Genomic DNA, 144179 nt, shown 5'->3' with positions numbered 1-144179 from the left:
ATATACTCCATCAACACTCATGAGACGGGGGGGGAGAGAGGGCATTGGGGACTTCTGCGCCCCCGTTTCCGGATTCCTTCTGGTGGAGGGCGGGGGATGGGGGCTGTTGTTTCCCCACAGGCCTGGGGTTTGGACCGGCTGTGGTTTGGGGGACTGCTGGCTCTGGGGGGTGCATACCTGTCTGCAGCGGTGGGGTTTGGGGGGTGGGGGCGGCGGTTGAGGGTGGCGGGGGGTCCTGGATGTGGGGTCCGGTGTTCCCTCGCCTTCCGGGGGGTCTGCCACAGGACATGACGGTTGGATGACGTGGGAATGTGAGTGTGTTTGGGGTAGGGTTGACTTTGTGTGTGTGTGTGTGTGTGTGTGTGCGTGTGTGTGCGTTCTCGTATTTCTATCCTTGTTGGGGCCAAATGTCCCCACAAGGATAGCAAAACGTGGAACGACGTGCCTTGTGGGGACCTTTTTCTGGTCATAAGTAGGAGAAACAGTGTTTTCTTGACCATGTTCTTGTTGCTGAAAAAAGTAAAAGTGCAAAAACATTTCTTTTGGGTTAGGCTTTGTTGTGGTGTGGGTTAGGGTTAGGGTAAGGGTCAGGGTTAGGGGCTAGACATGAATGGGAGTCAATGGAAGGTCCCCACAAGGATAGAAATACGAGACTGTGCGTGTGTGTGTGTGTGTGTGTGTGTGTGTGTGTGTGTGTGTGTGTGCGCATGCATGTGTGTGTGTCAGTGTGAGTGAGTGGGTGTGAGGGTTGGGTTGGGGTGGGGGGGAGTGAGGTGGGAGAGGACAGGGTGGGAGGGGTGGGTCGGGGGGTGGACACGAGGGGGGGGGGGGGGGGGGGGGGGGTGATGCCCTGGATCTCGGGGTGCATGGCCGGAGTGCTGGTGGGGGGGTACTGGCCTGGGGTGGGTAGCCGCCCGTGTGGGCTGGTTCTCCCGGGTGGGTGATGGCCCTCCGCCTATGTGGGGGGTCGGTTCTTGGGCCTTGGGCTCTCGGCTCTGGCGCACGGGGTGGACCGGCTCCTGCCAGTTGTGGCTCCGCGGGGCCCGGGCCCCGGGACCACCGGGGTCCCCGGCCGGGGCTTTCCTCTGCCCCATTTCTGAACCGGAGCAGGGGCGTCTGCCTGGGGGGGCGGCTTGGATCCAGGCTCTGGGATGACCGCCGGCTGTCTGGGCTCTGAGGGCCTCTCTGGCCTGCTTCTGGCCTTCTCAGAGGTCAGAGGTCATATATGCATGATCACTATCACCATCACTGTCACCATCATATTTGCACGATCACGCTGATCTTTAATCACTCTTCACATACTCGGTTACCTTGTCTTCTTGTGGTGGTTAGACTAATGGTGATCTGTATCAGACCTCTCTTGATGCACGCCCCGAGTTTACTACTAGTTACTAGTCTGTTCACTACTATGGTTCATCAGGGGGAAAAAAAAAAAAAAAATTATATAAATGTATGGTTCTGTCAGTTTTTGTGTTGGTTGTCGGCTCTGTTTTGGTGTTGTCTTGATTGGGGTTTGGGATTGTTGCGTGTGGTGCGTTGACAACACTGTTTTGCATTTGTTGTGAATTTGTACATAGGTTGTGCCCCCCCCCCCCCCCCCCGTTCTCCCTCTCTTTATCTTTCTCTCTTTCTGTCTCTCGCTCTCTGAGCGTTTCCGTCCCGGTCCTGTCCTCAGCCATGCCGGACGCCAGCTTTAAATAAAGGCAGCAGCAGGAGGAGATTCAGTCTCGTCCTGCTGCTGACGTTAAAATCTGTTCAGATAGTAAAAGGCTACAATCACACAATATTGCACGCCCCAGCTGCCGAACAGGACAAGGGAGAAAAAAAAAAAAAAGCTAGGTCCGGGCCGACAGCAGCAGCAGCAAAAAAGTCCAGGACGTCCTGCTAAACAGGAAGGTCTTAAGCAGAGACGGTGTCGGCCTCCCTAACTGAAGCTGGGATCTGGTTCCACATGACAGGAGCTGATAGCTGAAAGCTCTGCTCCTGTCCTGCTGTTAGAGAACCCAGGAACCTCCAGCACTCTGAGAACCAAGCGTTCTCCTGGGACAGTATGGGACAAACAGCTCTTAAGATATGATGGAGCCGGGTCGTTCACTCATAGATATGAAATTTGATTCAAGAATTAGTAATCTATGATGAATAATCTGTTCTAATCGGACGAGTCTGAGAGGAGAGAATAGTTTCTTACCTGCTGAGTACGAAGCTGCTTCAGGTCGAAGGTCTCTGGATAATCTACAAGAAGCTGAACTTTGTTCCAGAAGCTGAACTTTGTTCGGCTTCTCGAGGAGGATGAATGGGCGTTCAGTCTGTCAAATTGAAAGGAGATATGTTCCACTAGATATTTCTTTTGTTTCTTTTTTTCTATCTGTGTTGTTGTCATCTCCAAATGGTGGTTCTCTGACTTTGTATTAAGTAAATTAATTGAAAAGAAAGAAAGAAATGTTCTATTTTTACCCTTCAAGGACCTTTACGCTCTGAAGAGGTCAAGTTTAACCCTTTCAGGACCTTTATCCTCTGAAACTGTGGCTGTTTGACCCTTTCAGGACCTTTATCCTCTGAAACTGTGGCTGTTTGACCCTTTTTCTTGACATCAGTTTTCAGTCTGATCGCGTTCTGCGGTTGAACCGCCTCTCTAGTGAATAAACAGTCAACCCCCATCGTCCCCCCAGAACCATCAGGAGGACGGACCCATGGACCAGGAGAGGCAATGGAGCAGGATGCGAGGTGAGACGCTCCCATGGACTTCTCTTAAAACACCTGTTTGCGCCTTTTCTTCTGAACTTTTTGGAGCCACAGTGAGTTTTGAAACTGACTTTTTCATGTCACCATTTTGATCGAGTCATTTTGCAGAAAGTTTCAATAGAACCTCGGAAAGTCACCCGTCAGCCACAGCCTGCAGCGCTCAGTGAGACCTCGGGCTCGAGGATCTCGGCTCCACCTGATCAGTCCGCCTCCCCCGCCGGTACCTGCAACATGGAGGCACTGAAATTGGAGGGACTTGCTTCCCTGAGGCAAGACATTGCAACCTTTTTCCAAAGTGAACTACGAGCAGCTTTAGGTGATGATCTGGCCACGATTCGAGCTGAACTGCAATCAGTGAAACTGCAACTGGAGAATGACAGAGCGGCTACGAACGCCGGGCTAGCCGTGCCCAGAGGCGCCGTGGGGAGCCTGGAGGTCTCGCTCTCTGGCTGCACGGAGGAGATCGTCCAGATGAACGCCAGACTCCGGTTTAACAGCCCAGGGTTCCAGGCTGGAAAGTAAATGCGAGAACCTGGAATCCAGATCACGGCGGAAAAACATCAGGCTCGTGCCGATACCGTCACGGCCGTCCTCAAGGAGGCTTTCAAACTGGATGAGGAGCCACTTCTGCACCGCGCACAGAACCTCTCAGCCGGAGCCGAGCCCGGTGAGAGACCACGTCCCACCATCACCAGGTTCCACCACTACGAATAGAGACCACGTCCCATCATCACCAGGTTCCACCACCAGGCGCCAGAGAGGCTCGGCGGATTCCTGTTGGCAGAACGAGGATCTCCGTCTTCCCCCACCATGCTGCTGAGGCGGCCCGGGGACAGACAGCCTTTAACGAGGTTGGAAGACAGCTACGTGGAATGGACGGGGTCCGACATGGCCTGTTCTTCCCTGCCGCCTTCGGATTGGTCATAACGGGGGAAGGGTGGAAGGGTGGGGTGGAAGGGTGCACATGGGTTTTTTTTTTTTCCTCAAATATCACGTTTCAAACAGGATCTTGTTCTGTAGCTGTTAGTGAATTGGGACATATTGAGCAATAATGTTCTGCACGTTCTTGCATTGTTTATTTCGTAGTCACTACTCGGACTCATACTTTAGTCTATATGGTACGTTAGTACTTTTAGGTATTGGCTAAAGTTTTGGCTATTGATGTTTGTTTTGGTGTCAGTATAAGTCCGAGTCTGATCAGGTTTCAGGGTTCTCCGAGTTGTTGTCACAGTTGGATGGCAGCCATGCTTTTCCTACTCAGTCTGTATTCTGTGTTCTCCCTTTTGGAGGCGCTGTTTTCATTCTTCTTTTAGTTGTTTGAGGTAGATGTGTTCTGTGTTTGGGGTGGGGTGGGAAAGGGAGGCTGGTCAGCCCTCGCTCCTTCAAGTGATTTTTTGGAGATTTTTTTTTTCTCTCTTTCTTACTTGGCCTTTAAACCCCTAGAGGGGCATAGGCCATCCACATTTTCTCTCTTTCACTCTCTCATAAATGTGTTCTGATCATTTAAACCCCAGCACTTCTGGCCTGGGCAAGCCGATTGGTTTTCTTCCTTGGAATGTACGTGGTTTGGGCAGTCCTAAAAAGAAGGGCCATGGTCTTTAATCATCTATAAAAGCTTAATCCTGACGTACTTTTTCTACAGGAGACTCACCTCAGACCTAAAGACCACCACAGAGTCCGGTCTCCCTGCTAGGACAGGTCTACCACTCTAACTTTAATTCTGGAGCAGAGGCGTCGCTGTTATGTTCAACAGGATTCAGTTTCAGTCTCTGAGATCCCTGCTGATCAGGAAGGCACGTCTGTGATAGTCGCTGGTACTGATTCAAACAGAACTGGCATTAGTGAAAGTTTATGCACCAAATTTTGATGATGTCAACTTTTCCAATCGTTTACCTGGTAATATTCCACGTTTAAATACCCGTCTGCTGATTTCTGGAGGTGATCTGAATCGTGTGTTTGACCCTGGACTGGACGGTCCAGCTCCAGCTCTTCCTCCGTCAGCTTTGGCTAAATCGTTTTCTGACTTCATGACTCTAAATGGTTTGGTAGAGCCAGGAGATCCGCAATCCCTCAATGAAAAAGTTTCCTTTCTTTTCTCCAGTGCATCAGTCATATTCAGTAATAGATTGTTTTTTTTGTGGACCATAGAATTGATTTGGTGTTGTCTCATCTGATCATGCACCTGTTCACCGAGACACTGAGCTCGATGCAGAAGTCCTCGCCCCCTCTTTGGCAGATGAGGCGTTTAGTGAATTCATTCAGCATCTATTGATGACTTTTTGTTTTTCAACCGAAATGTTTCCACCTCTCACTCACAGCTTTTCAGAGAGGGCAGATCATTCTTCTTCCTCGCTCTCTAACAGAACACAGAACGCCGGACTCAGAATCATCATCTGCTATTAGTGACCTCGATCGTGAAGCCGCCTCTAATCCTTCTCCAGAATTATTCTTCTCCAGAATTACTTAAGAAGCACTAAACCTTAAAACAGAGTTTGGTTTCATTTCTACTGGAAGTGCTGAGTGTGTGTTATTATGAACCCGGGGTGATTATTATGAACGTGGTGATAAAGCCGGCCGCTTGTCGGCTCACCAGTCAGAACGTCAGTCCACCTCACGACTTACCCGCCAAATTAAAAATTACTCCAATGTTATAATTACTGATCCTGTAGAAATGAATAAAACACTTCAATCTTTTTATTCATCCTCATCCAGCTCAAAGTTTCTCTGATGATACTGAAATGAAGGAGTTTCTGGGCGATCTTCAGTTCTCGCCTATTAAACCGGACCAAACAGGAGAGCTGGACGCTCCTCTCTCCCTGCAGTCAGAGCGATGCAGGCTGATGAGGCTCCGGGTCCCGACGGGTTTCCAGTTCAGTTCATTAAGAAATTTATCGACAATGATCACCTTTAGTTCTGTCACGCTGAGCGAGTCTTTGGAGAATGGCTTGTTTCCACCCACCCAGTCCCAAGCCTCAAGTTGTTCACTGAAAAAGTGAAAGGACTCTACGCTGTGCCGCTACAGGCCTTTCTTTACTCGATGCTGACATGAAGATTCTGACATGGCTGAAACTACTGCCGCTCGTTTAGAGACGTCCTGCCCGGGATTATTCCTGAGGAGCAAACAGGATTAATTAAAGGACGTCATATATTCTCTAATGCTCGTTTGCTCACGGATATCATTTATTCCAACCACTCAGATACTTCCTGAGACTGGAGTGTCACTGGACGTGGAAAGGCGTTGGATAGGGGTTGAGTGGGCATACTGAAAAAATTTGGCTTTGGTCTGAAATGTCTTAGTTGGGTGAAATTACTACACACTTCACCGAAGCTGGTGTTCACCCAAACGATGACCGCTCAGAGTATTTTTCTTTGGAACGCGCTTCACGCCGGGCTGCCCTCTGTCTCAGCTCTGTTTGCTTTAGGAATTGAACCATTAGCCATCTCTATAAGGTCCTCCAGTTTACTGACTGATGTAATCCGTGATGGTGGTGAGTACCGTTTACCTCTATACGCCGATGATTTATTGTTATATGTAACAGATCCGGTGTCTTCTCTCCAGGTGTCAGCTCATTCTCAGGATAAAAGCTAAATCTCAATAAAAGTGAATGTTTCCCTTTTAATGCAGCTGCTTCACGACTCAACAGGCTGACCTGCCCTGTAAAGTCACTCCTTCTGGATTTGAATATCTTGGAATCCATGTGACTCGTCCCTTTTCTGGTCTCTTCTCTGCCAACTTCGCTCGACTGCCCTCATTTAATATGGTGCAAACCAGAAAATCAGTCTTGCTGTCACTCTTCTGTTCCTGCTCTCCTATACTCTTCTCAGCGTACGTTAAAAAACCCTGCTGTGGTCAGAACTCTAAAGATCTGACTTCAGTTCAGGAAACATTTTGTTTCCTTGTGGCGTCTCCTCCGGGCCCTCTGTGTGATAATCGCCTGTTTCCCTCTGACATGGACTCTGCTTTCTCCGTATGGTGTAAAAAGGGGATTCGTTGTTTTCTTGACTTATTTTCAATAGTTTTGCCAGTTTATCAGCAGGATATATGATCTGTCTTCAAACCGTCTGTTTCGGTGCTTCCAGGTCAGATGTTTTGTTTCTGAGTCTCTTTCAGCCTTTCCTGCCCCGCCCCCTCATCAGGTGTGGTGAAGGAGGAGTCTCTGTGTTGCAGGACCGGATTCTGGACCTGGGCGATCACTCCAGCTCAAAAACCAGGCTGCATGGGAGGAGACCGGTCTTCCAACTGATGAAAAATGGTGAGGAGCAAAGGTCAGAAAGTCGAGCATGGTTTTTTTTTTTGTAGACGTTTGCTTTTTTATTTTTTTTTTTTTGGGGCTTTTTTTTTCCTTTTTTTTCCCCTTTGAAACATAAAAATCTGGGGAATCAGGAAGTTGTTTTACACAACCACAACTTGTCATTTGATATATTTTCCAATAAACACACTACGAAAAAAACAAACAAACAAAAGACCCACGGACCAGAGCCGTCAGGAGGACAGGATGTCTCCAGCCTGCTGAGTCATCAGAACTCTTTTGTCCTTTAATGTCCAGCAGCTCCTCCAGCCTGTCGGTCCAGCGTCCGTCCACTAGAGGGAGACAAACGCTGGAAAGTCCACAAATCAGCTGTTTGCTGTGGAGTGAAGACGACAGAGACAGTCTTCAGAGGACAGCAGGTCGAAGCTGGAGTCCACGGAGCGTTAGTGTGTGTGTGTGTGTGTGTGTGTGTGTGTGTGTGTGTGTGTGTGTGTGTGTGTGTGTGTGTGTGTGTGTGTGTGTTTCTACCAGCAGTCTGAGGGACGCTGGACAGAAAGCAGTGACCTACTGTGTCTGCAGATCGTAGGACAGACGATCAGAACCAGACAAGGAAAGAAAAATGCAGAATAGGAGCACATTAAAAAAAAATATTTCGTCTTCGCGAGCCTGTGCGTGTGGTTACTATGGTACCGGCCGAGGGTCACGTGATCAGCGCTGAGGGAAAAAGTAGGGAGCTGAGTGTCCGAATCACCAACCGATTCAGGGCACTATGTAGTCCACTACATACTATTCCCTGTGTAGTGAGTAGGGAATAGGGAGTGATTTCGGACACAGCGTTTGAAATAAGGCCAGTATCGGCCCGATACCGATACCTGGTATCGGTACTTGCACATCCCTAATTATTTCCATCGATCCGTCCCCAACATGGTCATGAAACAGCGGTAACGGAAACACCTGCGTTTTGGAAAAACCTCCCAAACGTCACTGAAAAGTTTTCTCTGCTCTCATGAGGTTTTTCAGACTCGTCGTTAAGGTCGAGTCTCACCAAAGTGTAACGGAAACTCTCTCCTTATTTGCCAGTCAGTGAACGCGACATGTGAGTTTAGGTCTCCAGGGTTGCCAGGTTGAGAGGGTTTCTGCCCAGTCGGGCTTCTTTTGGACATGCTAGGCTAAAAAAAACCAAAAAAAAAACATTTAGTTTCAATAAGCTGAATTCTGGTATTTGGTTTGTCATATTTTGTGTTATCATAGGAGATTTTCACCGTTTGCCTCACGGAACGAAATCAGAAACTGTTTTTAGTCGTTTGTCATTTTCATCTTTATTAATGACGTTTCTTTTACATAATGAGGCAAGTTTCACTCATTTCTGTCCAAAACTCGTTCAATTTAAAATCATTAGTTTTCCAGAAATTAGCCTAGACATTATTTTAACAAAGAGAAAGATTTGCCATAAAAGTGGTTTTAAAGATGAAACGTTGATATAAACTTTATATGTAAATTAAACATGTACGTGTACATAAATCAGAATCCATCAGTGCTCTTTAATCATTCTGATCTGGTTATTACTTTAATTCACTGTTTGGAATTTTAAAAACGTTGCAGAAGACGACACAGTGTAAATTCAACTTTTACAGGGGCAACATTAGGTTTCTGAAAAGAGAACAGAGCAGTTCCAGTGATCTCAGTCTTCATGCTCCGTTACTTCCTCTTTCTGTGATTAGGAGAGTCTTACAGTGAATAATGTAAATTTTACTAAAGTATGAATAAAATCACACAAATGTCTCATTAGAGCTGAAGTGGAGAACGGGGTCGGCTGTCACTGTTGCTGTGAATGGCTCGGCATGAAAACATGAACAGTCACTCAGAGTTCAGACTGAAGCGTCAGGTGTTGGACTGAAATGTTTCCGTCTTATTTTATAAGTCATTGTAATAAAGTAACTTTCACAGAAATCACAAACACCACACTGTCATTTCAATAGGATTTTTTTAAGGCAAGAAGGCAGAACTACATTTGATAGTGAAACATAACTAATGCACGTTAACAGGAAATGAGCGAGGAACATACAGATCTAGAGTCGAGCCCAGACACCATCATATAGAACTAAAAACAGATTCCAAAAAATACAAGTCTATTCATGTAGCGTAAACACAATCACTGAGACAAACTGACGGAGGATGGAGCGTCTGTCCCCCAGAGACTGACCACCAACCCCCAGAGACTGACCTAATACCCCAAAGAGGCTAATTTCTGGAAATTACCACTCTACAATTTGAAAGACTGCCTTCTGGTGGTGAGATATGATGTCTGTACCAACCGACCCTTCCTCCTCCACTTCATGAAAATACTCCTGGATTACAATAATCTGAGTGATGTGGATCAATGTAGTCCAGTTCATAGGGATTTTTTAATTTCCTGCATCATTTCTTCCCACTTGTGTTCTTGGACTGCGGCTTTGCCTTGAATGTGATGTATTGATGTGAGTCGGCGTTGACGGACAGATCAGAGATTTCTATGTTCCTGCTGAAGACCGGGTCCTCTTCATGCTGGACCAGTCCGTTGGTCTGCAGCAGGTCTTCAAACTGATCTGAGGGTCCCTCCGGCTGCTGGAAGTCGCCACTCAGCATCACACTGTCGTAGCATCCGTCCACCTGGTCCAGCACCTCCTGCAGCTCCACCAGGAACAAGATCCAGCTGCCGCCCGCCACCCGCTGCACCGTGATGAGCAGGACCGGCTGCCTGCACCCGGGACACCTCAGCTCCAACACCACATACCGGAAGGTCGTCAGCTGGTCAAACATGAAGAAGTCTTCCAGCAGCTCTTCAGAAAAGTGAGCAGTGACCCCGTCCGTCCCACTTTTCCCTAAATCGAAGTAGAAACTGAAGTTTCCTGGAGATGATTCCTGAAGGACCTGGTAGGCGCTGTCCTGCTGGATCCTGGTCCCTGTGCTGAGGAAGACATCCAGGCTGTGCTTGGAGACCAGCTCTGGGATTCTGGACATCTGGAAGTCGTCTGATTGGACCTTGAGGAGTCCGATACTCAGCTCTCTTTCTCTAACCACAGATCTCTGTTCCGGGTCACGTGTTCTCCAGCCTGAACTCAGATACGCAATTAAAGCAACGACCAAAACGCAGGTGCTCATCAGCTTGGGAAAGCCATGCCTCCTCCTCTCTTCTCTCCTCTTCCTCTCTTCTTCCCTCTTCCTCTCTTCTTGCCTCCTCCTCTCTTCTTGCTGACGTCTGGCCATCTCTTCTAACATTTTCCTGTCAATGAAAGCAGAGGTTAGTTCAGTAGGAAGTCGGCTGCCTGGAATCCAGCAGACCTCTGTCCCTCTGTTTATTCCTCCACTGTGACGTTCGTCCTCCTCCACACCAGGGGGGAGGACCGTCACCTGGAGCCCCGGCGGTCGGTTTCTGGGTCTCTGTTGCAGTCTGCAGTGAACCTTTCTGGAATATAAACCTCTGCTCCCCGTCACCACCCCATGGCTGTCCCCCGTTCCACTGCTCATTGCAGCGTTGGAGACAGGTTATCACGGACGGGGACTCGTCTCTGTCTTCTGTGAATGAAGACCGGCGGTGTTTTGGTGTCAGGTGGTTTCCCGTCTGCTCAGCGTTTGGAGTTCTGTTTGATTCTGGTTGTTTGGAGACGTGGGGTGCAGGGTTTCCGCTATAAAAAAAATGGCACCGGACAACGTGACCGGCAGGTTTTCAATTTACCGGACAAGCGTTTGATTTCCTGGTCAAATATTATCTGGGGGGAGGTATACTTTTCAAAGGGCCCCGCCCTCACCTGTCAAATTTCGTGAGGACTTAATTAGGGGAATATATTCAAAAATATGCCCAAACGTCTACTCACCTGCAAAGTAAGCCGGTAAAAAAAAATCTATTCCTCTCATTAAGTGGGGGTGTAGTTTCAATCCATGTAATCTTTCTTGCTCTACGTGACAAAGGGATTTAAAAACATAAATAATTGGGTCCTAGAAACATTTTTTTCTATCTTCAAAGTAAAGTTGTGTAACAACCTGAGTGGACTGTTTACAAAAATTGATCATAAAACCCTGCACTGTGGTCACTGAGTAATGAGGAGTCAAACAGCGGCGTCCCGGACAGCTCCCTAATAATGACAGTTAGGATCAGCACTTTGACAGCGACTATGACATTTGGGCTTGACAGGACTTTGATCCTTTCTCCTCTGAACTATTTTGTTTAGTAAAAATGTTTTTAAGTTTCGCCTGTTTCGACATGTCTCCTGCTGTATTGTTGTGCTGCGCGCTTTGTCGGCAGAATGAAACACTGCTACAAGTTTAGTTCCGCCTTGAAAAAAAAAAGGTTTTTCCACATAAACCAGGCTTATTAATAAAAGATAACACTTGGGGTTTTATTGTTGTTTTTTTAATAAAATGAGGTGGAAATTGCCCTTTTTAATTCAAATTTTGCTTGGATGCAATATTCAAATAAAAATTGAGCTTGGAGGGATGATTTTTCACCGAACATTTTGACCGGTGGTGTAAAATATGTCGGACTTCGGCAGATTTTACCGGTCAAAGTCCGGTAATCACCGGATCATGGAAACCCAGGTGGGGTGAGAGTGGCTGGATTGTCTCGGGGAACGTTCCACGCTGCAGGAGGAGTCGCGCCTTGTTTGGCTGCTTTGCTGAGCCTGCATGTTCTAGAATCTAGAGCATAAATACAAACCACAAGAAACACCTGAAGACCCAGGAGGAGAGTGAGGGACGGGGGCAGATAGAGGGACGGAGCAGTGAGAGGGACGTGGGGCAATGGGAGGGACAGGGCAGATGTTTCAGTTACAGGAAACAAGGCTGTCATCAGTGTGTTCGGTCGACTGCTGAGTCGTGACTTCTGTAGACTTGTTAAGAACTTGATCGGAGGAGCGACTGGAGCAGTCAGTGAAACAGAGCTGGATATTTCAAGATGGATGTTGGAGAAAAAAGTTTAAAGGAAAACATAAAACATAGTCCATAACAAAGTCCATTTCCTCCTTTCTCTGGCACTCAGTCAAGCTACTGTCCACTCGCCCCGCTGCTGTCCCCTCTCCCTGCTGTCCCCTATCCTGCTGTCCCCTCTCCTGCTGTCCCCTCTCCCTGCTGTCCCCTCCCCCTGCTGTCCACTCTCCCTGCTGTCCCCTCTCCCTGCTGTCCCCTCTCCCTGCTGTCCCCTCTCCTGCTGTCCCCTCTCCTGCTGTCCCCTCTCCCTGCTGTCCCCTCCCCCTGCTGTCCACTCTCCCTGCTGTCCCCTCTCCTGCTGTCCCCTCTCCCCGCTGTCCCCTCCCCCTGCTGTCCACTCTCCCTGCTGTCCCCTCTCCTGCTGTCCCCTCCCCCTGCTGTCCACTCTCCCTACTGTCCCCTCTCCTGCTGTCCCCTCTCCCTGCTGTCCCCTCTCCCTGCTGTCCCCTCTCCCTGCTGTCCCCTCTCCTGCTGTCCCCTCTCCTGCTGTCCCCTCCCCCTGCTGTCCACTCTCCCTGCTGTCCCCTCTCCTGCTGTCCCCTCTCCCTGCTGTCCCCTCTCCTGCTGTCCCCTCTCCCTGCTGTCCCCTCTCCCTGCTGTCCCCTCTCCTGCTGTCCACTCTCCCTGCTGTCCCCTCTCCTGCTGTCCCCTCTCCCTGCTGTCCCCTCTCACCATTGAGTACCGATCGACTGATTTGAGGTCAGTTGATGGTTTCAACAGAATCCTGAGGACGGGGATCGAACATGGTGTCTCGCTTTATGCTGATGATCTTCTCTTTCTGCCTGACCTTCTGGCCTGCCTGCCGTCTGTCCTTTTGCTCCTGAACACTTCTGATGTTACCTCTGGATATAAATTAAGTAAACATGGACATGCCGTCCCGTTGGACTCAAACAGATGAAGGAGTGAAGGAGGTGGATGAGTGGTGTGATGCTGAAGGGGAACTGTTTGCTCCTGCCTGGAGAACCTAGAACACTGAAGGGAACTGCAGCTGCTCGGATGACGTGTTAAATGTCTACATTTTAACAAACATCAGAGGAGCTGCTGACGTCTCACATTTTAACACATTTCATGGAAAACAAACCTGATTGTGTCCAGCTGTTCCCTCAGAGTCCTCGTCATCTTTCGGATGTCTCCAGCTGTGTCTCTCAGTGATTGGCTGGCCTCAGTCACATGATTTTTCTTGATCAGTTCCTTCCAGCTGTCGATTGCTTCAGGAAGTGCAAAAGCCATTCCTACGGCTCCGCCCACAACCTGAGGACCAATGAGAACTCATCAAAATGAAATGGACAAACAGGACATGGAGAGAGACACAGTTTGATAAATGAGGCCTCAGAATGCTGCAGAGCTGGACTGAGTCTCACCATGGCGCCTCCTTTCAGGACGGTTTTGGCTCCAGGTGAGGACAGTGTCTTGATGAGTTGTTTTGCTCCTTCAGCAAACAGGATCCTGGATTTCTTCCCACTGAGTTTAACAGCAAAAACTGCTAAAATCCCAGCAACTGCCACGGTGAGCAAAGTGTCCGTTCGCATGAGGACGTTCTGTCTGGGATTCCATGCATCTCCCGGGTAGCTATGCTGATTGAAGTCATTGCAGTGGAAATCAACTTGTATTCTGTTCCTCCTGGCCATGGCCTTCACCATGTGGGTCATGAAGACCTGGTCCTGCTGGTCCAGGTTGAAGGAGGGATTCTCCCTCCTGATCTGGTCTTTCAGTCTCTCACTGAGTCGCTGGATTTCTCTTTCTATTTCATCGCTCTTCTTCTCAATCTCCTTCGCCTGTTCCATCGGGCCGCTGGACACAAAGTGCTCGGTGATTTTAGTTCCCACGGTGACGGCCACGCCCACTCCGGTGTACGCCGCTCCCAACAGCCCTAAAAAAGGAGCAGCTGCTCCGCCGGTAAACAAGGTGGCGACTCCGGCTCCCAGCAGGCAGGCGGCCCCCCCCACCGACACCGAGTTCCCCACACACTCCGAGGCGTTACAGTTCTCTCTGATGGACTCCAGTTTTCTGGCCAGCTCCTCCAGCTGATCGGCACACCTCTCCCTCTGACTGATCCAGGAGAACATCTTCTCCAGGAGGTCGTCCTCGACGCCCATGATGGAGGTCAGGGTGTGGCTCTGATCTGAAAGTCAGAGAAAACCTTCAGTTGATCAATCAGCGGCGTTCTGACCTTAACTGGAGAACGGCAGGCACGGTGGAGGAATCATAAGGGGTTTCATTAGATCGCATCAGGGGGTTGGCACGAAACGCTCCGCTTATCGCTCAGTCCTCCAGATCACAGTAATCTGGATCTCTCCTGGTGATCTGTATTTCCAGTAGCAATCTAGATCCCTTCCACTAATCTCACTCGGTATGCTTGATCCATTACAGTAATCTGGATCCTTCACTGTAATCTGTCTGTGAAGATCTTGTGATGATCAATGTTTATCCACTGGATCAGAGTCATTTCTTTTTTTTTTTTTTTTTTTCCCCCTTGTCCTGTTCGGCAGCTGGGGCGTGCAATATTGTATGATTGTAGCCTTTTACTATCCAAACAGATTTTAATATTAGCAGCAGGACGAGACTGAGTCTCTTCCTGCTGCTGCCTTTATTTAAAGCTGGCATCCGGCATGGCTGAGGACAGGACCGGGACGGAAATGCTCAGAGAGCAGGGACAGAAAGAGAGAAAGATAAAGACAGGGAGAACGGGGTGGGGGGGGTTGGGGGGGCACAACCTATGTACAAAGTCACAATACAAAACAGTGTTGTCGACGCACCACACGCAACCTAGAACAATCCCAAACCCCCAATCTAGACAACACCAAAACAGAGCCGACAACCAACACAGAAAATTACAGAACCATACATACTTTTTTTTTTCGAACCATATTAGTGAACAGACCAGGCCACAAAAATAAAAGGAGGTGTAGGGGAGGAAGGAAATGCAAGGACACCACAAACCCTTTTTTTTTTTTTTTTTTTGAATATAGCTAGTCGTAACTAGTAGTAACTAGTAGTAACTAGTAGTAACTAGTAGTAAACTCGGGGCGTGCATCAAGAGAGGTCTGCTACAGATCACCATTAGTCTAACCACCACAAGAAGACAAGGTAACCCAGTATGTGAAGAGTGATTAAAGATCAACGTGATCATGTGAATATGATGGTGACAGTGATGGTGATAGTGATCATGCATATATGACCTCTGACCTCGGAGAAGGCCAGAAGCAGGCCAGAGAGGCCCTCAGAGCCCAGACAGCCGGCGGACATCACAGAGCCCGGACCCAAGCCGCCCCCCCAGGCAGACGCCCCCGCTCCGGTCCAGAAACGGGGCAGAGGAAAGCCCCGGCCGGGGACCGCGGCAGCCACGACCGGCAGGAGCCGGTCCACCCCGGGCGCCGGACGCCCGGGGCGGGCAGGGCCGAGAGCCCAAGGCCCAAGAGCCCAGGAGCCAACCCCCCACCCCAGGCGGAGGGCCATGACCCCCCCCGGGGAGAACCGGCCCACACGGGCGGCTACCCACCCCAGGCCAGCACCCCCCCCCAGCGCTCCGGCCACGCACCCCGAGATCCAGGGCATCACCCCCCCCCCCCCCCCCCCCCCCCCCCCCCCCCCCCCCACCCCACGACCCCCACCCGGAACCCACCCCCCCGTCCACCGCCCGGCCCACCCCTCCCACCCCCTGTCCTCTCCCGCCTCACTCCCCCCCGCCCCAACCCAACACTCACACCCACTCACTCATACTGACACACACACATGCACACACGCACACACACAACCACTCATCCCTAAACCAAATGCACACACACACACTCACATTCAAACACACTCACACACTCTCACGCACACACTAACAAGCACGCTCACACACACACACACACACACACACACACACACACACACGCACACACACACACACACACACACAGTCCATCCTACCCCAAACACACTCACATTCCCGCGTCATCCAACTGTCACATCCTGTGGGAGACACCCCCGGAAGGCAAGGGAACACCAAACCCCACATCCAGGACCCCCCGCCACCCACAACTGCCGCCCCCACCCCCCCACCCCACCGCCGCAGACAGGTATGCACCCCCCAGAGCCAGCAGCCCCCCAAACCACAGCTGCTCCAAACCCCCGGCCTGTGGGGAAAACAACAGCCCCCCCCGCCCCACCCCCCACCAGAAGGAATCCGGAAACGGGGGCGCAGAAGACCCCAATGCCCTCCCTCCCCCCCCCCCTCCGTCTCGTGAGTGTTGATGGAGTATATGTTGTTTGCGATTAAAATTTGAGGGGCAGTAACCACACCGTGCCGCGAGTGAGGCCAAACGAGCAGTCTCATCCACCTGAACAGCCCCACCCCCGACACAGCGCGCCAAGACCCCCCGACGTGTGTGTTTGTATGTATTTGGTCGTGTTAGATGACTAAGTGCAATTAAGACTGAGAGGCGAGCCACTGAAGGGTGCAGTGATTGGGGCCACTTAGATGGCCCCCTCCACCACACCCAACTTGATAAGCCCGCCTCCCGCAGCACCCCCGTCACCCAGGAGCCCCCCGATGAAGGACAGGGCCATACATAAATACCCACACATACAAAAACATATATACATACTCACACATACACACCCACACACATATACACATACACGTACACGCACCTTCCCCAACCCCCTAACCCCCACAGCCCACCACCCCCCTATCTACCCCCCCATCCACCCCGCCCCGTCCCCCACCACCCACCCACCTCCCCCGCCACCCCCCACCCATCCACCCCACCCCCCTGTCCCCCACCACCACAACCACCCACCCCGATGCCCTGGATTCCGGGGCAGCAACCAGACACCAGGGCATGCAGCGACCCAGGCCGCGGCAGCACGCCCGAGCCGACCGGCCCCCCCAGCCAGGTCGACCCCTTCACCCTCACGGAAGGAGAGAGCCCCCAGGCACCAGGGCCCAGGGCCCCCAGCCACACCCGCCCCAGGACACCCCGGACATGAACCGGCACCCGCCGACCCCGGCCCCCCGGGGCCCCCGCCCCACCGCCGCCAGACAGCCCCAACAACCGGCGGCCCCCCCCACCCCCAATCCAAACCAAACACGAAGACAGCCCCCAGCGAAGCAGCCCAGATCCCAACCCCAAGACAGTGCCAACCACCTGCAGCCATCAGGCCCCCCCCACCAACCACCGACCCTCAAAGTGGAGAGGCCCTCATCTTCCCCTTACATGAAGTGATGGAGCTGATCACAGGGGACCAGAGGGAACCAGATTCAGCTGATTGATCCTCTGAACAGACAGACATCGTCTCCAAGCTGATATGATCTAACAGAAGATTCTTAAACTGCCTGTTACTCAGATTATTTCTGGATTTCCAATTTACAAGGATAGTTTTCTTTGCGATGCACAAGATGGTGAGAACCATGTAGACAGAGTTTATCGACATGTTAATTTCACCCAGATCACCTAAAAGGCACAGTGTGGGAGTTGCAGGGATATTGCATGTGGACCATGTTGACAGGTCTTCACACACCTGAAGCCAGAACCTCTGCACTGGTGAGCAGGACCACAAGGCATGGAGGGAGCTGTCAGTCATGTTATCATTGCAATGTGAACAGATATCAGATTGTGATAGACCCATCTGGAACATCCTTCGTCCTGTGTAATGAATTCTATGCAGAATTTTGAATTGTATTAGTTGTATATTTGAATTCTTTGTCATTTTGAAAGTATTTAAACATATTTGTGACCACGCATTTTGGTCAAAGTTGTTAGATAAGTCAGCCTCCCATTTTAAGGTCGGAAGGAAGATTTCATCTTCTGCCTTTGATAATATTTTATATATCTTTGATAGCAACTTTGGGGAACTGAGGTTTAAGAATTCTTCGACCCCCGAGAGGTAGCTGTCCCTGAGTCATTTCTTGTGTAATCTGACATTTCGGACATTTTACTTCAGATTAAAATTCAGAGTAATCCTGAGGAATCCTTTCTCTCACAGTTAGAGCCTGGAGATTACTTGGTGTAACTTCTATGTAAAGATGCATACTTCAACAAATCAATTCAATTCAGCTTTATTTGTATAACACCAAAATACAACATGGTCATTTCTACTTTTACAGAGAAACTGACTGACTGACTGACCGACCAACCTAGCTAGCTAGCTCCGGGCCGACAGCAGCAGCAACAAGAAAGTCCAGGACGTCCTGCTAAACAGGAAGGTCTGAAGCAGAGACGGTGTCGGCCTCCCTAACTGAAGCTGGGATCTGGTTCCACATGACAGGAGCTGATAGCTGAAAGCTCTGCTCCTGTCCTGCTGTTAGAGAACCCAGGAACCTCCAGCACTCTGAGAACCAAGCGTTCTCCTGGGACAGTATGGGACAAACAGCTCTTAAGATATGATGGAGCCGGGTCGTTCACTCATAGATATGAAATTTGATTCCAGAATTAGTAATCCATGAAGAATAATCTGTTCTAATCGGACGAGTCTGAGAGGAGAGAACAGTTTCTTACCTGCTGAGTTCGAAGCTGCTTCAGGTCGAAGGTCTCTGGATAATCTACAAGAAGCTGAACTTTGTTCCAGAAGCTGAACTTTGTTCGGCTTCACGAGGAGGATGAATGGGCGTTCAGTCTGTCAAAGTGAAAGGAGATATGTTCCACTAGATATTTCTTTTGTTTCTTTTTTTCTCTGTGTTGTTGTCATCTCCACATGGTGGTTCTCTGACTTTGTATTAAGTAAATTAATTGAAAAGAAAGAAAGAAATGTTCTATTTTTACCCTTCAAGGACCTTTACGCTCTGAAGAGGTCAAGTTGAACCCTTTATCCTCTGAAACTGTCGCTGTTTAACCCTTTCAGGACCTTTATCCAATAAAACTGTTTCTGTTTAACCCTTTCAGGACCTTTATCCTCTGAAACTGTGGCTGTTTGACCCTTTTTCTTGACATCAGTTTTCAGTCTGATCGCATTCTGCGGTGGAACCGCCTCTCTAGTGAATAAACAGTCAACAGTCGAGTCATTTTGCAGAAAGTTTCAATAGAACCTCGGAAAGTCACCGGTCAGTCGCAGCCTGCAGCGCTCAGTGAGACCTCGGGCTCGAGGACCTCGGCTCCACCTGATCAGTCCGCCTCCCCCGCCGGTACCTGCAACATGGAGGCACTGAAATTGGAGGGACTTGCTTCCCTGAGGCAAGACATTGCAACTTTTTTCCAAAGTGAACTACGAGCGGCTTTAGGTGACGATCTGGCCACGATTCGAGCTAAACTGCAATCAGTGAAACTGCAACTGGAGAATGACAGAGCGGCTACGAACGCCGGGCTAGCTGCGCCCAGAGGCGCCGTGGGGAGCCTGGAGGTCTCGCTCTCTGGCTGCACGGAGGAGATCGTCCAGATGAACGCCAGACTCCGGTTTAACAGCCCAGGGTTCCAGGCTGGAAAGTAAATGCGAGGACCTCGAATCCAGATCACGGCGGAAAAACATCAGGCTCGTGCCGATACCGTCACGGCCGTCCTCAAGGAGGCTTTCAAACTGGATGAGGAGCCACTTCTGCACCGCGCACAGAACCTCTCAGCTGGAGCCGAGCCCGGTGAGAGACCACGTCCCACCATCACCAGGTTCCACCACTACGAATAGAGACCACGTCCCATCATCACCAGGTTCCACCACCAGGCGCCAGAGAGGCTCGGCGGATTCCTGTTGGCAGAACGAGGATCTCCGTCTTCCCCCACCATGCTGCTGAGGCGGCCCGGGGACAGACAGCCTTTAACGAGGTTGGAAGACAGCTACGTGGAATGGACGGGGTCCGACATGGCCTGTTCTTCCCTGCCGCCTTCGGATTGGTCATAACGGGGGAAGGGTGGAAGGGTGGGGTGGAAGGGTGCACATGGGTTTTTTTTTTCCTCAAATATCACGTTTCAAACAGGATCTTGTTCTGGTCATAGTTTGCCCCTGTAGCTGTTAGTGAATTGGGACATATTGAGCAATAATGTTCTGCACATTCTTGCATTGTTTATTTCATTACTCGGACTCATACTTTAGTCTATATGGTACGTTAGTACTTTTAGGTATTGGCTAAAGTTTTGGCTATTGATGTTTGTTTTGGTGTCAGTATAAGTCCGAGTCTGATCAGGTTTCAGGGTTCTCCGAGTTGTTGTCACAGTTGGATGGCAGCCATGCTTTTCCTACTCAGTCTGTATTCTGTGTTCTCCCTTTTGGAGGCGCTGTTTTCATTCTTCTTTTAGTTGTTTGAGGTAGATTTGTTCTGTGTTTGGGGTGGGGTGGGAAAGGGAGGCTGGTCAGCCCTCGCTCCTTCAAGTGATTTTTTGGAGATTTTTTTTTTCTCTCTTTCTTACTTGGCCTTTAAACCCCTAGAGGGGCATAGGCCATCCACATTTTCTCTCTTTCACTCTCTCATAAATGTGTTCTGATCATTTAAACCCCAGCACTTCTGGCCTGGGCAAGCCGATTGGTTTTCTTCCTTGGAATGTACGTGGTTTGGGCAGTCCTAAAAAGAAGGGCCATGGTCTTTAATCATCTATAAAAGCTTAATCCTGACGTACTACAGGAGACTCACCTCAGACCTAAAGACCACCACAGAGTCCGGTCTCCCTGCTAGGACAGGTCTACCACTCTAACTTTAATTCTGGAGCAGAGGCGTCGCTGTTATGTTCAACAGGATTCAGTTTCAGTCTCTGAGATCCCTGCTGATCAGGTAGGCACGTCTGTTATAGTCGCTGGTACTGATTCAAACAGAACTGGCATTAGTGAAAGTTTATGCACCAAATTTTGATGATGTCAACTTTTCCAATCGTTTACCTGGTAATATTCCACGTTTAAATACCCGTCTGCTGATTTCTGGAGGTGATCTGAATCGTGTGTTTGACCCTGGACTGGACGGTCCAGCTCCAGCTCTTCCTCCGTCAGCTTTGGCTAAATCGTTTTCTGACTTCATGACTCTAAATGGTTTGGTAGAGCCCTGGAGATCCGCAATCCCTCCATGAAAAAGTTTCCTTTCTTTTCTCCAGTGCATCAGTCATATTCAGTAATAGATTGCTTTTTTGTGGACCATAGAATTGATTTGGTGTTGTCTCATCTGATCATGCACCTGTTCACCGAGACACTGAGCTCGATGCAGAAGTCCTCGCCCCCTCTTTGGCAGATGAGGCGTTTTGTGAATTCATTCAGCATCTATTGATGACTTTTTGTTTTTCAACCGAAATGTTTCCACCTCTCACTCACAGCTTTTCAGAGAGGGAAGATCATTTCTTCTTCCTCGCTCTCTAACAGAACACAAAACGCCAGACTCAGAATCATCATCTGCTATTAGTGACCTCAATCGTGAAGCCGCCTCTAATCCTTCTCCAGAATTATTTAAGAAGCGCTAAAGCTTAAAACAGAGTTTGATTTCATTTCTACTGGAAGTGCTGAGTGTGTGTTATTATGAACCCGGGGTGATTATTATGAACGTGGTGATAAAGCCGGCCGGTTGTCGGCTCACCAGTCAGAACGTCAGTCCACCTCACGACTTACCCGCCAAATTAAAAATTACTCCAATGTTATAATTACTGATCCTGTAGAAATGAATAAAACATTCCAATCTTTTTATTCATCCTCATCCAGCTCAAAGTTTCTCTGATGATACTGAAATGAAGGAGTTTCTGGGCGATCTTCAGTTCTCGCCTATTAAACCGGACCAAACAGGAGAGGTGGACGCTCCTCTCTCCCTGCAGTCAGAGCGATGCAGGCTGATGAGGCTCCGGGTCCCGACGGGTTTCCAGTTCAGTTCATTAAGAAATTTATCGACAATGATCACCTTTAGTTCTGTCACGCTGAGCGAGTCTTTGGAGAATGGCTTGTTTCCACCCACCCAGTCCCAAGCCTCAAGTTGTTCACTGAAAAAGTGAAAGGACTCTACGCTGTGCCGCTACAGGCCTTTCTTTACTCGATGCTGACATGAAGATTCTGACATGGCTGAAGCTACTGCCGCTCGTTTAGAGACGTCCTGCCCGGGATTATTCCTGAGGAGCAAACAGGATTAATTAAAGGACGTCATATATTCTCTAATGCTCGTTTGCTCACGGATATCATTTATTCCAACCACTCAGATACTTCCTGAGACTGGAGTGTCACTGGACGTGGAAAGGCGTTGGATAGGGGTTGAGTGGGCATACTGAAAAAATTTGGCTTTGGTCTTAAATGTATTAGTTGGGTGAAATTACTACACACTTCACCGAAGCTGGTGTTCACCCAAACGATGACCGCTCAGAGTATTTTTCTTTGGAACGCGCTTCACGCCGGGCTGCCCTCTGTCTCAGCTCTGTTTGCTTTAGGAATTGAACCATTAGCCATCTCTATAAGGTCCTCCAGTTTACTGATTGGTGTAATCCGTGATGGCGGTGAGTACCGTTTACCTCTATACGCCGATGATTTATTGTTATATTTAACAGATCCGGTGTCTTCTCTCCAGGTGTCAGCTCATTCTCAGGATAAAAGCTAAATCTCAATAAAAGTGAATGTTTCCCTTTTAATGCAGCTGCTTCACGACTCAACAGGCTGACCTGCCCTTTAAAGTCACTCCTTCTGGCTTTGAATATCTTGGAATCCATGTGACCTTTTCTGGTCTCTTCTCTGCCAACTTCGCTCGACTGCCCTCATTTAATATGGTGCAAACCAGAAAATCAGTCTTGGGGCCAATCCCAATTCTACCCCTTACCCCTACCCCTATGATATGCGCGTTCACGAGGCTTCAGGGCTATCCCAATTCTCCTTTTTGAATAGGGGTAGAGGTAAGGGGAAGGGCTATTTCACCCCTTTCAGCGAAGTCTGCATCGATGCTCCCTATTCTCTATAGGGGTAGGCGGAGTTTCACATTGGCCAGAAAAAAACAACATGGCGCCCACCACGGAGTCGCACAAATGTAAGATTGCTTTCTGTATACTATTTAAAAAGCTATAAAAAGTGCATTTGCTTTACTGAAATGTGTAGATATACTAGCATGACAGTGTCCCAGTCATAGATTAACGTTTTAGCGCTGCGTAGCTCCGTTTCCGCTCGTAAATTTGTAACTTATGAAGAGCACTAATTACTGTATTAACATCATCTTTTATCATGTTTTTAACGTAATATGTTTGACACAGGGACGCCCGATGAAACCCGACTGCTGATTCAGTTTAGAGCCGGGTTCCTCAATTAGCGGACCGCGGTCCGCGGCACACCTCGCTGCGGCCCCAGGGCAAATGTATGGAAAAAAAAGAAGAAAAAAAATCTTTCTTTAAATGCTCCATGTTCCGTGTGAGCACCGTTCTGCACCGCGCCGCTCTGTGCCTGAAGTAATCGCCGCTCTGCAGCGTGCTCCGTAGCACCGCACTGCCCCGGTATCGCTGCCCCCCCCCCCCCCCCCCCCCCTTCAACATTTGTATTTGAGGACCCCTGGTTTAGAGGTTAAAAAGGAAGAAAAGTTTTTGTAATCAAAATACAGCGCCAAAACACATTGGGAGTAAATTATATTATTCGTCTAAGCTATAATATGTTAGTAATAAAACGTGTTTATATAAATATATCTGTATTACTTTAGGAAATTCATAAAAGAAAATGGCTTGGAAGGGGAAGTTACAGCCCAGCAAGCTTCAAAAAAGTGGGAGAACCTCAAAAAGAAATATAAGGTAAATAATAATACCATTATTAAAAAATAAAAGTAATTTCTAATGTAATTTCTATCATTTCGAATATCCATAATTTTTTGTTGTTATAGGAGCGCAGCGGGGCTTAAGGCCGAGGGGGATCCCAATTCATAGTGCTGCAAAGAGCCCCAGCCCTCAGCCCTGTTCTAAAAGGGGTAGGAGAGTGATAGGGGGAGGGCCAAGGGCTGAGGGGGAGGGGAAAGGGGTAGAATTGGGATTGGCCCTTAATGTCCAGCAGCTCCTCCAGCCTGTTGGTCCAGCGTCCGTCCACTAGAGGGAGACAAACGCTGGAAAGTCCACAAATCAGCTGTTTGCTGTGGAGTGAAGACGACAGAGACAGTCTTCAGAGGACAGCAGGTCGAAGCTGGAGTCCACGGAGCGTTAGTGTGTGTGTGTGTGTGTGTGTGTGTGTGTGTGTGTGTGTGTGTGTTTCTACCAGCGGTCTGAGGGACGCTGGACAGAACGATCAGAACCAGACTGACTGGACCTCAGCCTCCACCTGCCTCCGCCTGTGGACTTTTTTCTTTCTCGCAGTGTTTCCTTTGATCCCAGCTCCACTTTCTTCGTCTTCGTAGTCTTATTCTCATTCTTCTTATTCTTATTATTTCTTATTAATCTTCTTCTGTGGTGTCTGTGGAGCCGTTTCATAAAGATAAAGTTCATACTTCATGCTCCAGCTTCTTTTATTTTGGAGGTAAAGCTATAGTAAGACCATCGATGATGGAAAAAAAAGTTTTTAAAAATTTTCACTTTCTTTTAGAGGAAAGGCTGTAGTACAACCAATAACTACAAAATGAAAAGAAAAAAAAGGTTTTGAAATTTTTGCTTTATTTTGGAGGTAAGGCTATAGTAAGACCATCGATGACTAAAACATGAAAAAAACAAAATTTTTTTAAGGTTTTCACTTTATTTTGGAGGTAAGGCTGTAGTAAGACCATCGATGAGGAAAAATTAAAAAAAAAATTTTTTCGAAATTTTCGGTTTGTTTTGGTGGTAAGACCATCAATGAGTGGAACTTTAAAAAGAAGTTTTTCAAAATGTTCTCTTTATTTTGGCGGTGAGGCTATAGGAAGAAAATCGATGAGTGAAAAATGAACAAAAGTATTTTTTCAAAATTTTCACTTTATTTTGGAGGTAAGGCCAGAGGCGCAGTTTTCTACAGGGGAGCGATAACTCCAAAACAGGCATATGCCAAAAACAGGGTTTCTGTCGATTTTAATGAATTTAAAGGGGCTGTATCCTGCTTTTTTAGCTAGTCCAAACCCTAGAAATGGCATTAACATGGTAATTGTTTATTTTTGGCGCTAAGGAAAAGTCATTTTGTGTTAAATAAAGGATTTTTGGAGGTTAATTCTGAAACCCGGAAGAGAAAACGCTCCGTTTCACTGAAATCCAGCCTCTCCCCCTGTGGACTTTGACTGACAGCGAACTTCAACCAATCAGCGCTTCAAAACAAATACGCTAGCTAGCATTAGCTCTTTAGCTCTGGCTTCTCTACACGCAAAAACGTCTTTTCCTGTGAGAAACTCACCAAGCGCAGACCCTCCAGACCCTTCAGACCCTCCAGACCCTTCAGACCCTTCAGACCCTTCAGACTCTTGCTCTTGCTTGACTGTTGCTTTCAGACGATGGTCAAAGTGTATCCTCGAAATCGGAGTTACAAAAAGCAGCAACGCTGATTGCCGAGGGCCTGCGGGAGGGGGGCTCAGGGGAGCAGCTTCACAGTGTGACATGAACGTGGGAAAACAGAGCGTTTTCACGGTGTGGGAGGGGCTGCCTCTCTGAGCAGCACAAATACTAGGAAAGCTTAAACACGCAGGCACAATGGAAAAAAACGCTTTGGGGTGTTTTAGGTGAGTACATAACTATATAACAAGGTTAAAACAAACAAAAAGTGAATTTTGCATGATACAGCCCCTTTAAGAGTTTTTAAAACATTTTTAATTAAATTTAACATAGATGCAAAGTAAGAAGGAAAATTGTAGTCACAGAATTTTTTTTCAAACAAACCTAATTTATGGCCACAAAACAACCCTGAACAACCAAGATAAAAAAGCAAACAAACATGTACTTAAGAATTAAACCATTGTGATAGTGGTACCACTATCACTATTAGGCAGAATAGCAACAATAAAGATGACAATACTCCCCAAAATTAACTATCTCCTTTCAATGATTCCCACTCACCCACCTCTCATCTGGTTTAACTCTGTTGATTCATCCATCAATAAATTCTATTGGAAAAATAAACCCCCAAGAATAAAACTGACCACACTTCAGAAAACAAAAACATTAGGCGGACTCAATGCTCCAAATTTTCACCACTATTCACGAGCAAATCAGCTTCAGTATATCTACAAATGGACCCACCCCACTCAGTCAGACAACACTTGGTTAGACATAGAACAGACAGTTAGTAATGAAATACATTTAGCAGATTTACCATTTCTCACTCAGTCTATCAAAAAACACCCCTGTTTCAAAAACCCCACAATATCATCGGCTCCGACAGCCTGGTGGAAATTTCACAGCATCACTGACTCCACTCTGGCACCGTCACTCTTCACCCCCATCTGGCACAACCCGGACTTCACCAGCAATAAACAACCATTACACTTAAGCTCCTGGGCAGATAAAGGGATCACTCACCTCAAACACATCTTCAACAATAACACCCTGGTCCCATTCCCGCTCCTGGTCCAGAAGTTCAGCATCAGGAGCCAACAGTTTTTACAATACCGACAGGTTTCATCATCCATCCAATCAGCAATGAAAAACAGAAACATAAACCTCGACCTCCCCCCTTCAGCTTCTACCCTCATTAATATCTCCTCTTCATAAAAACTCTTATCTAAAATATCCAAGTTAATTTCACAGACCGATACAGTATCATCTATACCTTCAGAAAAATGGCAAACAGATCTCACAATTGCTCCTGATGCTGACTTCTGGCCCCAGATCTGCAAGAATATTTTCTTCATGACAAAAAAACGCTAACCTACAACTCATCCAATACAAAATCATTCATAGAACACATCTGACTGGACAAAAAATGCAAAAAATGGGCTCATCATCCAATAACTGTTCACACTGCACAGAAAACTGCACAGATACCTACATACATGCAACCTGGCACTGCACACCTGTCCACCACTTCTGGAGAAACATCACAGACATCCTGTCACAGATCCTGGGCTGCCACATCCCGCTTCCCCCCACCCTCTGTTTATCAGGAGACCTGTCTACATCAAAACCTGATCATACACAAAACCGTTTACTTCTCGTGGCGCTAGCTGTTGCCAAGAAAACTCTCCTCATGAACTGGAAATCACAGAACTCCATACATATTACAGACTGGAAAAACCTCCTCATCGACCACATCTCTCTAGAAAATACAAACTCCTCTGATACCCCCCACAACCCCATCTGGCAAACATTCATTAACTCTCTGTAATCATGACCCACAGCAAACCACTCTCACATAGCACACGTATTGTTGTTATTGTTATTGTTGTTCTTATTGTTGTTATCATTGTTGTTGTTGTTGTTGTTGTGATTGTTGTTGTTATATAGTGGTTGTTCTTGGTGGCAGAGCTCTATTGCTGTTATTATTGATGTTTTGATCATTTGGGTGTTGTTTTCTTTACAATTGTTTGTATATGTATGTATTGTGCACAAGTGTGAATGTATGTATGTATGCGGGTATGAATGTGTGTGTATATCTATATGTGGAAAAAAGGGGTGGACCGTATATGTTTTTCTGTTATGCACACACACACACACACACACACACACACACACACACATATCATACACACCAAATAGCTTACTCATTAGTTGTTTAGTTTTTTTGTTGTTGTTGTTGTTTTGTCTTGGGTTTTTTTTTTGTTTTTTTTTTGTTTTTGTTTTTGTTGTTGTTGTTTTGTCTTGGGTTTTTTTTGTTTTTTTTTTGTTTTTGTTGTTGTTTTGTTTTGTTTTGCTTCCTCTCTGTTTTCTGTTGTGGCTTGTCGTCTTGCATGTCTCTGTCTATCTGTATTGTTCATGTTTGCAATTAAAAAAAAAAAAAGAATTAAGCCATTGTATTTACATACATTACAAGTGCAAAAAGCAACAACACTTTTGTATTACTACTTTTTTACATAAATTTTGTCCTTCTGTCCTTGAGAGAAGCAAATTTCTCAATGATGATGAACTATTTATTTTATGATTTAAACGTGCTAATTTTATGTCAACAATGCAAATGAACATAGAACCTCTATAAAAGTAGACTATTACTTTCTGGAGGGCCAATATTAAGATGTGTGTCTCACAATATATTAAAAACATTGTGTGTTTTTACCATCTACACACTATTTATCTGACCTCTGTAGCTCCTCTGAGGATCACCTGGACCCAGTGAGCGGCGTTTCTCTGCCAGCTGAGATACACTGCCTCTGTGGGCGGATCGATCCAAATATCGATAGTATCGATACCAAAGTTAGTATTGGTATCGATCGATACCAGCACGTTGAGATCGATATGTTTTTTTCTGCTCTGGCAGGGCGCCGCTCTGCGCCGCTCCCTCCTCCCTCTGCTCTTCACTGTGTCAGAGCAGCTAGAGAGAGAGAGAGAGAGTGAGTGAGAGAGAGAGAAAGAGCGAGAGAGAGCGAGTGAGTGAGGAAAAGCGATGGTGGAGGATAAAGAAGCGCTGTGTGGACTTATTTCACAGCTTCAGACAAAGACACTGCATCCTGTGTGCAGGAAGGTGATTGGCTTCTGCGGTAACTCCACCAATCTGCACAAACTTTTAAAAGCAGCGTAAACGGAGCAGAGCCGACACAGACAGAGGTCTCTGCCTGAGGTTTCCAACAGAAGCCTCCAGAACATCCAGGGAGTGTTTTAGAGAAGCCAAGTTAAGATTTTGGTATTTCCAGCATAATTTGACGTTGCTTTTCAGTTGGTGGTCAACGATGTCATTTTAGCAGTGATTAAACTATTTTCATATATTTAGTCAATTGAAATAAATCCTGATTGTGTTAATGGAACTAAAAAAATATAATTTATATCAAAGGTGGTGGAGAATGACGGCCAGCTGTTTACAGTATATTTACACTGATGACTGGAGCTGTTTCATGTGGTTCAGCATGTGACTCTGAAGATGCTGTGTCTTGACACAGCTTGTGTGTTTTTAAAGTTTTGTTTATTGTGTTGTTGCTGTGCATTTTCAGGTATTTTTCTTAAATGTATTTATGTACTGTAGTATAACTGCTCACGATATCCAGGGGCAAAAAGCGACCTCAGGGTATAACTCAGTGACAAAAGAGCAAAGAGCCAAGAGTATTTTGCACCTTATTTGCACTAATGACTTTTTTTCATAAATACCTGTGGGTAATGGGACTTTTTGTTGTACTGCTGATACTGTTACATTTTTTTAAATTATATTTTCAGTATTGACATTTTCTGTGTGTGAAAAAGGCAAAAGGAATAATTTGTATTGACATGTTGACATTGTTGTAGTAATCTTGTGTTTTTTGATACAAACTGTTCTTTTCTTTGGTTAAAATCTTGGTCCCGTGTTTTATTTTCCAGGTGAGGTGATTACAGATCGCTCCTCTCTCAGGCTCACTGTGCAGCTCTCCTCCTCCTGCTGCTGATCAGACACACTGACTGGTTCATTAGTGGCAAATTTAAGATGAGGAACAGGAGCAGGACTGTAAGGAGCTACTTCAGAGCGTCAGACAGCGAAACTGCTACCTGTGATGGATGTAAAATAAAAATAAAAACTTAAATAAAATTTTTTAAAAACCTAGTAAAAAAGTGTCGGTATCGGTATTGGTATCGGCGATACTGGCCCAGTATTTACTTTGTATCGGATCGATACCAAAACTCAGAGAACCTCTACTTCACAGAGAGTAATCAGAGAATCTGGTCTCCAATTTATCGTCTCCAACTTCCTGCCGTGATCTGTCTGTCTGCTACAGGTCAGCGCCTCCCATGGCGGGAGGGTGCAGCCACGAAAATAATCCCTTTGTATTCAGCTGTGAGCCGTGAAACGTGGCCCCAAACCGCCCTGTCTCTTGTATTGAAGAGGAGCTACTGCACATGTCCAGCTTTCAACCAGAGTCCACGGCCAAAGATTTCTGCGCCCCAGAGCGGAAACCGGATATACATCACTAATCAGACAACACGGATGAATGAAACAGCCTAATTCATCATCATTCCCTGTATAGTTTTTATTATGCTCATAGAAAAATAGATAAACATTCACTCCATAATAATTGTAATTTATTATTTAATTTTATATATATACACATATATATATATGTATGTATGTATATATATATATATATATATATATATATATATATATATATATATATATATATATATATATATATATATATATTAGTATGAGTGATAATGAGGTGGTGAGTGGTGGGGCTCTGGCGCCCTCTAGTGGCGAGCCGCCCCTGGGTAAGGCTATAGTAAAACCATCGCTGAGGAAAAAATTTTAAAAAAAAAGTTTTTCAAATTTTTGCTTTATTTTTGAGATTAGGTTAAAGTAAGACCATCTATGAGGAAAAAATGGAAAAAAAAAAAACAAGTTTTTCAAAATTTTCACTTTATTTTGGTGGCAAGGCTGTAGTAAGGCGATCAATGAGTGCAACTTGAAAAAACTTCTTTTTCAAAGTTGTCACTTTATTTTGCAGGTAAGGCTATAGTAAGACCATCCATGAGAAAAAAAGTTTTTCAAAATGTTCACTTTAATTTGGAGGAACGGCTATAGTAAGACCATCAATGAGTGGAACATAAAAAAAAAGTTTCTAAATGTTTGCGTTATTTTTAAGGTAAGGCTAAAGTAAGACCATCGATGACTAAAAACTGAAAAACAAAAGTTTTTCAAAATTTTCACTATTTTGGAGGAAGAAGACCATTCATGAGGAAAAAAAGGAAAAAGAAAAGTTTTTCATAATTTTCACTCTGTTTTCGAGGTAAGGCTATAGTGAGACCATGAATGAGTGAAACTTTAAAAAAAAATATTTTTCAAAATTTTTCTTTTACTTTGGAGGTAAGGGTACAGTAAGACCATTGATGACTAAAAAATGATTCATTGTGGAGGTAAGACCATCCATGAGGAAAACAATGAAAAAAAAAGTGTTTCAAAATTTTCACTCTATTTTCGAGGTAAAGCTATAGTAAGACCATCAATGATTAAAAAATGAAAAAAAAAAGTTTTTCAAAGTTTTCACTTTATTTTGGAGGTAAGTCTATGGTAAGAACATCAATGAAGAAAAAAATGAAAAAAAAGTTTTTCAAAATGTTCACTTTATTTTGGCGGTAAGGCTGTAGTAAGGCCATCAATGAGTGCAATTTGAAAAACATTTTTTCTTAAAGTTGTCACTTCATTTTCAAGGTAAGGCTGTAGTAAGATCATGAATTATTGAAACTTAAAAAAAAAAAATTCAAAATTTGTCAATGGTCTTACTATCGCCCTACCTCCAAAATAAAGTGAAAATTTTGAAAAACTTTTTTACCCCCATGTTTCACTAATTGAAGGTCTTACTATCGATGAGTGAAAACTGAAAAAGTAGAATTCATCATTTCTACTTCAATAACAGTAACGGTTCAGTAAAACCATCACTGAAATTAAAAAAAAAAAAAAACAGAAGGTTTTAAAACAGATTTCCTGCTGTGAGCATCGATGACTGAAAATTGAAAAAAAAAGATGAAAGAAACAAGACAGTTTCAGAATGAAAATAAAAGTCATATCATGTCACAACAAAAGCTGCAAGATAAAAAAAAACAGTTACAGCATGAAAATTCACAATGTAAGAACAACAGTCACAACAGGAAACAGCAGGAGTTGCAAAAGAAATGACAACAATGCAACCTGAAAACAACATGGAGTATCCAGCTGCTCTGTGCCCGGGCAGATCCGGGCCCGGGTACCAGTCAGACCCGGGGCTGACTGGTGCTGGGTTTGGTGGGTCAGTCTGCCAGGTGCTTCAGGATGGAGGACCAGATCCTGCTTCAGGCTGGAGGACCAGATCCTGCTTCAGGCTGGAGGACCAGATCCTGCTTCAGGCTGGAGGACCAGATCCTGCTTCAGGCTGGAGGACCAGATCCTGCTTCAGACTGGGATCCGGTCGCTCCGGCTCTGGAAGTCTCGGAGAACAGTTGGTGAGTCGAGCCGGCTCCTCTTCCTGTTCTGGAGGTCCTTGGTGGGGTCTGGATCCTTGATTCCGGGGTCCGCTCTGGTTCGGCCCTGGTTGCAGGCTCTTCCTTTGTTAGCCGTTATAGGCAAACGCTCAGGGCGCCGCCCAGCAGGGGGCGCCAGTGCGGCACGTCAGCAGCATCAATGGGAAACAACAGGAGTTAAACTTTCACTGTTTTTATAAGTCGCTTTATTTAACACTCCCCCTGCTGCCTCCACCTCAGAACCAAGAAACATGGTTTCCAGGGGTCCACACACACACACACACACACACACACACACACACACACACACACACACACACACACAGACACACACACACACACACACACACACACACACACACACACACACACATTAAACAAACCAGACGATGGGAGTGTTTTGGACCAGATATCTGAAGCAGCCCGTCAGCAGAGCAGAACCTGGAGCCGGCAGTGACGACATGATCTGGACGAATGATCCACAATGAAGAGATGCACTCCATCAGGACATCCGAGGACGTCTCCATCATTTCAGATCGCACCGCTGATCTACGTCAGAAGGAAGAGCTCTGTCGGAGTGAGGACAGCGTCCTGACGAGACGGCCCACCGGCTGAGGAGCGCTTCCTGGAGTCAACAGGAGATCGTTCGCCAACTGTCGTCCTGAAAAGGCGAGCGGAGCTTAACATTGTCTTTGGAGACTGCAGCGGGACGTCCTCCTGAAACACGCTAAAACCAGTCTGGAATCCCGGGCTGGAACCGGATGGAAGCAGGATAAGCAGCGTTGAGGCCTCCGGCGTCCGGCCAGGACTCGGAGGACTGGTTGAGTCTCCAGACGAGTCCAAGCAAGACTCACTTCAAACGACGGGAACCACAGTCTTTACTGCGGTGATGGACACAGCGTCTCGTCCCTGGAGCGTCGGGGAGCGAATGGCCAGTCTGGAGTTCGCCTCAGTTTCCACGGTTTACAGGAAGCAGAGCTGCTGCAGCAGCGTCGAACCCGGAGTACGACTCCGACCCCGGGCTTTCAGCCGGACACCACCGGCACAGGAAACGCAGAACGTTCCACCGCAGGAGAACCGTCGAACTGGTGACCTTCCTTCTTCCTCCTCTCCATCAGAGGAATCAACGTCTCAGATCAGAGTCAGAGAGAGGGGTGCAGTACTGAGAGTCACCAGCAGAGGTCTCTGTAGGACCCTCTTTTGTTATGTTGCTGCTGGTTCATGTCCTATTTTGTGCAGTGCCTCATTTACATTTTATTTATAACTTCTTTAATGCCACATGCTTGATTTTGTGTCTCAGACATATTTACAGTGTATACAGTATACGGGTTTAACATCTGTTCTTTTTCTGTAGGGAAACATCAGAAAGGAAGTTCTGCATAAGAGAAGGTTTCATTTAAATTTCCGGGTTCACAAAGTGCTACTACTTTAAAAACCTTCTGCAGGACAGTCTGAGAGACTCGTCTCGAAAAGCCTGCATGAGGAGAAAGAACAAAGATCAAAAGTGTCCAACAGTTCACTGGAGGTCAGTGGTTCATCCGGCCTCTGCGACGTCTGGACTCCTGTTAAAGCTGAAACTTCACTCGTTCAATTCTTTCCTCATACAGCAGGAGATGTTTTGCCCTGACGTTGTTCCGGAGGATTCTGTCACTCTGATTAGTTGAAGGGATTCAGACGACATGAAGGTGTTTGGAACCTCAGACAGCTTCACTGGTTCAGTGTGAGGGAAAGCAGCGTCTTGGCTGCTTCTGCTCTCTACTGCCAGGCAAAGTGCAGATTCTCCTGTTTATACAAGAGAAATCTGAAAAATACTCTCTGAAAAGTTTGGATTCCACTCAAGCGTCTTCACTCTGCCGCCCACAGACCATCATGCATCTGTGATCCAGCTGAATGTGGAGAACAGATTTTTTTTGATAGCAGTGGGAGTCGATTACATTTCTTAAACAAGGCAAATCGTCATATATATATATAGTGTGTGTGTGTGTGTGTGTGTGTGTGTGTGTGTGTGTGTGTGTGTGTGTGTGTGTGTGTGTGTGTGTGTGTGTGTGTGTGTGTTTTACACAGTTACCTTTTTTTCGACTGTATAGATAAACTTTTACATGCATAACAGAAACATAACTGCAACCCCTGCCTGGAATCAAACCGAGGTCCTCTCACTGTGAGGCAGCCAACAACACAGCAACACATTTATAAAAAAAAAAGTCACAAACAGGTGATTTAGAACTTAGTTTCTGTATCTTTATTATAATTCTAACAATTTATTATCTCTTAAAACATTTGAAATTCATATATATCCATATGAATGTGTGTATATGCGCGTCACATATACATATATATTCTGTAAGTAGCGTTCGTCAGTTCTTATTCTCGTGTTTCTTCTTTTCTTTTTAAAAGATCTCTTAAAGGAAAAAAAATGCTTTCTATAGAGTCCGACCGATTCCCTCGGAGCAGAGCTGAACGTCGGGAGGCGTGTGAAGAAGGGTTTCTTATCCAAGCTGCAGGATGTGGCTCGAAACGCGCGCACACACACACACACACACACACACACACACCAAAAAATAAACACTCCGAACGGTTGGTAATAAAGGCTGAGCGCTGTGCCAGCAGGGGGAGCTCTGTACAGAGGAGAGGAGAACAGATCAAGCTGTATAGAAAGCAGATAAATCAACACATCCAACCTTCTCATGTTCAGCTGTTTGGAAGACAGAGATTCTTTAGAACTTTTGAGACTTTTTTGTAATTTTTACATCTTAAACCATAGATGAGCATTACTGTCATCGTCCTTATTGCTATTTTTCCCATCTCGCCTCTCTTCCACCACGAATACAAAAAAAAAAACGAATGGCCCTCCGTCGACCGTCGCGTCTCCGAGCTCCTCCACCCATAATGCAACGGGAAACTAAAGGAAACGCAGGCTGGATGTGTGTTGTGGGAAGCGGCGGGAGAGGTTGAAGGTAGAGAGGTCATGAGAGAGCCCTTATGTTCCATCTCAGCGGGACGGGGAGAAGCGGACAGGAAGTGGAAGTCGGTTCGAGCGATCAGATCCGGAATCGAAATCGGAGATGTTGGAAATATAGTCACAGTTGCTACATTTCTTTTCTTTTCATTTTTTTTTACAGCATCTGCATAATATTAAGTGGGGAAAATGAATCAAGTAATGTCGATTAAAGCTTCACAGTCTGACAGCAGGAGGAAGAACGGAAGAAACGTTTTAATATGTGCTTCACATTTCGCCTCAAAGCTTCACTCGGGGTACAACACGCACCAATTCAAAAAATACCTACTGTACATATACGGATGTATCTGTGTTCTGCAGCAGCCCGCCGGGCGTCCTCGCCGCTGAACACCGCCTCAGCAATAACAGTAAGGACGATGACCGCAATGAGAAGTAGGAACAATAAATCTCTTCATATCAATATTCCAGTATTCCCAGTTAAAGTTTAAAAACTGTAAGAAGAATCAGAGTATTAAAACGGGAGAGAAGCGTTTCCTCCAGTCCAGAGAGACGGAGCGAGGCGGCTCCGGGGGGTCGGCTGGGAAAGAAGAAGAAAATGGCAGTTTCTTTGCTTCCCCCGCCCCCCGAGGAGAAGGTCTGGTGAGCGCATGGCGTCCGCCTCGGGAGGTGAAGTCCTCGCCTGGAAGATCTCTCACGGCACGGTCCCAAACCAAAGCAGTCCGTCTCCTCCTGGCAGACGAGACGTCCACACGTAGCGTTTGTCCATATAGAAGGTGTCCCATAGATTTTCTCTCACACACACACACACACCTACACACCTACACACACACCTTTCAGTGCTTGTGTGTGTTTACATGCAGGCATGTATAGTACTAACTCAGGTGCCTGTATGTGCATATCCATGTGTTTCTGTTGATATATATATATTTCTATATATAGATAGAGATCATTTTTTATGTTGTCGGTCTGGGCACTTATTATTTTTGCTACAAATCGGTGATACAGTGACCAGTCTGTATATACGTCGTTATAAGACTGAAGCTGATAAAGAGCTAGAGAGAAACACGTGAGACGGAGCCCTACCAGCGGTGAGGTAAAAACAAGACGTAACCACACGCGCACACACGCACACACACACACACACGCACGCACGCACGCACACGCACACGCACACGCGCACACACACACACACACACACACACACACACACACACACACACACACACACACACACACACACACACACACACTCACAGCCTCCTCGGCACGAGTTCCCCGTCTGCACGGACAGACGTGGAAGCTGTCTCGACTTCCTGCACGCGCTCAGTGATTGCACTCGAACTATTCGGGCGTTCCGCTCTGAGACCTGAAGGGATCCGTCCAGCCGCCTGAGGGGGACGAGGACCAGAAGACCAAACCCTTTTTAAAACCGCTAAAACTCTCACCAGCTGCTGATTGTTCCTTTCAAGTATTTGGTTTCAAACAACCGCCTTGTCTGCTTTTTTTAAAAAAATATCTGCTGCTCTGGTGCATGCAAGTGAGTGAGGGAGGAGAGTACTTGTGTAAATCGCAGAGCGCCAGACGGCGTCTCTCCGGATCGTCGGAGCTTCCTCCATCGCTGTTTTCCCGTCTCCCTGTCGGGACCCCGCTCTGTGTGAAATCTCTTCCCTCCTCATTTGTCGTGTGAATCCACCGTGGACGGCAGCAGCGGCGGCGTCTTCCTCCCTCGTCGACTCCGACCCCTCCGTTCTGCCGCCTCAGCTTCGGCTCCCGTCGTCCCTCCTCCTCTCGCTCTGTCCGTCCCGGGGAGACAGGACCGAGATGGGGAAGGGGCTGCTGGACAGCCTGGAGACAAAAACAAACAAACATGCTGCAGGATGATGTGAACGATCCATCGATCCAATCTCTGTAGCCGACATGTGAAGGTCCTGGAGACGGAAAGTTACATTTTAAACAAGAGATTTTACAATTAAGATTTTAAAAATGTTAAATTTGCAGCGTTTCAGGGACTTAGTTTGGGAGACTGAGGTAAAAGTGTGGAGTTTGCATGTTCTTGGACAAATAAAAGGATTCGATCAGCATAAGTATGATGGCCTCTGCTCTGACGACGAGCATGTCCACAAGGGGGTGCCACAGGGGTCCATATCGGGACCGCTGTTCTTCATTATGGACATGAACGATCTGGGACAAAATGCGTCTGATGCCAACATTCACCTATACGCTGATGACACTGTTAGTTACTGTTGTGGTTCAGCAGCTGCCAAAGCTTTGATGTGGTTCAGCACACGTCTGTCACTAAAACTCATCTTAAATGCTGACAAGACCAAGTTAATGTTGTTCTCTAAAGCGAAAAAGATGGAGGCCTCTACTATCCCACCAGCGTCCACTCAGAAGGAAATGTTATAGAGCAGGTTCACATGTACAAATATACTCTCTCACCTTTAAACCCCACATAGACAATATGGCAAAGAAAGTCAAAGTGAAACTGGGTTTTTTCTTTAGTTCTGCTTTTCTTTTAACATGAAAAAAAGGACTTGTCACTGCAACTTTTTTTTATCAGTTTTAGATTATGGAGATTTGTTTTATATGGATGCTACCGCTCAATGTCTTCGCAGGATAGACAGTCTCTATCACGCTTCTCTAAGATTCATAACGAACTGTAAAGCCGAGACCATCACCGTGACTGGTACTCCGGTGTGGGACGGCCGTCTTTCTCCACGAGGAGACTTGGACATTGGTCTACTTTCATCTACAAGGCCCTGCTTGGTCTGATGATTGGTCTACTTTGGCTGAATCGCATTTCACCCCTTAGCCCTCCCCCTTGGCCCTCCCCCTCGGGTTTGCGCGTTCAGGTGGAGGGTAGGAGTGTCCCGATTGTCATTATGACGGAGGGGTGCGGGGAAGGGGGAGGGCTATTCACCCCTCCAAACGGAGATTCTCCCGAGGCACACTCCAAACGGAGGGGTATGATCCAGTGGCGGCTGGTGGTGAGGGGCGGTGGCGGGAGCGCTTGTTTTGTCCGCATTGGCGGGAGCGCTCGTTTCCACGTCCGCGCATTCCAGACGGGCGGTGTTGAAGAAACCAGTTTATTGAAAATAATCGTCTATATGTTGTGTTTGGAATGCGCCTGGAATGCGCTCCCGCCAATGCAGAAGTGAACTGACCCCGCCCGACACTCGTGATGTAGGCGGACAGCAGAAGCGCTCCCGCTGCCGCCCCTCCGCCACCGGCCGGCAGCCTTGCAAGATCGGCAAGATGGCGGCGTCCGCAACCAAAGAAGTCCATAAATGTAAGTATTTTCTCAATGAGTAAAGTTTTAAAATGTAAGAAAACCATTCTTCTTCTTCTTGTCACATCTGCCTACATCATCGGCAGCGGCGACTACTGATGACGTACGCGATCGTCGAAGGGGTGTACCAATTCGGAGATGTTTACTTTCGGCCCTACCCCTTAGCACTCCATTTCAAAGGGGTAGGGGCAAGGGGGAGGGATGGAAAGAAAAACAGGATTGGGCCTTAATCACTCAGAGAAGTATCGACTCTCATTGTCTGTGCTCAGATGATTATTTGCTGCTCTCTGTTCCATTTGCCCACACAGAACTTGGAAAAAGAGCCTTTGCGTATTCAGTTCCCTACACTTGGAACAAGTTGCAAAAGGACTACAAATTGAGTGAACTCGTTCCCTCGAGCTCTTTTAAAACAAGTTTGAGAAAACCAGGACAGCATCTTCTACGTGTCATTGTTTTTTTCTTAATTTCAATTGTAACTTATTGTACTGTGTATTGTAATTTATTACTCTGTAACCCCCAGGACTCCCTTGAAAAACAGGTTTTTAATCTCAACGGGACTTTCCTGGCTAAATAAAGGTTAAACAATCCGACAGATGCATCCAGGCCGTTGCTCAGTCCTCGGACAGGATTCCTCCCACAGGACAGGTCAGCAGTCCAATTCAGGACACATTCAATGGACATTCCCACATTAAAGCGGGTGTCCGGAGTTTCCCTTCGTTTCCAATATATGTATCATATTTTAACAGAGCTTCAATGTGTCCGTCTGGTTATTTACTACAATATAATATTAGCATAAAGCAATATAAACATGTATTTATGAGGCCCGCCTTCGTCTCATAGACCCCCATGTTATCCGAAAAAGCGCCGGTCAGCGTCAGCCAATAGATTTCGAGCTTCCACCTTGTGCTGTCAATCAACGTGTGCAGCAGCCAGAGAGCACGGCCGCTCGCCCAGCAGAGGAGAGTTAGCAACGCAGCAGCCGCCCCGCTCACCTCGGATATATCCACCATCTGCTGAACATCCACCGTAAACAGCTGAACATGGAGGATGCTGCAGGACTCGGAGGCTCTCATTTTCACCCAACGGATAATGCGCGAGCACAATTAAAGGGGCGTGGCTTGGTCGCTCATGAAAGCAGAGGGAGGGCGGAACCTGAGACGTTGGATTAAAAAAAACCTCTCTCTTTCAAAACTCCGGACACGAGCTTTAACGTTTTAGAAAATTTTCGCATTCACATGGCAGACACTGAAAAGGATGTCTGACAGTGGTATGGAGAGACAACAAAGTAGGATTACTGTCAATTTAGTGTGGACTGGGAGTCCTGACACTCTGCAGGCAACCGTTGCTGTTGTCCGTCTACCGAGCCAGAGAAGAACTGTTTCTGTGGAATGCTTGCGTATCAGCAGCGTTTCACAAAAGTTGCACCCGTTTTGAACGTGAGCTTGACGGTTCGGAGCAGACGTACCTGTCCATGACGGTTCTCAGGGCTCTCTCGATGTTCATGCGGTGGCCCACTCGTGTCACGCCCAAATCCAGATAGTCGTCCTTGGTGAGGGACGGCAGGTGGGTGCCGTCGATCTCGTTGTCCAGAAAGCGCTCCCTGTGCTCGCCCAGGTTCAGGTAGCCCAGCCAGTCCGCCACGTCGTACTTGGTCCAGTAGGGCAGCGGCTTGGAGGCGAACGGCTTGGTCGGGGACGGAGGTGGCAGGTGAGGGTAGCTCAGGCAGGGGGGCGGAGGCAGGGGGTGCAGCGGCGGAGAGGACGTCCCGGACAGGAAGTGAGTCGGAGACAGCGACCGAGACACGACCAGGGTGGAGTTTGGAGGCGGCGGCGCGCCGGACGGCGCGAACAGGGGCGGAGAGGGCGAGAAGTACGGGTCTCCCAGAGGGTTCCCCGGCGACGGGGGGGTGATGGAGCCGCGCAGGTCGTAGATGGCGCTGTAGAGCGGCGAGGTGGGCAGCAGCGGGAGGGACGACGGGCGCGGCGGGCCCGCCTTGGGCCTCTCCGACGGGGAGATGAGGGGACTCGGCGCCCGTCGGCGCTGGAGCATGTGCGACTCCGCTTTACGGGACTCTCGACTGGGGATGAACTGGAACTCCAGGGCTTTGGTCCGGTACACCGGTCTGTGCTTGGGGGACGTGGGGTAGGGGGAGTAGGACGTCGGGGACAGAGGGGAGTGCGAGCGCGGGGGCTGAGACGCCGCCGGAGGCTGAGGCGACGGGGACCTGCCCCAGCTGGGGTACTGGGAGGCTGGGGTCGGCGAGGGGGACAGGGACGGCTGCGATAGAGAGATCGGAGACGGGGACTGGGAGCGAGCTGAGGGGGGGCTCAGAGCCGAGGCCGAGTCCTCCGAAAACCTGAGAGGAAACGGCGAGAGGAGGGAGAGGAATCACCCAAACAGGAAGCTACGGTGGAAATCAGGAGAGACGACGAGCATGCAGACAGAAACATGGACGGGTCCGGAGACATCAAGACACATTCCTGAACACCAAACATGCAAACTGAGCTCCAGGACCGCTCCGAGGACAAAAACACAGAACACGAGTCGCAGCTTTCCTCTCCCACAGAAGATTCTCGTGTTGTTCTGATTATCAGTTCATATTTCTACCTTCACTTTAACACCTGTTTAATGAGATTTATTCATGTATTTCTTTTACCTAAAACACACCGAATCAGTTTTCTTCTCACAAATTGGCAGAAGTCAAGCTGGGAAATCATATTCTGCATTTATCCTCTCTTCTAGATCCAGTTTTCTCGTCTCCTGAGCTAAATTGTAGATTTTTTGGGGGGCAAAAAGGCCTTGTTTACAAGACAGTGTTTTCACTGAAAATGCAAAAAAGTTCTTAAATAGTCTTAACCACGTTCAATTTATCGTGTGAAGTTTTTCGAATGGCTCAGCTGTTTACAGAAGCTCTTGCGTTTAATTGTTTGGTTCCTGTAACTCCAACACAGTTTCCTCTTCTTGATCGCTGTCAGACCGAGTGTTTTTGTTCCTTTGGACGGAGAAGGAAGTAATGTGAAAGTAGCTCTGTTACCTGTGTCTGCTTCTGATAGAAACACATGGAAAGAGCCAGAGACATAAAGCAGAGTTTACACAGGGTGGACACATCAAACAGGACAGACAGTTTTCATCAGAAGGCTTGGACATGGCGGCTGCAGCTGGACAGACCGAAGGCGGACGCAGACGGACTGGCGGTGGGCTCTGGGTGAGGCGTACCTGTGTCTGCTCAGCGCTCTCTGGCTGCTCCAGCTGTCCTTGCTTCGCTGCTGCAGTTTGCTGCTCAGCTCGTTGATGATGCTGGGCTTCATGCTGGACGCAGGCGGGTAGATTTTCTTCCCTTCCAGATACGACCCGGCCTGCGAGCCTCCGTCGCCGCTCACCTGGCCGTCGCCCCACACGGGCTTCATCTCGGGAGTGCGCGGCCGGTCGAAGTACGGCGAGGTGGGCCGTCCCAGGTTCTGCATGTCCTTCATCCCGTAGCCGTCCTGGCCGCCGTCGTCCTCCGCGGCGCCGTCCTCCGCCTCCTCGTCCTCCTGCTCGTCCCGTCTCCGGTGGGAGTGGAAGGAGGCCGGGGCCGTGCTGGTCTGCCTGTGCAGATCTCCGGCTCGGCCTCCTTCTCGAAACCTGCTGGTTTTGGGGTAGGTGGAGGCCGCCGCCGTCGCGTTTTGCATTTCGAAAGTTTGTCCGTCAAGGTAGCTCATGTACGACTCCAAAAAATCTCCCCCTCGATCCGTGTCCCCCGTCCCTCCTCCCATCCGCCCCCCGGGTCCCACGCCCCCCCTGTCGCCCCGGGCGCCGCTCAGAGCCAGGATGCTGTCCAGGTGATGGTCGCTGCTGCTGCGGCTGTCCAGCTCCTCAATCCCAGAGTCCACCACTGTCTCCTGGGACTCCCCTTTCTTGGCGGCGGGCGGGGGACGGTGGTGCTCCCCGGCCCGGCGGCCGCCCGTGACCACGGCGGACGGCGCCGAGTGTGCAGTGTGAGTCCGCTCTTGGTAGAGCTGGGTGGAGGTGCTCGTTGTGGCGGCAGCGGCGGTGGTCGTAGCGGCACAGGAAGCGGTCGTGGCGTGGGCGGCGGCGCCCCTGTGTGGGGCGGCGGCGGCGGTGGAGGCCGGAGGGCCACGGTAGGCTGGGGGAGGGGCGACGGAATGCGGAGGCGGCGTGGGAGAGGAGCGCCCTGAGGCGTGAGTGCTGTTGTAAAGATGGTGGGAGATGGAGAACGGTCTGTGGTAGGAGCCCGGAGGCGGCGGGGGCGAGACCGAGGGTGGAGGCGGGGGGCCGGAGGTGGGCTGCAGGGTGGAGGGCGAGGGAGGGGGCGGGGGGTTGGGCGATGTTTGCGACGGGGAAGGGACGGACTGAGTCAGGTTGGCAACCTCACTGTCGTACGACGTGAGGCTGGACGCGGTGGAGTCGCCGGCCTGAGGGGAGGTCAGGGGCGTGTGGGCCGGAAACCCGCCGGCGAACTGCTCCTTCTGAGCCGGGGGAGGCGGCGGCGGGGGCGGAGGAGGAGGTGGAGGGGGCGGGACCTGCTGCTGGCGCGACGCCAGGCTGTTAGAAAGCATGCGGTGTTGTGAATATCCTGGCATCCCCCTGTCGAAGCTGTTGGCGAACTCCAGCGGCGGCGGGAGGGGGTCTGCGTACACAAACTCATCGTCTGCATCGACCGAGGGCGCAGGCGGGGGAAGAACCATGAGTCCACTCCCGGTGCCGCCGCCAGTGTTCGACGTCTGCTGCGTACCGGTCGGTGGCGGAGAGGGAGGGGTGAGCGACAGGATATAAGCATCGGCTTGACTCTCCATCCGGAGGAAAGAGGGTCTCTGCGGCGGCTGCGTCTGCGCCCCCTGCTGGGGAGCGCCGTCGGCCGCAGAGGCGTTAGCAGCGGTCTGCTCGGCCCTCCTCATGTAGCCCTCCCTCTCCTTGTCCCTCTCCCGGTCCCTGGACAGTTCCCGGTCCCGGTCCCTGGACCTCTCCCGCTCCCGCTCCTTATAGGCCGGCTGGTAGGCCTGGGGCTGGTAGTGGTGTGTGTGCACCGTCTTGTCCTCGGAGAAGCGAACTCTCAGCCCCTCACGAGCCCCGCCCCCCTCCCGCTCCCTCTCTCCTCCGCCGCCCTCCTCGCCCCACACACTTCCCACTCCCCTGAGGATTCTGGGTGAGGGCGGGCGGCCGACGGTGGGCGTGGTGGCGGCCAGCGAGGAGGAGGTGACCAGGTAGGAGCTGGAGGACTGGGCGGCCGACGGCGCCGGCTGGGAGGCGACGGCCGACGACGGAAACACCACACTCGACATCTGGCGGGTGAAGTGGTGCTCTGCGCCCCTCCTCAACCTGCTGTCGTCCCTCAGGGCGCGCTCCCTGGCGGCCAGGGCCAGGCCCAGAGGCGACGTGGGGTCCAGCGCCTTCCCCGTTAAAGGGTGGATGAAGGTGGTGGCGCTGGCGGGCGCCGGCTGCCGGCCCGCCGCCGTGTACAGGTCCGTAGGCACAGATTTGGGCTGATAGTCCAGGGCGGATGAGGAGTACTCCGGCAGGCCGAAGGCCGGGGGCATGCTGCGGGTGTGGTGGATGAACGTGTCCCCGGAGAACATCCCCTCGTCGATGGACTTGGAGGGCCGCAGGCGTGTTGACGAACCGTCCGCCGCGGCGCTGAGCTGCTGCTGCGACACCTGAGTCCTCGTGATTCCTCCCATCCCGTCGCTCACTCCCCCGAAGCTCACGTCCTCCTCGGCCGACATGAACAGGGAGGCGCTCTTCCTCCGGGCCTCGTGGAAGCGCTCCCGGTCTCTGCGAGCCGCGCCGACGATGGCGGCGCCGAACTGGCTGGTGAAGTCCAGGTTCTCCTGGGCTCGCATGGAAGGCAGCGACGGAGGCGGCGGCGCCGGGACGGAGGGCGGAGCGGGGGGCTGGGGGGCGGGCGTGGAGGGCGGGTGGGGGGTTTTGGCTTCATCCGCCTCTCCGGACGCAGGAACGTCGGCCTCCACGCTGCTGCCCTGGCTGCTCCGCCCGCTGCTGCTGGTGGAGGGGGCCTTGACGATGATGGTGGGGATGGGGATGGAGCTCTTCTCCATGGAGCCTTTTCCTCCCAGAGTTCCCTGGCCCACGCGCAGATCCTCCACCTTGGACTGCTTCACCAGGGGGCCCTTCCCTCTGCGGGCCCCTCCTTTAGGACCGCCGGCGCTGGCCCCGGCGGCGCCCCGGTCTGCTCGCTGGGGTTGGCTCTGGGCGGTCTGCTGCTGCTGGGGCATGACGGTGGCGATGCTGGACGGGGGGACGGCGGTGCTGTAGCCCCTCCGGAGCCCGGCCGCCTTGGCCGCCGCGCCGGCTCCGACAGGCTCCCCGGTGTAGGCCACCTTCCGCGAAGCAGTCCTGCTCTGAGCCGTGTGGGCGGCTACGTGTGCGTAAGAGGCGGCGTGGTCCAGCGCCCCCCCTCCGCCGGGGCCGGGGCCGACCCCGCCCACCCTCTGGGCGAAGTGCACGGACTGGCCGTACGGCTGGTAGTGCGCCGAGCCGGAGGTAGACTGAGACATGGAGACGGACGGCTGCTGAGACGACTTAGTCCTCCAGCCGAGCGGGGGCGCCGAGGAGAACGGAGGGTCGGGCGGAGCGGTGGTGGGAGGGGGGGGGATGTCGTCGGGGCCGGGCACCGACAGACTCCGGGCGAACTTCATGGTGGGAGGATGCAGGAACTGCTTCTCCTCCTCAGGAACGCCTGCAGGACATCAGAGACGGAGACAGGAGGGACGGGGATGAAAGGCCGATCTTCAGAAGACGGGCGCCGAGGACGGCGAAGCCAGGATTACAGGAAAAGTGTTTTTGGGGAGTGTCTGTCCGTCTGAGTCGGCCTGCCCAAGTTCCTGCCAGCAAGTCTGTCCTGTTCTCAGGTCTGTTAGTGAGTTACGGCGGGTTCACACTGGATCTGGTCCGGCTGTGGTCCGGCCACGGTCCGGATCCGGTCCGGCCGCGGTCCGGATATAGTCCGGCTGCAGTCCGGATCTGGTCCGGCTGCGGTCTGGATCTAGTCCGGCTCCGGTCCGGCTGCAGTCCGGATATAGTTCGGCTGCAGTCCGGATCCGGTCCGGCCGCGGTCCGGATCTAGTCCGGCTGCGGTCCGGCTGCAGTCCGGATCTAGTCCGGCTGCGGTCTGGATCTAGTCCGGCTCCGGTCCGGCTCCGGAGCCCTTACGGAGCTCCAGTATCTTTCTGCAAGGATCCTATTTCTCGGCACGCCGCAGCCCTACCGCGTCACTGCAGACAGAAGCAGGTCGGGTGCTGGAAGGAAACGCAATACTTGTTCCAAAATAAAAGGTTTCAAAATAAGACCTGTGTCGTGTTTTTGCCTTAACATTCTATTTTTTTACTTCTTCTGGTGGAATACAGAACAAACAGCGTGATGCAGTCATCACAGCTTTAGAAGAATGAACGGTTTGTTCTTCTACTGCAGGAAAGTCAAACGACTCCGAAAAGCTCTCTGACGGGAGCGGCTCTGTGTTGCCAGGTTGGGCGGGTTTCTGCCAAATGAAGCTTCTTTTTTGAACACGTCTGACAGGTTGATGGAATGATTATGTGTTTATGACGAGCTCTTTATTATACAAATACGGTTTTTACGGTTTCAACGTGCATTTTCAGCCGAGATGGCGGTTTGGCTGCTTTCTATCGAGGTAAACGGGTTTCATGTTGTTTACGGGGGACAGCGGCGGATCTGGCAACCTCCTCCAGCGGACTGCAGAGACACGGCAGGCGGTGAATCACAGAGCTGCGGTGATCATGGACCGCAGCCGGAACGCATCCGGTGTGAACCGGCGTTTGGCCCCTAATTAGTTGACAAACAAATAGCAAAAGCACATTGCTGCGCAGCAGACAGTGTTTGGTTTGTAACCAGAGGACAGAACTGAGTCTGAGAGAAAGTTAGCAAAGCTCAGTCAGCAGCAAACCACAAAGCATCAGATCAGAGTTAGGTGGGAGCAGGGCGAGTAAAAGATCCGCTCTACAGGGTAACAGGTGCGCTGAGCCACAGACAGAAGACAAACAGGTCAGCACAGCGTGGACGTCCCCGGTCCAGAGGACGGACAGACAGGCGGACGGAGGGGCAGACGGACAGAACAGACAGCCTCACCGATGGACTTCTGCCGCAGCATACCGTGCTGAGGGGCGTGGCCCGAGGCGTACTGGCCCCGCTCGAAGCCCAGGCCCAGCCCCGCCGGCACCATCCCCATCCCGGCCTGGTCCCCGAAACCCGGCTGGAGGCGAGAGACGAGAGACGAGAGCCGGGGACAGAGTCAGACACAGAACCGAAGGACCAGAGTCCTCCACCCAGGACTCCTTCTGACATCTCATGTTAGAAGAAACATTTGATCATTTTGTGTCTGCATTTCTTGGTTTACCAACTTACCTTAATATTTCACATGTTACATTTTTTCATTATTACACATTTAAAATCAGTTTACCTCTTTTTTAGATTTTATCCTCATGTGGGTGTCTCAGATTTATCGACATTTGTAACAATCTCTTCCAGATTTTTGCCATTTAATGATATGACTGCAAAGATTTAATGTAGTTTTGCCATTCTAATATATCATTTTAACATGATCTGTTATTCTTGTTATTTTTTTCCTTGTTTTTAAAATGACTTTAAACTCATTTTCTCAATTTTAATAACATCAATTTAAAAATTCATGTGTTATAAATGTTTTATTGTTCTAGTTCAGTTTATGTACTGCTGCCAAACTAATATATTATCTCACTATCGTATGAGATTAAAGTACTTATTTGTTTTTTCAAATGAGTTTTCAGTTTCACCTCATTTTTCATGATTTTAATAATCAGATTTAACAATTCATAAGTTTGAAATGTTTTCGGTTCTATTTTTAAAAGTTCACATGGTTTTGTCTTTAATATACATTACCTCAATATTATATGTCAGTAAAGGTGTTTTATCTGCTTTTTAATGTTAGTTTCACAACATGTGATTGAATGAATTCATGTCTATTAAATGTTCTATTTTTTAACATTTCTTGTGGTTTTCTCGTTCTAATATCTCATTATAGATTTTTTTAACCTGCTTTTTCACGTTTGTTTTACGATGTTTTTTATCATTTTAATGTTCTTTTCTTGTTTAGTTGTCTTCCTCGAGCCATTTTAAGTCTCTTCTCTTTCTTTTCAGTTAGATAATCACTCGCTTAAACATGATAACTTTCTTTTTTCCTGCATTGCTGTCTTTTTGATTGATCGATCGATCGATTATCTTTGGAATAAATGTGATCACTTATTAATTGCAGTGATGCATGTGGACGTCCAGAAGTGGACGCTCTGGGATTTTCCCGCAGCGCGAGTCTCGTCTCGCTGTCTTTAAATGGACGTCACGTCCTCCACCACCACGTATTTTACTGCAGACAAACAGTCGCGTCTCGGGACGGACGTAAATCTGCCGTCCCCCGTACCTCGTTGCCGTAGAAGCTCCTCCCCCTGTCCCTCTTCGGCCCCTGTCCCCGTGTCCCCGGCGCCTCGTTGGTGCTGATTGTCTGCTGAGCTGCTGCAAGAATTTCATCTAATTTATCTGAGAGGAGGAACAGCGGGAGACAGAGACAGACGGAGAGACAGAGGGAAGGAGAGGAGAGAGAGAGAGAGGGACATCCGACAATGAAACAGAAAAAGGGACATGGACGGGAGGAAGGAGGCTCTGTGTGGAGAGGGACACACTTGACGAAGGCGGACGAGAAAGAGAAGGACAGAGATTCAGGAAACAGAGCGTCCTTACTCAGAGCCATCTGGTAGACCGTCCTCTTCTTCTCGGTGACTTGGGCGGATTCGAACTCTGGAAGCAGAGAAAGGCAGCGTGAGCCTCGGCCGCCGAGCCGTCCCGGACGGGCCCCGAGCGCCGGAACGTACCTGATTTTTTTTTCCAAGGCGTAGCAGCTGGGAGGAGGACAAAAGGAGACTTGAGTTTTGGCAAGAGTGGCGGTGCGACGGCGCCGTTACAGTGAATACTAATCACTTTCCCCCGAGTCACCTCGCCATCCTGCCCCCATCTCTCTCCGCAGCGTGCACACTCATGTTACAGCAAATACAGCACCACGGCATGCACACACACACACACACACACACACACACACACACACACACACACACACACACACACACACACACACACACACACACACACACACACACACACACAGAGATGTGACATGAACGTGACATGGCTCCCACCTCTCTCCACTGTTAGAGGTTAGGGGTCCGGCCGGCGGGGAGGCGAGGACAGAAGGAGAGAGAGAAGGCGGAGTTAGTGGGTGAACGGGTGAGGACGGCTCCGGAGGCGACCCTCTGCTTCCGCCCTGGGAGCGAGTGCACGTGTCAACGCGACGGGACCGACCTGTCCGTCTCGTAATGTGCTTGACGGAATCTGGACTGAGCTTTCACGTGCGTCCGCCGAGCAGCGGCCGTCTGGGAAACAGCGCGCCGCTCTTCTAAAACGCACGGCGGCTCGTCTGGAGGCATCGCGGCGTGAACGGACCGTCAGGACGGTTTGCGGCGTGAACGGACCGTCAGGACGGTTTGTGGCCTTCAGCGCACCGCAGGATCATTTCCAGCGTGACTCCGGGTGAACCGGGACGCTGCACCAATCAGAGGTCAGATAGTTTAACGAACGTCACGGCTAAACGGAGGCCGCCGCATTTGAGCAAGCATATGGCGGCGGCGGCGGCTGACGTGGCTTCAACGCACCGCGTGCTCTTCACACCTGAGTCTGAGTGCAAATTCAACAACGCTGGACGCAGTTTAAAAAGTATTCCAGGCCACGATGAAGGCGGTGCTGAAAACGGATCAGCTGACTGATTCACTGAAGCCTGGAAAAACAGGAATTGTGCAATAAGTCCTAAACTTTGCTCATTGAAGGACAAATTACCCAAGAGTCACTCTGTTTATTGGCCTTAAAACTCAATCAGGCAGCAGTTTTTATTATTTAAATCGAAGATTTTGTTCTGCAGTGACTGAAAGTTGAACTGAATTGAACCACAAGGCGATGAAGAGATTTTACCTCTGAAACTCTGAACATTTCCACCGATGGGTGGACTGAAGTCAGAACAGCACGGAGCTCTGAGCCGTGCTACATGCTACGTGCTACATGCTACATGCTACATGCTAAAGAGTGTTTGGGCTCACACACTAGGGCTGTGTCCGAATGTCCACCCTGTCCTCGACTCCTCAGTCCCATAGTGGACTTTAGAGCCTGAATCCGTTGGGATTCGGACTCGCAGCTTCCTACTTCTTCCCTCAGCGCTGATCACGTGACGCCCGGCTGCTACCATGGTAACCATGGTAACCAGACGCTTTGTAATATATATATTTTTAATGTCTCTTATTCTGCATTTTCCTTTCCTGTCATCTTTCTAATCACTGAAGAATAAATATAAATATATTATTAAATTCTTCCCGGCTCGCTGCTGCTCTTCCGCCATTTTGCTGGAGATTTGCAATGCACCATGGGTAACATTGAGCCGTCTCGGGAACATCGACGCTCACTACTTTTCGAGATGCATTGTGGAAAATTTCTAGTGCCCTTCTTTTTTGCTATCTGGACATTCGGACAGCCCTACAGACGTCTTCACTGTGCAGTGTCCATCAGAGGACACAGGGTGGACATTTGGACACAGCCCGGCAGTACAACAAGCCGAAGATGATTCGAATCTGACTGATACACTCAGTAACTAATCAGGTGATTCACAGAAACGCACAGCCTTCACTTATCTGTACTCAGTGTCGGCATTTAACTAAAGGCTGATTTTTTATTTTTTTTATTTCCCCTTTATTTAACCGGGAAGGTCCACTGAGATTACGAACCTCTTTTTCAAGGGAGTCCTGGGAGTTACAAAGTTACAATACCGAGATACTCGTACTTGTACTGGTCCTTATAAAAAGCTTTACTGGCGCGTCCCTCCTTCCAGACGTACAGGCCTGATTAAGTGAGACGGGTTAACATTTCACGCTTAGTTATTTTTAATCCAGATAACAATTTCAAACCAGCATCACTTCTTGTTTCCAAGTCACCGCTTTCCCTCTACATGTTCACAACCGCTGCCGCCACCGCCGCCGCCACCACCACCACCACCACTGCCACCACCGCCGCCGCCGCCGCCGCCTCCGCCTTTATGCATGTGGATACTAAATCATGTGTGGTCGCTGCAGTGAAACCGACGCTCACAGTGTTGCCGCAGGCGTGCAGTGGTGCTGTCCAGGTGTGTGGTGAGGGCGGTGGGGGGGCGGTGGGGGGGTTCAGGGAACCGTCACCCGGGTGGTCATGCTGGGTGCTGCTCACACCACAGAGAGAGGCGGGGCAGGGGGGAGGGAGGAGAGAAGAGGGGCCCATCACAACTCGCTTCAGTTTCACGGGGGGGGGGGGGGGGGGGGGGGGGGGGTCGGGGTACTCCCTGTAACGGCCGCTGTTGACCGGTCTGGGACAGGGTCCGTCATTTGTTCGTATGAGTCGCCGGCGTACGTCAGCATGTTGGTAAATCTTCAGGATGAGTTGAACCTGTTGAGCTGAACTTTGGGATCATACTCAGCCTCCACTGCCAGAGAGGGAGACCAGGATCAGACCCGGATCAGACCCGGATCAGACCCGGATCAGACCCGGATCAGACCCGGATCAGCCACCTCCCTCCACTCAGGCCCACGTTCTGCCCTCAGAGCCTCCGAAAAAACGGTTTTCTTTGACGTGACTGAATGTCACAGCGAACGCGGCGTTACCGAGGACTGGTTAGATCCAGGGAGAGAATTTCGCCGAGTGGATTAATGACGTTTCCTCTAACCGCCGGCCTGCAGGACGACCTCTCCGACCTCTCCGACCTCTCCGCAGCTCGACGAACTTCGTCCGGCTGCGATCCCGATCAGCTGATCCGGAGACGTGCGGGGGGGCTGACCCTCGCTGCGCACCCTCCTCCCACAATTTATCTTCAAATAGAGACGACATCGCCACACATAATGCTGTTACCACGGTAACAGACCTGGAACAAAGTTGCAGGGATTTTTTTTTCTTTTCTTTTTTTTTCCACTCAGAAATTACTCATCTCAATAATTTTATCCTTGATGTGTTTCCTGCTAAATGAGTCAAAGACGTGATCAACAACAGCCAGGAATTGGAAAAAAAAAAAAAAGGGGGGGGTTGTGTAACTTGCTCAGCGACCATCAGGATCAGAATCCTTCGGTTTGGCGTCTAAAACTCAACTCTTCTTCCCAGGTGACGCCCATTCTCCCGCAGTGTTACCGTGGCAACCAATACTTGCTGAGTGTCAGCGTGTGTGAACCTGTGTGTGTGTGTGTGTGTGTGTGTGTATGTGTGTGTGTGTGTGTAACGTTATGAAGCCGGTATAAATAAAACCTATTATGTGTCGTATGTGTAATGAAATAAATCGGTCTGAAAGCGAAACGACTGGGAAGAATCTCCTGGACGCGGAGAGATTTAAAAAGTCCTTAAATGTGACTAATGTCTGCGAAGCGTCACGCAAATCCTGTTTTCATTATATATATACTGTATATAACAGAAAGTGTGGGAGGACGAGCTTCAATCATACTGTTCAACCTCAACTCTCACAATGTGCTTCTTCGCGACGCCAGACTTTCAGTTTCTAAACGTTCTAAGTTCTGATCCGGAGCGCGTGGGGCGGGAACCCTGATGCACTCATTACAGGAAACAGGAAGGAGAATTCCTTCTATTCCAACTGAGCGCTGATCTGGTCTTTAGTTCGGGGGGGGTTGAAGCTGTGGGTGTTCCGGGGAGCAGTGGAGGGGAGGTGCGGGGGGGTAAGGGGCAGTGAGAGGCGGGGTCACGGGGTGGATGGCGGCGCTGCCGTCTGGGTGGGGTTACCTGCAGTGGGGGTGCTGGAAGTGACAGTGTGGAACCTCTGAAAGAACAGTGAGATGCGTTGAGAGCGTCGTCCACACGGCCAGGCGGCGCCCGGCACCCGGCACCCGCCAGGCACCAGGCAGCGCCCGCCAGGCGGCGCCCGCCAGGCAGCCTGTCTGTCTAAGCTTAGCTCCAGATCAACTCCCTTTCACACTTTCAGCATCTTTAACAGCCCCCCCCCCCCACGCTGTTCCTATCCTCCCTCTTCACCTCGGCTCGGGGGTCTGCAACCCGCCGCTCCCTCCAGTTCTCACAGAACGCAGCTAAATTCTTCTTTTAGTTTTTAGTTTTGGATCTGATTACACAGCAAATGCTCTTTTCAATCAATCCACTCCGGCCTCTAAACCGTCAGGAAAACGGTAAAAAAATATTAAAGAAAACTTTTTTTTTTTTTTTTTTAAATGAGCTCTTTAGAGGAGCAGAAACAACATGACACTGAGACTCCAGCGGAGATATCAGTGAGACGCGCTAACTAGCATTAGCATTAGCTTCAGCGTTAGCAGAAACTAACTTCAGAATCAAAGCCACGCCGTCAGGGATCAATGCAACAGTCACAGGAGATCAAGAGGTCAGTCACATCATTTCTCTGCAACCTCAACAGAGAAAAGTTAACAGAAAGTTCGATTAAAATTGTTCTATTTGTTTGGTTTTATGAAAAAAAAGAATCCACATTTTCACGCCATGTAAGAAAAAAATGTTCAGCTTGAATTTAAACATAGTGGCACAATTTTACTGCTCCTGAACTAAAACGTGTTTTAAAGCTGCTGTTAACCTGAAGCCGTTACCAACCACGAGTACAGATGGATGAATATCCCATTTCTAAAGTTGTATTTTTTATGTCTTTTATTATTTTTTTTTTTAATTTTGGTGTAGTTCTTAAAATTCATGAATACATATTTCATAATGACATAAATACAACCATAACTGTTCAAATCGCAAAAGTTAGAAAATTCTCTCTCTCTCTACATATATATATATATATATATATATATATATATATATATATATATATATATATATATATATATATATATATTAGGGGTGGGACTCGATTAAAAAAATTAATCTAATTAATTAGGGCCTTTGTAATTAATTAATCTCAATTAATCGCATATCGATATTTGACCCGAGATCAGTGAGAACCTTTCTTTTTCTAATGGATTTTGGCATAGTGAATCAATATAGTGATACATAAGCTTAAGCAACAAAACACTGTTCATTTTTTCAGCAAGGAAGGAGGAATTTAACCAAGACAAATAAACCAATACACATTGATTAGTGCAACTTTTGTTGGGCTGGGCGAGGGTCCTTGAAGTAGTCAGAGTGACGACCTCTTCAACTCTAGCTGTATGCGAGGCTTGCGTGTTGGCTGCTGCTGCGACATGCTTAGCATTCAGATGATATAGCAGGCTCGATGTGCTGCGATGGTATGCAAATTCTTTGCTGCACAATATGCATACAGCTTTGGTTTTATCCACGCTGCCATCTGCTGGCTTTTTAAATCTAAATTTTCTGTGCACGAGACCAAGTAGTGCGCTGTCGTCAGGAGCAGTGTTGCCAACTCCCCAGTAAGGAAAGTCACTACTGGCTGTCCTAAAAGTCGCCAGAAGTCGCTAGATGAGGTCGTTACCTAATTTGCAATTTGCATGTAATTGTAATGGACGCTGTAGGAGAGAGGAATAACGTCATGGGAGAAGCAAAATGTGAGTTAAAAAACACCCTAAATATGTTTAGAACTACAAATGAACTTTCTTCTGTTGATTCTTGGTTTGTCAGCAAGTGAGCAGTGGCGGATTTGCGCACACGCGATTCATTTGAAGTGTGGAGGAGTGGTGTGGGTCTCCTCTCTGCTCTGCCTGCAGCAGGGGGCGCTGCTGAGACTGACCGCCTGTGAGTGCTTTGGGACGGGGGAGGGGCTCACGCAGCACCGCAGCTCATTGAGGACAGCAGCTGCAGAACGAGACGTCCTGTCACGTCTCCAGAGCTCCAGAAAAAGTCGCTAAATTGGTTGCTAGTCGCTTTAGACAAAAAACGTCACCAGGAGGCTTTGGAAAGTCGCCAGATTCAACGAGAAAGTCACCAAGTCGGGAGCTGTTTCGTTGTTGTGTAACAGCGAAATATGTCCGGGTGAAACTCGTCCGGTGACAAACGTTCCGCGACAATTTGCGATAATTTTTTTATCGCGTTAAAATTTCTGTAATTAATTAATCGTAACTAACGCGTTAAAGTCACAGCCTTAATATATATATGTATGTATATATATATATTTTTTTTTTGTTTTTGTTTTTTTTTGTTTTTTTGTTTTTTGTTTTTTTGGTAATGGCGAGTTTAATGGTATGTTTGAATATTTTCAGTCATAATTATTTGCAATAAAACCGAAAAAAGCTTCCTCTTTTCCAGCTCTTGGACACAACTTTCTAAATGATGTCCTGTTCTTGCCTACATGCAGTTTGCTCTGATTTGCTGTTTGCTGTCTCACTTGAACCCTTAAAGAGGTTCTTGTAGTTGAAGGGGTTGCAGACCCCCATGTTTTGGTTTTTCCCCCCATACGTTGTGACCCCTCCCGGCGCCGCCCAGGCGGGGCCTGAGCCAGACTCTTACCCATCTCTTCCAGCTCGGAGGTCATGGACTTGGAGCGCAGGGCGATGGCGGGCGTGCTCAGCCGCTTGCTCTGCTGTGGGACTGGAGACACGGCCGCCGTCAGTTCACCCGCTCACAACGCCGCCAACCCGCCGCGCCGCTCGCTTACTTTTCTTCCGGGTGCCTTCCTCCATGTCGGGGTTGCGGGTTACCATGACGACCTTGACCATCAGGCTGTTGCCGCCCTGCCGGATCATGTTGACGACCTGCCGGTGGCCGACCTTCACCACGTTCTGCCCGTTGACCTGAGACGCAACAACACGCTTTATTGTCATGTTTAACAGTCTTTCCTCGAAGGCGGCGCCGCTCCCGGCGTCGACGGAGCAGATGGACGGCGGTAAAACCGAGCCGTGGCTCCCGGCGAGGGGACGACCGGCCGGCCAGCAGACTTTATGAGTCCTGAACAGAACGCCGTGTTTGCATGAAATACTGGGTGTTAGCGGTTTTTACTGGTTCTGAGAAGTGGTTCAGTCTTGGGTTTGGGACAACATGCAAACTACACACAGAATCAAGGCGAAGTGTCTCTGTGGGTTTAAACTCCGGCTCAGGTTGTTGGATGAACCAGAGTTAATTCATCTCACACAGTTTCAACCTTTCATTCTCCAGTTTTTCACAACAAATGATTAATTCATTCATTCTCTATTTCCCTCCGCTGAAGCCGTATTGGCCGCTCTTTTCTTCAGCCTTCTCTTTAGCCTGACGCTCCACCATTTTTCATGATGATGCCTAAAACTAACAGTTTTCAGACAGAAGCCACGTCAGACCCCTGAGCCCCGGAGGGGCCGTACAGGCGCCGTGTTTGACCTCTGCAATCCAGTCAGCTTGAGAAACTCCTGTGTAAATATTTTATGAGTTTCTCACATTTTTCTATTATATTGTACACGTGTCTGTCTTAAATGTATATTTTAATCATATCTAGTTTATATCTGTTAATGTTTATCTGTTATTTATTTAATTATATCTGTCTTAGATCTATATGTAAATTATATTTAAATCATATAGTTTATATCTGTTAATTATATCTGTCTAAAATTTGTATTTTAATTATATTTTATTATATATAATCTAATGATATTTAATATTTAATTATGTCAGTTAGTTTATATCTGTTATTTAATTATATCTATCCTAAATTTAAATTTGAGTTATGTTTAACTTTTCTATGTATGGCTGGGCTTTGTAATTTTTCTCATTTCTATCCTGCGCTGTGCTGCTGTAACGCGGACGTTTCACCCTGTGGGACGAATAAAAGACTTTCAAATCAATTCAATCCATTGGAATTGGGACGACACTGCTGTGTGGATGGGTTTCTTAAAAAAAAACAAAATGAAAAACAAAACTTCTCACAATAGAGGAATGGATCCAGTTTGATGCACTGGTGACCTCCTCAGTCCTGCTGCTTCTCTGGTTTCCATGCAGCCAAACAAAAAGAACCAGAGTGACGTGAGATTTGTTTGTTTTTTTTAAACGTACCTCGATCAGGAAGTCCCCCATCCTGAGCCCGGCCCTCCAGGCCACGCCCCCCTCGTCCACGGACTCCAGGTACTGCAGGGCGGGGAAGGCCGGCGTGGGCGTGAACTCTTCGATGGGAGTCTGAGCTGCAGGGACAAACCAGACGTTCAGCTCCGGGCCGGCCCGGACGCCGCCGGGCGGCGGTTCAGCTCCGGGCCGGCCCGGACGCCGCCGGGCGGCGGTTCAGCTCCGGGCCGGCCCGGACGCCGCCGGGCGGCGGTTCAGCTCCGGGCCGGCCCGGACGCCGCCGGGCGGCGGTTCAGCTCCGCCGGGCGGCGGTTCAGCTCCGGGCGGCGGTTCGGCCACCGGGTTCCTACCTTTAGCTCCTCGCAGCACGAAGCCGAAACCCTCGCTGTCCTTCTTCTGCAGCAGCACCGTCTTCTCCTTGATGATGTAGTCACTGACAGAGAGGACAGAAGACCGGACTGAGACACAGGCAGGAGACGACAGGACGTTTCTGCTCTCAGCGTTCTGCAGCCTCATGACCAAAACTTTAGTGACTTTCCGTCACGTCAAGCAGTTCTGGAGCCATAAAGAAGATTTAACCATTAAAATGAGGCGAATGACGCAAATGCATCTCAGGAAGTGTTTGTGTGCATCAAAATGATGCACACACAAAATATATCTTCTGACGCTTTCATGATTTCTTTTTAACTACGGTTCAGAATAGTGAACATTTAATGGCACTGAACCTATTTTTGTACCTCATTTTAACAGTTTTGTTCTTTTCAAGCTTTCTTTGTTGACGGTTTTGAAATTTTTCACTGTTTCAGCCATCTTAGACTCTTTCTTAACAGTTCGTATGTTTTTATTCCTGCCATATTTCATTCTCTTAATTTAGAAATTAAAGACATTTCAGATTTACAAGCTGTTTTATCATTCTGCAGCCTCTACAGAGGGACTGAAGAGCTGCAGGTTGCAGACCCCTGATCTAGACATACGCGTGCACAGGGAGAACATGCAGATTCCACAAATGCATTATTATTACAATTATTTGAAAGGAGAATCAACAGGCTTTTCCAACCGTATCTGAAAGAGAAAATTCATAAAATATGTCCACAAATATTATTCAGACGATCTTTTAATCAGCCTGAAAAACCGTATCGTCAGCATAAAGCAACCGCTTGCTGTCAGAACGCCTGGATCCGCCGCCGCGTTGCAGAACACACCGACTTAAAAAGCTTCCTCTGCCGCGCTTCACTCCTCTGTATGTTTTTTGACGGAGCTGATTTTCCAGCAGAACCTCGGTAAGAGCAGAGCTATATATACAGTCCGGAGCGCCGGGGCTGCCTGTTGCCTCAGCAACCGCTGCGACCGGACCGGGGAAACTTCTGCAGAGCCGAGGCGCCGAGCGCTAAACTATTAGTCAGCGGCGGGAGAGGAGAGGCGCCGCACGCACGCAGGTGGAGCTCGTGCCGAATAACACACTTCATACTCTGCGCCGCGGCGCCGGCAGATGGGAAATGTGTGGCGGCGGCGTGTTATCCTGAGAGACGAGCCATTTCATAAGTACGCTTTTATAATACGTGAAAAGATGAATGGCTGCATTTGTGTTACTTCAAAATGAGTTGTGCGTCCAGATATTACAAATCGTGCGACTCTCGCTCTGTGGCCGGCTTGTTTCAGTTTCAGAATAAAGGCTGGACAGGATATTGCTGCCCATTGAAAAAAGGCTATCGAGGCACAAATGTGTTAAAATCAGCCGGATTGTGTGAAATTAAGACTCCGCTTACACAACGGCGATTTCAAGGGTTTCCATTCCGGGAAACTTCCAGCCGGCCGTGCGGCCGTTGAGCGGGGATCATCTGCAAAATGCAAAAAAAAACTGAAACGACAACAATATCTAATAGCGTCACTTGCGTTCGCTGCAGAGTCGCCAAAATAAGTGCAGCCTTCACTCTGCTGCCGATCGCGCTACGACGCCCGGCTCGATGGAAATCTTCCCCGTCACGTCACGTCGTCACTGTCCAACGACTCCACAAACCAGAAAACTGTCCCGTCACAATCAGACACAAACTCATATTAGGGCAGTCGCAATTATTACGATATTCGCCAATCGCAATTATTTTCCATAATCGTGATTCTTTCTTTTATAATCACGAAAATCGTCAATTACTTATTTTATCCACAAGGTTTCATAAAATGACGCTGAACCCGAGCCTGATGTCATTGTGTATTCGTCAAGGAATACTCTGAAGATTGTTGACCCACGCCCTATCATCGACAAAGTGAGACAAGCTCATAAATGCCTTTTTTGTGTCTCTGCGTCCAGCGGCTGGATCCCAGCTGTTAGCATCGCAGCTAGCTTAACTCAATTGCTGGAAGTCAACAGGGAACAGAGTCGAGGGGACGGCGTGTTAGCACGTGAAGTAAATCCCAATGCTTATAAAACATTTTAAAAGACGTGGTTTCTTTTCAATCCATTAAAATACAGTTTTGATACACAGACCTGCGCATGGCAGCGCTCTGGAAGGATACACTGCAGCACAGCGGCTGAGGCTATGGCTTCTGCTGCTGTGCGCCGGTATATTCTTCCACGGAGCACTGCGCATGATGCTGCGATGCTAACAGCTGGGATCCAGCCGCTGGACGCACAGACACAAAAAGGGTATTTATGAGCTTGTCTCACTTTGTCAATGACAGGGAAAGGGCGTGGGTCAAAAATCTTCGGAGTATTCCTTCAAATCTCATTATACCATGATGGTAGAATATAAAAAAGAAGAAAAGGAAAATATTTTCGTCAATCGCAATTATTTGTCTGACAAATAATCGTCTCTCGAAATTCCTAATTGTGATCGCCCTAACTGATATCAGCAATATATTTTTTCCTGGTCAGCATTTTCAGGGACTTCCAAAAGGCAATGGAAGTTTCCCGTTTTCAGTTGACAAGTTTGTTCCATAAACGGAGCTTCAGGCAGACAGGCGATGCTAATCTGACCAATTAAAACCAAAACACACAAACTCCACCAAGGAATCCCACGAGGCGCGAAATCAAACCGCTCTCTGAATGACCGGGGGAAACAACCGGCCATGTGACCGTCCCATCATGCACCGAGACAGTCCCAGCCTCCTCCATCCTCTCTGGATCTATTCTCATCCTCTTCTTTCCGCTCCATCCTGCTCTGCCCCTCGCTGGCTTCCTGCCCTCCTTCTCCAAACTTCTAATCACAGAGTAACTCTCCTCCTGATCACATCTCCCCCCTCGGTGATCGGCTTCATCCAGTCTGCTGACTGTGTGATGCTCTGACAATCTGCCAGGCCTCACCGCCTCTCGTCTTTCTGTCCTCTTCTGTCAGTTTCTAGACTTCAAATGTTCTAGATCACTGGCCCCCAGCTCGGGGTGTGGAACCTCCCCCCCCCCCTCCCGGGGACTCTGCCTGAAAATTTGATTTTCAAGCCATAATGAGGTTGTTTCTGGAATGGGGAGCAGAACTGAGAGCGGGTTTGGCTTCACCGAGACGTTTTGGTGAATCAGAGATCAGAGAGGAAGGCTCGGCTCCAAACGGGCGGGTTTTAGGGGGGGAAGCACTACGCTGAGTGAATGAGACACTTTTCAAGCAGTTTACAGAGCAGCGCTCAGATACACCGAAAAAGCAAGTTTCTGAGAACGGCTCCGAAGGTGGAACTTTCTGAAAAACTCAGAAACGAGCTAAAGGTGCAGTGACTGTAGTTTTAGACCCAACAGTCACAGCAACACCAGCGGTGTTAAAGGGACACATTCTGCTTGTGTCACTGTGAGTTTCTTATAGCAGTGTGTGCTGCCGGAGCCTCATTATGACGTTCAGACTTGAAAACCGTCTGTTTCCTCCCTGTCTCGCACCACACTTTGTGAAAATGAAACTGAAGCTGAAGCTGAAACGGTGGAGTGTGAGTTTGGTCCACTTATCCTGAAATAAGAGGATTAACTCCTCCCCCTGACTGTGCCCCCGCCGTGTGTGTGTGTGTGTGTGTGTGTGTGTGTGTGTGAGAATTTGGGGCGAACAAACCTAAATACTATGTTTTTGGGCTTCTGAGACCGATATGGCATGACTGAAAAAAAGCATAATATGTCCCTTTTAATGTTTACAGCATTGTCTTCTGTGGATTCATGACAAAAACAAGAGACTACTGGAAAACAGCACCATTTTCAGCTTCTCAGTGTAAGAGTACACTTTTTGAAAAAAGTTGCACAAATGTTGAAACTTTTGGTGGAACGAAGACGAAAAAGCCAGCGCATTTTCACATGAAACACCTGCGTGTGTTTGGGGAATAATGTAAATTAACAGATCTTAAAGCTTGTAAATGGTCTACACTTATATAGCGCTTCTACACTGCATTAACAGAGTCCAAAGCGCGTTACACTGCAATATCACATTCACCCATTCACACTCACATTCACACACAAGTGGAGGCGGCTGCCATGCAAGGCGCTCAGTCCATCCACTGGGGGCAATCTGGGGTTCAGCGTCTTGCCCAAGGACACTTCGACATGCAGACAGGGGGAGACAGGAATCGAACTAACAACCTCCCGATTGTGAGACGACTGCTCTCCCCACTGAACCACAGCCGCCCCCTTGTGACTGAGTTCACAGATCAAAACCACCTAAAAGGATCTAAAGAACAGAATAGAACAGAATAGAACACACTTTATCGTAGTCAGGATAATAATATCAACCTAAAACCAGGAAGATCTAACTGTGTACAACATCAATCTTAAAAAAACAAAACAGTTTTTAGAGCAGCAGAAAGAGTGTTTTATAAAGTGTCACTGAATTTTGGGGGTTAAAAGTGAGCGTGCTTGCAGGATAATATAATGTCCAGGGTTAATGCAAAGCGCTGCAGGGAATGCACTCAGCACAAGGAAACATGGTGCATCAACCAATCAAACGACAGATCATCTATTCTGTTGGATTCATTCATTTCCCCACGTCACCGTCGTACACATCCTCCACTGGACGAGGTTCCACGTGATAAACGTTACTTCATTAAAGTGAAAAGTTTTTGGGTTCCCATTAATTTTTTTGTTGTTGAGGGACTCCATAAAACAGATGCTGAGAAGCGATTCCATCCATCACCGAGGGAGCTAATCAGCCCCGAGGTAACGATCCTGACTTTTCTTTCTTAATTTAAAATAAAGGCTGGTTCGTGATCGCTCGGCCTGGCTCCGTTCTAAAGTTCTAACGTGCAGGTTGATGAGGAAACAGTAGAAGATACGGGACAACGAGGTGAGGCCGACTGAGAAAAAGGCCTCCGCAGTAACAGATCAGGCACGCTGCCTCCAACACACACTCACTGGACGAGCTGAAAACCTCTCCTTCCAGCAGCCAACTCCAGCGCTGGCTCTCCTTCCAGCCCAGGCTCAGTGCATCACGACCTGCAGAAATCTGCCTTCAAATCTACTTTAAAACAAGCTTCATGGGAAAAAACACAAACGCTGCATCATTTTCAAAACTTTGCAGCGTTAACACGTTACACTTCGGAAACAGAAACATTTTCCCTCCTTCTCAGGCTTTGCAGGAATCCTCCGTCTCAAAAAGGAGTTCAAGACTGATGTTGGAAACAACTTGAACGGGGAAGACGCATCTCCTGCTAAACATAAGGCCTATGTCGAAACCGGCCGGCAGGAAGCCCCAATGTGGCCAAACTTTCAAACAAACTGCAAAAATTTGAAATAAAACATGAATTTTACAAAAACATCTAAAGACAAGCGGACACAGCAGGACACTGAGATCCGATAACTGGACGTTTCACTGTATCTCACACCAGATGGTTTCCTTAAAATTGGATTTACGTTGAGATTGCCTTCATTTCCTGAAGCAATTGTGAAAACAGACATTTCCATCAGGTATATTCTGCTCCACAACAAAGAACAACTTAAAAGTTTAAATCTAAAGGTTATTATCACACCGTTACACTGGTCTGGCTACTCAAAATGAAACTGCAGCCCTAGAATGAGTCTGACACTCTGTTCCATCGTATTTGTTCAATCTTAGTCCGGCGGTCACAAGCAGCAACTTTAACCCTTTAAATGAGAAAACAGCAGGAAAAACAAACTTTCAACAAAAGAAGTTCAAATGAACAAAACAAACTCAATGCAGCTCCAGCATCGCACCATTCCTTTCGCCTCCTCTACCATGTATATTATATTTAACAAGTTCAGTCAGTATCTTCCTGCTCTAAAGTCTGAACTTGAGGACTGAATTCATCCGGATCGGACAAAAGGTCCCGACCCGAGTCAAGAGCTTCAGGAAATGTAGAAAAGATGCTTCAGACACATCGGGAACCTCGTCTCATTAGGACGAAGAGAAAAACATCTGCAATCCTGCCGCTATAGCAGAAATGTGACCGAGTTCATCTCTGAACCTCTCCAGAGCCTCTCCAGAGGTGTGGAGATTCAGGGTGACGAGTCCAGGAAGTGACGCAAACCCTAACGCTAAGTACAGCAAGCAAAACCCATCTGAACCCCAACCTTCGGGATTCAGCTCAGCACAGATGTTTACAGCTTTTACAATCCTAAAAACTCAACTCTCTGAGATCCAAACTCCCCCAAAATCCGGACCCCTCAGGACCCCTCAGGACCCCTCAGGCCCCCTCAGGCCCCCTCAGGCCCCCTCAGGACCCTCAGGACCCTCAGGACCCCTCAGAACCCCTCAGGACCCCTCAAGACCCCTCAGGACCCTCAGGACCGGGTCACATGCCAGCTGATCATGAGAGGCAGATGTCAGTCTGACACCGAGGTGCTGAAATGTTGGAGACCAGGAATAAAACTACTTGTTGCAAACAGCTGAGGCTGTAATGCTCCTTAGATCCCGTTTACACGACAACGTTTCAGGTGACAACGCAACACTTCTGTGTTTTCGTTTCAGAAAAGTTTCTCATTCTTACGACATTTTGAAAACAGCAGAAATACAGAAAATGGGGTATTTTTCCTGAACAAAAAGCTACAAACATGAACAACGAGAGAACAAGGACAAAACATCAAGTTGGACCGGTGTTACAGTGACGGTCAACTCGAAAACTATCAATCCAGACCAGGACCAGGATCAGGACCAGGAGAATCTGGACCAGGACCAGGAGAATCTGGACTGGAACCAGGACACAGTTCAGGAAAACAGTTCTTGCTGTCCGTCTACTGAGCATGTGCAGAACAGCTGCTGTGATACTCGTGCACTGCAGCAGCGTTTCCTTCCGTTTCCATGGAGACGGAACATTTCAGAAAAGTTCCATTCTGCTTTTTCCTTCATCTTCTTTTTTTCAGAAACTTTCTCCAAAAGTTGTGTTTTCAGTGGCTCAATGCCGTCGCGTAAACGGACGCCCGAAACGCAAGAGATGTTTTGCGTTCTCACTCGGAGCCGTCGCCAGGAGGAACATACTGAGCATTCTGGGACGGAATCCCTCAGAGGATCCGGCTGACATGACGCTCAGAGCTGCCGTCAGGAAGCGTCGCCGCCACTGGACGACAAAGCAAGACCACTGGACGACGAGGCGCCGCCGCTGGACGATAAAGCACCCCCGCTGGACGACGCGTCGCCGGCGCTGGACGACGAGGCGCCGCCGCTGGACGATGCGGCGCCGCCGCTGGATGACGACGCGGCGCCGGCGCTGGTCGACGAGGTGCCGCCGCTGGACGATGCGGCGCCGGCGCTGGACAACGCGGCGCTGTCCTGAGTCTCACTCTGCATCAGGGACGGAGCCGGGCGGCTAACGGCTCTGGCCAGGCTGGCTTCCACAGAGGTGTCAGGAAGAAGCTGGAACTTGTCATGCATGCTGCATCATTAAAACTCCCTCTCCGAGCACAGCGAGCCAGCCTCTCTCGCTCAATCTCTCTCTCTCTCTGACACACACACACGCAGGTAAACAGAGGAACACGCCACGCATCACACACAGCGGACGCGAGAACTGATGCATTCAACTTGCCAGGAGAAAAGAAATGAACCAGCGATATCTTAATGTTTCTCATGGAAAACACACACACGCACACACACACACACACACACGCATGCACACACACACGGGCATGCTCACAAACAAAACACGCACATCAATCTGCACATCGGGAGCAGCAGCTGCATGGAGCCGGTGCAGCAGCGCTAAAGGACGACTGTTCAGAGAGCAATTCAACACACACACACACACACACACACACACACACACACACACGTTCATACAGCGAAACAGAGAACGACTGCACTGCTCATACACCGGGCTGTGCAGCAGCAGCAGCTCTCCTCCATCTCCACACACACACACACACACACACACACACACACACGCTGAAGCCAGCGCATCCCTCTGCATGCTCTGTAACATCTGTCAGTCTGTCTGATCCATCCTGCCGGCCGTCCATGATGTCCACATGCATGCATCCCTCGCTCGCCCCCCCCCCTCCCCCCCCCAGCAGCTGGAGGAAGAGAGGGAAAGAGAGGGAGGGAGCCATGGCAGGTACCTGTAAATGAACCAGACGCTCCTGTTCACAGGGCCGAGCGACGGCCAGGAAGAAGAGAGGGAGAGGGAGAGGGAGAGATCCTCCTCGCCGCATGCCCCCATCGCCATTTCCTCCCCTCCCTCTCCTCCTCCTCCTTCTCCTGCTCCTGCTCCTTCTCCTCCTCCTCGTCTTCCAGCGAGACAGCAGCGAGCGCGAGCCGCGAGAGAGAAGGAGGAGGAGGAGGAGGAGAGGAGGAAGAGGAGGAGAGAGAGATGGAAGGAGGGAAAGGGAGAGGGCCGAGCTCTCCCAGCCCCTTCATACTTAAGACAGAGAGGAGGAATGGTAAAGAGAGAGAGAGAGAGAGAGAGAGAGAGAGAGAGAGAGAGAGATGGAGATGGTTTGCTGTGACTGCGACACAGAGAGAGAGAGAGAGAGAGAGAGAGAGAGAGGGAGAGAGAAGGAGGGGGAATAAGGTGGCTTAAAAAACGGAGAGAGAGAAATGAGGTAATTTGGAGGGAGAGCAAGGCGATCGGGGCGAGCGAGGCGATCGGGTTTGTTCGCAGGGGGCTTCGTGCGCACACACACACACACACACACACACACACACACAAAGTCGACACACGGCGGCGTCCGTGCCGTCGACTCCACACACGGGCGGCGGAAAACCACATGCACACTCCGTCCAACCAGATCCCGCCCCTCCCCCCCCCTATAGTTTATATGTATAGTATTCACTCTGCCTATTTATCACTGTCATGATTCCCCATTCATAAAAATGGATGTGACTGCGATATGTCTTCACTCAAAAGGGGGGGGAGAGAGAGAGAGAGAGAGAGAGAGAGAGAGAGAGAGAGAGAGAGAGGCCTCTCCGCTGATGGGGGAGGTATCACCGCCGCGCGTCAGAATGTTTAAAGAGGAGAAGAAGAAGAGAAAACATCATTATGTAATATTAGACGGTGGATTCAGCCTCGTCTGCATCACAGGAGTAAACCTGATGTGTCCTTCTGGAGCCCCCCCTTACTGACCCCATGTGTCTTTAAATCACTCTTAACTAACCACACACACACACACACACACACACACACACACTGCAGCCTCACACATCTGCTGTAATCAAAGCATGAATGAGAGGGTAGAGCATGTGGAAGAGGGGGAGAGAGGGTCATCAATGCAGACGGGAAGAGAGGAGAGGACAGAGGAACAGCTGGCGGATGAGTGGCGGAAGGAGGAAGAGGAGGAAGAGGAGGGGAGGAGGAAGAGGAGGGACAGAGGGTGCAGATTCTCTCAAATAGGCACTCACATCATCTCTTAGTCAGAGCATCCTTCCACGTATGTCCAAGTTGTCCTCCGTCGACTTGCCCTCCCTTCTCCACCTCTCTCTCTCTCTCTCTCTCTCTCTCTCTCTCTCCCATTCAGACGATCACAGCCTCTTGTCCTCTCTCCTCTCACATCTCTGCCTTTTTGTTTCCCTCCCTGCATGACAGGCCATGCCACTGTGACGCTGTGTGTACAATATGTGTGTGCATGCATGTGTGATGAGAGAGAGAGAGAGAGAGAGAGAGAGAGAGAGAGAGAGAGAGAGAGGGAGAGAGAGAGAGAGGGAGGGGTGGGGGGAGGAAGCAAATGTTGACAGAAGGTCCATATGATCACAGGCTTATGTCCTCGTTTATTACTTTATAGCCCGTGTGTGTGTGTGTGTGTGTGTGTGTGTGTGTGTGTGTGTGTGTGTGTGTGTGTGTGTGTGTGTGTGTGTCCATTGTACCATGCCGTCACACTCTGATTCTTGACACTTTAGCTCAAAGTCAATGTCAGACACGCTTCTGAAACATTTGAAACGACAACAGCAGATTGTTGTGAGACATGAACACACACACACACACACGCACACACACACACGCACACACACACACACACGCACGCAGGAGTGTTACCATCCTGCAGCCCGCTTGTCCTCGTGTGACCCAGGCCCGGTCTGGAGGACGCCGTGTGAACAGCAGCTCAGAGTTAGCTAGCGCTCTGTAGCGTTAGCATCCGGCTAACGCAGAAGGAACCGGTAGAACCTCCTGCTTTCAACACCACATTTCAATATTTCGTCGTACAGGAGTGAACGTGGACAGATCCAGCCGTGTGTGTCGAATTATTCAAGCTCTACAGAATCCGTGTTGCTCGTCCCGGGAGGCCACGTTTTATTCACGACCGCTGGAAGTTCACGTTCCGATTCAAGTTCACTACGTGTGTGTGTCACCCGAGGAACGCTCGCTCAGCGTTCTGCGACGGGAGGAAGCAGGACCCGGCGGAGAAACACTTTCATGAGCTTCACGTCAAGAGTTTTTAATCGAGAGGCCACTGCTGGTGCTCGCTAGCTAGCTCTGACGGCAGCATCGCCAACATCTCCCCTCAGCTCTCAGCTGTGCTGTGTCTGCTTCTCTCAAAGGAGAAGTTCGGTTTAAACAGTTTTCACGTTGTTCATAGAATGCAGCAGAACGATATCCTGACCCAGAAGGCTTTTCTGATCCGAACAGAGCTTTGGGAGAAATTTAGATCCAAATCGAGACATCTGTATACGGCTAGCAGACGGGGCATCGGTAACGCCGCTCCCGAAACGGCTTCGATCGTCCAAAAGCTGATTAATTTCACCAACATTTCATCACGGTCCGCTCAGCCTCTCCTCCTCCACAGCCCGGTGTCGCCAGACATGTCATACATGCAGATATATGTTCGGTAAGAAGAGCAGCGCGTCTAGAGGTCTGTGTCTGGGTAAGCCGGAGCTCCGGAAGCCGCAGTGTTGTTGTGTGTTTTTCTGAAACGAAACAATGATAAAACATCTAAATATTATTCCTCTGTGAACAAATTCAGATTAAAAGCATGTCTTTTTAATTAAATTGAGTAGAAACATGAATGAAAAGGTTTGGGTTCTCTGGATTTACTGATAAAATAGCTCAAGCTAAAATTAGAATATCAAACTTAACAACAGAACGAATGAACTGATGGAGACGTTTACACGTTTACTACGTTAAGTTTAACTCTGTAGCACATTTACAGCTACATCCCAGCTCACCTGTTTTTCACTTTACTTTAGTTACAGCGTTCAGTTCCGTTCAGTGAAAGAAAAGAGAAACGCAAGAATTTCATTTTTAGAATTGGAGAAAGAAGCTACAGGGAGAACATGCAAACTCCAAACAGGACTTGAACCCAGAACCTCCAGGAATCAATAAAGAGTGCTAACCACTACACCGCCACGCTAATTCAGCAGGGATGAATCAGATAACCTCTTTTTTAATGCCTGATCTTTGAAAATTGTTTTTGTGGCACAAAAAATGTGATTCAGAGTTTTTTTGTGCTGTTTGTAAAAACAGGAGGAGTGCGAGGAGCGGCGCTAAATGAAGGGATTATTCATCCTCATCGGGAGCGGCGGAGCAGAGTTCAGGCTGGGAGCAGATCCCGGTGTCCGACCAGGATCAAGGATCCATCTTCACTGAATTTAAAGGGCGTTTGTCCCGTTTGTTCTCAGCCTCCTGCTGAATGAACCAAAAGGGCCCCGTCGCTCCGCCGCCATCCGGAAACACCCCTCTCATCCCCGTCGCCATCCCGAGCGCCCTTCACCGTCCGACCTCCAGATGGAGGCACCGCGGGGGAGCGAGGGCGAGAGGAGGGAAATTAAAAAGTACAGGGGGGTTAGCGAAGCCGTGATGAATAGCGAGCGAGGGAGGGATGAAGGGATGAGGGGAGGGAAGGGTGAGGTGTGGCGTGCGGCGGCGGAGGCCGTGTGAAGGCTGCTGTGAGTCAGCCGGCCGCTCGCCGCCGCTTTAATTATCCATCATGTGAGTGTGTGTGTGTGTGTGTGCAAACATACGTGTGTGTTTTCACATGGCTGAACATGTTGCTTGCATGAAATGCCACTGGTGATGAAAAGCGCGTTAATAATAAATGATGGTGTGTGTGTGTGTGTGTGTGTGTGTGTGTGTGTGTGTGTGTGTGTGTGTGTGTAAGAGAGAGAGAGAGAGAGAGAGAAAGAGTTATAGAAAGAGGGCGGGAAAAAAAGTTGAGTAATCATGAAAAATGATGAATACGGAAAAATGATGAAGGAGGCGATGAACGAAACGGAAGGCAGGATTTAGCATAAATCATACACGTGACTGAAAATGGCTTTCTTTCTTTCTTTCTTTCTTTTTCTTTCTTCTTCTTTATTTAGTGGCTTCACTTCGATGTAAATAATTCTCTCAGTCTGCGGCCTGGACGACCGGACGAGTTCCAAAGCCTCAGAGCCAATCAGAGGCAGCCGTGGCAGAAAACAACAACACGGCCGCGAGGCGCCGAGTCGCCGAGAGTTTCCTCCGGATCGCCTGAACGGAGCAGTGCTGAGGAAGACAGAAGTTAAAAACCACACTGAGGGTGATAAATATGAGGCCCTTGGGCCAAAACCGGCCCGCAAGAGGCTCCAATACGGCCAACAAACAAAAACTGTGTAGACTACAGAACCTCCAACCTCTGTTCCTGCAGGAGTCACCCAGACCGACACAACGCTGGAAGATAAAGAAAAGGAATTGCTGGAAAAGAAGAAAAAAAGTTGTATCTTTGTAAATTTTTAAACAAAATCCTACAAAACCCAGGAGCTGTTTCCTCTGGATTGTCAGGAAACGTCCGACAAACTTCTAGTTTTCTACTTAGAATAAAGAAACCTGATGAAGACCTGAGGAGCCGTCCTCTCAGCAGAAGCGGCGGTCTGAGGCCGGATGCTGATTAAGGGGCGGTGGGCGGATGACGGGCGGCATTAACACAAAAAAAAGCATAACAACCTTCTGGTGCACGTTGGAGGGATGATGGGAGGCCGGTCCCACGGCACGGCGATGCAGATGCATCACTTCCGAGTGCGTGGTCACGGAGGGCAGCGGCGAGCACAACTAGCGATTTCATAACGCCGCTCGAACACGGACAAATCCCAGACTGAGTCACGGAGGAGCAGCCGCTCCAGAAAGACGAACAAACAACAAAGGACAAACGCTTCCAAACGATCGGAGTGCGGAAACCCCATCCAGCCAGGAGACGGCGCTCCCGGCACCCCCGGCGGCGGCGGCGGCGGCGGCTCTTACCTGGGAGCGTCGAAGCTGTCGTAGGATCCCACGGTGTAGTGGCGGAACAGACGCTTGGCTCGCTCTCCGCGGCTCTCTGGAACGTGGAATGACAGGAGGGGGGGTGAGCGGAGCCAGCTGCTCTACTTGACCTCTGACCCAGCTCAGGGCCGCCGTGCGTCCCAGAAAACTGAGGTCCCGTTAACACCACGGCTTCCGTGGAAAACAGGAAACTTTCTTTGCGTTTTCGGCGTCCGTTTACACGACAGCGGTTCTCAGAACTACTAATGAAACCAAGATCCCAGAGCGGAACTTTTTAAAAACTCTGTGACTCCCGTCTCCATGGAAACGAGGGAGAAACGCAACTTTGTGTAAAACGCTGCTCCTGTGCAGTAGCGAGTTCTGCTGCCTTCCTTCCCTTTCTGTGTAAACAGGCGTCGTTCTCAAAACGTTGCGGTGTAAACGCGAAACTTTTGGGAAATGAAGGCTTGAACTGTTGTCATGAGAACGAGACGTAAGAGTGAAGACGGTTCACTGAACAGTCTGAGTGACTTCAGGCTCGCCGCAGAACATAAGCGCACAGGGAGAACATGGTGTTACTGTCATTGTTGGACAACCAGTGATTTTAAAAATCCTGTGCAGTCTGGAACGATGTGGCGTCCAGCTTCTGAGGAGTTCCAAGAATTTCTGACAAATCCCCAGATTTATTTTGATCCAGAAAGCATTCAAGCCTCGTGTTAGGTACGAAGATGTAGCGGTGTGTGTGTGTGTGTGTGGTCACCTGATCGGTTGTCTTGGCTCCGCAGCATCACTTCCTCCACGCAGTCGGAGGGGAACCAGCCCGTGCGACCCCTGACCGTCCCCTCCCAGTACCCGCCCTCGCCAACGCTCAGCACTGCGGGGGGGGGCAGGAAACAGAAACAGGAAGAGGTGACACAACATACACACACACACACACACACACACACACACACACACACACACACACACACACACACACACACACACACACACACACACACAGGGACACCTGCATGAAACGAATGCACAAAAAGACGACGACGAAATCCGACAGACAGGAAAGAAACAACGCAGACGCACACGTACATGCAAACCCCTCCATAGCCCCGCCCCCCCACCCTGGCCCCGCCCCCCCACATACTCACCAAGACGTACATACCTGGCGACACCTTAGACTCACTCACAAACACACACATATTCATACCTGCAGACATCGAATACAAACACAAGTGGAGACCTTACACTCACGTTAGGACAGCAGAACACACTGGACCCGGATCTGACCCGGATCAGACCCGTATGTGACCCGGATCTGACCCGGATCAGACCCGTATGTGACCCGGATCTGACCCGGACCCAGCCCGGACCCGGACCTGGCCCGGCAGTCTGATCGCCTGCTGCTGACGGGGTGAAACGTCTCCAGAGTCTCTCACTCTGAGTCTCTTCTTTCAGCCATAATATTATATTTCTAGGGCTGTCAAATGATTACAATTTTTAATCAGATTAATAACAGCTTACAAATTAATTAACCATTATTAATCACAAATAATCGCAATTTCCACCAACGTCTGAAATATACCCTTTTTTTCCCTGTATTGCATTAACAAAAAAAAACGACAGGACATGATTATATATATTTAACACGTGATGTGTTTTTATTTAAGGCTCCAAATAAAATAAATATTCAAAAAACTAAAACATGCACACCGTAACATAATGTCTGTGTGTGTAGTGTATTTGTACAGGCTCCGTGTGTCGCCGCACCGCGCTGCACACCGCGCCACTCCACACGTCAACACGCCACGCCGCACCGCTCCACGCGTCAACACGCCACGCACGCCACGCCACGCCACGCCACGCCACGCCACGCCACGCCACGCCACGCCACGCCACGCCACGCCACGCCACGCCACGCCACGCCACGCCACGCGCGTCAACACGCCATGCCGCACCGCTCCGAGCGCTGCACGCTGTGTCACTTGTCATGATGCGCATGGGTTAAACTGCGTTAAAAATTTTAATGAGATTGATTATATAAATGAATTAATGCCATTAACGCGTTATTGTTGACAGCCCTAAATATTTCATTTGCTGGTTCTGACCATGTACTTTAAACCAGAATACACACCATTTTAATGTAGAGAAATACTGACAATAAAGGGAAAAATAGGTGTGCTGATGGCATAAGTGTGATTTTGGTGCATTTTGCATTAAATCAAAAAGTTGTTGGCCTCATTGCTTCATGTTATTGTCCCATCTTATTGGTGCATTTATCTTAAAATTATCTTGAAAACTGAACTTCAGCATCAACAGAACTTCTGCAGCATCAGTATTTGTTTTATTCTTCATAATTAACACACGACATCAGAATAGTTTTGTGTTCAATAATGTATCTTGAAGTTTAAGGAGTCAGTTTAGAGACTTTTCTGAGCAGAAATGCAGCAATATGTGTCATTTTATTGATTTTTGAACCACTGAATCCTTGTCCTGGCTTTAAACAGTCCAGAAGCTTCTTTCAGATCTGGCACTGCTTGGTTCCTCACACGGCGGCAGCTGAAGCTTCCCGGGGAACATCAGGTAGAAATCGAACCCTGCAGCATCTGGCGCCATGTCCAGAACCCGTCACCGGGCGGCGAAGTGCCGCTAATTAACTCCCAGCTCTGAAACGATGAAGTCCCTGCAGTCACATGACACACAGGGAGGAGCTGCTGCGAAGCCAAGGCGGCCCGTCGCCTCGCGCCACACGCAGCGGCAGGATGCTTGATTCTGCTCTGAGGTGAAATCTGAACCATTTTCATTCAGGATTAAGATGAATCATAGTTTAGGAATGACTGGAAGTCATTTACCAAAATGTAATTTTGTGTATTTTATTACCGTATTGGCCTGACTACAGGACAATATTTTATCCCAGAAACTGTACGGGGGTCGTCTCATAATCGAGGACTAGATTGTGGTGACACATCCGGGCCGCTAGATGGAGCCAAAGTACCGTTGAGCATGAAGTGAATGGACCATCACAGTGAATGTATGCTCGAATGTTTTGTTGCAGTCTCGAATTTGTTTTTTAGACTGAACTCTTAATGTTCATCAAGTTGAATAGAACAGAACTGGAATTTGATGGTTATGAAGGTGTTTATATCACTGATGCAGTTATTGAACCTCTGAGGTTCTTTTTGTTGCTTCTTCACTGAGTCTCAGCCTCAGATTGTGAGAAAGAGAATTTAGTTTTTTATTTAACACTGCAGTAATATTTCTAGATCTTAAATCACATGAAATGTTTTCTCTGTTGTGAGTTTTAGAGTTTAGAATAATTGTACAATAAAAAGTTGTTTCTGAGTAACCTTACTGTCTTCAACATATTTTTATTTTCACAAAATGATACTCGTCACTGCAGTGAATGAAGTGGTCCTACAGTCGGGCCGATACGGTGTGTGTTCTTGAGCTGTTTGATAAATTTGACTTGTTTTAGATTTTGAGGAGTTTTTCAGATGTACTTATTTTATCTGTTAAAGCCTTCTCAGCAGTTTTAAACAGTTTCATTTGTTTTTGCAGAGATTTAACTGTTTTATGTTTTTTTCAATCATTACCTTTTTTTAAAGTTTGTTATTTTGCTCCACATGTAAAGAATCATTTCCATTCCACTTTATTCCAGTTTTAATTGAACAAATGGATAAACCAGCAGTTCAAATAGAACAAATGAAATACACGTGGCTTTGAAAGCTTAATGTTTACGATCTGATGCTGTCGTGGTCAGATTGCATTATGGGTTATGATTTAGTTAAACTGTGAAACTATTCTTTATTAAAGTTTATATTTGTCTCATCAAACTGGAAAATAAGATTCCAGGTTTACTTCTACTGAAGCGTGCGAACGTTTCACTGAACTGCGACACTATTTGAATATTCAGTGTTAGATTTTATTGGATTTACTCTTCTATCTTGCTCTAAACTGACCTTAAGGCCTCGTCTGCATCACGTTTTCAAGTGAAAACCGAACATTTTATTGTGTTTTCGACTGTTTACATGACAACGGTGCTCAGAGTCACTGAAAACGCAACTTTTTGAAAACGCGCGGGCTCCGTCTCCATTTTGACGGCAAAAACCACAGAATTATATTTAGCACTGTGTGATCACAGAACAAAAAAACTTCAGCAACAGAAAAACTTAAATCTCAAACTTATTCTTCGCTCAGAAACAGAAACACACACTCATGGTGCTTTCACTGGGTTTTCTTTTTGCTCTCCACAGATCTTCGAACACACTCGCTGTGTCCTTCATGTTCTTTTGCTCAACATCTAACAGCACCCACTAGTGGCCCAACACGGAAACTACTATTTTTTTCCAGAGTTTCCGTAGAAACGGACTTGGTTTTCAAAACGTTGCCACGTCAACGCAAAATTTGTCTAAAACAAAAATCAAAAATTGATGTTTTTACTTGAAAGGTGGTTTGAATTCTGAGCTCTGAGGGTTTGTGAGCATCGTCCCGTTAGCAGCAGACGACCACACACACACACACACACACACACACACACACACACACACACACACACACACACACACACACACACACACACACACACACACACACCTTGAAATCACATGGAAGACAAAATGCACTTCAGCTTCTGCGCTGGTGCTCACACACACATCCCTGCACGCACTGACCTTTGACCCTGTCGCCCTTGTTGAAGCTGATTTCCCTCTCGCCCTGCGCCGAGTGAGCCCGGGTGGCGACGAAGATCCGTCCCGGGACGGCGCTGTACAGGCGGCGGCGCTGGCCGGCCGTCTGCACGGTGGTGACGGTGGCGGTGGCAGCGGGCCTGGAGGGGGAGGGGCGGAGGGTTCACACTCCAAATGGTGTGTGTGTGTGTGTGTGTGTGTGTGTGTGTGTGTGTGTGTGTGTGTGTAAGCCACTGATGATGGAAAGCACTTTACAAACGACTCCCTGAACCGAAGTTCTGCACATGAACAGATGAGACGCCCGGACTCCCTCCGGCTCACCCCTGCCTCCGGCTCTGCCTGCTGCGGTCCTCCTTGTCTCCGATCCGGCCTCGGGACGGCGAGCGTGTCCTGGCTCCCCGGGGGCTGCTGGAGCTCCGCAGGGTTCCCGTGTGTTTGTAGCCCTGCCACGGACCAGATACGCCGAGATCAGGGTGAGAAAAATCAGCGTTACACTAAAAACACGGCTCAAACGTTCAACTCCAAGCCGTGTTTCACATATAAAACCTCACCGCAGTCCACTGGTAAGTCTTTTAATCATTAGAATCCAAATTTTTAAATCTTAATTATTCAAACTGCTATTATGCAACTTGCTGAGCAATGTGCTGTAGTTATGAGGAGTGACCACTAGAGGGCGGAAAAGTTACTTTGTCTGATATTGTACGGTTCTGCTTATCAGTGACACTACCACGTATTTATGTAAGTGAACTGGCACGAAGAGGAACTTTCTGGGCTTTAATGATACAAAAACATTCAAGGTGCAAAGAAAAGACTAATTCATTCATCCATCCATCCATCCATCCACTCATCCATCATCCATCCATCCATGACACCCTGAATCAGCCAAGTCAGAGGAAAACCATGGAGTCCAGATAAGACCCGAGACGTGTCTCTTGGTTTTGCTGTGACTCGGTTCCAGGCTCCTCCTCCTCCTCCACCTCCTCCTCCTCCGCCTCCTCCTCCTCCTCCTCCTCGGCGATCACCCGGGGGATTGTGGGAGCAGTCACCTGCACGGAGACGATGTTGGTGGCGGGCGCGTTGGGCACGGCCATCCAGTCGGGCAGGTTCATGCTGCTGTCGCTGTTGGCCCGGAGGAAGGGGTGGGGGTGGGGGATGGCCAGGGTGCGGGTGCTCTCCCGCCTCTGGGGGGCGTACTTTGGAGACTCCACGAAGGGAACTGGAAAGGCGAGGAGGCGAGCGGTCTCAGTTAGCGCCTCCTCTCTCCATCCGAACAGCTTCTCTTCACGCCGTCGGGCAGATTCACACGTTCCTGGTAGAACTCACCCACATCGGTGTCCCGGTGGTTCTTGATGATCTCCCCCAGCTCAAAGTGACCGGACATGACGGCCACCTGACGGAAACACAGCAGAGAAACGCTCAGCGGAGCGGTCATCCGCAATCAGGAGGTCGTTGGTTTGATTCCCCACCAGGGCTGAACGCATTTGCAATATTATCGCGATATAACAAAACGCACTGTCTGAATCGCAAGGTGCTTTTGACTGCGATTTAAAGCGGCGAGCAAGCGGAGAACTCGGCTCCGTCAACTTCTCCTGCAACTTTTGAGCTGTTGTTCAGTCTCCTCTGTCCTGACGGAACGGCCACAACCTGAACTCCGGAGGAACGGCATGCTGGTCCTGAGGAGTCACCTTGGTTTTCCAGAAGATGCTGCGCAGCGTCGGGTGTTGTGCAGAGCATGCTAGGCTACCACTGCTAGCAGAGCATGCTACGCTAGCATCGCTACATCACAGGGTGATGCTAGCAGCATGTTACTGAACGTGTTCATTAAAGGATCGTTCTTTAACGCGTTCATATAGTTTCAAGTGACGTGAACTGCACTGCTGTATATCTGCTGTATTTCTGGCTGCTGGACTGGGTTGTAGTTTTCGTTTGTGAACGGCGCTCCACAGTTTAACTTTGTTCAAGAGAGCGCCAGATTGTCAAAGAGCTTCCAGACGAAAACCCGGCTCAACAGCTGAAAACCTCCCAACCTGGCAACAGCAGCCACCACAGAGTCGCTGCACGTCACACACTGCAAGACGAGACGAGACGAAAACGGAAACAGCAGAGAAACAGCTGAACTGATTCTAAACTGAACGACTTCATTTTTTTAATTTCTGAACTTCAGTCTGAATTAGTTCATATAGAAAGTGGACGATCCAAACACTGAATCCCTCTCACTTGTTCCAGCCCTTTAAAATAATCACATATTTAATCTCAATTGCAATATTAGAGGGAATAATCGCAAAGAAATGTTTAAACATTGAAACAATGAATTCTTTAAAAAATAGACCAAATTAAATTTCACTTTCTATATCGCGATCGCAATATTGGGGGGAAATATCGCAATTCAATATTTCCCCCATATCGGTCCCCCCTGTTCTCCATCCGGCGTATCCAGAGCAGGAAGCAGTATATGAGACTTCTCCATTTACGGTTTCATCGGGATTCAGAAAAACGTCTCAAACTCTCCACTTCACAGGAGACGTGAACAGAAAGACCGTTCCAGTGGACGTCTGTGAAAGTGTGGAAATAAATGTGACAGCTTGTATGAAATATGTGTCTGGTAAGAGATGTTTACAGTTAAAAAAGTGAATTTTATGGATTTCTGAGAGGAAAAACATTAAAAGTGACGTCCTCTACAAGAGTCTGAACACAAACAGCTGTTTTGGGTTGTTTTTTGTTTCTTTTTTGTTTCTTTGCCCCAGTCCTCCGATGTGTTTTTATATATGATCAATCAGAAACGGAGTCAGTAACCTCGGTATGTCCGGCAGTGTGCAGCGTAGCTTCATGGAAACTGTCTGCCAGAGGAAGAAAATGCAGTCATTTTTCGACAACACTGCTCGGAGCCACCGAAAACACAACTCTCAGAAAAATGGAAACGAGGAAAAACTCAACTTTTCTGAAAAGCTGCTAAAGTGGAAAAACTGTGGAGCTTCACTACGACAGGCACTGGAGGCTGGACGTGAAGACCACCTTGTTTTCAGTGTTTCTGCTGATTCCGTGGAAAAAGACGTCGTTCTCAGAATGTTGTCGCGTAAATGCTAAACTTTCTCCGAACAAAAAAACACGATAACAACAAATTCTCCTTCGGCTGTTGTCACGTAAACAGGCCTCCTTCATACAGCATCAAACACATCAACGAACACCGCAGCGAAACCCAACAGGCTCGAAAAGGAGGCCGGCGTCACCTGGAAGGGCGTCTGCCCGCCGTTGTTCTTGGTGTCTTTGTTGGCTCCTCGGTACAGGAGGATCCGAGCACAGCTTTCCTGAAAACACCACAGGCGGAGGTCAGAGGAGGTCAGAGGAGGCCGAGGAAGACCGCGGGGAAGACCGCGAGGAAGACCGCGAGGAAGACCGCGAGGAAGACCGCGAGGATGACAAGGAGGAAGACAAGGAGGAAGACAAGGAGGAAGACAAGGAGGAAGACCGCCAGGCAGCGTTGAGCTAACTCACCTTGTTGTATAAAGCACAGATGTGCAAGGCAGTGTTTCCAGATGCATTCTGGGAAGAGGAGTCAGCTCCATAGAAGAGGAGGTGCTCCAGGTGCTGAGAGTTCCCGTTCTGACAGGCCTGAGGAGGAAGAGGAGGAGGAGGAAGAGGAGGAGGAAGAGGAGGAGGAGGAAGAAGAGGAGGAGGAGGAAGAGGAGCAAGGAGGAGGAAGAGGAGCAAGGAGGAAGAAGAGGAGGAGGAGGAGGAAGAGGAGGAGGAAGAGGAGCAAGGAGGAAGAAGAGGAGGAGGAGGAGAAGGAGGAAGAAGAGGAGGAGGAAGAACAGGAGGAGGAGGAGGAAGAGGAGAAGGAGGAAGAAGAGGAGGAGGAGGAGAAGGAGGAGGAGGAGGAAGATGTCATTAGGCAGAGCAGAGTGAAGCGATGCAGCAGCAGAAGCAGGATTTCTCTGGTTGTTTGAGAAAAGCAGGAAAACGAGGCGACTCCTCCTCATTTAACCCTCCAGAGTCTGATCAGGTGATGACAATGATCTCAGGTCAAAGGTCAACCAGGATCCTCCTCATGGGTCAACAGACAGCAGAGCTACAGGAGAGACAGGACTCACTTCTCTCCCTGATATTCATCAAGTTCCGACTGTTTAGGATGGAACAACGTGAAGTTAAAGGTGTAATACAGGATTTTCTCGAAAACACGAAGCCAAACGTCTGTGACTCACTGTTTGAACAACGCCATGCTCCAGACCATCCGCCCGGCTCTCCTGCTTCTCCCAGGAAACGCGGAAGCGTGCGAGCGCGACCTCCTCTTCTCCGGCGTGCACGGCTCTGTTTACAGTTTCTGCGATCCGCCTCGCTCATAAAGCTTGTTTTCCGAAACAGTTCCAGTTTCATGATGTCAGACTCGCCATCGGTCAGCACTAGCTCAGACGCTCACGGCTACAGAAACACTCTGAATGCGCAAAAGGGAGAAGCTGATTGGGCGTGAGCACGTGGAACCGCCTTACGAAAGCAGCTCGTCAGAATGATTGACAAACAGACCCACCAGTTAGGTAATCCACCCGGAAATCAAAATCCTGTATTCCACCTTTAAGAAGCATAAAACCATTTCTTACAGGTTGAGCTCAGTTTAACGTAGCTGTTGGTTTCAAACCTCTGATCGCAGTGAGGATCGCTCAGCTGTTGGCATATCGTACCAACACTAATGTTTTCAATTAAAATTTCAGTGATTTACTGTTTATTCATCGGTTCCTTTAGTTGCTGGTTGTTTGCTTTGTTTTTCGGTCTCTATGAAGGTTTCTGATTCGTCAAAAAAAATCATAGGATACAAACAGGCTGACTGGAGAAGGATGAATTGAGCTGATGCTTCTTGCTACTTCTGTTCAGCATGGAAAGTTTCCATTTTTATAGTTTGATTTTATTTATTACATTCCAAATAAAACAAACAATATTCCTGTCGTATAAATCATTACATTTCCCAGTGCTAACACTACAGCGAAGGTGGGATCCCTGCACTGCTGACATCGCTACTGTTGACTAAACATCTTCGTTTTAATAGAATAATTATTGGTGGTTTAATAAATCAGTGGTATAAAATAATTTGGTTAAATCTTTACAACTAAACAAACACTAATGATCCACAGAGTGATTCTAATTCAGGAGCTGAAGATATAAAGTGAGATTTAACAGACTGTTTGGCTCCAATCCACAAACTGCAGCATCACTGCCACACACACACACACACACACACACAGTGTACTGTATGACAAACAGAACCGAAGAGACAGATGCTGATGGGAGCATGTGTGTGTGTGTGTGTGTGTGTGTGTGTGTGTGTGTGTGTGTGTGTGTGTGTGTGTGTGTGTGAGATCAGTGACAGATGAATCAGCTGATACCTGTTGCTCCTCCTCTGGCCTGTCCTCTCCGCTGAAGCAGGATGGGGGGATGAAGGGTGAGAGGTGCGGTGTGTCATGGCTTCAATGGACCACACACACACACACACACAAACACACACACACACACACACACACACACACACACACACACACACACACACACACACACACACACACACAGAAATCACAACATGGACACAAAACAACTTAACTCCAGACCGGTCTGACATAAAGGCCCAGGCGACTCAGTGCTGCCCCCTGCTGGACAGAGACGCCGCCAGCTGTCTGTAAGGCTCCGCCCCTCTAAGGCCCCCGGTGCCCCGGGCCCCCGGCCGGCGTACCTGGTGCGTCTCGTCCCAGCCGTTCTCGTCCCTGATGCCCAGCTTGGCGCGGTGGTACAGCAGCGTTTCGCAGCAGGAGGTGTCGCCCCCTGTCAGCACAGTGTGGTAGAGCGGCGTCAGGCCCCGGCGGTCCTTGTAGTCCGGAGACGCACCCAGAGAGAGCAGGACCTGCAGGGGGCGCGCAAAGACACGCCGGGTCATAAAGAACACACCATTAAAAATATATCAATTCAACAGAAACCGTGATTTCAGGATTATAATGTACATATTGACGAGTCCACTGCTTCCTGCATTTGACCCCTGAAGTCTGCAGGTCTAGGACCCCCTGGTGGACGGTGTCTGGAATCACAGGGTGGCCGAGGCTCTGCCTGCTCTTAAAATCAGAGCAGACTGAAAACGGCCTGTTTGGCTTCGCTTTGACCAACAGGACCGTCAAAATGCATGACGAAGGGTTTGATGTACGGATAATATGAGTGATATATGGAACAGCATGTTTGCAACACGGGACGTTCATTAAAGCTGCTGTAGGCAGGATTTTGCTAGTCAATGCTAATTTTTCTGTTTTCTTTGGATTAAATGTTAGAGTATCCATTGATAATCCTTTAGGAGAGTAGCATAACTGCACTACCGTGAGGGCGCAGCGTTTCCATCTGTCTCTGTTCTGAGCTGAAAAGGAATCTCCACAGCTCCAGGTATCTTTGACCAATCAGAAGAGCCCCTGAGGCTCTAACCGTGATTGGTCGAGGGGCATTTGTCGCATGTTCTTGTGGGAGGGGCTTAGCTTGCATAAGGGCGTGATGTCAGAGAAAACGGGACAGGATTGGCTGTGCTGGGTTTCAAATGGCCATCTTAGATGGGTCAAATCGCCATCTTGGCGGAGATGCTGAATCCTGCCTACAGCACCTTTAACTGGGTCAAACGTCACCGTCTCCTCCAGATGGCGAAAGTATGACTGACTATTTAACCAGGGAAGAAAAGTGGAGCTTCTGATAGTTTTGACAGATTTACATCATTTCTGCTGAATCAAAACTCTTTTCATACTGGCATGTTTAAAAACCGTTTAATCAGACCGAGGCTGCATGTGGTCCAATAATAAAATAATAATAATAATAATGATAATGATGATGAGAACAGCAACATAAACAACAGTCATCATCATGAAATCGGTGATAACAATAATTTTAAAAATTCAGTAACTTATAATCAATGATATAAGCCCTCTGTTCTCAAACTGTGGTAGGCGGACCACTGGTGGTACGTGAGCTCCCTCTCGCGGTACGTGGGGGAATCACAGAAATGTATACATTCTTTGAAGATTAGTTAAAAGTCAAAACTTTCAGAAACAAATATTACCACCAAAATACATAATAATTTCAAATTACAACACGTCAAATCAACTGTAATTCTCACTCAGTTTTTCTCTTCTGATATAACGTGTTGGACCGCGACGTGCTCACGCTCAGTCACGTAGTAGCGCACGTACGCCATTGACGATTAAACTCGCTTAGCTTCACCGTAACGAGTGTCCAGAGGTGGAATGAGAGGTCCGAGAACTACAAATGTGGCTCCAAACAGGAACTATGAAGAAAAGAAGTGCGGAACAGGAGGAGAATAGAACCAGCAGCCCTGCTGGAACCGAAGCTGATGACAGTGAAGCAACACGAGGCTATCGGGCGGCTAATTAAGCAGCTAGCGTTAGCAACAAACCACGCTGCATGAGTGCGAGAGAGAGGGAGGGAGAGAGAGAGGGAGAGAGAGAGAGAGAGGGAGGGAGGGAGAGTGAGGATGTAAGTGAGAGGGAGAGAGAGGATGTAAGTGAGAGGGAGAAAGAGGGAGGATGTAAGTGAGAGGGAGAGTTGCCCCTTTGTGTGACGGTTCCAGTGTTCTGCCTTTGCTAACTGAGGCTGACAGAATTAAACAAAAATATAAAGATTAAGACGATTAGAAATATACCTGCTTCCTGTGTGTGTTGTCTTCATTTGAGAAGAGTTTTTTTTTTTTTTTTATTACTTTGGTCATAATGGTGGTACATGGAAAGCCTAATTTTTTCGGAGGCGGTTGTTGGTTTAAAAGTTTGAGAAACACTGATATAAGCTATTAGAGACAAGACTATTCACATTATTAACATTTTGATGGAAAAACTGTCGTTTCAATCAATATTTTATGAGCTCAGGCATAAAGGCAGGATGAATAAATCTTCAGCGCTTAAAAATCAAGAAATATTCGTTAAGTTCTAGTTTTAAATGCAGCGCAGAACGCTGGAGAAGTCAGAGTTTATTTGGAGGAGTCAGTTCACCCAGCGAAACCTTCAGCCTGAAGGTTCAGCTCAGGAGGAATTAAACTACGAGCCAGGCTCCATACTGACGCGTCTTTTTCAGCTCTTGTGGAGTAAAACGCTGGTTCTGTGCTGGAGTGTGTGTTGGAGTGTGAGCTGGAGTGTGTGTTGGAGTGTGAGCTGGAGTGTGTGTTGGAGTGTGAGCTGGAGTGTGTGTTGTGTGGGAGTGTGTTGACGGCTGAGTGGGACGCTCTGTTGTTTCTGCCTTCAGCTTGTTTACTTACAACAACTCAAACGAGAACAACGGCGCCGCCGTCTGGGGAAAACCCCACCGTCAGCACCACAAACCACTGTCTGAGAGCAACGGTCCAGGCGAGTGTGTACCAGCAGAGCCGTATGGCGGTGGCCGCGGACGGCCTTGTGTAGCGGCGTGAGTCCGTCTTTGGCACGAAAGTCGATGTGAGCGCCGCCGTCCACCAGGACCCGGATGGGCTCGCCTCCACCCGGCTCACACTGCACCGCCAGGGACAGGGGCGTCTCTGAGACACACACACACACACACACAATGTGAGACTGTTTACCCTCGAATCAGACTGTGAGAGACATTTTTAATTTCTGTTTTTCATCCATTTTTCATCTCCTTTCTTGCTGTTAGGTTCCTCTATGCCGTGTTAAAAAGCTCGGTCGGAGGACATTTGTGGGGATATTCCAGTTCAAACTCTCCAAACTCCAAGCTGCCTCCTGTCCAGGCGCCGCCACGCCACGCCACGCCACGCCACGCCACGCCACGCCACACCGCCTCGATGCAGACGGGAAAAAATCCAGAGCAGCGCTCCACGGCGGCGGCGCTCTCTACATGATCAGGTACACAAAAAAAGAGAGGAAGTGGGGAAACGTTTGACTCCCCCCCCCCCCGAATGTGGCCCCTGACCACAGTTTTCCGGCCCTGCCCTCAGAGCCTTGGTTCATGGGGGGTGTCGGTGTGGGGGTCTCTGCTGCCCCCTTGTGTCCTGCTCTGGGAGTGTTTCACACCCCTGCTGCCAGGCCGCGCTCTATGTTTTGACACAGTGGCGCCGAGTCGCACGCCCAAACTGTAAATGAGCCGTCTGTCACCACCCCCCACCCCCCACCCCCCGGCGTGATCACAGCATCAGAGAGAAGCCACCCAGCCACGCCGGGCGCCTCGCAGAGCCGAGGGCAGAAGGCAGGAGGTGGAGTTCAACACTCACCCTGACAGGAAACACCAACCACATTTCACCCCATTTAAACCCATTTTGTCATTTTTATTGCTGACTTTCTCAAACTACCATGAGTGGCGGCGGTTTCTGACGGAGGCGGCTGCTCCGCCTCCTCCGCCCCCCCTCACCTCCGGTGTCGGCGTCCTGATAGTTGGGGTCCAGGCCTTTGTCCAGGAACTTGGCCATCTTGTCCACGGCGCTGGTTTGAATGTAATCCATGAACTTCTTCAGGCTGGCCTGCAGGCGGAGAGAATATCAGACTGAAAACAGAATCCGGTGGAATCAGGCCTGCTTCACGCTCATAATCTGAATCATGGTATTTGGAAGGCGATCCGGCTTCATGCAAACTGGAAAATGTAAGAAACTTTGAATTTATTCACAATTTACATTTTATTGTCCTGCTTCATGTCTTGTACATGTCCTAACTGTAGCAGAGGTCACATGGAACAAAACACTCAAAAGGGACAGGTTCTTCTTCTGCTGCCAGCTGATTGTCAGTCCACACACTGTCACTCTGCCCCCTGCTGGCAAACAGCTATAACTACATGAGTCTGAACAGCTGATTCTGAAATCCTCTGGTGTGACGGAGATGTACTTCAGCAGCAGATCTGAGCTGCAGGACGCGTCGGTCTCTCACCTTGGTGTGCAGCTTGGCCAGCTGCTTCTCGTCTAGATTGGTCTGCTTGTAGACCCTGGTTTTATAGCGAAACTGGAAGGAGTGCAGAGAAAAAAGACAGGAAATGAAGAGTTAATCCGAACACACGAGCGCCTTTGTCCTCAATTCTCACAGCTTCTGGCCTCGATCCACAGAAAAATGCTTCCTGCAGATGGATTGTTGAGAGGAGCGTTATCTGGCCGCTCCGCTTCGCCCAGGAGCAGAAATGTGGCTTCGCAGCAGTTTGGAGGACAGATTAGAGACACATCAGACGCACTTCTGTCGTCCCGTTCAATCAGACGTCGCGCTTTTTATGTCAAATTTAATATGACGAATCCTTAAAAGTGGAATCTAGGACGGATTTTTTCTGATTTACACTAAAAACACAAAGAGGAAGCTGACACTTCCTGCCTGACCATATCTGGTAGCATCTCTCTTCTTCCAGAGTAGCAGTGATAAATTAAAAACACTTAGACTTTGCTTGAATTTAGCCGTTTTTAAACATGTTCAGTTGTATTCATGAGCATTAAGGGTGCAACTACAGACTGTTTCAAAATCTTTGATTCTCAACCAAAAAATAATTAATTTCAGGACACTTCAGATCAAAACGCCTCTTTTACAGGACAATAACGCCACTGACACGATATATCAGGATTGTTGACGCTTTCTTTTCCTTTTTGCAGACATTTCAGATCAAACTTGAACAATTTTCCACAAGTTCTTAGTTGCATATAAATAAATCCATTAATAATTCACTAAAGTCACTAGTTGGTAGTTAAATTACTATATATACTATACTATATATATACTATAGATACTATGAAGTTAGTAAGGATGCTATTTCATATCATGAATATATAATAAAAGCGATTTTTAAGCCTAATACTTCAGTTATTTATAGATACTTTAGCGTGAGCACAGTTTGTATGCATGTCATTGTTGTCTTTTACGTTTTCTACCTATTTGTGTGTCCCATGTACTGACACTGCAACACTTTAACACTCACTCCTTAATATTTAATAGTTGTGAACAACCGATTCATGTATCAAGAAGAAATATTGAGGCTTATCAAAGTAACATAACATGAGCGAAGACAGGACGAGCTGACCTCCAGGTACGGCACCCCTTTCTCAAAGGATTGTGGGTACTCTCTGAGGGGCCGCTCCTCCTCCAGGAACTTGGCGTCGTGGCCGTCGGTGGCGGGCTGGAAGAGGCCGTAGTTCAGGACGTCCCGCAGCGACTCGGTGAGCGAGCAGAGCACCTGCTGCTTGGCCTTCCACACCGTGGCGTCCGGGTTGAAGCGCAGGCATTTCTGCAGGAGGCGGGGGAGGACGGAGGCTCAGGACACAGGCAGCACGACACGAAGTCTGTTTCTGAGGCAAACCTTCATTTTAGCTGAATCTGAGACGATGAAGCGTCTCTCGGTGTGTGTCGATTGCTTCTCATTCACCCTTCAGCAAACAACATCTTCCTCTCAAAATCAGCAAAACAGGAGATCTGCTTCAGACTGGAATCCTACGGTGGCCAACAGCTGCAAAAACGCTGCAAACACAGGAACGATGTAAAAACCCAAAACCCACAAACACATAAAACACATGCAAGAGAAAAACGCTGCAAATTCAACCCACAACGGAAGTGCACCGGACACCACGGAGGACAAGAAAAAGAAAAAGAAGGCGATTAAATTTGCTGCATTTTTCTCTTGCAGCTGTTTTGGGGTTTTGTGTGTTTTTATATATTTGCAGCATATTTTGTTTGCATTTGTTTTGTGATTTTGCAAGTCTTCGCTTCTGCATCGTTTCTGTGATTGCAGCGTTTTGTTCCTGCATGGGTTTAATGTGTTTTAGATCATTCCGGTGTTTGCAGCGCCTTTGCACCGAGTGGCTTGAAGCGGAGTGGCTTCCCGAACCCGAAGGACCCGGGACGCCAGATGTTTCCTGACGGATCCTGACGGGATCCGTCTTCCCACATCCAGACGTGCAGAGCCTGCAGAGACTGACGAAAGCTGCGATGGCCGCCGGGTTCCCGGGACCAGGAGATTACCCAGAACACAATACCGGGATTATTCCCAGCACCGCTCTGTGGACTTCCACATTTTTTTTCCCAGGATGCCTTGGAGAGTTCCCGCGGCTGCTGGATGATCTCACTGCAGCACGGCGAGGCTGCTTCCCCCGTCCAGCCAGAAGGGGGAGCCAGCGCCGGGCTCCGGGGGTCCAAGTGGAGCAGAACTCCACACACTGAGGGGTTCTGGAGTTTCTGCCCCCGCTGCGACCTCCCTCTGCCTGTTTCCTCCATCCTCTCCTCCTTTCCCAGTTGGGCTGCTTCCTGACCTTGAGGCAGCAGATAATTGGCCCTGAGCAGAAAGCTGCAAGTTTCCAGCCTCAAGCTGCATCACTGCACGAGCTGCTTCTGTCCCCCAACATTCATTCAGCCTTTGTCAGTCATCCTAATCGCTTTACACACACACACACACACACACACACACACACACACACAGTGTCTCTGCAGTGTGCCTGTGCAGCTGTGTCAATGATTTTGTGTGTATATGTGCTTCCGTGTGTGTGTGTGTGATGTGCACACGCATGCATGTGCGTGCAGGTCACATACACACCCACACACACACTTCTGTGTCTCTGCAGTATGCTTGTGCAGCTGTGTCAGTGGTTTTAGTGTGCATATGTATTTATGCATGAATGAGTGTGTGTGTGTGTGTGTGTGTGTGTGTGTGTGTGTGTGTGTGTGTGTGTGCGCGTGCAACAAAGAAAGATTAAAAAAAACCCGCACGAGGGGTTTTTGTGCAGAGGAGTAACATAACATTTTCTCCCTCTGTTTTATTCAGTGTCTCTGTTCCCGCACAGCCAACCCGGTCGCCACGGCAACCGGTTCATTAGTGGAGCAAGCTGCTTGTTGCCATAGCGACATCCCTGTGTTCCCTAGGAGATGGGGTACTGGGAGGCTGTGCATGCCGCTCGTGTGTGAGCGTGTGCGTGTGTGCGTGCGTGTGTGCGTGCGTACGTGCGTGCGTTCTTGTATTTCTATCCTTGTCGGGGCCAAATGTCCCCACAAGGATAGCAAAACGTGGAACGACGTGCCTTGTGGGGACCTTTTTCCGGTCCTAAGTAGGAGAAACAGTATTTTCTTGACCATGTTGTTGTTACTGAAAAAAGTAAAAGTGCAAAAACATTTCTTTAGGGTTAGGCTTTGTTGTGGTGTGGGTTAGGGTTAGGGTAAGGGTCAGGGTTAGGGGCTAGACATGAATGGGAGTCAATGGACGGTCCCCACAAGGATAGAAATACAAGACTGAGCGTGCGTGCGTGTGTGTGTGTGTGTGTTACAGTAGCGTAGCGAAGGAGGAGAGTTAAAGGGGAGGGCAATGCCTAACATTCTGAGGAGGGGAGAGAAAGCTGGAGAGGATGAAGAGGTGTGTGTGTTTGTATTAGATTAGTGTTCTCTCACACACACACACACACACACTTACAGTCCCACTCTAAAATGAATCACAGTCGCAGCAGGAGGGAGTGAGGGTTAAGGATCCAGTTACCACAGCGTTCCACCACGTTATATTTTACTGATAATAATTATTGGAACGAAGCTGAGCGGTGTCAGCGCCCTGCTATTGACCTGAAAATAACTGAACTGACCTTTAAAGCTCGTCATCTCACCTCTCCAGGCCTTCAGAAACAGCTCGAACACTTTTTCCAATCATAAATTCAGTCATGAAACATGACAATGCAGCGTGAGGAACTGGATCCAGGGTGATTCTGACCCAGGCTCCGCCTCCGCTCATAAAACATGAAGATAATGCGGAAGTGCAAAAAAGCTGTAATTCCGGAGAAATTGCAGCAGGGGGCGATGATGCTGGTTCCAAAAAGAGCTCCGGTCTCATTGGAACCATTCAAAAATGCTGATTTTCAGAGTGAAAATAAACCTATAAAGCTCCGGTTTCAGGACAGGTTCTGGTCTCTATCACTGGTTTCTACAACCTGCTGCTTCACCAGACTCTGATTTTCAGATAAATCATCTGTTGATTTTATATTACGAGTTAAAGTTTTGCATAAATCGCCCTATCACAGCGCCTCCTCTGTCCCCGTGATGTGGTCACATGACGGGCTGGACCAATCACATTCACATCCGGTTTCAAATGTCTCAATATGGAGGCGTCCTGCTGGACTCGCGAAAGTCTGCAGAATGGCATTTGGGAACGCAATGGGTGACGTCACAAAAGCTCCATCCATTACATTAACGATCTATGTTCTGACCTCTTTCTACAAACCTCTCCCTTTTCCCGCTGCCGCAGGGATCATGTCGTCATCCCTAACCCTAACCCTAGCCCTGACCGTCACACTGGGCGTGTTTTGTCGTGTTACATGCAATGACGTATAGAATTCTACACGTCATTGGTTACATGGGTCTGCAGTTGTCCCACGTTGATGACATCACCCACGCGACTTAGCACAGCGAGCTAAACGACACAGTGGAGCTCAGTCCCCGTTACCTGTAGACGAATCTCTTCTCCCCGCGGATCAGGAGAAGCTCTCTGGTCTCGCTATCTTGCCACTGCCGGGTCTTCTGGAAGGAAAGCTCATGCTGTGTGCAGAAACAACAACTAGCGCGCTAACATAGCCACGCTAACGTAGCCACGCTAACGTAGCCACGCTAACGTAGCCACGCTACGGCGACGTCATCACGTAAATCACTGCGTCGACCCGGGTCGGCCTTTCACACTAAAAGCCAAGCGGAGCCAAGCCGAGTAAAACCCGGGTCGCTGCCAGGGTCTAAATGCTGATTAAACCCTTTCCCACTGCCGAGGAGCTGACCATTAGCGGGTTTAAACGGGTTTTTTGACCGGGGGAAAGGGGTGTGATGACTGAAAAAGACTTTTTTGTAATTTTCTACCAGACTAAAATTTCACTAAAGACAAAAAATACGTGAATGATTTGAATAAAACGAGGAAACATGCAGGCTGCATTAATGAAGTCGTTTTGAGCTCTTTTACCATTTTATAGATTTTTCTGAAATTTTTAAAGAATTTTCTCACTTCACCCATCTTACACATTTTTACTTGTTTTGTTTGGTTTTCAAAGCCGACATGTTTCCTCGTGGTTAAAGCAGTTTTAGCTATACTGACTAATTTTGCTTTTTTCATTCCTTTATTTTTTTTGTTCTTTTTTCTTTTATTTCCCTTTCATCTTGCTTTCTTTCAATGTCTTTTAATTTTCACTTAAAGGGGCTGTATCATGCTTTTTTAGCTAGTCCAAACCCTAGAAATGGCTCTAACATGGTCATAGTTTATTTTTGGCGCTAAGGAAAAGTCATTTTGTGTGAAATAAAAGATTTTCTGGGGCTAATTCTGAAACCCAGAAGAGAAAACGCTCCGTTTCACTGAAAATCCCGCCTCTCCCCCTGTGGACTTTTATTGACAGCGTACTTCAACCAATTAGTGCTTCAAAACAAATACGCTGGCTAGCTTTAGCTCTTTAGCTCTAGCTTCTCCACACGCAAAAACGTCTTTTCCTGCGAGAAACTCACCAAGCGCAGACCCTTCCAGACCCTTCAGACCCTTCCAGACCCTCCAGACCCTCCAGACCCTTCCAGACCCTCCAGACCCTTCAGACCCTTCCAGACCCTCCAGACCCTTCAGACCCTTCCAGACCCTCCAGACCCTCCAGACCCTTCCAGACCCTCCAGACCCTTCAGACCCTCCCGACCCTTCAGACCCTTCAGACCCTTCAGACCCTCCAGACCCTTCAGACCCTTCAGACCCTTCAGACTCTTGCTCTTGCTTGACTGTTGCTTTCAGACGATGGTCAAAGTTTATCCTCGAAATCGGAGTTACAAAAAGCAGCAACGCTGATTGCCGAGGGCCTGCAGGAGGGGGGCTCAGGGGGGCCATCTTCACAGTGTGACGTCAACGTGGGAAAACAGAGCGTTTTCACAGGAGGAAAGCTTAAACACACAGGCACGAAGGAAAAAAATGCTTTGGGGGAGTTTTAGGTGAGTACATAACTATATAACAAGGTTAAAACATACAAAAAGTGAATTTTGCATGATACAGCCCCTTTAAAGCAATGCTCTACTCGAAATTTTAATCATTTTACTTTCACTATTTTTCGTGCTTTATTGTCTTTTTTGAGGAGTCGTAGCTTTTATATCCTTCTTTTTTCCATAATTCCAGTTATCGGCAACTTGTATCTGTTTACCTTCTTTAGCTGTTTGTAGCTTTGGGAGATTTTCATTTATATTTTATCAACTGGCTGCTGTAACGATTACATCTTGTCCATCGTGGAACAAATAAAATACTCTCTTTCTATCTATCTATTTATGAATGTTTATCAAAATTTGGCTTTTTATAAAGTAACGCGGTTCGTTAGATGTGATCCGTTTTTAAGCAAAGTGTTTTTTAATGAGTGTACATTTATTTGTAATGAAAGCCAATTAGTTGCAGTGGCTGTACTTGAGTCCATATTTACAGTTCGCTCTCTCTGCTCGTATCAAAGCCGGTTCCCGGGTAAACACACTTTCAGTCACTCGAGTGTCTGCGTTCAATCGGGGTTTGGATAGAAGTCGACGATCGCTCGCCGGCTTCCTGTTATTTGTCTTTCTGCAGGCGTAATCACGACGGCGTTCGGCGCTCCCGCTGAGCGCAGGTGAGCCGTGACTCATTAAGAGCTGGGATGCTCGGGAGGATGTGATCACAGCCGGGTTCCTGCCCGTCAGGCCTCCGACTCCCCCGGCTAATCGTCAGCAGCAGAAAACGAGAAGAACAATTTATGTTCTCCGATCGGATGAGACCGGATCCTGAACTCTCGCCGTGGTTCCTGACGGCAAAACATCAATATTTATCCATCTTCTGAGCGATTTGATCCCATTCAGGGCTGCAGGGGGCTGATCCCAGCTGACCGCGAGTAAAACGGGCTAAAACCTGGACGGTCCGTCGCCGAGGACACAAAACGGCAAGAAGATCCACGACTGCAGCGACTTACAGTCACGGATTAACCTCGACGGTGTGAGGAAATCAGGACCCTTCATACGACATCTTCAAGTGAAAACAGACATTTAGGGCTCTGAGGAACTGAAAACACTCTGGTTCAGTCCTGAGTGGAAGGCAGTGCTGTTCTCTGCACACACACCGGTGTGGTTTCATTAGGAAAAGAGGGAACGGCGCCAACTCCTGGCCTGACCTGCTACCTACATCGTTTTCAGTGCGTCCGCCGTTTCTGTATAAATCGACGTCGTTTTCATGATGTAGCGTACGTTAAAATGTGACTCTTGAAATAAAGGGAAAACGATGCGTTTTCAATTTAATCATTGTTGTGTAAAATAAATCCCAGATGCGCAGGAAGAACATGCAAACTCCAGGACACCTCGGACTTCCCTACATGCAGATGATCTTTCTCTCTCGCCTGAATTAAACTTCTCAATTAACCTCGGAGATTGAATAACTCGCTATATGTTCGCTCCACCTTAACGTCCTTCTGTTTCTCCTGAGATCTTTTTTTTCTTATTTTATTATTATTCAGACGGAAAAATCCAGTCTTGCCTCTGAAAGCTGTGATCACACTTTCCCACTCACATACGCCCGCTCACTCTGTCCATGCTGCTCTTTATCTCCTCCTCATCCTCCCTCCTCCTCGCCATCTTGCTGTCACTTATCTCTGCAGAGATAGGCGCCGTCTATTCTCTCTCTCTCTCTCTCTCTCTCTCTCTCTCTCTCTCTCTCTCTCTGTCGCCCCCCCCCCCCGGCCTTTCCCTGCAGGTCAAACTCAGGGGGACTCAGAGACTTTAATGAGATCTGTGGGGAAATAACCCCCCCTCAGCATTAAACACACACACACACACACACACACACACACACACACACACACACACACACACACACACACACACACACACACACACACACCACTGTTTAACTCCTCTTTTGATGGCGTTTTGACATGACAATGATTTCAGGTGAAAACGTAAAACTCTGGTTGAGTCTGGTTGGGAAATGCCCCCCCGGTTAGAACTTTCTGAAAACATTGTGTTGTTGTTGTTGTTGATGAAATAATAAACAGTTCTTCGACCAACGGCGTCCTAAAGAGCGGCGTAACCCGACACTTGGCTTGTTTTCCAGCATGAAAACTACACAAAAACGCTGCCGTGTAAATGAGAAACTTTCCTGAAACTGAGATTCCAAAATGGTGCATCTTCCCCAGAAGTCCTCTTGTGGTGTGAATCGAGGCCTGAAGCTCACATTTCGTTCAAACCTTCCTTCATTCTGACGCCGCAGCGGCTGAGCGGAGGATTCATCATGGCCGCCGCCATCGTCTTCACCTTTCATTATCATACATCCTCCACAGCGCTGCAACCAGGCGCGGTGGCCTCTCCGCCTTCCAGAGCGGCGCACACCCAGCCTCTGTGGGTGTGTGTGTGTGTGTGTGTCGCCTCGGGGCTCCTGCTTATATTCTAAAGTTTGGAGGAACCCAGCTCGAGCCGAGCGAGCGGAGGAAAACTCATTTGTTTCACGCTGCTTAATGCGCTCGGCAGGCGAACGGGAGCTCGGCGGCGTGCGCGGCGCTCCGGCAGGCTAATAAACCGGCGCGTGAAACTGCCTCCACCTCACGCTGCGGCGGCGGCGGCGAAGCAGCCTCTCCTCATCCTCGGATGTGACTGTCAGTGTGAACACGGCCGGGCTTAATGGACCAGGACCCTTTTAGAGTTCTAGAGCAGAATATCCACCAACGGAGATTACTAGAAGACTAAAGTCGCCTCGGAATTATCCAGAAGAGCATCAGAGGAAACGGACTCACTCGCTTTGAGCTTCATATTGCTTGGAATTGTGGTTGGTTGCAGTTAAATTTGAATCAATTCTGCTCAGAGTCAGAATCTCTGCAAGGAAATATAATTCGTTCAACCCTTGATCTCTGAAATACTGGAAGCATAAGGAGATAAATCTGTCACTTTATAAAGTGCAGATCGAATCAGAATTTAAGAACATCTCCGAGTAGAGACTCCCAACGTCCAATAAAACAAGGACTGAGGGATGATATCAGGATATAATTCATCTCTATTTGGTGTAAAGCAGCGTCGCTCCATTATTTCCATATTAAGTCAATTCAAACGTTCCGGCTTCCAGGTATCCACCGCCGGAGCGACATGTTAGCTGTAAGTCATAATTATCATCCTATATGTGAACTCTTCACCACGTTAGTGCATGAATTCACATGAAACCCTCCATCCTGGATTCATAACATCCGCATCCACGCCGGCCTCGTTACAACACGATTAACCGGCACTCGGCGTTTATCAGCCGACATGTGGAACAGGGCGGACGCAGAGGGAGGGAGGAAGACGAGGAGGAGGAGGGCAGGAGAGCAGAGCGGGGGGCTGAGAGGGAGGTCAGGGGGGTTCTGCCGGAACGACGGCGTGGGAAGAAACCAGTCAGCACTTCCTGGTAAAAAGGTCACGAGGTCACAGTTTCTTTACTGATCCCGTTGAAGTTATCAGTTTATGTTCGTCTTAAAATCTTAATTCTCATTTCGACAAGCTTCTCTTTTAAAATTCTGTTCAGGAAAGGATTAGGTTCAGTCTGTTTGGTTATAATCTGCCTGAAATAGTGACTTCCCTCCGTTTTTGAGCAGGAAATACCTAAAAAGCCCGGAGCCTTACATAAAGCAGCATTTATAGCTCCGCACCCAAACACTAACTCATCTTTATGTAATTCCACCTCGCTGCTCTCCGTCTGCCAGCGCTCCCTCCACTCCTCTCAGGTTCATCTTGACCTTCTGCGTCGCTCGCCGTCTTTCCACATCAGACTGTGCGTCTCGGCGTGTGTGTGTCCGTCGAGCCTGATCTCCACCCGTTTCACCGTCTTTCTCACCATTAAACCCCGATGCCCGTTTGTTAGGATAAATAGAGCGCTGAATTATTTATGGCCGGGGTTAAAAACACTGAATCAACCAACCACACACACACACACACACACACACACACACACACACACACACACACACACACACACACACACACACTGCAGAAAACACCCATGCACAGATCAATAATGAAAGAGGGAGGAAGTGCGCCGGGGTGGAGGATCTGAACTTCCTGTGGTTTCAGTCCGCGGCGTCAGAGAGGCTGTGATTGGCCGAGAGAGGACAGACGGCTGATATCTGTCAAACACAGAGGGAGTCTGGATCAGCTCTACTCTGGTAACGACATAAAAAAACACTCTCTCTCTGTTTGCCTCCCTTTTCATCCTTCTCTTGTAGCTTTCTCTTTGATGAAGCCCCGGTCCTTCCCTCAGTCGTCACAACAGCCACTCGCTGCTGGATGCTCCATATCGGCGAGACGTTAAAGACCATCTGATCGGCCTTAGTCGCCACTACGGAGGGGCAAACAATGTGGAAAATTAAGACCGTCAGAGCTTCTCAGTAGATATTTGTACAGTTATTAAAACTTTTAGCGTTTTGTTGTGTTGTAGAACAGGTTTAGTGTTGGTCGCTGGTGCCAGGTATGGCTCACAGCCTGAAGCTTTAGCAAGATACAAGGCAAAGCGTCACATGGTCGGCTGGATTTGTGTCCATACAAGCACACCGCTGATTCCTGGCTAAATAATCCAAAACAACGGCCTAGTCTGGGTACCCAGATGTGAACCACTGCCTCATCAAAGCCCCTGGTCAGTACAGATGTTGCTATAAAAGGCGTCTATTTAAAAAAATTAATTTGACGAACGCAGTCTGATTAAAATGAGGATGCTAACAAGCTAGCATTAGCTCACCTGCTAGCGCTTGTTTGTTACCACGCTTAAAGGAACCTGTTACAAAGTGTGCAGAACAAACATATATGTAGTCCGGTTTCGGTAGCCACAGTTTTCCCGGTGTTTTGCTGGTATTGTCGGCGGTTCTGTTTATAGCCAACGGCCTTCCTGGTTCAGTAGCGTCGCTCGGTATCATATAAAAGGACAAGTGAGACTGTTGAGCTACAGTGTTGGTGCAGCTGAACACAACAATTCTTCACTATCTTTCATATATCTACAGTATATCTCTCAATCTACAACAAATATTGAGCAAGAACAAACTCCACAGATATAGTGCTTCGCCTGGCCAGCAGCAGCAGCGTGATTGTTTTCCCCTCTGCACTGGTTGCTGAGGCTAAGGCCCGCGCAAACCCGGGTGTGCTTCGTGGCCCGGATGTCCGTGGTCGAGAATGCTTCGTTCTTATGAGCTGCTGAAGTCATAATAAGGATTAAACGCAGAAATAAAGTAGAAATTCAAATTATAGTGCTAAACTGAAAGTTCAGCAGGGACCAGATGTCAGCAGGAGGAACTTCAGGGATGCTGGTTTTCACATGATCATTTTTAAGTTTGAAAAGTTGCTGCATCTTCCAGCCTCTGCTGCTACAAGCAGTGATGACTGACTCCATCACTGTCTTTGCTTCCATCTGCAGATGAAGAGGTTTTGTCCTGAAACGGCGGCGCGCCGCTCTGCGCGGCAATCATGCCGTCGTCAGACGTCAAGCTGGTGGAGGCTGCAGCATGAGAAGCTCCATAAAGACCAGACTGACGCCACGACGGCTGATCATTGTTTCCACTTTCTAATTTGAGAGGAAACTAAATTAAGAAGGTTTTGAGATGAAATCATGGGAAGGTTTGAAACGTGTTCCAGTCAGTTCAGAGACTGGTCTGAGGGAGGCGCTGTGGCTCACGTGACCACGAGAGACGCTCTGGCATGGTTCTGGAGCGGCCTCTCCCAGCAGGAACGCCGCTGAGGGCTTTTCACCGCCAGCTTTACGGCTGCATTATAAAGCTCTCTGGAAGCATCAGACCACGGGAGGGCCCCCCCCCTCTCCCTCTCTTCCTCTCTCTCTCTGATGCTCTCCTTCTGTCTCCAGAGTTTTTAAAGCCCTTTTAAACGTTCTGATTGTTCTTCTGTGGCGTTCGTCTCTCTCTCCTCCGGAGCCGGGTCACCTTGAAAGTCTCTCTCTCTCTCTCTCTCTCTCTCTCTCTCTCTCTCTCCTATCGGTCAGTCTGCTGACGGGGTTTTTGCAGCAGAGGAGACCACAGATCGTAAATACAGTGGACAGAGCTTTCCTGACGTCGCCCACAGCGTTCCGAAATTCCATTCTGAAGACTTCAGCGTGTTCAGCAGGACGTCTCCACATTGAACATTTGAAACCGGATGTGAATGTGATTGGTCCAGTCCGTCACGTGACCGCATCACGTGGACGGAGGAGGCGCTGTGATAGGGCGATTTGTTCAAAACTTTAACTCGTTAAAGCAACAGATGATTGATGTGAAAACCAGAGTCTGGTGAAGCAGCAGGTTATAGAAACCAGAGACAGAGACCAGAACCTGTTCTGAAACCGGGCGCTTTATAAGTTTATTTGCACTCTGAAAAATCACCATTTTTGAATGGTTGTAGTGAGACCCGGCTCTTTTTGAAACCAGCATCATCGCCCCCTGCTGGAATTTCCCCGGAATTACAGTTTTGAGCCTTGTACGACTATGTCATGTCTTTTTATTTTGTTAATTTGTTGTTTGATTGTTTAACATATGCTCAAATAAACTGAACTGAACAGTTTTTTTCACACGCATTGTCTTCATGTTTTATGAGCGGAGGCTGGCGCTTGGTTCCAACACATTCTGACAGATCCGAACAGATTCCAGCCACATGGAGGACGGCAGACCCGTTTCCCCGAACAGGAGATTTCTGAGGCGGCAAAGCTCGGTGGCTTCAGAGCAGCAGAGGCGGGAAAAAAGAAAGAGTCGTAGAGGATTTGTTTTACTGATGACTCTCTACTTTTCCTCCAGAATGAAAGACAAATATCGGTACTTTAACCCACCGAGGGTCGACACACACACACTGTTTTAGGGCCTGCTTTCAAGTGAAAACGCAAAACTTTTCTTGTGCTTTCAGAGTTTATATGCCGGTGATGCTCGCAGTCAGCTTTGGAAAACGTTCCGACTGCATCTCTGAAAACAGGAAAAACGTAACTTTTTGAAATCGCTCGGACTCTGTCTCCGAGGAAACGGGGGGAAAATGCGACTTTTTAAAAACCTCGATGTTATTTCCGTGGAAATGGGGAACAAAATGTAACTTTTTGAAAACCTTCAGGCTCTGTCTCCACGGAAACGAAGGCTAACAGCACTAACTACACTAACGGCATAATTTTCCACATTGTTAAAAACTTCACTCTGGAAACAAGAAACTTTTCTGAAACAGAAATCCAAAAGCAATGTTTTTCCTTGAAATGTTGCTCGTGTGACTGGGTGTCTGATTCCGTTTTAAATGAGGCAGTTGAGAAAGACACAAATCCAAGAAAGGATATTCTGAGCTGTTCTGAAAGTTTATGAGCTTCTTTGCCATTTCACAGGAGACTGTTTGATTGTTTTCTATCCATAGTTCATTCTCTAACCTTTTTCACCGTCCATGAATATTAAAAGAAGAGAGACTGAGGCCGACTGCAAAGGACGTTTTCCTGTATTTACTGAAGTCACACATAAAGACGATGACCTTTCAAAGAAATGGTTTTCACTTAAAGCAGATAATAACCCTGCCTCACAAGTCTATGATCCGTCACACTCTTTAACACACACACACACACACACACCGCCGCTGACCGCCGACAGGTTCAGAGTCCAAGGACAGTCTGGCACACGGCGTGACGGAGGGGGATCGAACCGCCAACCCCACTCCTCCACCCTTCATCTGACTGGAGCCTAAACCACCTGACCACAGGGAGGAAGCAGGTGAGACCCTGGAAGCATCTCTACCGTATCGGCCCGAATATAAGACGACATTTTTTCCAGAAACCGTATTCTCAAAATGGGGTCGTACTATAATCGAGGGCTAGGTTGTCATTACACATCTGCGCCACTAGAGGGAGCCAAAGTACAGAAAGCGAATGGAGCGTCAGTCATATGACGTCTGTGGTCACAGTGATCTGATGAAAAATGGAGGAACGTGACCATCTGGAACGAAGGAGCTGGAACGCGACCAGTGAGCAAACAACAGAGGCCAAGATTTGATGCCACCTGTAAACTGATGGTTCAACGCCGCAGAGTCAACAAACAACTGCCAGGCAGCAGAACATACAGATATATAATCAGAGTCGTCTTATATTTGGGCCAATACGGTACTCTGCTTCACAGAGAGGCCTTTTTCGGTCCGGATTCCAGCCAGAACCGGGTTCTAAAGCTCCTGCTTCCTCTTGGCCCTGCTGGTGTTCTGATGTGGCGTCTTGGGGAGAACGTGACGGACGGTGCAGCAACGTCACTCACCGTTTGCTTTATGTCTGGGATGCCGATGCGGAACACCATCATGGCGATGTGGGCGTCCTCGGCCGGCGCCGAGCTGCTGCTGCGCTCCTTCAGCCGCCGCTGCTGCTGCTGCACCTGATTGGCCGCCTGCTGGTGCATGTTCCCGGGGTTGGACGAATAGGGGTTGGCGGTGTGTCCGGGGTTCCCCGCCCGGACCTGCCTGTCGCCGGCGGGCCGCCCGGCCGGCTTCCCGGTCTGCCGGCGGCCGTCACCCCGGCCGCCTCGCGACGGGCCTCCCCGCCGCACCTCCTCCACCACCTCCTCCTCCTCGTCCTCCTCCTCGCCCACCAGCTCGCCGTTCTCCTCCTCCTCCCCGTCTTCGTCGCGCTCGTCCTCCTCCATCTCCTCCTCCTCCTCTTCCTCCTCCTCTTCCTCGTCCTCTGCCCCGGGATAGAGGTGTCGATTGTTTCCCAGCATCCTCTGTTGCTCCTCGTCGCTGGACAGGGGGCTGAACGGCATCGTCATGGCGACAGAGAGGGCGGCACCAGTGGCAACGCCATCCTTCTCAGAGAGACACTGTTGGGGGCGAAGGAGGACAGCAGATGATCAAAACACAGAAAAACTGCAGAGAGAAAACTTTCGGTCTGCACAACATCAGTCGAACAAACTCTGGTTACCATGGAAACTGCATGTTCTACCTCCAGTCATGCAATACTTTAATTCTCACTGCTTGTTGACAGACTTTTCACACATCGCCAATCAATAAACCCACTGAATTAAACCTGAGGCGCTACACACACGGATGCAGCCCCAGTGTTGCAGTACTGCCCCGAGCCATGGGGGGGGCAGTGTTCAGATTAGAAGTGAATAACAGCCCATTGCTGCTTCTGATGCTGCTGCAAATTATCCCATCTCAACATTCTTGAAATGCTAGTTTTCCTTTCTAAAATTCCTAGTATTTAAACAGGATTTTAATTCACAGCAGCGCCCTCTGGTGGACTGGTGCTAAACGCTCAGTCTGTTCTATGTTGAGTGCACTAAATGGGCCATTTTCACAGCTCCACTACTTCCTGAAATTAACTGTGCACATTCATTTCCTGTCTTGCATTATTGGCCAAAATGATTAATCCAGGTGTGTCTTGTTGCTGCAGTCTAAACCAGACACACCTGGATTAATCAGTTTGGCCAATAATGCAAGACAGGAAATGAATGTGCACAGCTATTTTCAGGAAGTAGTGAAGCTGTGAAAATACCCCATTATATAATGAATAAACTGTTTTCCAACATTAGGAATTAATTTCACACCTAATTTAATGGCAAATAAATTACATTAAGCAATGGAAAGTTCTGAGGAGCTTATGGTGCGTTCAAACCGGACGCGTCGTGGGCGTCGTCGACACTTGGGACGCCTCGAAGCTGATGCTTGTGACGCTTCGAGCACGACGCTTGACACCAGGTGGTCACAAAGCTTGCGACGCTCGCGATGCTCTTGACGCGCGTCAGTTTATTGGCGCGCTGGAGGCTGATTTCTGTTTCCAGCTATGGCGGATTGCATCAGGAGAGCGGCTTGGCTTTATTTGTTAAATAAAGCTAGACCGCGTCGTCTTCGGAAAAGTGGCTATTGGCTGGTCTGCTCCTCTCTGCTCTACTGCAGCAGGGGGCGCTGCTGAGACTGACCGCTTGTGAGCGCTTTGGGACGGGGGAGGGGCTCACGCAGCACCCGCTGCTCATTGACGACGGCAACGAGACGTCCTGTCACGTCTCCAGAGCACCATAAAAGGTCGCTAGGTTTGTCGCTAGTCGCTTTTGACCAAAAAAAGTCGCCAAGAGGCTTTGGAAAGTCGCCAGATTTAGCGAGAAGGTCGTCAAGTTAGCAACACTGGCTGGCCCGCATCGGGTCCTCGGATCACTCGTAGTGACGTAGCACCGGAGGGATCGTCTCTGATTGGTTGACGCCCAGCAGCAACGCGTCGAAAGTTCAGTTTGCCCAACTCTCAAAAAGCGATGCTCACGACGCTCCTGACGCCGGGGAAGCGCGTCGTGGGTGTCGACGCTCGAAACGCTCGAAAGTCGACGCTCCTGACGTGCCGCCCCGCCACCTGCTGCTCCACGACGCTCGTCCACCATAGACTTAGCATAGAAAAGCGCCGCTCACGACGCTTGCGACGCGTCCGGTGTGAACGCACCATTAAAGAGTCGGTTCTGTTTAGAGAACCGAGTCAAAAGAACCGACTCGCCTAAAAGAGCTGCGAATCGCATACAAAGCAGTGATATTTAGGCCACATGAAATCAGGTTTTCAACTGTTTCCAAGCCTACATAGAGCATAAACACCAGGGGAAGGGCAGTCAAACCAGACTCCCCATGCACATGCAAAGAGAGAACATGGAAACTCTCGACTCTGAGCAGGCATTCAGCAGAAGCTTTACTGCCAGATGAAATTCCAACCAGACGTTCAGAGGAGCTCCTCACATCCAGCTACACTCGAACCGTCGGGATCGAGCCCGACGTAAAGAGAGGATTTCACTGGAGATGTGAAACACATCAGACAGCTGATATCGATTTCTGCTACAAGACGTCAAAAAGACATAAAATGTTAAATGAACAGAACAACTATCAGGAAGTAGTACAATTCGTAAAATCAGTTCAAATAAAACAGTTGGGGTGTGATCAGGGCAGGAGGTGCAATTCAAGCCATATCTTCATTTTCCCTTTTCATCATTGACTGAATCAGTAAAATAATAATAATAATAATAATAATAATAATAATAATAATAACAATAATAATAATAATAATAATAATAGATGTTTGTTTCAGTCTTGTCTGTCAAAGCAGGGCTACATCTCTGCCTCTCATGAACTCAGCTATCCTGATCGATCTGGACCATAATCCTCTTCTGTCATGCAGAAATCAATCTGAGCTGCAGTTACAGAGGAATTAATAAAAAAAGAATAACTTTAAAATGGAAATGGACAGGAGAAGCTGCTGGAACATCAATTCAGATATAAATGATTTTTAGGCAGTTACAGTCAGGCATATTTCCCCAGAACATTCTTCACGGTGGGATTTCAGATTTGATGCGGTTACACATCGTTGATCCTGATTACAGTCTGCTCCGTGATTACTGCTACAGTCGATCCACTTAATGTGTTGAGGTTGGAATTGTGCTAAATTATTTTAAAATACATATTTCACTTACAAATATTTAAAAAAAATATAGATGTTTCTGTCCTTTGAAGACTTTTTTTCCTGAAGTTGGTTTGCCATTGGAGCATGGGCCCCCCACTGACCTTAAACTAAACATTGCCCCTAAATGGGAAACAAACTTCAAAAATCCCTGGAGAGTAAACTGTACACTTGGTTTCACAGCTTCATACTTGAATACTTTCATCAACAGCTGAGCTGTGATGAACTGTGATAACAAAGGACTTTATGCCCATATCCATAAGAGATGATTCAGTTTCACCTGGAATCTGAAAAAAAACTAACAACGCAACAAGAAATACAACAATCTTTTAGTCCTGTTGTGCAAAAACAACCTAAATCCATCTGTTGCCCAGTAATTAATACTTCCTCTTAAAGGTGCATTCAGGAGTTTGCACGTTTTATGCGAAACAGCGGCCCCTGCAGGCCTTGGGCGTAATGCAGCTTAGTGAAATACTCGTGCCTGTGGCTCATGTGCACGGAAGAGGGGAACTCCTTCCTCGCTCGTTTAGCAGCGCTCCAGTAAGATGTAAGTTTCTTCTACCTGGTGGAGTCTGTGTGGAGCTGTGGCAGTGCTAGAAACCAGTCTGTTCTTACTTTCTGGAAGATCCTGCTCAGTTGTTGCTCATCTGGCAGAGTAATGGCGGACAAAACAAAACCTAACCAGCTGGAGTGCGCATTACGTCACTCCTTTCAAATTCTCCCCAAAGAAACTCTGGTGCCGGACCGGCACTGTGACTTTCAAGTGACAATTTAGCGCTGTTAGAGGAACTGGTAATGAATATGTCAGGGCACATTGGACACATCATTAAAAATGTGGAACATATTTATGGTGGAAAATAAGTATTTTTAAGGTTGTAAAACTCCTGAATGCACCTTTAAAAAACATAAAATCGATGTGAAAAAGATGAGTTTTTGTGCGAAGAGAATCCGGCTCATCCTCGGTAAACGTCTCTGACGTCCCTCCACACGGCGCCGCAGACACTGGTGATGGACGACAGCACTTCATGTGAGAGACGAGCCACTCCTGCCGCCATCGGCCCCCGAGCGCCCGGCCGGCAGCCACTTCAGAGCGCCGGCGAGCGAGATAACAGATCTGTCCCTGAAGGCCTCGGCTGCAGCGGTTTCAGCACCGCTGCACTCTGGACAGCTCCTCACAGACCTCGAAAAACCAAGCCTGTCAAAAGATCGACTTTCTTTAACTGTGATTAATCTCAGAATTTCCATAGTGGATTGTAATTAATTGCAGTTTGAACTGCATGTTAAAAATTCTGTTATTTTGCATTTCAAGGCAGTTTTAAGCCCATAAATCAAATTACACAAAGACACAATTTCCTTTTTTAAAAGTTTCTTTTGACAAAGGCTACATGTCGACTTGTCGACTGAACCGTCTGGACATTTTTAAAACTTCAACAAGCCGTTCAGAAGTCCAGTAACATCCTGCCTTTGTGGTAGATTTACTGCAGGAAACTGCTTCAAAACGCAGCTACAGTCAGAGGAGCTGACTACAGGGGAGTGGAAGGGACAAAAAGGCTGAATGCATCATGGTTGGATTAAACTGAGATTAACACGTTAACGCCGACAGCCGGAGCGTTAACGGTTCGTTTTTGCATTTCAGAAAGGTTTCGCACTCACACGGCCACGGCAGAAATACTGAGAACGACGCAGGAAACAAGACACTTCAAACATAACAGTGGGAGGACACGGACTGTCAGCCCTAAAACGACCCAGTGAAGGAGAATCTGGACCAGAACCAGGACTGGGAGTCATGACACTGGAGGAATATATTGTTGTTATTGTCTGTCCACCCAGCAGGGGAGCAGCAGCTCCTCGCTGCAGCAGCAGCGTTTCCACATAAACACAGAGCTGGAGCTCCAACCTTTTCTAAAAGTTGCCTTTTTTCAGTGGCTCCGACCAAAACAGCAGTACTGTCATGTAATGGATGGATAATAATAAAGAAACAATGTATTTGTTTCTTTTTTGAGAAATAACCTGCAATTAAAGAGCAGATAAAACGGTTTTGTCACCATTTCACCAATTACTGATATACAGCATCCATGAAGGGCGTGGAATGAAACCAGTCAGCTCATTTCTCTATCATTTACAAACACACTACAGGTTAGGCTACTTTCCCACCTGGACAGTCCGAGACGTGCTTCACTTGGGTGGGGGTGGAGAATTTTCACACATTTGGTTTGTTTTGCTTTCACAAGCACGTCTGAGACCAAACACCGGGACAACGGCCTGCAGGGACAACCGCCGCCGCCCGAAACGAAGAACGAAGCCCGACGAAGAATAAACGCAGCTCACTGATTGGTCCGGACCGGAGCCGAAAGCCCAGCCCAGCATCGCGCTCCACACCGTCCGGTCGCTGCCGGGGCTGGACAGTCTGCTGCGAGGGAGCCGAGGGTCACGGGATCCAGATCCGAGTTCAGAGGAGCTTCAGCACACAACCAAACGAAGCAGAAAGTCCCTGACGAAGAACGACGACGCACCCAACCTCAGAACGTTAAAACCAAAAACATCTGGGATTTATATATTTCAAAAGACCAGCAGGAGTTACATGGTTGCTGCTCTGATCAATAAACTATTAAAAAAAAAAAAAAACACACCTAAAAGCCCATCGACTGCGGCCGCGGTGAAGCGCAGTCGCAGCACTTCCAAAAGATTTTCCAAAAAGTCTCATTTTTCTCATCTCCATGGCGTTTTCATAAAGTTCCACCTTGGGAGCCGTTTTCAGCATTTCCTGTTGAAATGGCAGCAGTGTGTGAGCCGGGCCGCAGCCAGCCACAAGAAACATCCGAGGGAAATTACACAGATTTATTCGAGTGGCTGCAATTAGCCGTCAGTGAGAGGATTCCTATGAACGTCCTCTCTCGCAGCGATCTGAGGAATTACAGACCATTTCCTCCCGTCCGACGCAGAGTGGTGTTTGTTTTGCATCTGAATCTGAATGAATGACAGGAGCAGCACACATGACAGGAATCACAGCAGAACATGCTCCTGTATGAGGGCGAAGACGCAGACGTTCTCTGTCTGGTCACATCTGCAGCGTCCAGCCGCAGAACGGCACAAAGTGCTCAGTCGTTTGTCTTCCGCCCTGAAATACAGTGAAACACAACCTGCTGCGTTCCGGTTCCATGTGATCATCTGCATGTGTTCACCAGCGGGTGTAAAAAATTCAAATACTGTAAATTTAGAGCAGTGTTCGCAGAGCGAGGGAGAATTGGTGTGAAAAAAAAAATCCTTTTTATTTTTTTTTTTTACATCAAATGGTGCCAGTCAGACTCCCACTATGATAACTGTGTGTGTGTGTGTGTGTGTGTGTGTGTGTGTGTGTGTGTGGGGAAGTAACTCGGGGACCTGAGGGAACCAGAGCCGTGTTGTGAGGGAGAAAACGTGTTAGACGTTTCCTCCAGAGACACCGAGACCGGAGCGGAAACTCACAGCTGTCCACCGACAACAAACACACCAGGAGGAGGAGGAGGAGGAGAAGAAGAAGGAGGAAATGAAAATAAGTTGACACTTTGAAGCAAAAACAGAGAAAACGGAGGACTCCTGTTGAGATATGTTGACTTCAGATCCAGTCTTGACACGTTATTCTCTTTAATGAGGAAGCAAAGAGACGATTATTGAAGGTTTTCAAAATTAACTTCATCCATCCATCTCTAATGCAAGATGGCGTCAGGTGGAGCGGGGCGGAGGAAACAGGGTGGGGGTCGATCCCAGCTGACTGCAGGGTGGATGTGTTCTGGGTCTGGACCAGAACGGAAACAAAAGCAAAAACTCACGATTTAACCCTGTTCGATTTGACTTTCACATCCGATCAGAAGCTTGATCAGATGAGATTTTTCATGAAAAACAAAACACACACTCCTGTCAAGGTCTGAGTGGAGCGATCCGAGTCGCTGTTGTTGAGCAGTTTACGTGAGAACTGGAACATGAGTGAGAATGTCGAGCGAGTTCAGAAGCGTTTCTGTTTCAGGCTCCTCGTCCAGACCAGCGAGGACGGCGTCACCTGATACAGACACAACAAGCCACGTTCACAACGTCACATCACTGCTCTTCACTGCTGACAGCAACCGGAGTGTGTTCACAAGCAGAGGAAGGCTTCCACACACGGGCTCAAACCAGGAGTCCTCTCACTGTGAGTCTGAAGTGCAAACCACTGCACCACCACACAGCTACTGTCAGAAAACTTTCCAAATTTCCCTGAATGGGTTTTCATCATTTATTCTGAAAATCATCACAAAAAGACCAAAAATCACCTTAAATATGATTTTTAGATGCATAAAGTGTTTTTTTTTTTTTTTTGGTCTAATCGAAGTTTTTCTTCGCTCTTTTCCCATCTGCAATTAAAAATAAAAAAGGTGATTTGACATTTTTAATCCAACAGAAAATCCGAACTGTAACGGGACGTTTAGGCGCTGATTTCAGAAGGCGTCGCGGCAAACGGCAGTGGAGATCAGACTGGAGCAGCGGCAGCAGAGCGAGGCGCTCGGCGTCCGCTCAATTTTAAATAATCTCTCTGTGTTCAGCGAGCGTTCCGAGTGAGGGAAGGTTAGAAACTGTCCTTTAGCGCCGAGCAGACAGACGTTTCCTCATCGTTCTGTCGCGGTGGTGAGCCGTCCTCTGGACCCACCATGGAGACCCAGCTTCACCGCATTTTACAAAAGCGGCTCCAGATGTTGCTTCGGTCGCGACGCCGAGGCGTCCGTCCTCAGTTTAATCAGATTCCCGGCCAAACCAGTCGCGTCTGTGGCGCCCGTCGACACGACGACGGCGCCGGGGGTCAACGGAAACGCAACGTATTGAAAACAGCTCTGACTCTGTCGTCATGGAAACAGGGAAAAACGCAACTCTCTGGGAAGTCTTAATAAAAACACGCATGATGCAACAGGTTTTTGGATCTTACACTGAATTTTTGCACCAGAAGGCTTCAGTAAAATGTTCGTTCTACCGTTTTTTTTTTCTTTTTTTTGTGAGAATATTGTCGTTTTCATCACCTAAACCCTGAAAACCTTTAAAGTCTAATTTTAAAGGTTTTGATGAAACTGTTTTAATGTTGCTGCTGAACTAAAATCTGCTCGATGAGGCTGCAATTAAAGCCGCCTGTTTTCTCAGATGCATTAAAATTAGCTGGAAGCAGGAGCTTTGTGGGATTCAGGTGTTTCCTGGAATGTCGGCGCTGGAGTCCTGGAGCTGCTGTGATTTACGCATTTGATTTAAAGCGAGTCTGGCCGATACTGCGATACAGGAGCGGCGGAACGCCACTTCCTGTCGTGTCGAGTTGTTAAATCCACAATCAGATTTTATCATCCCATAATACGTCCACACATAAACCCTCTGCAGCTCCAGCGACTCGCCGTGGATTCAGACTGAAGGGAGAATTCTCCAGAGCCGGGAAAAGGCGAGGAAGACTCCGGCAAATGGAAATCAGCCTGGCCAGAGAGAGAGAGGGGGAGGGAGAGAGAGAGAGAGAGAGAGAGAGAGAGAGAGAGAGGGAAACAGAGGAGAGAGAGGAGGCCAATGGAATGGCGGCAGGCCTGAGAGACGAGAGCAGAGAAAGAGAGGATGACAGCGGAGGAGGAGGAAGGAGCCGGGAAAGCAAACTGCTGATGAGCGAAAGAGACAAGGGCAGAGAGAGAGAGAGAGAGAGAGAGAGAGAGAGAGAGAGAGAGAGCAGTGAGGGGTTCTGCAGGCCCGTCAGAAAGCGGCCAATCAGAGAGCTCTACCACACGAGCTGTGATAATAAATGGAAGTGAGCGATCCGGGGTTCAGCAGAGTGCTGAGTAATCAGAGAGGGAGAGAGAGAGAGAGAGAGAGAGGGGGGGGGGAGAGGGGGGGGGAGAGGGAGAGAGAGAGAGAGGGGGGGGGGGAGAGGGAGAGAGAGAGAGGGGGGGGAGAGAGCAGCAGAGGAAGAGTCGGGACGGGAACCTGGTTTGACTGAAGGGGAAACCTCCCTGCAGCGCCGCTTCGGGTTCCTTTTCAGTTCTGCTCGTTGTGAATGTCTCTCACCCGTCTCTGCTCTGAATCTGTCCTGTTTCTCTGTGACTTGAAAGACAATGGCCGTTTGAATTCCAAACATTCAAACCTTTCAATGCAGCCGAACAGCGTAACACGACATCTGCAGCCGGTCCAATCAGGGCTCTGCTCTGCCACAGCGGTTGGAGAGGAAACGGAGACGGTGGGAAGGTTGGAGCGCTGCAGTCGGCGCGCAGACCTGCAGTCGGCGCGCAGACCCTCGTGGTTCCACCTCAGGAGCCGCTTTCCAGAAGTTGCGTCGGCAGTGACTGACCAACGTTTGGAAAACGTTTCGGCTCCGTCGCCGTGGAAACGGGGAAGACGGAACGTTTGTGAAACGCTGCTACGTGCAGGAGCGTCCCGGCCGTAGCGGACCGCTCCTCTGTACGGTGATTTATTCTTCATCTGCAGGAGCAAACTGGAGGTGAAGCAGGAAAGTTTCTCAAAAAAAGCTGCTGTTGTATCAACTTTTGTCTGTTTTTTCAACGCCACTGTAGTTATAATAACGCCTCGCGACGTTCAGCGCTGCGGGCTGATTGGTTAAGATTCAGGTTAACCCGAACCCGTAATAATATTTTTTTCTTTTTTTTAATGAAGTTTTTTTAAATACCTTTAGAAATTTAAGTGTTTTTGTTTTCCTCTCCTAATTGTTGGACTGAGCTGCCGAAATGAAAGTTTTTACCGAATAATCAGTTATTTTATCACCAAAGACGAAACAGAAGCCCGTCTGTCCGTCTTCAGCCTAATAAAGTCCAGAATGTTAGAATTCGGTTTTTCTCATAAAGTCCATGATGCCGACTGCCGCGGCCGCGATGAACAGCTGCTCCGGACCGAGCGCTGCCACAACCCCGGAGCCAGAGCACTCCATCCAGACCTGGCCTGCTCACACCCGCAGCAGTGGTTTGAATCTGCGCCTCACATTAAGAGGACCCCCGGTTCGAGCCCAGGTGGAAGGACGCTATCTACGCAGAGTTTGCATTTTCTCCCAGTGGAAGTTTTACTCATTTCCGTTTGCCTTGAGCTCACTTGTGAAAACATGAGGAGTTTTATTTTAAAACCAGAGCGAGCTCTCCACTACACCGACGAGCAGCAGAGGCGGCGCTGAACACACATCCTCCCAGACCGAAACCGCCGAGCCGCCGGGCGAAACCCTCCTACACCCTCCGTGGACGACAGACCTGTTCGTCACGAGTTCTCACATATTTATTTGGCTTTTCCTCCCTTCTTCTGAGACGATATCGGGCCGATCGCCGCGGCCGGAGCCCGGAGGACGAAGCTGAAAACTTCTGAGAGAATCACTCATCGTCACATAAGCTGGAGCGGGTCAGGACGGAGAGACGGCGACGATCAGAGGAAAGTCATGACTCACATGTAGAAGGGTGTGTGTGTGTGTGTGTGTGTGTGTGTGTGTGTGGGTGTGGGTGTGGGTGTGTGTCAGTGATGATGAACAGAGGGCGATGAAGCGATTAGATATTTCCTAATGCCAACAAGTGATAATCATCTGCTCGGCTTCATATCTGACTGTGAAGTGTGTGTGTGTGTGCGTGTGTGTGTGTGTGTGTGTGTGTGTGTGTGTGTGTGTGTGTGTGTGTGTGTGTGTGTGTGTATGTGTGTGTGTGTGTGTGTGTGTGTGTGTGTGTGTGTGTGTGTGTGTGTTATTCTCCTCCTCCTCGGAGAGTCGTTTGATTCCAGGTCACATCATTAACACTTTCAGGCAGTGGCGCAGCTTTAAAACCACATTAACCCCTGACCCTGACGTTCTCCGCCGGGGGGAGCCGGAACCGGCCAATCAGATTCAGCCAACAAACCAAACCCCAGGAGAACGGAAGAGCTGCACTTTTTCTCAGCACCGTGTGGTTTTATTCTCTGATTCATGATTTTAATCAACCCAACAGTCCCTTTACTGATCGATGAGGTGAAGACACACACACACACACACACACACACACACACACACACACACACACACACACACACACACACACACACACACACACACACACACACACACACACACACACACACACACACACACACACACACACACACACACACACACACACACACACACACACACACACACTATAACAGACAGGATGAGATAAAGAAGAAATTAAAAATAAGAATCGATTCGGATGTGAACGCAGACAGCCTTCATGAAGACTCTGTTCAGATGCAGTAAAGCTTCAAAGTGGCTCCAAACCCGAGATAAGAGATAGGACCCGGGGCTGTCTGGGGCTGCCCGTCCAAAATCCAATGCAATCAATCACTCGTGACGATTATGACCGCTCGGTGGAAACAACGTCCTCAGAGCAGACGTGTGGAACATCGTTTGATTTAACGAACTCCGTCTGCCGTTCCAGAAACTCCAACCTGTTGGCAGGTGAGTGGAATCCACCGCTGGATCCCGCCGGGATCGGCCGGCAGGCTGAAATTAAAACGCGTTCAGCGTCTTTCACTACGTTTGGAGTAAAGCGCGTTCTGCTCAAGTCTGGGGAAAGTGAAAAAAAAAAAAAAAAAAAAAAAAAAAAACGCAACTTCAGGCACCTGCCAAGAAACACATAGCTACACACACACACACACACACACACACACACACGTGATGAAGGATTTTCCGCTGCATGTGCTCCAGCTCGGAGGTGTGATTCTTCGCAGACATGCAGAATTCAACATAACACCTGCTGCTGGAGGAGTGAGAGTCGCCACCGCAGGAGCTCGGCTCGACGCAACAAACATCTGCTGGAGCTCAGCCCGGTTTACTCTCCGCCCGGTTTACTCTCGGCCCGGTTTACTCTCCGCCCGGTTTACTCGTTTACTCTCGGCCCGGTTTGATGGATTTGTTCAACACAGACATGAAAACGACTGAGCTCCTTTAATTGCGACTCTGACGATCGACTGATTCTCACAAAGCTTTTTGAAACACATTGTGTCAGAAAATTGCGACGACACAGCAGTCATGTAGCTAGCATGCTGCGCCACGAGTTACCGGGCTACACACACACACACACACACGGCCAACAATGCGATGTAAAAAAAACATCAACAATGACAAGAATCTACCTCATGTGGACAATAACTGTATTTTGCCATTATCAATAACTGTTTTTTTTTTTTTTTTACCAACCAATGTAACATCTTGAAGCCTCTGAGGCGACTGTTGTTGCGATACTGGGCTGTACAAAGACAAATTGATTGATTGATTGATTGATTGATCTCGTTTCCATGGAGACCGAGTCTGAATATTTTCAATGAGCTGAGTTTTCTCTCGTACCAAGGAGGCAAAACGTTTTCGAAAAGTTTCATATTTCTGTCATTTCGTTTCCAAAATGTTCCACCTCGGAAGTTGTTTTCAAAAACTTGTGTTTTCGGCGGCTCTGAGAATTTTACCTTGAGAACGTTGTCGTCTAAACGGGACATTAATGTAATTCTGCACTGTGTTTCCTAACGACCGTTATTGCTGATCTACCAAAACACGGCTGCAGCCACTTCATTCTTTCATGTGCTCCAATCGATCGGCGCTGCAGGACGCCGTCTCGGCCGGACTCCTGCAGCTCGCCGTGCACGCTAAGCACTCCGGACCGGCGGGGAGCGGAGGACTCGGTTCGTTCCGCCGCCGACAGCGTCGCCCCTGAACGCCGCCGCCTCGACGCCATCGCTGCAAACTCATTTGCAGAGATTTGACAGGCTCTGTATTGGCTTGGAGGTGTTGCGTTCAGAGGTGTAAAAGTAAAGTGTTAAACACTCACAGGCGGTCGGTCCTGCTCGCCGGGAGTGGATTCAGCGCCACTCTGGGCATGTCGCGTCAGAAAGACGGAACTTCGTGTGTGCAGGGCTGGATGTGACGAGTTCGGTCCGTCGTTTGTTCGGTTTGGAGGGTTTGACGGTGTTTTGGTGGCATTTTCAAGTGAAAACAGAATAACTGCTGCATTTCAGAGCATTGTTCACACAACGCCGCTCACAGCCACTGAAAACTCAACTTTTCGAAAACGCTGCGACTCCGTTTACATGAAAACGGGAAAAACAGCAACTTTTCTGAAACGCTGCTCCTGCAGCAAACTGCTGTTCTGCACATGCTCAGTAGACGGACGACAACAACGTCTTCCTCCAGGGAGTCACGGCTCCCAGTCCGTCTTCTCCCAGTGGATCGGCAACCAACAGCGCCAACTGCATTTTTTTTTTTAAACATTACCAAAACTTTTCTGAAACGAAACAATGCAAAAACGATCAGGGTTTCAGAAACTTTGCTTGTTTTTTTTCCTAAAACCTTGAGTTCATTTCAAAGACAGCGCGTCAGCTTGTAGGGATACGTTCACATGTATTTAAAGCCACACTATTCTAAATCGTTTAAGTCTTTCTACTGTTTGAGTGTGTCGTTGCAGTGTCTGCCAGACCCAGAAACAGAAAAGAATCCCATAAATCAAACAAGTGGCAATGATTTCTTGTGCTTTTGTTCAGTTTTATCCCCTCAGTTTGTCTCTTCCTGCTCGTCTGATTTACTGCAAAATTATATTGAATTTGGATCCACACCTTGGGAAGCTTCCCTCGTACAATACAGATTGTAGAGCGTTTCTGCTTTTTTCCTTTTTTTGGAGGACATATGCTAATTTACTTTTGATCATCTCAGTTCAAACAAATCCTGAGGTCCCCACGTAGAATCAGTGCTTTATTTCAGCATAGCGATCGACACAATACTGGATTTCCGGGACAGAAAAAAATGAATCACGCCAAAATACATGCAGATAAATATATTATGTCACCAACAAAATCTCTCGTGAGTAACGGCGAGCCGGAAATATCTCACGCTGAAATACTGTCAATGAGGTGCAGGAAACAAAAACAGGCACATTAGCATTAGCTGGGATTCTGGCAGCGGCGGCACGATCTGCGCTCTGCTGCATCGTAATCATTTGTAACAGGATCTAAATTCCAGCGGTGAATTCACTCAATTTACTCTTCTGCTCAAATTAACGGGAAAAAAAATAAAGCAGGTGTCTGGCAGCTCTGGTTGTGACACACTTGTCAAAAAATGAAATGTTAAGATATTCATGGATGGGGAGCGAGCGAGACGAGACATTAACATCTGCCTTCAGAAGAAGTGGCGCGTTGAGCAAATCTGTGTTTTGGCGAAGGGAAGGACGGGTCTGATCTGTGCTACCAGGTGTAAACACACACACACACACACACACACACACACACACTGGAGCTGGCGGAGGGGTGGGAAATAGGGGTTATGAGGCAGCACTTCAGCCGGAGTGAGGGGAGTGAGGTAACTTTGCCGGGTGACTTGCCAGAGTCTCGACCCGGTTCCACTCAGCTTCAATCTGCCCGTCATCAAAAGACCGCCATCCCACCGGCACGGTGACATTTGACCTCCTTCCCCCCCGCCCTTCATCTCGACTCCACACACATGCGTGGCGGCGTGCCTCCCCTCCCCTCCTCCGTCTCTTATGTAGGACATAGTGTGTATATAGACAGATATTTTCAGCGTCTTGGTCCCCGGGAAATTTCACTGGGAAACTTCCAAAGAACAGATCGCCCCACTTTCCTGCCGCTAAAGTGGAGCGGGCGATTTCCCTCCCACCGTGTTTGACATCGACACACAAAATGGCCCTGTGATGCACACAAATGGGCGCAAATCCGCCGGGATGTTAGTGCGCCGCGCCGCGCCGCGCCTCCATGATGTCCGCGGAAGCTCACAGTGTGTGTGTAAACGGCGACCTTCTGGTCAGTTGAGCGCTCAATGCGATCGTCCTCCGGTTCGAGGGCGGCCGCCGCATGGGACGTGCACGTCACGGGCACCCTGAAAGAAAAGGAAGCCACGTGTTCGTTCTACACACGGTTCTGATGCAACCGTCCCCTGAGCCATGGAACTGGGGTGAGCGCCGGTGGAGGAACCTGGTTTGAGTTTGGAGCGGAGAGGGACGTGCACGGGACGACGTGCACGGGACGACGTGCACGGGACGACGTCAGTGGCGCGCTCGTTACGGAAAGTTTGCAGAATTGGGCTCAGGACTCGACTGAAGACAGAAAAAAAAGAAGAAAACAGCAGCACATTTGGTGTCCCAGAATCCCCCTCGGTGCTCTCTGCACTCAGAGCGACACTCGACACGCAGACAGGAGGACGGACAGTCGATCCGTCCGCCGTACCGCCGGCGGCGAGACGTATGGCGGCGGGGAGCTGGAGCCCATCCCAGCTCACAGCGGGCCAAAGACAAAGTCACACCCTGGAAAGGTCAACGCTCAGTCCAACCAGCCAGCGAGGAAAGAGGCCAACGCCGACCTGCCGACCCAGACTACACAGAGCCTGTGTACGGAATCGAACCGGGATTTTATCACAGTCACTTCAACCACTGCAACATCTCAGACTGGACTGTCATATCCTGGTGATTTTAGAAAACAGTTCAAGTTCCATCAGTTAGTGGGAGGAAGATGCTCTATAATCTGGATTTTAGGAAGAAGATGCTCTATAATCTGGATGTTGGAGGGAGGAAGATGCTCTATAATCTGGATGTTAGAGGGAGGAAGATGCTCTATAATCTGATGTTAGAGGAGGAAGATGCTCTATAATCTGATGTTAGAGGAGGAAGATGCTCTATAATCTGATGTTAGAGGAGGAAGATGCTCTATAATCTGATGTTAGAGGAGGAAGATGCTCTATAATCTGGATTTTAGGAAGAAGATGCTCTATAATCTGGATGTTGGAGGGAGGAAGATGCTCTATAATCTGGATGTTAGAGGGAGGAAGATGCTCTATAATCTGATGTTAGAGGAGGAAGATGCTCTATAATCTGATGTTAGAGGAGGAAGATGCTCTATAATCTGATGTTAGAGGAGGAAGATGCTCTATAATCTGATGTTAGAGGAGGAAGATGCTCTATAATCTGATGTTAGAGGAGGAAGATGCTCTATAATCTGGATGTTGGAGGGAGGAAGATGCTCTATAATCTGGATGTTAGAGGGAGGAAGATGCTCTATAATCTGATGTTAGAGGAGGAAGATGCTCTATAATCTGATGTTAGAGGAGGAAGATGCTCTATAATCTGGATTTTAGGAAGAAGATGCTCTATAATCTGGATGTTGGAGGGAGGAAGATGCTCTATAATCTGGATGTTAGAGGGAGGAAGATGCTCTATAATCTGATGTTAGAGGAGGAAGATGCTCTATAATCTGATGTTAGAGGAGGAAGATGCTCTATAATCTGATGTTAGAGGAGGAAGATGCTCTATAATCTGATGTTAGAGGAGGAAGATGCTCTATAATCTGGATGTTGGAGGGAGGAAGATGCTCTATAATCTGGATGTTAGAGGGAGGAAGATGCTCTATAATCTGATGTTAGAGGAGGAAGATGCTCTATAATCTGATGTTAGAGGAGGAAGATGCTCTATAATCTGATGTTAGAGGAGGAAGATGCTCTATAATCTGGATACTAACACATCTTAAAAGAAAGAGATTTAAGAAGGAGTGACAGCTGAGAGGACCGCCACCATGCACACAGCTGTTAGAAAGCGAAGCTAAAGCTGCTCATGCTATTTACAGCTGCTGAAGGTTAAAGCTAATGCTAACGTTATTTATAGCCCAGCGTTTCTCACGCTGTGGCCTGCAGGACTGAGCAAACTCGGGATTAATGAGGAACTACTCCTTTAGTGAACCAGCCACAGTCACACAGCAGCGTTCGCTGACAGCGACGCCATCACACTCAGGAAAATGCCTTTAATTACAGCCCTGCCATTAATTTTAACAATAGTAATCAGTTATTGCCAAAATTAGAGGCAAGTACGCGCCACTATCCAAGATCATAACCCTCTGGCCTTTCCACTGTCAGACTCAAAACACTCCGAGACATTCAGCTTTGAAGAAAAGCAAACCTTTTAACAGCAACAATAATCCCCGAGACATGCATCCAGCAGCACCTCGCTCCCGGAGCATCAAAAAGGCGGCGCCGGAGCGCAGGAGGGGATTCACAGACGTGTTGGGGAAAAGCAATCAAACAAGCCCCAGGAGGGCCACTATATATAGACAACACAACGCTGGTTTATAGTGGAGATGTGAGCGGGCGCACGGCGCTACATACAGGAAGGAAGAAGTGTGGAAAGTCTCCTGAGGGGTTCCGGTGACCCCGTGTTTCCCCTCCAAACTCAGCCGTCTCTACTGCACCTCACAGTGAAAGGCCTGTTTTTAAGGCTACGAAGTTCAACTTAATAAATGCTGACTGGAAGCAGGGGCTGCCGAGTCAGGGAAATACAATCAGCAACAATGACTTATGAAGATTTTTTTTTTTTTTTGCCTCCCAGCTAACACTCCATCGGCCGCACGGTAATTTGTATCCAGATGTTATCGCAAGGTGGCTGTTCCCCCCTTGAGCTACAGGTTTGCTCATTTGCTTAGCTATTGATCAAATTGAGGCCGACTTGTTTACGTGTCAAATCCTGACAGCGGATAAATGTCAGTACTGCACACAAGGCTGCTCTCATTTTCCACAACCAGACAAACTGTCGACATTTAAAGTGAAAGCGCACCATGCTGTAAACTTCCCATGCTGTGTATGTGCACTGAGAAGTGAAACATTATTTAGGAGACGCAGTAAAATTTTAGACGAGCTCATTTTTTTATACATACAGTCTATAAAAATACATATGTGGAGAGAGAATTTGCATTTAAAGGTAGATTGTGTCTTTTGTTCAGGAATAATAAATCAATATAATCTACAATACAGCGTTGGTTTGTAACCAGGATAATATATTCTGGCAAATACGATATTCAACAGAATGAGACAAAACAAGGCCCACTATCATCTGAAAGACTATTTTTTTCATGCGTTCCTGCTTCATTCACATAAATTCAGTTGGTTTTTCAGCCTGTTTCATCTTGCAATACTTGTTTTCACCACAAGGTGGTGTCTGGAGCCCTTCACAGAGGGAGAAAGAGGAAAAATAAGCAAAACACCTCATGATCAATAATCTATCTCATCTTTTTTGTTGCAGCTTTAATTTTACCCCTTTAAAAATCTGACTGTTCAACATCTCACAGTTTTTTTTACACGGTATAGTTTGTGTAATCATGTGTCAAAGTATTTGTAGGGTTACGAACTGAATAATCTGGAGGTCTATCACCAAAATGTGTGGATATGAAAAAACATTTTAGCAAATTCTATGTGAGAAGATGAAGAATAATCTGAATCCGTCTGTTATGTAATGAATGTAATGTGCTTTTGAGTTCTCATTTTTCAAGTCAACATTTATTTAATAGTAAGAGTTAGAATCAATCAGTTTCAGTTTTGGTTTCATCTGACACCAGACATGAAGGGACTACAGCTGTGTTGCACATCATCATTAAGTGAATTCTTCTTTTGGCTGCAAATCAAGGTCAACGTGTCGTTTTCAGATCGTTTTCATGTAGCATTCCTTCACTGCACTTATTCTTTTAATTTGTGAGTCTAGCGTGTCGCCAATGAAACGATTTAAAACAGACAAATCGGAAGACGGAAGGTCAGATCGTTAATCATCTCTCTGAAGGTGTAAAATGAGCCGCTGAGTGACAGAAAGGAAGCTGAAATTCTCCTCATCCACCAGAATACGTGGCTGAAAATACAGGGTTGGTTTTTTTGTTTGTTTGTTTGGGTGTCTGCTGCACCAAATGGTATACGTGCAGAAATAGTATTTATCTGAGTGTGTGTGTGTGTGTGAGAGAGAGAGACGAAGGCCACAGTGTTTGTTGAAGCCTCTCCAGTCTCTAAAGAAGAGATGAGGACAATCAATGAGCCGAGGGAGCGAGAGCTGAGATCTCATTCAAATAGCCGGCTAATTAATTAGCTTCATTCGTCATCACCACTAAATCTCTGCGGTCCCGGAGAGAATCGCTTCTTCTTTCGCTGCTAGCAGCTATATATGCAGCACGCAGCCTGCTGCGGTGGGCTGAGTAACACACGAAATCACACGGACTCATTTCTCGCTTGACTGGCTGAGGACGTGGAGCGGCGGCTCGGAGTGGCGCGACCCGATTCCCGCCATCGGGAGCCGAGTTCGGGCTATAAGTTAGCAGCTCAGCGGGGGGTCCTGAACAAAGGGAGCAGTAAATTACAGAGCATCTTCCTTCCATGAACCGACGCTGGACGGAGCAGGACAGCTCCGCTAACGAGACACAAATGTTCAAAAAGAAACACAGTACATCGTAAAGATAAAGTCCCACAAGGGAGGAGCTGCTGCAGCAGCTGCTAATCTAAAGCAACGATGATCTATTGTCAACAAACTGATAATGATCCGCACAGTGCTGGGAAGCGGCCCACTCCGGAGGAAGTTCCCCAACTGGTAACTTTCCGAAATTGAAGATTCATGAAAATTACAATAAAATACAAAATAAAACAGGTGATTTAAGCAGGTTCACAACACCCTCAAGGCTCAGGGTAAAGGTGCAAACTCCATAGGAACAAGTCCAAACTGTGGATCACACCAGTGCTACACACTGCTCCATCGTGCCGACCCATTCAATTAAACTATGTTGGGCCCAGTATGGATCCCTGCGGTACACCACACATCATCTCACTGCTGACAACGGGACCTGAGTCTGCAAAGGAGTTTCCAAAATATTTGATGACAAAAACTGTTGGACAGGGAAGAATTCTGAACCGTGATGATCTTCAGTTATGCCTCCATTGTAACAGTTGCAAGCGGTAAGGTGAGCGCTGGTTCTTGAAGATTTGAGCTGATGAAGGTCGTGTAATGCGACATGTAAACAAGGCCTAACTGAAATTTGATTAAAGTGAACCAGAATCCGTGCAAAATACAAGTGGAAATTGAGATTTGAGTATTTTCGCGCATTTTTGTGTTATACCAGGCTGTAAGCTCAATCATTCCTGCATTAGATTCACAGTGGGGGGCCCAGTCTGGATCCCTGTGGGACACCACACGCAGCATCAATCCACTAAATCCCAACATTTTACTGGATACGTTGGATTTATTTCATTCTATGAATGAAATCAGAGAAAACTGCTTGGGAAAATACTATTAAATAACATGTGAAACATCTGATTGAGGAATTGACGATACTTCACTTTGGTTCAAGGGAACAGAAGTGAGTCACTGTTTGTGTTCTTCCTCTCAGCTAGCAGTTATATTTGCAGTATGCAGGGAACTGAGTAATCTCCTCAATCACACAGACTCATCTTTCTCTGTAAAGTGGAGGCTCGGAGTGGCAGGATCCACTCGCTGCTATCTGGAGCCGCACTGAGGCCAAGTTCTGGCTATTAGTTGGCAGCGCAAAGGGAGGTCATGAATAAATCAACCACAAAGGGAGCAGCCGTAGGGGAGGAGATTGCCTGAACATATGAAGGGCTGTGAAATATTAACGGTGGATGCTGCTCCGCCGCTCCGGGCGTGAAATGGGAGCCTGACCATGTGGCAACCTCCAGGTCGCCCCTGCTTTTTGTTTTCTGAGGGCCGGCGGAAACGAAATCATACGTCCCGCTTTGCACGTCGCATTCGCCGGAGTCTGCCGGAGTTCACCCTCTGCCTCGCTCCCTCCAGAACGGCGGCCTTTGAAGTGTTGTCAGAAAGCGCCGGCCGTCAGCAGAGTCGGAGGGTTTGATGTCGACCCGCTGGGAGTCGAGCGAAGCCGGCGCCGTGATGAGCGTGCAGCTCTGACAAGACCGAAGGCAGGTTTTACAACGGCACCGAGAGGCGAACACCTTCCGCCAGGAGACGGGACGAGAGGCGTTCTCAGAATGAGGCAGGACGAGCAGGAGGCCGCGGCCGTCACGGCTCTGCAGCCTCACAGCGGCTGAACCAGCGTTTCTTCAGGAGGGTCGGCGCTTCCACAGCACAAGGCTTTTCAACAGAAAATCTATCTTCCCACACAGACACAGAATCCCCAATGAACACCTTCCTTCCTGCTTGTGACTCCGTCGTCCTTCTCTTTAGGACTCCTGCATTTGCCCTTAACTTACACTATGTAAAACACATTTTGTTCCAGGGTGGAAAGTTCATCTCCCTCACTTCTGTACCTGGATAGACCAAAGAAATGATCAGTGTGACGTCCGAGCTTTGCTTTGTGTCTTTGGTATAGACCAGGGTTCTGCAACCTTTATGACCAAAAGAGCCATTTTAGTGACTTTCCGTCGAGTCCAGTGGGTCTGGAGCCATAAACAACATTTAACCTTTAAAATGAGGCGAATGCAGCTCAGGAAGCTTCATTTCTAGTTTTGATGCACAAACAAAATCTATATCTTATGATGCATTCATTAAGTTTTAACTACAGCTTGGAATAGCGAACATTTTACTACACTGAACCTATTTTTTCTCTTTTCAAGCTTTTTTTGTTGACAGTTTGAAATGTTTCGTTGTTTTGGCCATTTTACCTCTTTTTAAACAGTTTTGTATGCCTTTTTCCTGCCATATTTCATTTTATGTCAGAAATGATAGACATTTCAAGTTTTTTAAGCTGTTCTATCATTTTCCCCTCATTTCTTTGGGCTTTGCTATTTTTCCCAATTTTACTTGATCCTTTTTTTAATCCCTTTTGAACCAAAACTGATGAATCATATCATAATTTAAAAATAAGTCAAATGTTTATCCACGGATCATGTCGTGAAGGCTGCATGGAGCCGCTACAGAGGGACTAAAGAGCCACAGGTTGAACACCCCTGGTATAGACCATATATTAAACATCCGTGACACCCCCCATAGCTTTCTGCTCTCAGAAAATGAAGACATGCTGGAGGCAGCCATCTTGGATTTTTGGAGCCACACAGAAAAAAAGACAGAAGGGGGCGGGGCAGGACAACTTAATGTCAATGTGGATGAGAGCCAAGTTCACAGAATAAGCTTCCTGAACCAAAGAACCTGTCAGACATTCCAGAGCAGACAGTCAAATCAAATAGCCACGCCCCCTGATAACGAAAAATTTAACGCTCCACATGAAATTCAATATTGACTGATTTTCAGAAGGACCAGCTTCTGGAACATGAACTCTATATAAACAATTCTCAGATGTAGAGATGCAACCGATAGGAGTTTATTGGTGATCCTTTTCAACTGGAGTCGACCCCTGGTGGACGACATGATATTGCAAGTTTCTGACACTTCCTCATGGCTTCCTTTCTGGAGCCAGACGCTACGTTTATCCTCATACTGTCAATGGTCTTTGATGATGAAATAACTGATTTTTTGCTTAAACTTTTTTTTTCATTTTTCAGCAGACTGATTAGCTGAAATGAAATGACACTAATATACCTTCATTTCTAAAAATAAAAAAATCCATTCCCATGAACACATAAATTGCTAATTTTGTACATTCATTTGCAATTAGCTACGTCTTTAATCGATTCCTTCCAGTGATGTTTAGATACAATTTCAATAGAATTAAATGAAAATAATCTGTTTGGTTTGGAGAAGCTAGCTTTGGTTTGCAGTCGGAGTTCATTTCCAGGCAGATTGTTTTCTTGTGTGTAACGCTTCATGCTCAGAGCCTCTCATTTGCATACTGGCGTTTGATTCAAAGATAGCTCGGAGTCGAGAGAATCTGACGGCTCAGCAAATAAAACATCTCCTCTTCTCATCTGAAGCGGAGTGTCAGCGTCCTGCTCTGTTCTCTCCTCATTCTGTCTTCACACCAGCTGTGCACAAATGAAAAGAACGGCTGCTTGAATACAGTATTCAGACAAGAGAGAGCTTTAAGTACATATTTAGACGGAGGAGCGTTGACACTGAGTGACGGAGCTGGCTCTTTTTAAGCGCAGTAGATCGTCTCTATAGAGCAGTTTGAATTCTCTCCATGTTCACAAACGGAAAGTAAAAGACGCTCGGCGATCGCCGTTTGACATATTGACCGTGCTGCGGTCCATCAAGCAGGGATGTACAGTGGAGTAGCACTCCATCACAGCAAGAGGATCCCCGGTTTGAACCCGGCTCAGGAACCTTTCTATCCGAGCTGCAGCACTGTTAGAGCGAGTTTAGAGGTAATCACGTGAGCTTCAGAATTTCATTTCTTAGATTTCAAATGTCTCGTTTGCTGGTAAATTAATTTAAATCACTATGAAGGAAGGACAGGTTTCATGTCTCCCTCAGAAAATCACACATGAAAGTTTTGAGAAGTAAAAGAAATCTGTACATAAATCTTTCATGAAGCCGATTTGGTTTAATTTTGCTCTTAAAAATGAGTCCTCCCTCGACATATACATTCACTTTCAATTCATTTGACCTCTCAGTGGACGTTCCTGATGCAAAGTGTCGTTTTTGCATCGTTTACTTCAATCGTTTACAGCCGCTCAGCGGTTTTGATGCCATGAGTGTGTCTTGTTATCAAGCGACAGATAAAAGACGAAAAGCAGATGAGCTGATGAAGCCACGGAGAGTCCATCAGACTTCATAAACAGAAGGGTGTGTGTGTGTGTGTGTGTGTGTGTGTGTGCAGCTGGTTTAATCAGCGCTATGTAGGCCAATCGATTCGGCTCCACATCAAACGGCTCCTATAGAGCGGGTCTTCTTTACATACGTCGTCCTTCCAGAGTGGGACAGTCTGGACCACTTCCTGATTGGAGCGAGCGCAGGAGGACACGTGCACGTGTGCGAGCACGTTGCGGTGACGCTGCACCGAGGGTCCGGGGCAGCGGCGAATCTCATACATCACCCTCCATTCACGCCGTCTTCCTGTACAGTTACTATAAATACCGCCAGCTGTGCTTCCATTATTAATGTGGCACGACGGCCCAAACCTCCCCCGTCGATCCATCATCCTGCACAAATCCCATAAAACACCCACCGCCGCCGCCGCCGCGAACCGACACACAGACACGAGCGGATGAAACACACACACGTCTTCCTCTGGCCCGAACTCCACCGCTTCTCTTCAGCTGTGGAACAATGCAGCCGGCGGCCGCTGACAGCAACCACAGCCGCAAGGCCGTCCCAAACCCAGCGTTTCCATGGCAACCAAGCATCCCACAGGTGGATCCTTCAGCGGCTCACATTTCTCAAGACTCAAAGTGCAAAGTTAAAAATATTTTTTTTTAAAAAAACCAACACTCCTGGCTGCCGGGTGAATGTGCTCGCATGACGCTCACACCGACACCAGTGCATTGGGGTCGAGACAGCTCCACTCTTCACTGCTTACAGAGGTCCATCTCAGCAGTGATCAGGGGGATTTCTCTCACAATCAGAATTCAAATCACCAAAACAATATGTATTGTAAGTTAGCAGTTAGCAGCTTTAATCGGTATCTTCAGCTCATCAAAGGTTAGCTTTATGCTAAACAAATAAAGCAAAGTCTCTCCCCACTGTCATTGATTTTATTGCTAAAAAAAAAAGTTTTCCACCATTACCACAATGATTTCAACAGAAAACTTTTTTTTTTTTTTTTTTTTTTTTTTTTTGCATTTTGAGAATCCATTCACAGGACAACAGAGGTCAGAGTCACAGAGGATCCAAATGGTTGCGGAAACGAAAATAAACAACAGCTCCCACTAAATGGACTACACTTACATTGTGCTTTTTCATCTGCATTAGCAGAGACCAAAGCGCTTTACACTGCAGTATCACATTCACCCATTCACACTCACATTCACACACACATTCACACGCCGGTGGAGGCGGCTGCCATGCAAGGCGCTCAGTCCATCCACCGGGGGCCATTGAGGGTTCAGTGTCTTGCCCAAGGACACTTTGAAATGCAGACAGGGGGAGACAGGAATCGAACTAACAACAACCCGATTGTGAGACGACTGCTCTCCCCACTGAACCACAGCCGCCCTCTAGTGGCGAAAGGCCTCAGTATGCTGCCCTGTTGCAGCGACGTCGTTCCTACGCCGCTACTGAACATATCTTGCTCCTGCGTCAAGGGAACGCCCTCCTCTGCCAAGCCGCTAGCAGTCACAACAACAGTGCGGCTTCCGCAGCTCCGGCTTTACCTAGACATAGATCTATAGACACAGATTTCTAGACGCACGTATCTAGACACGCTGCACTGACTGAACATATCTGCATATATGACATATCTGGACACCGGGCTGTGGTGGAGGAGAGGCTGAGCGGACCAGGATGAAATATTGGTGAAACTAATGAGCTTTTGGACGATTAAAGCCGTTTTAGGAGCGGCTATACACATAGCCCCGTTTGCTAGCAGTGCTAACACTGCTAAGTCCGCTAACGGGATGTGTGCCGCTCAATTTTGGGTCTAAATTTCTCCCGAAGCACTGTTCGGATCAGAAAAGCTTTCGGGGTGAGTTCTACTTCATTTTATAAACAATGCGAAAGTGGCCCAATCACAGCCCTCGACGTTCACGTCACCACGCGTCGCCTCGACGCGAAGTCACACTTTTCAGGAGGTGCACGTCAAGCCCCGGCGTAGGGTCCTACGTACACGGCGTCGCCGCGACGGGGAAGCATACTGAGGCCTTAACACGAAAACTACATTGTTTTTTCTGACACAAAAATCCAAAATTATACAAGTTTACTTGAAATGTTATGTAAAAAAAAAAAAACTCTGAGCGTGTCACTTTACAGCTACACTAAAACTGAACTGGCACACTTTAAAACCCGGCAGCTTCATGAGGCTGATGTTTTTACACAGGTGTAACTTATTCAGTGGCTAAAATGGAAGAAAGGGCAACAACCGTGGGTTCGGAGATAACACTGAGCCTAACGACAGACCGCTGCCGCTTAAAGAGGGGCCGTAATGCGATATGGAAGCCGAGAGCCGGAGCTTAGCGGAGGTGAATTGAATTAGGCTTTATTTTCCTGCCGAGACGCAGGCTGGAATGGGGATGTTGCTCCAAGAGGTCGCAGTAAACAGTTTTTTGTAATGTCAGAGCCAATCGCGACGCTGGGAAACGTGGAGACGGCGGCTCCAGACGAAAACAAGGCCATGCGGCTCGACACCTCTCCGTCACGAGCAGCTCTCCCGACGCCGGCTGGAGTTCTCACAAAGCGGCTGAGACACACAGTGACAGCCACGTCAGTCGAAATCAGCAACACCGCCGCAAAGGTCTCCAACGGCGCCGACAAGGAAGTTAACGTTAATTCCAGAATCCCGACGCCGAAAGTGAGACATCAACAAAGGCGCTGATGGAGAAGATCACTCCGCCAATCAAAACGGTTTGACTTCAGTGAAGCCGGTGGCGGCGGCGGCGGCGGCTCACACAGATCTCACATTTCACTGGTTGGTTCAATCAGGAAAAAAAAGCCTCTCGCAGATGAAGAACATGAAGGGGCGGCTGTGGCTCGTTCTCGTTGGAAGGCTGCTCACGATCCTCTCGGTCTGTAGCGCTGCGCTCCGGGCTTGTGGGAAAAAACTGTGAGAGCAAATTTGGGGTTTCCAGCGAACGCAGAAGTGTTTGTGAGAACCAACTCATTTGAGATCAAAGAAGGAATCAGAACCGAGACATTTCTGGAGGTTTGGGAGTTATTTCTTTAATGGGCTTTGCCATTTCGGGAGGTTTGTACGTGTAAATAATGGATGACAGACGAGATTCTGGTTGCAGTTATGTAGGATGAGACAAAAACACTGAATTCAATTTTCATCCAAACAGCTTCTACACCTCTGCATTCAACTGGACGAGCTGAAAATGAGCCTGATTCACAAAGATCCTGCGTAAAGTGTGCTAAAATGCACAGTGACACAAATATATTAGGCTTTCAGTACATTTTGAAGGTACTGGGTCCATTTACATTTGCCAAGTTAGCATGGATTTCATCAGGAAAATAACGTGAATTTCGCCAAAAATGAATAAAAATAGATGGAAGACTCATCAGAAGGTGAAAGCTGTGGGAAAGACAAAAGCAAGAGAAGAGATTCAGAAAAGATGAGAGGAATTAAAAAGATATGCAATTGAGAAAATATCTTATAATAAAGTCTACAAGTAAAAGTCACGTGGGGTCAGCTGAGGAAATGCGTCTCACTAAAGGAACAGCAGCAGCTCCACTAAAGACCAAGCATTTTAAAAACTCACATAACTTTTTAGATGTTCATTTTTATACGTGGAAAAACTTGAGGAGCATCACTAACAAACCCACTTCCTCTCCTCAAGTTCAAACCACCTTGACCTGGAACTTCTCCATTAATCTCGCACGTGTTCAACTTCATCTGTTTAAAGCACTTCAGTCATTACATGAAGAGCTGAAAGATTAATTCATCCCTGATGTTCTGGACTCTGAGTTCATTTCATTCACATTTCTGTCCCGTCAACAGGGATGCTTATGGAGCGTCACTGCAGTACCACTGGTTGCCAGAAGGGGCAGTGTTTATGTTTCTTTGACAAAGCGACTCCATCCGAGTCAAAAAAAGAGAAAGTTTTGAAGTATTTATTGTTGCTGTAGCTCTCAGAACATGGACTTGTTATTCAGCACCTGAAAGCTTGCATGAATTTTTCAGGAGAAGAGCTCATGTGCCGACTTTTCCCACCGGTCCTGAATGCAGCATGAGACTCTCCGCCTGATGCTCGCCTTGCTGCCTTCAGCCGAGCGCAGACACATGCAGATTGCACCGGTACGCCCCGACCATCATCAGCATCAGCATCATCATCATCATCCCGGGCCGGCGCCGCTGCTAAATATAGAAATCCCAGTGATGATGATGATGATGATGAAGATGATGAGGCTGCAGTGGTGGCTGTTGGGGGAAAGTCGACCCCCTCCATCCTCCGTGACTCTCAGTGGCACAATTACCCCAAATAAACCGAGAACTGAGATGTGATGAAGCTCTTCACCTCTCCTCACCCTCCTCTTCCTCACTGCCTCCCTTCATGGTAGCGCCGTGGCGGGGGGGGGGCCGCTTTCCATCAGATTCAGCTGCAATGGAAGGCATAGACTAACTTTTACTCTCGTTTTCAACAATTTACTTGAGAACTAATTAGTTTTCTGAACTTAGTTTTCCTAAACTGTACGGTTTTTAGTTTGCGCAAACATCATGAATTGTTAGTTCTTTATTGATTTCTGGAGAACATGTTGCATTCATGCCATTTCTTTCTAGACTTTGGAAAAACATTAAACTGACATTTTCCTCGAGCCATAACAATTTAAAGAAGATTAGAAAATGTTAGCGTAGCAAACATGTTAATGAGGATAAAGGGTGTAAAGAAGGTTTGTATTTTTATTCATTTTGCCAAAACTCACATTTTGGTGACAAGTTGTGGAAGATTTTCTGGTAAAAAAAAAAACTAAACAATTAGCCTCTTCATGTGTTATTTCAGAAGGAGGAAAAAAATCCTCCTGAAGAAAAAGATTAAAATGAACAAGCCTGTTTTTTTTTTTTCCTAAAATTATAGATATTTGGGTGAATTCGGAAAACATTAAATTCTCTACCAAACTTAACAGCCTGTGAAGGAAACACTTCCACTTGCACCCTATCAAAACTGCAAATTAGAGTGTAAGAATCCTCATTAGAACGAGAGAGCAAACACAGATGTGAGGAAATCTGCTCGCTCTCCTCGCTGTGATGCAACGCCGCCGCCCCCATTTCAGCCACTGGTGGGCTCCATTGAACGCGACGCTTCTTCAAAATGGTCGTACTCGATGGTGCGTTCATGATTAACTGGGAAATGGAAAAGCTTTCATTTCCAAGAGAGGAAAAATACTTCCTGATGCCTTCAGGTCTTACCACTGGGTAAGCGGGGCGGCTCAGCTTAATGTGACGGAACTCAAAACACGAGGGCAACGACAACACATCAACAGTTTAACCCCCGACCGCCAGAAAGTGTTTGATAATAAGTTGTTGAAAAGGTTTATTGGTGCCTGTGCTACAGTCGTTCATTGGACGGAAGGACACAGTGCGCCGCCTAACCATCTTTAGTTTCAGCCAATCACTGCAAAGAAAAAACCTCCTGCTGATCGTTTTTCAAAGACGCAATACAGGATTCATCCAAAACAGATTTAATCGCGGTCGGGGTATCCATTGTTTTCGCTAACCATGCTAATATTATTAGCAGTCCGTCACTTCCTGCTTCCATCAAAGCTTGATGTCCCGCCCTAAACGACGCGTGATTGGTCCGACCGAAAAAAATCCGAGCGTGATTGGTCCGGCCGAAAAAGTCTGATCCCGAACACATGAGGCTGGAGCGCTACAAGACGGATTCTCGTGGTGTGTGAGAACAATAACGCGAGAATTCAGCTTGACGGCAAGCTTAACGTATTCTGGACCCAAAATCATTTCTAAGTTGAACAAAAGTCTACAAGAGACGGAATTGTCAAACAACATGTATATAAAACAAAAAAAGTGGGACAAAGGAACAAATATGTGTATTTCTGAGCAAGTCTGGCTTAGATGTGGTGAATCTCAATGGAAGATATGGAGCTCGTCCTCATGGAGAACTTTTGCTTGGAGGAGTCTTTGCAGACACTTTATTCCACCGGTTCAGAATCTGATCAGTCAGGCTCTGTTGATTGCTGGACGAAATGTGGCTCCAAAGAAGCAAAATACTTCCATCTGTTTTGGGCTTGTCCCCTTATAACCACATTCTGGCAAAAGATTTGTACAGAAATGAGAGCTATACTTGGGTCAAAAATGTTTTTAAGCTGGGAGGAACTCCTTTTGGAGTATCAGACTCATTATCGACAAACACTAAGACTAGATACCTTTTCGGGATATTGAGTGTAGCAGCTAGGAAAGAAATTCTTAGAAGTGGCTTAGACCAGGCCGCCCGTCCACGGAGGACTGGTATGATAGAATTCACGAAATTTTTGTAACAGAACATATTACTTTTTCTACAAGGCTACAGAAAACTAGATTAGAAAAAATTGGGAACTATGGAAGAAGTACATCTGTTTAAGGTGCTTTTCTTTTACATGGTTTTGTTTTATGCGATTTCGTTTTGCAACCTTTTATTCACTCATTGTATGTTTTAGTTTTTCCCTTTTTTCCCCACATGTAATTTACTAATATTTGGAAATATTTTCTTACAAAAGTGAACAAACACCTCAGGTTCTGGGTTTACCTGTATGTTCAAAAGGTCTTTTGTTTTCATTGAAACATGAATCACCCTGCGGTAGTGATTTTATTGATGTGACTGCTGATGTTATATTTGTGGTGTGATTTTAAATAAAGAGAATTAAAAAAAAAAAAACGAGGGCAACACACAAAACCCACCACTCTGCAGATCATTATGGCAACTTATGTGGATATTTTAGCCGTATGTTGACCGATAAGTGAAGATAGAGAAGTTACTCGTTACTGGATCGGACTTGGTCTTTCATAAAAGACGGTTTTTATTTGAGGCTTTTTCACAGTTCCAAGCAGCATGAATGTAACATTAATAACATACAAGCTCAGTTGGTCCGAGTGTGAAGATCTTCATGTGTTTGTCCCTGACAAACTACACCTGAGCTTCAGAAGGACACTCAAGGTCAAATCTCAATGCGTCACCAGTGAGATACTGGGATATAATGAAGATACTATATTGAGAGGTTTGGACTCACCGCACACTTTTTATGAGGTCCAACTGCGATTTAATGCAAAGCCAATCATACATCAGCTACTATACGTCAATCTTCACACAGAAACGGTAAAGGCAGCTCAAACTGATTGAAGTGACACTGAATGACAGCTGCTGGTCTGCAGATTTGACGAACAGCTGATCTGCTTGGATTTTCACGCACAACCATCTTCAGGACATCCAGAGAACGATGAGAAACAGAGAAAATACCCAGCAAGCAGCAGTTCTCTCTGGCTGCTATTCTCCTCTAAGGTGTCAGAGGAGAATAGAGGCTGGCTGAAGATGACAGGAAGACAACAGGAACTCAAAGGACCTCTGCTTCCAACCACAAGACCATCTGTGAGCTTTTCCAACAGGGTGAAGCTTGAGGCTGCAGGCTTCACACAGGACCACAACAACTGGACCAGCGAGGACTGGAAACCTCTGAAGACCTGATGAGTTTCTATGTTTAGAGAGTTTGGCATAAACATCATAAAAGCTTGGCTCCATCCTGCCCTGTATCAACGAGATCTTCTACCTTCTGATGGACACTTCAGGATAACGCACCATGGAAGATCGGGATGAGTACCGTTCACACCTGAACGATCCGGTACCAATGCCCAGTACCCAGGAATCAGTATCGGTTCTAAATGGTAGCAATGATGTGGTAACAAATGCTAATTTGCTGCTGGCCGCAGACGACGAGTCGCTAATGGATGCTAGCTGGCTAATGGATACGAGCATGTTAACGGTACTGAACGCAGGATCTGAGGCTGTCGAAAACAGAGCACTCCTCAGCCTTGAGAAAAATCATGTGGAAGCATTCCTGCTGCAGCGAGCGTAATCTGCATTGCATTTTCAAATGTGCTTCCTTTAGAGCGCTTTTTGGTCATGCACGTTTCTTGACATGCTTGCTAGCTAGCGTCATTACGCTCTTGTGCAATGCTGTGTTCAGGTCCGGCAAGGAAAACTGCCTACTCTTCCACTCCCTCACAGTCACAAAGATGCGTTCAGGTACCATTTGATTTACGTGAATTGGTACTCTGTAGTACGACGGATTTTGGTCGGTTCCTATAAAAGTACCGAATTCGGTACTCATCTCTAATGGAAGATCAAACCATCTCAAACATTTTGCGTGGGACGAGAAAATAAATTCACAGGACTCAATAGGTGGCAGATCTAAATAGAACATGAGAGTCTTGTCATTTACAGAGGATGTGCAATGTTGCTTTCTCTATATGGACCAAAATCTCAAAGGAAAGTCTTCAGCATCTTGTTGTATCGATGCAAAAAAAAAAAAGAAAAAAAAAAAAAAGAAAAAGGGGTCCAGCCTACTGAGCACAACTGTGGTCACTCTAAATCTTCAAGTTTCAGTTCAGTGAAGACTGGTGAAACATCCATGATGATGTTCAGTCAGTTTAAGCTCGATTCTGACCAGAGCAGTGCCGTCAGACTCAACCTGATCGACGATTAACTCCTGAGTACTTCAACCTGAACTGGAGGCGTCTCGCCGGCGACAGGTATCAATTTCCTGCCTCGAGTCGGGTGGAGAAAAATGCACGGCGAGTATTGACGGCGCCTCCCGCTAGCACCGGACAGAGCCATCACTCCCGCGCCGCCAAACAACGGCGAAAGTGACTAATAAAGACGGCGATGGAGCGAGTCGCCGAGACAGAGGTGGAGCGAGGTGAACGGCGAGAGGGAGGGAACGAGGAGAGAGAGGAGAGAGGACAACGCCGAAGTAGGACAGAGCGCAGGGGAGGCCCGTCTGTCCCAGATCGGTGGCTCACCGCCGGCGAGAGGAGGGGAAGGAATGAGTGAGATAGGAAAAAAGAAAGAGAGGCAAGGAGTGAGAGAGCAAACGAGACGGCTAAATCTGGAGTTATGAACTACATCTCCCCTCCAGCAGCGTAGCAAATACTGAAAAGGAAGTGGAGCTCCTCTCTCTCTCTTTCTGTCCTTCTCTGCATTCGGGCAAATAAACCAGGAGATAGAGACTGAAAATAACAAACCTCAGACAAAATATAATTCTGACAAGTTGTCAGCACAACTGCAGCTGAACGGAAAGATAATCAGGCCGAAAAGACGCCACATTTAGCCCCTCTCTCCTCCTCCTACACCCCTGTGGAAGGGGATTGTGAATAAACATGGCTTGAAATAATCCAATTAATGCCAATTAATCAAGATTTATCTCCGTCAAGGCCTTCTTTTTATTTTTTTTCCTGCATGAGTCAGGTAAGCTCTGCCCCACTGTGCTGATAAATCCTCTTTTTGCAAAGCTTTGTTAAATGGGATGAGTGGTGCGGAGAGATTCCGGTCCCCTGATCCCCAAAGAGGGATCTGCATGGGTGGAAATGTCAACCTTGTACACTGTGGAGGCAAAGTGTGCCGTTCCGCAGCACTTTTTCCACCCATGAAGGCATTAATGGTATTTCCCTGCTAACATGAGCTGAATGTTAATCGCGAGTCGAGGCTGATTGCTGGTCCCTGACTCTCTTCGTGCCAAACAACATCACAAGTACAAATGACATGACAGTCACTTAATCAGCGCTCGACGCCCGCTGCTCCGGCCTGTTGAACCAAATCAACTTCACTTCCATTGGCCAAATTAGCTTCAAGGGAAACAAACAAAAATGAGGCCGACGGTGTTGAAGAATATTTCAAGACTTGTGAAAGTCTTTAAACCTTATTTGGCAGAGTTAGACTGAAAAAAGGTATCTGTGCTGAATTAGACTCCGTTTATGTGACGTTTTTAAGTAAAAACAGAATCATCTTTGCTGCAGTTTCGGTGTCCAGACTCACTGAAAACACAATTTTTTAAAAATGGCTGCCAAGGGGGAACTTTTGAAAATGTTTGGACTCAATCTCCATGGAAGCGAGGGAAAAACCAGCTTTTTGAAAATGCTCAAGTTTCATCTCCGTGTTGACAATGAAAACACTGTTACTGCGCATGTCCATCATGCAAACAGCTGTAGTAAATAGTAGCTCTGCACATGCTCAGTAGACAAGACGGACAATAAGAGGAATGTTTTCCTCCAGAGCGCCAGGACTCCCAGTCTAAACATCCTTTAACCTAATTAGTCCTAACATCCTAAATGTGGCATCGCGGGACTGATCGAACAAAGCTTTGCCGTATAAAAACAGAATAGATCTGCTAAATTGTGCCTGTAAGAATGCAATCACTCCAACACATTTGGCTTCAGGAATATGGAAGGATGAAGTGTGTTCCAGATGGCATGAAACACTGCGAGGAGTTTACACTGAATGATCAATCGAAGCATTTAATCAGCTGGCCCCCCGTGACTTTCATTAGCAGACTTTAATGGAAGATATTCTCAGTTGTACCACTTGTCAAGCTCTGCAGTATTTTCCAAATCTCTGCTGATGCTCTTCTTTTCCCACAGCTTTTAATGTTTTTTTTTTTTGACCTGATTTAGATTTACTTGCTGAAGCTCTAAAGTATGTTTGATGGCATCCTCTACCAGCAACTCCATGGTGGCACGTCTCATTTTTTGCTGGTGTGGTCTCGTTGCTTTATCGTGGTGAAATCAAACAATCCAACACAAAAAAACGAAATGTTTTAAAGCCCATTTTCCCTGTGTAAACGGAGCGATGTGCTGACTGGACTGAACTCCCCCGGTGGGATGGTGTTTGGCTCGTGGCCGTATGTTTAACACTTCCTGGGTTAGAAGATATAATTATGCATGTGGCATGCCAAGACGAGAACCAAATGGCGACTTTGTACAACGGTTTAAAGAAAATGCCGCTTTCATGAGTGACTTTGAAGTGGGAAAAGTCACACTTTTAAATCATCTGAGCGGCAAGGATGCCAGTGGGAAGGAAGCACGTTTGATGCAAAACAGCAATAAATGAGAACTGAGCAGTTTTATCACAAACAAACATAAGTATCATGAAATCAGAAGATTTTTGTTTTGTGTCGGCTGATGGGAGTGAAGATACCGTTTATCTTCATCTCCGTGGTGAAATCAACGCTCTGAACTGGGACTTTACCAACGGGTAACTTTCTGACTTCCGGGCTACTCGAACAGGGAACTTTTCAAGTTATTGCTCAGCTCGACTGGCCTCTGATTCGCACCGCTGGCGTGGAAAATGAGCTTCAACTGTGCAAAAGAGAGTCAAGGTGAAGCCAGAATGATGGCTTTTCACAGCCACCAGCTTCCCCAGCTAATGAGTGCTGGGCACGACTCCATGTACATGCCAAGTTTTGGCCGGTGGAGCTTTTAAAGTATTTCTTTTTAGTCTGACATTAAATGACCCCCGTCACCTCCTCCTCTCCTGACAAAAGAAACGGGAATTAAAGTGACGAATTGGTCTATTGAGTCAGTGATGGCAGCTTCAGAGATTTAGGCTTCAGAAAGGCCGAATAAAGATAATGTCATGATTTAGAGGAGCTTGTGAAACGGAAGCCATCCCAGACATGAAATTATGCGTTTATTAACTCATGTGCTTCACAGACTGCGAGCTAAAGCCATTAAATCTGGAAAATAACGCTTTTTAAAAAAAGATTAAGGCTGATTTCTGAACATGTGAAGACTCACTGACACTGATCCGTGGAGAGCAGGTAACATGAGTTAGTGTGTAACCGCCGCTTGACATCAGTGTGTGAGGAGTGTGTTTGAACTCAAAGCACCGCTCAAAGCAAACACTCGGCGGCCGTCGTGAGCCTGCTTCACTGGAGGATCGCTGCACTTTCAATCCTCAACGCGAGCTCCTCCAGAACCGCCAAGAACGCTCCGACGGCGCTTCAAACGCTCACTGTCACAGCTCAGTTTGACGACGCTCCTGTGTGTGTGTGTGTGTGTGTGTGTGTGGGTGATGTCTCTGCAACATCACTGCCCAGAACTGAACCCACAGCTAGAATTTCTCCGCCTCCGAAAACAAGTTCTCTGCAGATGAACTCTCACTTCTGCTACATTCTGCTTTAGAAAAAATCAAAAAAACACACCTTTCCTTTCTCTGTGCAACACTTTGCAATTCAGAAGCAGCTTGTGTGTAATTACGTGCACGCTGTAAAGTGACCTGCCGCCACCTTTCTGCTGAAGACAAAGGCGTCTATAGATAGACTAAAACCCAGGCGGGAGCCGAGCGAACACATGTTCCCTGCCGGCAGGGTCGCCCTCCCCGTGTTCAGGTGAGAGGAAAACAGCTTCAACAATTGCTCTGCAACTCAGATGCTGGGCGAAACACCCATTACGGAGTGTTCTCAGGAGGCTCCGGCGTTCTCGATGCATCTGTGTCCATGCTCACCCATGCATGCGTCGCTTCTGCGCCGTTCAGCCGACGCTTACCTGAGCTGCGATTTTCTGCACTGGTTAGTCTCTTGATGTGAACAGGGAGCAGCGAGCCGCTCTGTGCAGCCAGATCGTCAGCGATCCCCTGGCATGCGTTCACATGTATGTGGGTGGGATCATCAGTTTGGCACGATGGAACACGGACAGGCTGCCTCGACCTATCTGTGGGTTTTAATTCTGAAATTCACCGTGTCTCATCTCCACTTGCCCTGTGCACAAATCGCCGTCCCTGCACGGCTCGTTCCCCCACTTCCCCCCTCCTGCTCCTGCCTCTCCATCAAAGCTGGGAAAGACGATTCATCTGCTGGCATCGGGGAGTAAAGCTCCGGCGAAACGCTGCCCTGCTCGCCGCGCATCCCTCCGCTCATCCCGCTTATTAAAATTTCATTTACTTTATTTTTGCGCGAGCGGTCCGGACACGCCGGGTTTCAACCGCGTCTCCCGGGAATTCGTGTTTCACATCAATGCAGTAAAAACTTGAACATGCAAAGAGCCCTCGCTGCTGCTGCCCCCCCCCCCCCCCACTCCACCCCCCCTCTGCACACATGAAACCAGCCTCTCCTCCGCTCTGCCATGCACCCGTCTACATTTACATACATGCCAAGAAAGAAGGGAAGAAAAGACACAAAGCATTCTTACTGTCTTCTATAATCCCTGAAGAAACACTGAAATTCCTCCTCTGGAGAGAAAAAAAAAAAATGGGGGGGCAAGAAGTGGAAAGCGAGAGGAGGGGGAGCCCAGCGGTTTGGCAGTTGCAGAGGGACGAGGAGTGAGTAGGGGCGAGCGAGAAGATGTGATGAGAAGAAGAAGAAAAGAAAAGACAATCACTGCTGCACCAATAAAGACCCTCCTCCTCCTCGTCTTCCTCCTCCACAGCCGCCGCCGCCGCCACAGGAAGTCAGCGGGCGTCCGGCATGCCGCCGCTGGCTGAGGGATGGAGCGCTATCCGGGGCTCCCGGCCCGTCCTCCGGCAGCAGCAGCTCTGTAGTAACACTTCGATCTCTCCGCTCCGCCGATCGCCCCGTCCCTCGCTCTCCTCCCCTCCTCCCTCCTCGCTCGCTCTCCACTGGTTGGTTAGAATCCCCCCCCCCCCCCCCCCCCCCCCCCCACCCGCTCTCCCCCTCCTCCCTTACCTCTCCGTCTCTTCTCCGCTCTCCCACCCATCATTACCCGGATACAGGGCATACCCCCCTCCTCCCTCCCCCTCCATCTCTCTCTCGCTCTCTCTCTTTGATGTTCTGGAGTTAGACTCTTAGCTGCGAAAAAGCAGCAGTTTTTCCTTCCTTCTCGGAGAACACAGTGGGATCCACCCAACGGGCGCAGGCGCACCGAACGCCCAGAGAGCAAGGCGGCGGGGGACGATCCGGCGGATCACCGCCGAACGCCGAGAACAAACCCACACTCTTCAATTAGAGCGAGAGATCAGCGTCTCAGGCCGACAGGCGACGGTGCAGCGGCAGAGCGATCTGCAGCACAGCTCCCACCATGTGTGTCCTCACACACACACACACACACACACACACACACACACACAGAAATATGAATAAGAAATGAAAGAGATGTGTATAAGAGGATGAGGGAAGCCGCCGCTGCACTGCTTATTATCATACATAGAGAGGGGGAGAGGAGTGTGGGTGGAGAAGGAGCTTTCTGCAGGGGCTGGATTGAATAGCAAGTAGAAATCAACTCCATAACGCCAATCAGCGGCGAGCGAAGCGTGTCAGGCTGGCTTTGACGAGGCCACGCTAATTCGAGGTGGGGTGGGGGGGGTGGGGGGGGTAAGAAAGCAGTGATCACACAGGAGATCGTGGTTTTTTCTTTTCTTCTAAAATTCCAGAAGAGAGATCGCCCTCGTTTCTGCTCGAGGTGATAAAAATAAAATCAGTGCTGCGGGTTCGTCTCATCGTCGGTTCGTCAGGAGTCGAAGGGCCCATTTTCACGACATTCGAGTTTTTCCTTCACACAAACGAGAAGCTACGATTCACCGAAAACGATTATATCTGAAAACGCCAGTCAAAGCGGAGATTTGACAAAAAAACAACTATTTATTTGTATGAAGACAGGAGGAGACGAAGCTTAGCAGCAGAGCAGGAGAACGAAGCGTCATCAGCATAGAGGCTGTTCCCACCCAGAGTTTTCTTGTATTTGACGTTTTGTCCTCAAACGCTACTTTTAGAAGGAGCTCCAAATGACCCGTGCACCATCAACGCTGAAAGAACAGGAAGTGATTCAATGCAGCTGAATCAGCTAGCATGGCTGCATGCTTCCCATTACACTGCCCCCTATAGGTTTACCATGCTCATAGCAAGGTAAACTATTTGTATCCCTGCAGCGTTTGAGTCCGTGTCCACGGCGGCCATGTTCTTCCTGTTCAAGAGCTGTCGGCAGCGCGCACACAGCGTCAGTTTACGTCACATCCTCACGATTACGCGGGAAAAATCGGACCCCGAACTGCAGCCAATTATGTGGCACACAGCCTGTATAAGGCAACAGACAGACACTGGCCTGTTATTTTAGGTTTTTAATGCTTCACGGCCCATTAGCACTGAATAAACTGGAAATGCATGTGTGGTTTTTCAAAAATCTTGCCTTAAGTCCCTTTAAGTTGTGTTAAGTGTTTAAGCCAGACTAAAAGGAGATTTGTTTTTAAGTTTTATTTTAAATATATTTTGAGAAAAGACTGATTTGCTGCGAAAATTAATGCTTGTTTGCTCCAGATCCACTGTAGGTTCTGAACTGTGTGGCGTTATTTGACTTCTTATGATGGGGCAGCATACATCTGGACAACTTGATATTGCTTGTGGTGTACCTCAGGGGTCTGTTTTGGGGCCAAAATTGTTTAATATTTATATAAATGATACTTTTGATGTGTCTGAGTCCATGAAACTCATTCTATTCGCAGATGATGCAACAATATTCTGTAGTAGTGAAAACTATTATGATCTTGTAAATACACTAAATGAGGAAATGAACAGAAAAAATTGGTTGGATATAAATAACCTATCTTTAAATTTAAACAAAACCAAAATGATGTTTGGCAGTTCTAACAGTCACTTTAAATTAGATCTAATTATTGATGATGTCCAAATGGATACTGTAAATGAGAATGCGTTCCTAAGTTATGATTGACAGCAATATATCATGGAAAGCTCACATCAACAACTAACAACTAACTAACTTTGATGCATTTTTGGTTTTTCTGGAAGGTTTTTGCAGGTCTTCCTGTTCTGCAGCACGGCCTCAGCATTTTCCCAGTTTGTGGATTCTGGCGCCTGATTGAGGAGCAGCTTATCACAGGGAGGCTGGGATCCGTGGAGCTCCGCGGGGTTTCATTTGATTTTCACAGACACGGACGCCGTCGGGTTCAAACTTGGCCTTTCGGTCCAATAAAGCTGCGGGAGCTGTAAGTGAGGAGGCTGGTGCCAGAGTCATCTCCTTTCTCCTTCAACCCAATCGAACGCCGCACACCTAAATATAGCTCCAGATACGCACGCCACACGGTACACACCATTAACATGAGTGAAGCAAATGCCACGGCGCCGAGTCGTATCTCCCACAGGAAGAGGCGGACCCGGCGCAAAGGTTATGCTGACGGGCAGAACCGGGCTTCACGGCAGCATTAAGAACCGTCCTTCCCCTCATTAACAAAGCTTCCATTAAGCTGCAGGCTGTGCGTTTGGAGACGGACGTGAATGAAGTGACTCCTCACTCGGCGGGGGCCGTCCACCTCCTCCGCCGCCGGTGACTCATGCGGAGGTAAACTCTCCTGCAGGATTCAGACCGACACACCGTCCAGCATCCGGCCGCTGCTTCACACTGGGTTTGCACTGAATCCAGGCTCCACTGATACCAGCCTGTGGAACATGATCTCAACTTCCAGGACTGTAGAGAAGAGATGGAAACGCTGTGTGTCCCGGACAGAATGGGTGGTGTGTGTGTGTGTGTGTGTGTGTGTGGGGGGGGGGGGGGGGGGTCATCCCCATCAGGCTCAAATTAAACCAAAGGTTTCATCTGAGAGAAGCGAAGGAAATCCCAGAGAGCTGGAGAGGATTGCTGCGCTCCATCACAGCAACACACACACACACACACACACACACACACACACAGTCTCGTATTTCTATCCTTGTGGGGACCTTCCATTGACTCCCATTCATGTCTAGCCCCTAACCCTGACCCTTACCCTAACCCTAACCCACACCACAATAAAGCCTAACCCTAAAGAAATGTTTTTGCACTTTTACTTTTTTCAGTAACAACAACATGGTCAAGAAAACACTGTTTTTCCTACTTAGGACCGGAAAAAGGTCCCCACAAGGCACGTAGTTCCACGTTTTGCTATCCTTGTGGGGACATTTGGCCCCAACAAGGATAGAAATACGAGAACACACACACACACACACACACACACACACACACACACACACACACACACACACACACACACACACACACAAACACACACAAACACACACACACACACACAGGAGCGTCGCCAAACGGCGGCTAGTAGGAGGAGACCGTCGGCCCTAATAAAGAAGAACGGCCATAATAATAGTAACAGTGGTATTGCGTTGTGACAGATGGACTGGGCCCCTGCCGTCACACACACCGGCCTTTGTTAGGCTCATAATTTACACTAATGCACACACACCTCGGCCTCACCTGGGAAATAACGCGCCGTGCTAGCGCCTCTGTCCAACCCGCGAGTGTTTCGCCGCTCTCGCGGTGGGTTCGTTTCTTTTCCGGCGGAAGGCATTTGGTCGCGCAGCCTGTTTGCCTTTGAGGGTGAAGCGGCGTCCTGAGAGGCTGCACACACACACACACCGGCACGCCGACTGTGAGGTCCGCCGCCGTCGGGAAGGAGATCTGGGGTCTGAGGTCACGGACGAACTGACTCTGACAACTTCTGACAACAACACACTTTCTTTAGTTGTTTTAACTCTTGCAACTTATATTAAGAAAAAAAATGTATATAAAAATATAAACATATACCAACTTGGACCACTAGAGGTCACTGCATGACAACAGGCAGCTGCTACAGTACCACAGAAAAACCATCGATGACGACTGTATTCTACTGGCGGAGCAAGAAAAATGTCTCCAAAAAATAAAATCTGATCTGCAATCAACTAAAAATCATAAAACGTGAAGCTGAAAACAGAAAGAAAGCAGAGGAAGGAGTTCAGACTCTGAGAGAAACTCCAACACATTCATGTTCTTTTACGACAATAGGACATTTTTCTTTTCTCTTCATGATGCTTTTTTTTTTTAACTTATAATCTGAAAAATAAGGTAAACCATATGATCAAAAGTGTCTGTTCACACCAGGTGCTTCAATGGACTCGCTGCCACAGATCTAGAAATAAAGTCTCTTCCAGAAGAAGCACATCGTGACAATAACGTGATGTTTTGCTGACGATTTAAAGAAGAACAGCTTTTAGGTGTTACGGCTCTTTCGGTCTTGCTTTGCAGGATTTCGCCACAAGCTGGTGAAGCTGACATTTATCAAGTGAAAATTCCACAGAATGTGTATTTGGGTTATATACTGTGGAGTTTGGATTCTAATCTGTGATCACCCAAACACAGATCACATGCGCCGGTGTGCATATAGCACATGTGGTGCGTTCAGGGACCTAATGGAGTTGTGATGTGCGGGAGCTAAATGAAGAGAGGCCAAAGTGACGCCTCAATGAATATTTCAGGAAGTGGAACATTCGTCAAAATGGATTTCCTCTGTATCCTGCAGGAGGCAGCGGCGCAGCGCAGAGAACATGTTTATATTCATGTATAAAGAAAAAGTAAAAGCTTCTGCTCGTGGATTCACTCACATCAAAGGACGATCAATAATTATGACCTTAACTTCAAATGCTGGTGACAGCTAACGTCCAGATTTAGAGCATCTTCCTCCCGCCCAGTGAGCACTGAGTGTGTCTAATGGTCTCAGAACGCAGATGCTGTATTTCAAAGCGTCTGTCTTGAGTTTTCCTGCGACTGACTGATCGTAAATCGTCGCTCGGCGTCCATGAATCTCGAAGCCAGGCGTCTGGCATCACGTTTCGATGGCTTTCTGACGCAGCGGCGGAATTAATGGGTCTGTAAACGGTTAGACGTTACGGCGCGTTCTGCCACGACGGCAGAGACACGGGTCTTCACATCGCGGCCCTCCTTCCCTTTAACGGCACCGCTCCCTCAGCAGACGACCCCCCCCCCCCCCCCCCCCCTCTCCTCCCGTCCTCATTATGAGCAAACCGTTACAGCTGGAAACTGAATTAACTGGTCGGCTGGTCGTGAGAGAGCGAGGAGGAGGAGGGGAGGAGGAGGAGGAGGAGGAGGAAGAGGAGGAGGAGGAAGAGGAGGAGGAGTGGGAGGAGGAGGAGGAAGAGGAGGAGGAGGAAGAGGGGGAGGAGGGGGAGAAGTGGGTCATGAGTGGAGCGAAGAGGAAGGAGGGAACCAAACCGCCAAACGCTTTGACATGAACCAGAGGACGACAGAGCGAAGAGAACCGTCTCTGAGTTCACTGATTCATCAGATTATCGACCGGGGGTTTTGTTTCAAAGTAAAACTTATTGTCTCAACAGTTACTATGTCGTTAGGCTTCTGTTTAACGGCGACTGGCTCCATTTGTCCTGACGTGACTCCAGGATACAGGATCCAGCTGTGAGAAATGTTCCTCAATTAGCATTCAGCAACCTGTTTATCTTAAGTGACAACGCAAAACTCCTGTCATTGAATCTGTGTCACTGATAAAATTCATAACACCACCTCACACAACACTATACTTATTCTCGACCACGGACATCCGGGCCACGAAGCACACCCGGGATTGTGGGGGTCTTAGCAACCAGTGCAGACGGGAAAACAATCACGGACCCTGCTGCTAGCCAAGCAAGGTATTTTCTGTGTGAAGTTTGTTCTTGCTCAATATTTGATGTAGATTGAGAGATATAGATTTATAAAAGATGGTGAAGAATTGTTGTGTTCAGCTGCACCAACAATGCAGCTCAACAGTCTCACTTGTCCTTTTATATGATACCGAGCGACGCTACTGAACCAGGAAGGCCGTTGGCTATAAACAGAACCGCCGACAATACCAGCAAAACACCGGGAAAACTGTGGCTACCGAAGTCGGACTACATATATGTTTGTTCTGCACACTTTGTAACAGGTTCCTTTTAAGGGTGGTAACAAACAAGCGCTACCATGCGAGCTAACGCTAGCTTGTTAGCATCCTCATTTTAATCAAACTGCGTTCTTCAAATGAACATTTTTAAATAGACGCCTTTTATCGCAACATCTGTACTGACCAGGAGCTTTGATGAGGTAGTGGTTCACATCTGGGTACCCAGACTAGGCTGCTGTTTTGGATTATTTAGCCAGGAATCAGCGGTGTGCTTGTATGGACACAAATCCAGCCCGAACATGTGAAGCTTTGCCTTGTATCTTGCTAAAGCTTCAGGCTGTGAGCCATACCTGGCACCAGCGACCAACACTACCCCTGTTCTACAACACAACAAAACGCTAAAAGTTTTAATAATTGTACAAATATCCACTGAGAAGCCCTGACGGTCTGAATTTTCCACATTGTTTGCCCCTCCGTAGTGGCGACTAAGGCCGTTCACGTGGTGCCAGACGACACGCCGATATCGAGAATTTGTGACATTTTTGACATGTGATTTGACTTTCCAAAGTGTGATCTTCCAGACATGTCAAATCAAAATCAAAAAGTCGAAAATATACAAAACGTCTGAAAAAGCCAAGAAAGACCATTTTCTGTCATAAATTCAAATTAAAGTTAATTTTCTTTAATGCGATAAAGCACCTTAATTTGCTACTAGTTAATGTCAAATACAGGCTGCTTGGCAACTGAATATACAGATTTACACAGATAATCTGGATTTTTAATCTATGATGTGTAAAAATCCAGATAACGTCTGTTGGCAGTCAAAAGCAAATTTGTCATTATTGCCATTTACTACACTGTTTATTACCTTTATTGGAAACCACACGGAAATGAAGCAGCTTCCAGAAAAATCCGTACCTGCTTGATCCAATGAGCGTCTGCAGACCATTCCAGATGATTCCAGGTGTCTGGGGGTGAAAGGTCGTGTGCGTGGAGAAGTGTGACCACACACACACCCTGCAGGAGGAAGCTTCATGAGAAAACTGGCACTAATGCTAAACGTCTATGCAGATGATGTGATGTTAGGAGACAAATTCTTAATTTACCAACGTCACTGAACTTTTGCTCAAAACTGTCTCTCCTCTTCGACTAATCCTTTTTTTAAACAGTAAACCTACAAAGTAAACCTGGTGCTTCATATTTTCCACATTTTATGCAGCAGCCATATTCCAATATGGGTTAATTTTTCACTCTAAATTCCACATACAATGCTCCATAATGAAAATGTGAAAAAAGGGTTTTTGGAAATATGTGCAAATAAAAAAAAACAAAAACAAAAGCATTCGCTGACGGTTTTTTCATGTTTTGCTCTGAAGTGAATGAGTGAAATCCATTCTTACCTTTCTGCCTTACACCGGTGTCGTCCACTCGGCTGGAGAACCGGATCATTTCTGCCATCACTGTAAGGCGACGCTTCACAGTGAGAAGAATCGTGGAGAAGATGAAGATCTAACTGTGGAACTAATTTGTTGACTGAATAGTCTGAACAAGATGGTGATTTTAAACATGAACCCAAAGCTTTAGCTCAGCAAACTGTAGCCTGAATGTGACGTGAAAAGCATAAATCAAACTGAAACAATTCCCTGAATCTATAGAAACATAATAAAAATTGCAAAACATAAAACTGTTGTTAACGGCATGAATGCGACTCAGTCAGGCTCTGTTCACACGACAATCTTATGAAGTGAAAACGCCAAACTGTTGTGCAGTCACAAAAAATGTTTCCACGCCTTTTCACTTGAAATATCGTGAGAATAAAGTCACACCATCATGTTCAGATCCGTTCTTCCCCGTCGGGTCAGGAGTTCTGGTCAACATTTTGTCTCACACTCGATTAAAGAGTCGAACACAGAAGGTACAAAAAAAGAATTACATGTCTTTAATGATATAGGCTACATTTGTACATTTCTACAGCAGACTCTCAGTAAGACTAACTGCCAATTAGAAATAAAAGCTTTGTTTAAACCTGTAACAACTGAAAACTGGATAAAATGTCCAAGGCTTTGCAATTAAATACTCAATGTAAATATTCAGTTCAGTATTTTGTCCCATTAAATAATAAAAAAAAACATTTCAGAGTTCGAACACACCATGTGAAATATAAATTACATTAAAGCACCTTTTCAAGAATGAGGATATTAAAATAAATAGTTGGCCTTTCCAGATGGAGACAGTACTTCTTTTTTTTCTGTTAATGGTAGTAAATGTAAGGCTGTGCAGTCACACTGAACACTCCTGCCCGCGGATGTAAGGATGGGTTTCGACGTACAGCACAAGAGAGGGAATGTTCACGTGACTCCCACCATGAACAGCAACTAACCGGTTACAATAGAAACACGTAGAAGATGTGCAGCTCCATGAGCAACAAAACTGAAAAATAAAACAACGATAACTACTGCAGGTGAAGCACGACTTGCCCTTGTGTCGTTTCAGTGAAGGATACAAAGAAAGCAGTAAGGAAAGTGAGTTACTCTGAGGGAAGATTGTCACTTCTTTATGTAACGTGGTGGTTTTCCTTGTAGTCTGCCAGCTGGGAGGACTCCGATTACGAGGATCTTAAGTGGGAATTTCCCTCAATTGGGCAAAAACTGGCTGGAAAAAAAAGAAAATTGCAGTTTCTCCAAATCACTCATGAAACGCTGTGATTCGTGAAGCACGTCTCCACCCGGCTCGACTCGTCCCACAATATCTTTACTGTACAGCGCTCATGCACA

The 144179-nt window shown here is 47.9% G+C and overlaps 1 protein-coding gene across 2 annotated transcripts; it reads right to left on the bottom strand.

The window, feature by feature from the left end:
- Positions 1–35919: 35919 nt before the first annotated feature.
- On the bottom strand, positions 35920–98951 carry shank1 (SH3 and multiple ankyrin repeat domains 1). Of its 2 annotated transcripts, XM_030089239.1 has the most exons (27): positions 98377–98951; positions 85224–85427; positions 84098–84169; positions 83589–83697; positions 82607–82761; positions 79948–80115; positions 77727–77843; positions 77462–77539; positions 75558–75624; positions 75281–75450; positions 74556–74677; positions 74220–74374; positions 70316–70429; positions 69556–69631; positions 56379–56461; positions 56023–56147; positions 54659–54794; positions 54511–54591; positions 48219–48227; positions 47898–47924; positions 47767–47823; positions 47450–47565; positions 46126–46249; positions 41242–44722; positions 41060–41071; positions 39491–40381; positions 35920–36581 (listed from the first exon to the last, which is right to left on the bottom strand). In XM_030089239.1, exons 1-27 carry the CDS (start codon positions 98878–98880, stop codon positions 36494–36496), a joined length of 7341 nt encoding a protein of 2446 aa, XP_029945099.1. In that variant the 5' UTR covers positions 98881–98951; the 3' UTR covers positions 35920–36493. The 2 variants fall into 2 exon arrangements, with proteins under 2 accessions (XP_029945099.1, XP_029945100.1); XM_030089240.1 differs by lacking the exon at positions 41060–41071.
- Positions 98952–144179: the final 45228 nt, after the last annotated feature.

This window comes from Salarias fasciatus, chromosome 4 (assembly GCF_902148845.1).
Source record: "Salarias fasciatus chromosome 4, fSalaFa1.1, whole genome shotgun sequence".
Taxonomy (NCBI): Eukaryota; Metazoa; Chordata; class Actinopteri; order Blenniiformes; family Blenniidae; genus Salarias; species Salarias fasciatus.
The sequence above is the reverse complement of the archived record's forward strand: the minus strand, read 5'-3'. Positions and strand labels throughout refer to the sequence as shown.

Bases quoted from the DNA above. Each gene is read 5' to 3' on its own strand.
- shank1 (XM_030089239.1), bottom strand. From the start codon at position 98,880: ATGACGATGCCGTTCAGCCCCCTGTCCAGCGACGAGGAGCAACAGAGG. The intron at 82,762-83,588 runs GTGAGGGGGGGC...TGTGTGTCTCAG, and splicing joins TCAGGACGCCGACACCGGAG to AGACGCCCCTGTCCCTGGCG. The intron at 74,678-75,280 runs GTGACTGCTCCC...GGTCCGTGGCAG, and splicing joins CCAACATCGTCTCCGTGCAG to GGCTACAAACACACGGGAAC.